Genomic DNA, 109,927 nt, shown 5'->3' with positions numbered 1-109,927 from the left:
CAGGTCTTACGTAACAATCATTTATTTGGGAAGCTTAGCAAGTGTACATTCTGGTTGGACAGTGTGGAATTCTTGGGGCACATGATTTCTGCTGATGGAGTTTGTGTAGATCCTAAGAAGATAGAAGCGATGGTTAATTGGGAGAGTCCCAAAAGTGTTTCAGAGATTCGAAGTTTTCTTGGCTTGGCGGGATATTATCGGAAGTTTATTCAGGGCTTTTCCGCTATTGCTTTACCGATGACGAAATTGACTAGGAAGGATGTGAAATTTGTATGGTCTGAAGAGTGTGAGGGCAGTTTTCTTGAGTTGAAGAAACGGTTAGTATCGGCTCCAGTTTTGACAATTCCGATTGGTACGGAGGATTTGGTGGTTTACACTGACGCTTCATTGCAGGGATTGGGTTGTGTTTTGATGCAGCGGGGTAAAGTTATAGCTTATGCGTTGAGACAGTTGAAAGTTCATGAACAGAATTATCCTACGCATGATTTGGAGTTAGCGGCCGTGGTTTCTGCTCTCAAAATTTGGAGGCATTATTTGTATGGAGTATCGTGTGAGATTTTCAGTGATCATCAGAGTTTAAAATATTTATTCATGCAGAAGGACTTGAATTTGAGGCAGCGACGATGGATGGAATTGATAAAGGACTACGATTGTTCTATACACTATCACCCAGGTAAGGCGAATGTGGTTGCCGATGCTTTGAGTCGAAAGACAGCGGGAAGATTGGCTTGTATACAGTGTCGAGAGTTTTGGCTGTCACTGAGTTGAAACAAATGGGAGTGGAGTTTTCACTGAGAAGTAGTGGAGCTTTGTTAGCTCGTTTCAGCGTTCGACCTTTGTTTATAGATCAGATCAGAGATGGGCAGTGGCAGGATCCTGATTCGCAAGAGTTCAGACGGCGTGTAGTGAAGGGAAAAATGCCTGAGTTCAGTATTCGGGATGATGGTATGATCATGTTTAGTAAGAGAATGTGTTTGCCAAATGACATAGTTTTAAAGAAGGAAATTTTAGATGAAGCTCATTGTTCTGCATATGCTATGCATCCGGGAAGCACTAAATTGTATCGTGATTTGAGAGAATATTTCTGGTGGAGCGGTATGAAAAGAGAGATTGCGGAGTATGTGGCTGGTTGTGAAACTTGTCAACGAGTGAAGGCAGAACATCAGAGACCAGCGGGTTTGTTGCAGAATCTTCCAATACCGGAGTGGAAATGGGATCACGTGATGATGGATTTTGTGACAGGTTTGCCACGTTCAAAAGGGGGATACGACTCAATTTGGGTTATTGTTGATCGGTTGACAAAGTCGGCTCACTTCTTACCGGTTAAGACTACGTACACCACGGATAAGTATGCTAAGTTATATGTTGACGAGATTGTCAGATTGCATGGGGCACCTATATCTATTGTTAGTGATAGAGATCCTAAATTTACTTCTAGATTTTGGTTTAGCCTACAACATGCTATGGGAACTTCTTTGAAATTTAGTACTGCATTTCATCCACAAACAGATGGTCAGTCGGAGCGGACTATACAAATTTTAGAGGATATGCTAAGAGCGAGTGTTCTGGATTTCGGTGGCGGTTGGGAAGAGAAATTGTCGTTGGCGAAATTCGCTTATAATAATAGCTACCAGAGTAGTATTGGCATGCCACCGTATGAGGCCTTGTATGGTAAAAGATGCAGGACACCGATTTGTTGGGAGGATGTAGGTGAAGGGAGTATGTTGGAACGAGAGTTAGAATTAGTAAAACAAACAGCTGAGGATGCCGAGGAGGAAACACTGAGTCCAGAGTTAATACAACAAACAGCAGATGGTGTTAGATTGATTAGAGAACGTTTGAAATTGCACAGAGCCGTCAAAAGAGTTATGCGGATAAACGGAGACGTGAGTTAGAGTTTGTGGTTGGTGACTTTGTATTTATTCGTGTTTCACCTTGGAAAGGGGTTATTCATTTTCAAAAGAAAGGGAAATTGGCACCGAGATATATTGGTCCTTATGAAATTGTTGGAAGAGTTGGCGTTACAGCTTATCGTTTGGCATTACCGGTTGAGTTGGCTCGGTTACACGATGTGTTTCATGTCTCCATGCTTCGGAAATTTGTGGGAGATCCATCACTTATTCTGGGTTCGGAACCGTTGGAACTTTGTGAGGATTTGTCCTATGAGGAGACACCGGTTGAGATTCTTGATCGAAAGGAGCAAGTTTTACGTTCTAAGGTGATACCCTATGTGAAAGTATTGTGGCGGAATCACAAGGTTGAGGAGGCTACGTGGGAGGGTGAGGAGTCAATGAAACAAAAGTATCCGCATTTGTTTTAGTCAGGTAATTCAATTTCGGGACGAAATTTTCTAAGGTGGGGAGAGTTGTAATACCCGTCCCGAATATTAGAGTATTTAATTCATCTTTTAATTGAATTATATGTTTTTGGGGTTGATTTGTTTATGACGGAAGTTCGAAGGGCTTGTATGTGATTCATGGGTGGAGCATAAGTAAGTTTATGTTTCAATTGCATACAATAATTTTCCCATAGCCTTTATCAAATATCCTGGGGGATATTTCTTCCCCTATTTTCTTCTTGTTCCTAACGTAGAGAGAGAGAGAGAGAGAGAGAGAGAGAGAGAGAGGAAAAAGAGGAAGACGAAGAAGAAGAATAAGCAAGAAAAGAAGAGAGGAGAGCTTGGAGGTTCTTGGTTGTCTAGGTTGTTAATCATCTAGGTAATTTCATATTTTAATTGTTGGATTTCATGTTTGGATAAGTCTAATTTCATGCTTAAATAGTTGGGTTCATGCCTTAATTAGATGATGCAAGTTAACTTGGGTATGAGAAGAATACCTCTTGAATCTCTTGTGTTTTTTATGTTTTAAGCTTCTTTGATTCATGGGGTTTGAGTTTCTTAAGTAGCTATTTGATATACATGAGTTAAAGCATGATTTGGTGTGGTTTGAGGAGTTTTAGATGTGGTTTGAGTAGAGGAAAAGGTTAGAAATCAGAAGGAAATCATGCTGGATTTTCGCTGAAAAACCCAGTTGGTACCTGTACCACTTTTTGGTGGTACCTGTACCGACGGATCAGAGCTGAAACATTTGGGCCGGTTTTGGGTGGGTACCTGTACTGAGTTTTGTGGTACCTGTACCTCTCGGGTAACTTTTCAGCAATTGTTGTGGAACTTCGGACGATCATATCTTTTTCATCCGGACTCCGTTTTGGGCAAATTATATATCAAAATTTGTGTACCAAAAGTGTACTTTCCATTGGTGGTGGTCTCAAGAGCTAGCTCTAGGCTAATAAGAAGTTATGGCCAAGATAAGACAAGTTGATCATAAGTCTTCAAACCGATTTCAAGAGTTATTTTATATTTGAACTTTATGCATGTTTTAGGACACTTCTAGGTATTGACATGGACATATTTGTATTCGATAGTCATCGTTTAGCTTCTTGTTAGCTTTGTAACTTTGTGCCGAGTATTCGTGGAACTCGTAACTAATATGAGTTAACTTGTGGCTAGGTAAAGAGCCGATCTTTCGGGAGGTGCCGAAATCTTAGTTTGGCATACTTTGGTCGATACGAAGGTGAGTGTGTTTGATATGATAAGGTTCAATGAGATGTTACATGGTGGTGGTTGTATATCATGCTAATTAGGATTTAGCTAATGATATATGTTTATTGGATGTTGATTGTAACCACTAAAGAATTGTGGAGTGAGTCACACCATATCGTGGGCCATGCCGTCTAATTAACGGTGAATGGGAATGTGGTGTGCAGGACACAATGCCTTGGTTACATGGGAATGTGGCAGACGTGCCATTGCGTGTGTGATGTTTATACATGTGGGTATATAATTGAATACTTGTGTTGAGTTTGTGTGAATTACATTCTAGTGGGATATTCTTTCGGGTTGTGTGGTATTTTATTGAACGTATTCTATATCTCACACACTTTGGTTTTTCTTTTTGGATTGCCAGGTCACAGGTGGCCGTAGAGTTGGTCCACTACCGGTCGACGTTTTGGGGACACTTGGATTAGTATCGAGTGTTGGTATTTTTGGTCGAATTTGGTTGTAATGGGTTAAACTCGTACATTTGCTAAACTCATTTTTGTGACTAATGTTGTCAAGTACTTTTTGACTTCAAGTTTGTAAATATCTTAGATACCTTGTTTTTATTATGTTAAGTCTTCCGCTGGGGTTTTACTCTATTCCTTTATTGGTTGTCGTTTAGTGTTAGTCTTTTGTGTGGATTGCCACGTGGCTGTGTCGGTTCGGGCCCACTCCGGGTGTCGTTCCGGGACGGGCGTGACACATTCTCTAGGTATTTCTATCTCTCTACCAAACATTCCTTCTTTCTCCTCTTTCAAAGCTTAGTATTCTACTAACTTTGGAGCTCCACCACTCCGAAACTCCAAGCTCATCAACCATCCACACTCATCCACAACTCATCTTCACCCATCCATCCTCGTTCAAGCTCAAAACCGAAGGTAAAAATAAGTTTCCTAAGGCCAAGCTCAGCCTTGGTTCCGAGGGTACTTTCTGCAGTCATACTTGATCCATTTGGTCAAGTATTGACCTAAAAACCATTTTTTGAAACTAAAAACAGCCACTGTACTGGACTCACTACACCGTGCGGTGTTACAATGCACCACACGTTGTAGTGAGGTAATATGTACGTATGGTGTTTTGATGTTTACCGTTCTTTTATTCTGACTGTCTAGATCACATCCTCACACTGTTGGGCCTGTTTATATTGCTCAGATATTGTTGCAGGCATATTGCAGAATGAAACCATACCTAAAAAAGCCATATTTTATTTTTCAAAAGAAGCTCTCATGATCATCCCAAATGATCAAGTGCATCAAAAAGGATTTATAAACTATTTTGCAAAAAAAAAAGAGTAGCAAGAAGGCTGTTTTAGATCAGTGGTACGAAGAAATGGTATCATTCTGGAATGGGCCATGAGTTACATATTGTATGATGTTCCGAGTAATAATAAAGGCCTGATAGTGGAGTTAGTACACCGCACGGTTTATCATAAGGCCGTGTGTGGCATTATGGTACAATATTGGTTGTGATTTGGACAGTTTATTAATCTGTTATTTCATTTATATACATCATTTGCTGATCATTCCTGTACAGTGAGCGTACGTGCCCACCAACGTGATACATTAAACCTCTTGTCCTTTTCCCTTATTTGCTTATTAAAAGTTTAATCTTCCAAAAGGTATCTAAAGTTTTTCCCTTCGAAAATGTTAAGTAGAGACCGGTTTCGACCGGGCAAATGGGGTGCTTTTCAACAAAACCTTCTCCATTCGTAACATGGCCCCTAGCCCCAAAATCTCAACAATTTTCGCTAGACCAAAAGCCTTCCTTTTGCTCGAATCAAAACCCTCGGTTTCTCGGATCATCTATCTCAAAAATCCGGGTGGCGACTCTCTTGCAGGCTCGCGGGTCGAGGAGCGCCACAATTGCCGACCACCGTTCTCATCGGCGGCGTGGTCCGTCGCACTTATCCCGTGGTCCCACGTACCACGTGTTCGGGTACTAATTCTGCCTGTTCGAGAATACCTCCTCACATTTAGAATCTCTTTTCCAAATTTATCATGTTGAGAAACTCAGATCGTTCACCATGGATCTTCTCAACAAAAAAAAATTCTTCTCTATTCATAATTGGGTGCTTGGACCTATTACTTGCGTGCAGCTTTTTCAACTAAGAATATATGTGCTCTGAAATTAACGATCGGATAAATTTGCGGTGGCTGTGAAATCTAAGAGCTTGGGAATAAGCCCAGGACTCGCTGTTATAGTCTCCAGAAAAATTCAGAGGCTGAATAGTGATCCATAATAATTAATTAAGGAATAGCGACCATAAGAAATTAAGGACAAGATTAAAGTAGAAAGCCCTTTATTGACTAGTGTCCCCTACTTATCAAAACTTAGGCAATTCTATTGGCTGGCTATTTTCAAAGGTCATGGTTTCACATTGATAGTAACATATTGTGATAAAAATATGTATAACTGGAAACTCTGTCAATAACGATAAATGGTTTCACATATATAGGCCTGGCTGCTAAACTCAGCAACCCCTAGCATATCGAAATAAGTTCATGACTACCCTTCTTTCTTTTTAACCAGATGCTTGGGCTGCTTACGCACGCACATTCGCACACCTTGACTATTATGGGAATCGAATCCTTCCGTCCGCTATACGGGGCCCCGTTTAAAGTCAGAGAAAATCTTTTTATGGACTAGCCCTAAAATGTTGGTACCGACCACTTGAGAGGTTTCAAACAGAAGATCTTAGCAAACTCCTAAGTCCTAAGTCTTGCACCAGGCTAACCCTAGGGGTTAACGTTCACCACCCTTTTTACCAGGGCACAACTGGATTTTTTTATTTATTTTTGTGTACCAATCGTTTTAATTAGGACCATGCACAATATTTTGTTTGTGTTTTGAAGTGCCGATTATTAGAACAAAACGTACATTAATTAATGAGAAAGAAATACTTTATAAATTGCCCCAATAAAGCAATAATAACATTGTTCAACTTTCAGAATGAAGTATGTACGTATAATAATCTCATTTCAAATGCTGTGAAGAGAAATTCTAAAGAAATTTAAAGGGAGATAATACTGAAGAAAAATAAAGGGAGATTATACTGAAGAAAAATATGTGAGAGAGAGAGAGAGAGAGAGAGAGAGAGAGAGAGAGAGAGAGAGAGAGAGAGAGAGATGTACAAGGGGGGAGAAATTAAGGCAGACATATCTTTCTTTGTGTTTCAAAAAGGGGAGAGGGAGAGGGAATGAACAAGAGATGAACAAGGGTGGAGAAATTAGGCAAACATCTCTTTCTTTGTTGGTTCCAAAAAGGTGAAAGGGAGAGGGGATGAACGAAAGGAATGGGGATGCTGCTTTGGCAACATCCTGTAAAGCATTACAGAGCAGCCGATTTGGCTGCTCATATTGGCAACCGACGATTTAGATCTTAGCCGAGCAATGGATGATTTAAATTTGTATGCGCTCAGATTTAATCCGAATCGTCTGTGTTAAGGTGAATAACTGGATCGACCGTTTTGCACCCACTCGGCAGGGAACTGCTCGGCAGCATCCCCGGGTTCGAGGAAAGGAGGGTGGGGACTATGCTAGTTTTCTTTTTGATCGAGTACATGTAAAGAACCTTTTATGCGTCGTTTCAGCAGACTCTACAATTTACATAGCATATGAAAGCACATTTTAAATTCTCTCACTTCAAATTTGACATTAACAGTAGCATAGTACTTCAAATGTTGGAACATTCAGGCTCCATTTATTTTGATGTAAAATGTTTTACAATGTAAAATATTTTTCATGTGAAATGTTTTTTCAGAAAACAAACTTCAAACTTTTATTTTTCGGTGTTTGGTTGGCACTTAAAAATATTTTCAGAAATTAACAAAATAGTGTAGAGAGAGAGGGGGGAGTTAAACGGTGGAGAGATATGAGATTATTGGAACTGAACGTGAGTCAGGACTGACGATCGAGGAAACTGAGCGGTGAGAATTGCAGTAAAAGGCAACGGGTTCATTTCGGAAAATAACTTAAGGAAGATTTAAGGGTAAATCATTTTCATTCAATTGATGGAAAATATTTTACATGTAAAATGTTTTCCTATTTTTACGCAACCAAACACCGAAAAATAGGTAAAATATTTTACCGAAAAATATTTTACATCCAAACAAATGGAGCCTCAATGAAAAAATGATTTTGTGTTTGAAAAGTCGCTGAAGTAAACTATCGAGGCAACGAAACACTATAAACATGTGTTTATTTCAAGTTCATCAAGGTATCGAGTTTGAGACTTGGCGTCTTTTAATTCATTAACCTCTTTTTTTATAGGCAAAAAATTTATTCAATAAAACATGACAAATAATATATCAAGTCAGAGTAAAGGAGAGGGGAATCAGGAATCCAACCAAAGGTTGGATGGAAAAAAAAAACCCAAAGGGACAAAGCCCAAAAACACGTCGTAAAAATAAAATTTATAAAGCCGACCCCAATTGATTGGGAAACAAAGCTCGATTTGGTTTGGTTTATTTTGATTTTGCTTGGCTACATGCTGTAAAAATATGATTTAACGATAGTAATAAAATTAACTTGTGATTCCCCTTTGAGCCTGTGAGTCTGTGACAAAATTGACGCAGACCTAATTACCAATTTCAATGATGGCGTTCCAGTTTGGTCAATATAAGCTTTTTAATTAGCTCACCTCGTTTTGGAATTTTCAGTAATCAGCTCAGCCAGCTAGCCATGCATTCACATGCAAATAATTACTGTACGTACGTTTTATTCCAGTCTAAGAATGGAAACTCACATCGTATTTTGAACATCAAAAATTTCATTTGTGAACAGGGGCGGAGCCAGGAATTTTAGTTAGTGGGGTAAAAAATATGATTCATATGCACTTAAAACAAGTTGGGACGATTTAGAGATTTTTTGTGGGGTTAAAATAGCTAAATTATACATATTCCTATGAAAATTTGGGGTCAAATTAGTAAAAATTATACCTATCCCAAGGAAAATTTGGCAGCCAATGGGGTCGGCCGCCCTCCCTTGTAACCATGTGCCTCCTCCCCTGTTTGTGAAGCTAAACGGCACTTGCAAAGCAATTTGTTTCATCACAAAAACATGGAAAGAATTACTACAACCACCTTTCACCTAGACACGAGCATTTCAGACTAAAAAGGATAGACTACGATAGCACATACTGCACGCAAATCCAGAAATACAATTCAGGAAATAATGTTAGTCAAGGACGAGGAGGTGGACCCAGAATTTGCCTCACGTGGGGGAACATTGTACTAATAGCCTTAAGCAAAAATCAAAATTAAACACAAAGCCACAAACTATGGTAAATTGAATTGTAAATTTCAATCATCGAGTAAAAACCAAGTAAAGAAATGAAGGCCTAATTTTTTTTAAAAATCAAAATATATACCATGAACCTTAAAAAAAAATAATAAAAAGCCCTAATTTATATAACCCCAATTAAAAAGTCCGTTCCATAAAAATGTTACTTTTGCCGATCAAAAAAGATTTATGTAGTCCCAAATTTAATTGATGATTGGCGAGGAAAATGGTGAGGTGATCGGCGATATTGGCCACAGAGACCAGCGACCAGCAACGACAAAGTAAACCGACTATCAAGCAAGTTCTCCCCTTCGAGTTTTCTATGTGAATTTCTTGTTTCCACTCATTTTTACCTAAAAAACACTGATTTTTTTTAAACCTTTAAAAAGAACTGTAAATTAAAAAACAAGAAAGGATAGGTTGGGGTGGGGTGGGTGCACGTGATCCCACGTGTTCCAATGTGTCTGCCACTGGCAACAAGCTGACACTAAGGCTAACAACCAGAACGTTACATTGAATATACACAATTATTTCTAAAACTCAACTGTAAATCCAAACACATTTGTATCATCGGAAATGATCATCGGCATTAGATTGGATTACATATTCACGAAAATTACATACTCAGTGTTTTAATCAATAAACGATATAGTTTCACAACGTGACGTGGTACAGGATAATCCCAACAACAAAAAATGTCCAAAAAAATAAAAAAAAATTGGGTGTCAAATCTCTTCTTCCATTGGTTGTTCCTTTTTCTACACTAGGATGGAGAAGGGCTGCAAAAATGAAAGCATATGACCCCCGTTGCCATCAATCCTCGCTATGTGAAAGCCAATTTAATTTGTTTTTGGACAGCTATATATATTAATTTCCTTGATGGATGTACGTGAACCGGCCCCATCTTCATCTTTGACATACTTTAACCCTAAGTCACATAATTCGCACACGTACCCAAACAATAGCGTGAAAGCGTACTTGATCAAATTTTAAATTATTAAAATTCACGAAAACGAGAATTGAGAGTATGAGCGAAGTATGTACTTTGAAGGATTATGTGACTAATATTTCCTCCCATTAGATTGCTCACTTGCTCAGTATTGCTATTAACACTAAATTTTCCTTGAGAAAATGTCATTTCAGGAAGCGAAACAAGATCATCTCATACTAATAAGGCTCCGTTCGGCAAAATAAGTCAATCGACTTATTTTTTTGTCTTTATTCAAATTTATTTCGTATTTGTTAGTTTTTCGTCAATTTTTTTGGGGATTATTGCATTGTCATTACGAGATGAATCTAAAAAGTGAAAAATTATGATCGAAATCCAATTTTTTTTAATAAAGAGGAAAAAATTGGCTTATTTTTGTCTTTATTCAAAAAAAATAGGTTTTGATCGTAATTTTTTACTTTTTAGATTCCTCTTATCATGACGATGCAATAATCTCCAAAAAAAATTGACGAAAAATTAATAAATATGAAAAAAATTTGAATAAGGACAAAAAAATAAGCCAATTAACTTATTTTGCCGAACGGGGCCTAAGTTTGTTTCAATATTGTCTTTGTATCATCGAACCCTCAAAAGTTGCACAACTTAAAGATGCAAGGCGTGGAACCGACCGAAATCGTGTTTGCTATATGCGAGCGACAAAATTTGATATTTACCGGATTGAGGCAGCAGTTGTGGGCAACCTACAAGTATGATCGGTTATATTAAATCAAATGATCAAAAAAAAAATTCTTGAAAATCTTTTCTAAATTGTGACATATTCAGTTTATTTTTAGAATGAAAAGTAGTACTCATATCTATTAAACGAACTCCATAAAGAAGGATTCAAATCATATTTTTTAAACCCTTGGGATGAGACCCAGCATGAACTGGACATGCATTGTTTTACTAGTCAACCATTTTTTTTTTCACTTTTTGACTCAAAATATTTTGCCCAATCCAGCAGCCCACCTACTACAGTATACTCCACGTCATGTCACTCGTCCAAACCGCCTGGTTAATTAATCTAGAGTTTATAGTTCATTGATTCTTGCTTTTCACTTTTTGACTCAAAAGGATTTGACCAATCCAGCAGCTCACCTACTACAATATAGTATTTTGTTACTGGTTAATTAATCTAGAGTCTATAGTTCATTGGTTTCATATTGGAAACCCTCCAAGAAATTTAACATGGTATTAGAGTTAAGTATTTGATGACCTTACCTCACGTGGTCAAGTCTCCATCGCCTGAATCAATCGGTTCATCTCGTCAATTCATACTTCTACGTGCATCTCAGGTCGCTCAAGTGAACCCACTTGGTGTTTATTTTTAAAATCTTTTCTAAATTGATACTATATTCAGTCTATTTTTATAATGATATATATTCTATTGGATGAACTCCATAAGCAAGGATTCATATCATATTTTAAACCCTTTGGGTATGACCCAACATGAAGGCAGGGTTTTACTCGTCAAAACCATTTTTTTTAGAATATCTAGAACTTTTTGCCCTTCACTTTTTAACTCAAAGGATTTGACCAATCCAACAGCGCCCCCCACGTTCCTCGTTCAAATCATCCAAGCTTGATTGATTAATTTTTTTTCAAAGAAAATTCAGATGTTAATATCAATGACAAATCAAAATGGGAAAAGATGGTACTTCAGTGGTTGAAAGTAGTACTACCAGAATATTTATGAAAGATGAACCCGGGGAAACTACACATCTATGGAAAAGATTTCAGTGCCGGGCGAGTATCACGTGGTGCCCGCTCGGTGCATCCGAACCATCCATTGCGTTTTTCAATGGCTCAGATTTGGAGAGAGAAAGTGTTGGATGAAAGGAGAGAGAAGATTTCAATCTGAGCCGTTCAAAAGTGTATTGATGTGCCAAGTGGATACCACATGAGATATACTTACCCAGCACGTACCCAAAAATTTCTCCACATCTAGACTATCTTTTCAAAGAAAATTCAGTGTTAATATCACGAGTACTAATCAAAATGGGACAAGATAGTACATTAGCGGTAGGAGTATCAAAAATGCTAAGGCCGCCAACAGCCAGAGCACTAATCGGAAATCGACGGACACGCAAGGCCCACTCCGGATCTCGTACTGATGATCCAAACTGTTGAGTAATTTAAAAAAAAAAAAAACACCGAGTGGACTAATTAAAAATCTGCTCAATGTAGGCTACAAAATTATATATCAAAATATTTGTCAAATGTGCAGTACACGTCTAGGCTGCCTAGCCGCTCACATCCATCATGGAAATACATATAACTGTCCAGAAACAAATTGGCTTCACATAATGAGGATTGATGGCAACGGGGTCTTTTCATGTGATCTTTATGAAACAAATACTAGCTAGTAGTTATGACAACACCAAGGCATTAATGTCCAATTAAATGACATGAGACTTGGAAATTTACTCCATCTTAGTATGATCATAATGTTTCAGATTCGATTTTTCTTGTCAAGAACTTTTTGAGCCATATATATCACTTCACACGTAAGCGTGTGAAATAATCCGAGATGAGCGTAAGCTAACCCGTAAAAGGGTGAACATTACCCTCTTACGAGTTTTAAATAGGGTAACATCTTACGATATCTCACACTTAATTTGTGAGATTATATCTCCAATGTTTGTTTAATTTGGTCGCTAAAAGTACTGAGTAATTAAAACACCGAATATGTAATTCCCATGAATATATTATCTCTTCTGATGCCGATGATCATTTCAAATGATATAAAATACGTTTTTTTTAATCAAAAAAAAAATATTCCCGAAAGACTATGTTGGCTTGCTTGCTTTTGTGCAGTTTTATGGACTGTATGGACAGGGAGAAATAATGTTGTCTTTAACAATAAAGCTTGGGAGAAGGATGAGATGATAGACTCGGTGACAACAAGAATTCTGGCTTGTTTGTTTTGGGGTCTCAAAAATGAAATGAAGAGTAATGATTTGGACCATTCATTATCTTTTATGTTCAGTTTCAATGTACCCATTATTGAGTTTATCTACAATATTTTTGCCGTTTCAAAAAAAAAATTGTAAAAACAAAATCGGCGAATTTTGAATTTATGTAGTATGCTGTGAAATCTAGATTGACTAAACATATTACATCATATTCCATAGAAAGCATTTCTGTATTTACCTGTATATCATGCAAAGCTTTGTCATGAGTTTGTCTATCTAATATGTATTAGCTCGCTTTAAAGGGAGATGTATTAGGAAAGCTCACAACATATTAGTCGACCATCACTCGCATGACTAGTAAATTTAGATTGACTAGTCATGCGAGTGATGGTCAACTAGTATGCTATGAAGTTTTTTGACTAGTATGTTGTGAAATCTAGATTGACAAGTCATGCGAGTTATGGTCGACGTACTAGTATGCTGTGAAATCTAGATTGGCTAGTCATGCGAGTGATGGTCGACTCGCATGATGGTCGACTAGTATGCTATGAAGTTTTCCGCATGATGGTCGATTTGTTTTCCCATGGGATGATCGCTTGCATAAGAATAAGCTAGATTGACTAGTCATGACTACTGTTGGGGATTTTTGATAATTGAATTTTTTTGGAATGGCAAAGTAACATTTTCATTTAGAATTGGGAGATGGTGTTTTGCAGTGGTGTGTGCACACCGTGCTTCGCACCTCCAAGCCGTCGGATTGTGCATCCTGTAATACCCCAAGATTTGGGAGAAGTGAGTTCTTAGTCCCACATCGGAAGTCTACATGGGTGATCTTGGGCATATAACAAACCTTGTGGGCTACTACTAGTACCTTGTGCTTAAACTTTTGAGCCATGTGGTCAGTGGCTTGTGGATAAAAAATAAGGGTACTGGGCTAGTCGTCTGCTAGGGGTGTTACAATGGTATCAGAGCGACCCATGTACATGACCATAAGGGTTATGGCACCAATGAGCAGACCCGGGGCCGTGGTGACCCAGGGAAGGCCGTGGTGACTCTGGTCTCTAGGGAACAGACCCAAGGGAGGCTGTGGTGACCTTAGTGTTCAACCCCTCGCGAGGGCGCAAGGTCATAAAGGTGGGGAGATTGTAATACCCCAAGATTTGGGAGAAGTGAGTTCTTAGTCCCACATCGGAAGTCTACATGAGTGATCTTGAGCATATAACAAACCTTGTGGGGTATTACTAGTATCTTGTGCTTAACCTTTTGGGCCATATGGTGTGGCTTGTGAATCAAAAATCAAGTTACTGGGCCAGTGGTTTGCTAGGGGCATTACATATCCGACGGCTCGGTTCTCATCTTGACAATCGACGATCGAGAGCCGTTCATTGTTGAGATAACATACGAGCTGTCGGATGCACGATCTGATGGCCCCGAAGACCTTTCATTTATCACGAGGATAAAAAAAAAGCAAAATAATAAGAAAAGAAAAATATTGAGAGAGCCTCTGAAAGTGCACAATATTCTCCTACTACTGTTACTTGAAAGCAAGATTGGCCCAAGGGTTTTTATTACCCAAGGTCTAATAAAAAAAGCATGTCCTTAAAGAGTCAATACTTAACAATTAGTATTTTACAGTAACAATCACAATATGAGAAAATCAAACCAATATAAAGTTTACTAATCATTACATACAAACACAAAATACAAAGTCTCCAAATAGGCAAATACATATTATCTTAAGAACGCATGAGTATCACTTGAATTTTACTCATGTTGCATTTCTAGAACAAAGATATCAATTGGGCATTTTTTTTTCTTTCTACTAGGCTTAAAAATAGTTCTACTCAAACTCAAGTAGTAAAAATATTAGAGTGCTCCTAAAATTTGAGATTTTTTAAATGCCTAAGGTGCAAACCTCTTGGGCCTTGTGCCTGGGCCGGCCCTGCTCGCAAACAATTCTTAACCTACCTCTCAACCTTTCAAAACGATAATTGAATTTTTCATGAAACCAAGACACATAATTTCACGGGTGGTTCTCCTTAATTGTATTCATAATTTTTCCATTTCTCGTTAAGGGGCAGGAGCTGCACATGATCCTGGAAATGGCATATTCCCTATATTTTTGTAACCTTCCAAACAAAAACAAAGACCAAGGTAGGATTTACTTGCTTTTTCATTGCCATTAATAATTGTGCAAAGACTCTCTTTACCAACCAGTTTTAATATTTGCCAGTAAACTTGACACTTGGTGAGTGGATTAACCTTGGCTAGTGCTTCTATATATTACTCTGATCTTTGGTTTAGCAAAAGGAAATTGATTTTAGAACTCCAAAAATTGATGGAGGGAGATTAAAAACGACGTCTTTTTGTGTATCAACACAGTACAATTTTAGAACCCTTCTATCAATTTTTGAAGTACCAAAATCGCAATCCTTAGAAAAATTAATGACCAGAAAACTCAAAACAGCTCAAGAGTCAAACATCTGATTCCAGCACCAGAATTTGGACCACTATTGGTCTCCCCTTCTATGCTGTGCCTAAAATAGATGGCTGCCCAACTACGTTCCGTGCATTCAATGCATGCAAGTGGGTCTGAATTATTCTTCACCAATCCATTCTCATCCATGCAATGAGGAGAGAGAGAAAGAGATAGAGAGATAGATTTGAAACTTCACTCAAGATGAGAGCTGTTAATCACCCCCCCTTGTCAGCGGGGGGGTCCGACGCTGGGCATGGGGAATTTCCCATTTTACCCCATCCGCTTGGGCTCTTTCTCTCACTCATTTTTCTATCTCACTTATTTTATTTTTGTATAAAATTGTAAATATTAATAACTTTTTTTTCACCTATTTTTTTTAATAAATTTTATACTTTTGAAATATACTCAACGAAACCTATCAAACGAGCCTAATATTGATGGTGAAATAATGTAAAACAGAAAAAATATATTTTTATGATAGTTTAAACTGTCTAAAAAGGTTGAAAAATTATGTATTGCAAATTTCAATCCGTTTGAACCGGTGAAAAATTTTTAGTTTTCTGATCATTTTATATTAGATGGTCATAATTAAATTTTGACTATAGTGCTTTCGTTGATTAACCCTAAGAAAATCGTAGAATTAAATATCTCTTAGGGTTAATCAACGAGAGTTTTAGAGTCAAAATTTAATTATGACTATTTAGGATAAAATGATCAGAAAAATAAAATCTTTCCACCGGTTCAAACGGATTGAAATTTGGAACACTTAATTTTTTAACAATACTTTTTAATATATAAACTGTTCGAAGATGTTGAAATCACGTATTTTTTTAAATAAATTTTATATATTTGAAATCTATTCAATGAAACCTATCAAACAAGTCTAATATTGAATATGAAATAATGTGTTTAAATTAAATGAATTTTTGGGCCCAATATATTAACTATTTGTTTTTATTTTTTTATTCGTCATTTTTTTAAAACTTCTATATTTGAGTTTTCAAGTAAATTATGTATGTTGAATCCACTTAAATTTACTTTATATTTCTGTGAAAAGTCATAAATGCAAACTAAAATCAAACTTCATTTAATTACAATTGAGTAGATAGAACCAATACATGAACATAAATGAATACACAAATTTAGTCAATATTTCCGCCAAATTGTGGTCGTTGTCCCGGTGGATCTATTTGCATTACTTCGTACCACAATTGGAGGCGTGCTTTAAAAAAATTATCGTTATTTTTAGAATTATCGTTATTTTGGTGGTTAAAATTATCGTTATTTTGGTGGTTAAAATTATCGTTATTTTGGTGGTTAAAATTATCGTTATTTTTAGATTTAAAAAAAAAATAGAGATTTGAGGTGTATTTGCTTAGAAATTTGAGGTGTATTTGCCGTTTGGAAAAAGAAAAAAGAAAAGAAAAAGGAAAACTAGTGTCATGCTTGGAGGAAGAAGACATGTGGCTATTGAGATGTCAAGGTTTTGTGCAAAAGGTGAGGCGGTGGGACACATGTCCCTAGTAGTTCATGCATGAATAGCTTAGTAAGCTAGTATTGTTGGTCATCAACTATTTGTAGTCATTTTAGACTTGTAGCTTTTTACTATTTTGACATATTCGTAACAACTAACCTGGTCATTATTTGTGACAATAGAAACCCCACAACTAGTTTTCAGTCAAAAGATGAATCAATATGCTGATTCGATTTTCTAATTTAATCAAAGGTACGTTATCTGAATTTGTATTTTATTATCTTTGAACTAATTAATCAATCATTATCGCATAGTATATGTTCTAATGTGTCTTGCATTTTTAAACTGGATGGATCCACTTATCATGTCTGCGTGCTACTTAACTTGGGGGCTTCCGATCGATGTTTTCTATCGAGATTTATACAAGATTAACAAAAATAAGTAACAAATATGTATAATAACAACAGTAACAACTAACCTGGTCAGTCGTAAATTCGGCTGTGTAATCACGCCCAACGTAGGAGTTGCTCTCCCCACAAGGAACATCATTCGTAATATCGTTCCCAACTGACCAACTATCCGAAAATAAAAAATTATACTGATCCATAATATTTTTTTATGAATTACGAAAATGAAATGAAAATTGAGGAAAATTGTGAGGATGTAATTACTCAAAATTGCTCTCAATCTCAATGTATGCAAGAGTACACCATCATCAGATTATATAGCCAAGGGAAATGTTCAACCATAGGCAAGTTGCCCTGCTCTGATCTGCAGCTGCAAATGCAAATGCAGCTGCTCTGCAAGTTGATAAGGTGCTCAACCATAGGTAAGTTGATAAGGTGCTCATCTTTAAATTTTTTTTCTCTGCAGGATAACTGATTACTCCTACTTTTTGCCCCACTGTAATGTTTAGTCATCAAGTCCCAATTCACCTATGTGCTCCACGTTCAAAACTCTTCAAGGCTCAAATACACACAAAAGCACCACATGTACTACAAGGCACCGGTTACCTCTTCTTTTTTTTCTTTTTTTTCGTTTCAACCAGTGGAAAGATTTTAATTTTTTTATCATTTTATCATAAATGGTCATAACTAAAATGATCAGGAAACTTTTTCTCTTTCCACTGGTTCAAACGGATTTAAATTTGAAACACATTTTTCAACCTCGTTAGACAGTTTAAACTACGAAAAAAATATAATTTTTCCGTTTTACATTATTTCTTTATCAATATTAGGCTCGTTTGATAGGTTTCGTTGAGTAGATTTCAAAAATATAAATTTCAAAAAAAATAAATACGTGAAAAAAAAGTTATTAACAATTACTAAAATTTTATAAAAAAAATCGAGAGAGAGAGAGAGAGGGGGCACGTGGGTGGGTGGGTGGGGTGGGGTGTGGAGGGTAAAAATGTCAGTCTCTGCCGTGTCGGGGGGGCCCTGACACGGGGGGGTGCGATCAGTAGTTTGCAATTGCTTCCACTCATTTCTTTCTTTGAATCTCGGGATGACAAGTCTTCTTCAATATTAGTCGATGGGTGATCAATATTTTCTGAGAAATGCAACGTGCAAAGAAAATTGGTAAAGAAAATATCCGTAAATTATACATGATCGGCTGTACAATGAATCTGAGTCATTCATGTACACTTTAAGGATATTTTCTTTGTCCCTAGCACTCCTCATATTTTCTTCTGTCATAAAAGTAAAAGAGATTGTGTACGGTACAATGCCCTTTGTATTTTGAGCAATAAAATCTCATAAATAACCACAAAATTTCATAACAATAAGTCATAAAATTCGTATTTTGAACCAAAAAAATCGTAAATAACACCAAAAAAATTCATAAAAGATGACCACAAAATTCGTAACCTAGAGCTTTTTTTTTTTTTTTTAAACTTTAGCCGTTTTTTTTTACCACAAAATTCATAAAAGTAAGCCACAAAATTCATAATTGTAACCACAGAAACACATATATAAACAACCACAAAATCTCATATATGGGGACACAAAATTCATAAAAGTAAATCACAAAATTCGTAAGGGTGTACCGTACACACTTTCATAAAGTGCACCACAAAAACTCATAAATTAAGCCAAAAAACTCATAAAAATAAACCACAAAGATTGTTTATGGTGGTGTGTACCGTAAATTTTTCCTTAGGGGAGATAATCTATTACTTAACATTGAGGATGGATTCTTTCTCTTTGAATGTTTCCAACAGTACCATATGGTATAACAGAAGATTCCGAAATAATTCCTACAAAAACAATTAACGGGACTCCTCACGAATTATGGAAGAGGTTTTGGGGGACATGTGAACGACGTGGTTTTGCTTCTGGATGGCCTAACATGCCCCGAAACTATACAATTAGTTTTGGGCGCGCTGCAAATGGTAGTCTTTCCAAGGCGCTGTAGCCTATAGGCACCCAAATTCCTTCTGGATGGCCTAAGTTTATTTTTTGATCGGAAAAAAAAAAAGAAAAAAAGAAGACCATTCACACGGAATAGGGCTACATAGTCTTTGGGGAGCTGCAAATGACAGTCCCCCCCCCCCCCCCCCCACACCTAATCACCTGGCAATATTAAAGAATAATATTAAAGAATAGGACTATATAGTCTTCACAGTCAGATATATACTACAAGATCCAGTACTGAAGCTCTCATTCCTCTCCGAAGGAACATATCATGAGGATATTCCAACGAAATTTTGCTTCATTAGCCATTGGAATGTTATTAATTTCCTTCACAACTTTTGCCTCTGCAGCCACTCTTCTTCCCCCTGATGAAGGTATTCAAACATAATTTCATTTATTCATGAGAGAGATTTAAAATTTAAGTTTTCTTTTTTCTTGATTGTTTTCCATATCCTTTTCGTTTTTTTTTTTCCCTTTGCACATACAACAGGGGAAAATTGTCGTACTTTTCCCTTGACTTTCCTCTGTTTTAGATTCCATTTCTTTTTTCTTTCTTTTCTTTGGAGTGGCTTTTACAAGTTTCAAACATAACTTTTGGATAATAAGCAAAGAATATAAATTTTCCGTTTATAGGACAATAATTGCTGTTTATATATCCGATATTTAGTTTTGTTTGTAAATTGGTTCTGGAAATTATCAACAGACAATAAATTGTTGGTTTTTTTCAACACAAATTTTTTTTTTTTTTGACAGTGGAAGCATTGAGGGAAATTGGGAAGACATTGGGGAAGACTGATTGGGATTTCAGTGGTGATCCCTGTACTACTTTTTCCACCGTCACAGTTGAGCCAATACTACTGTTTGGGGTTTCAGTTGGTTTTGAGAATTCGGTCAAGTGTAATTGCAGCAATGACACCGTCTGCCACATTACTCGCATGTCTGTCTCTCTCTCTCTCTCTCTCTCTCTCTCTCTTGGACTGGATCACTCCAGTCTAGTATTCTCGCGAGACAGAGATCGTGATGATCCTTGGTATGATTTCTATGTGAGCAAGATGAGACTCATCCCGGTCTTATTTTACTTCATCATACAAATCATTCACCTAGTTAGTCTCGATGTGTTTAACAACCATGTAAAAAATATAGAATATCGGAAATCGGCAAATACTTGGTCGAATTATATTTGTTTGAAGAGAAGTAGACGATTCTATTTCTCTTGTCACAAATATGACTCATTCCAATGTATACGAATGTCCAGTGTACTTGATTTTTGCACGGACGTGAAAAACGCGAGACCTACAAAAGCAACTGTTCTTCTGTTTTGTGTCACATAAGGAAGGAATCATGTGAGGGATTTGATTCAGTATGCTTCTCAACTCTTGAGCTTTTGTGGACCAAAAGTCATTTGTACGAGATATCTTTTGCTGGCGTTTTTGCGAGAAAAAAATGGGTAGCAAATTTGGTTTGAAACTCCGACCACACATTTGTTCCAGCAAAAACACGATTCGATCGAAACTTATTTTGGGCATGAGTGATCTTCTCATCAAGTTTTATAAAAATGAACTATTACATTAATTTTTTTAGATTTAGTTGATCCCAAATTTTTGTTTGAATTATGACTTTTTTTCGGTTTGGTTTTTGGATTCTCTTTCAGCGTACGGTCTCCAATAAATTTTCTCCCAATTATTATTCTCATTTCTCTCTCTATCTCTCTCCACTCAAAATCCAAAATTCAAAAACCAAAACGAACAAGGTCATAGGGTTATTATTCTCATTTCTCTCTCTATCTCTCTCCACTCAAAATCCAAAATCCAAAAACCAAAACGAACAAGGTCATAGGGTTTAGCTCGCTTCTTTAACTCAAAACTAGAGGAAACTTAACGAGTTTTAGTAGTATTTTTTTTTTCTTAGTAGTATTTGAACTTATTTCTAAAACTCTTTAAGTTCCCTATCTAAAAAAATTTAGAATCGTTCATTTTGAATGAGCTTTAAGTAATTCGATCTTGGGTAATTTAATCTTTTTATAAATCATGAGTCAAACGAGGTGAATATTGGCCTCTTCGAAAGCTAAAGCAAATTTTCAAAATAATTGAATCTAATGTTTGTTTATGAAATAAATCAATCTTGAACGAGTTTTTAACGAAACAAACTCGACTTCAAATAACTCAGCTCGTTTATCAGCCCTATCGATAACATTGTGGAATTCTATGCTAATTCCTACTAGTATTAACCAAATCAAATATAACCAATGTTAGAAAGAATAGAAATTAGCCAAATTTAACATATAATTATCTGCTCAATAATCAACCACACTCAAATCTTGGTGAAATGTAGAGCATTGAAAGCACAGGATCTTCGGGGCACGCTCCCACCAGAATTGACGAGACTCACTCACCTCCAAGATATGTAAGTAACCCATATGTCATACCCATAATAAACGGTACGATCTAAATTAATATGTCATACAGTATGTTTTTCCGTCAATTTTTTTTAGTGTAATTATTCAAGAGAGCAATTACATTAATTACAGGTGTTTCTAATTATTATTTTTTGTCTTTAGTGATTTTTATTTTATTTTTGGTAGTAGTTTTTTACTTTTCAATTTCTTAATTTTTTACATTTTAACTTCTGGTAAATTACATTGGCCTCCCTCAAGATTTAGATTTAATACAATTCTTCCCCTCACATTAGAGAAAGTACACTAACCTCCCTTTCAGTGATTGTCCCTTAAATCTAGCAGAAATTTTAATTACTGCCCTGACATGATGAAATTAGATTATCTAATTTTGGCTAATTCTTTGCCCTCATTTCCTCTATTTTACTAAGCTTATTAAAGCCATCAAAAACTTTTACGTATTTGACAAGCGTTTGCATTCTTATTCCCACAGTGATCTCACTCGCAACTACCTCAGCGGTACAATCCCTCCAAAATGGGGTTCCATGATGAAACTTGAAAAAATGTATGTATCACCAGTGTTGTATGTCGATCTATGTGAATACTTACATGTTTATCAATGTATGGTATCTTGAGGATTGTCTTGTTCTTAATTCCTTATTTGTCAAAATGCAGCAACCTCCTTGGAAACCGATTAATAGGTCCAATCCCAACAGAGCTGGCAAACATCAAAACGCTTGCAACTATGTAAACAAAAATCTGTGCACCCATTTCAATTCATGTTCATGCTTTTGAAAATTTTGAATGATTTTGTTGCTTAGGGTATGAATTTTGATATTTGTAGAAGCCTGGAGTTCAACCAGTTGTCAGGACCCATTCCTCCGGAGCTTGGGAGTCTTCCTCTCTTAGAGAAACTGTAAGACCCATGTTGGCTTTGGTTTTTATTTTATTTTTTTACAATGTTGGATATACTCCCTAACATTTCCAGTAGTCTGTATGGGAGCAAGAACACCTTGTCGGAATTCGAATAACATTGTATTGGTGCTAGATTTTTAAGAACAATTCTTCACTAGTTGGCTACATTTTATTGTTGAAGGCATTTGACTTCAAACAATTTCACCGGGGAGCTTCCGGAAACACTAGCAAAGCTGACCACTTTGAAGGACTTGTAAGTTCATTTTCTTTCAATCCACAACTTGGAATTCTTAAATTAGGTACAGCTTTTGAAATTCCTTTAAATTATCAATTAATTCCTTAGTATAATGCAGTCGGATCGGTGGCAACTACTTTACTGGAAAGATACCAGATTTCATCCAAAACTGGGTAAATCTCACCAGATTGTGAGTGTTTGACCTGTTTTGATTTATTCAATGGTTAGTTAGCTTTAGAAAATTTACTCAACCACATTTCTGTTTCAATCCTAATGTATGCAGAGATATTCAAGGTAGTGGTTTGGATGGACCAATTCCTCTTGGCATTGGTCTTTTGACAAAATTATCTGACTTGTGAGTGAAAGCAGAACCCTCTAATCCCATGGCTTTTACGCATGCCACAATATTGAATGGTTGATCATATTTTCTTTTTTAAATGCAGGAGAATCAGTGATTTAAATGGTTCCCAAGCATCTTTTCCCCCCCTCAAGAATTTGATAAGCTTGGAGACACTGTAAGTTGATTCCTTCTTTGGAACCCTCTTTAAAGGATATACCAGTTTGTTGCTAATTTGAAGTGCTATGATTTGATTGGGTCACAGGATTTTGAGGAGTTGCAATATTAACGGAACGTTGCTCGAAGAAATTGGAACAATGACAAGCTTGACACTATTGTTAGTAAATATATGCCTTTTCCACTTTTATATTTGCATATAACTGGTAACTTCTCTTTAAAGGCCCTTTGCCCGATAGCGTTGTGGAGAATTGTTTGTATCTTCGAATCTCTCAGAAGTTCATAATTAACAAGCCTTTGATAGATAGAGTTCATCCCACTCATTTTGTGCACAATACTTTTATAAAGGGTAAATTTCACTTACCTCTCCCAGACAAATACAGAAACCTCCCCTGACATTTTTGAAATTTCACTAACCTCCCTCTGCCGTTAGGAGACCGTTACTTAGTACCGGAAATTGCTGATGTCACTAACTAAACCTATTCTTTTTACCCATTTTACCCTTTTAGAATGATGGTTTGACATGAATGCCTTTCTAAACTCAATTTAAAAGACACTAGTAATGTCCCCCCAATCACAATTTCATAAAAGAGTTTCACACATATGTAAGAATAGAAAAAAACATGGGAGAAACAACCCTCATTCATTTAATGTTGTGATATTTATAGATTCAACTAAGAAAAAAAACAAAACTCGTTTCATTTTTATCACCAATTTAAATGCCATAGTTGAAGGAAATGAGATAAGGGAGAAACAAATTTTAGATAAAAATAAAAATACTCTCGTGCATGACTTTTTAATTTGCACTAATAGAGAAGTCTTAATATGTTGTTTAAGTTATTAAATATCTAAAACCTATTTAAAAAGTTCTTCTTACAATTATAAAACACTTGTGGGTCTAGTTATAAGAGTTGATAACATGTTAATTTAATATTCAATCACTTTCCTTGACTTGTTAGTGAATAAAAAAATAAAAAGTGCAAGAAATTACAAAAGAAAAGAATTTTTTTTCCAGGAGAGGTATCTATTATTATTACAAACCTCATGGAAGGTCACTGAAGGGGTAAAATAACAGTTTCTGTTAACAGAAGTTACCTGACAAGAGTGATATGGGAGTTAAGTGCAATTTAAAAAACGCGAGGTGAGGTTTTTGTATTTGCCAGAGACCTCTGGGGAGGTAAGTGAAATTTACCCTTTTATAAACTACCAAGTGAAATAATGGACGCAACTGTGGTTGAAGATGACTAGAGTATGCCACCTTTGTGAGAATTGAAACATATGCCAGCTTTGTGAGAACTGAAATCATTTTGATTCTTAACATCTTGGTATTTTTCTTGCAGAGACTTGAGCTTTAACAACCTAAGTGGTCAGATTCCAAGCAAGTTCGATAGTCTGCGGTCAAAAATAGAGACGATGTATGGATATCAACATCTTATATACTTTCTGTATTCTTTATTTTACTAGCCAACTGGTACCAATTGAAAATAATCATATATCTATCCCTGTAGCAAATTAATTAGAGAAATGGACAGCGGCCCAAAGTAACCATGCACCCTTATTTATCCAACTAGTCAACACCTATAACACCTATAACAAGAGAATCAAGAAGTAGATAATTAGGCACTTTGTGAGCCTTCTGAAGAGCTAAAATCTCATAATACTAACTTCTATTTGCAATAGAGAAGAAAAGAGAGGGACTCTCCTATTTTGCATGTACAACAAAAATAGAGTTGGTTTTGAGGCTAAATTAGGTTTATTTTATATAGTCTTTGATGTGGAGGACACTTGTTTTATGGCAAATAATTTCAAGGGAAGAATCAATTCCTTATTTGATCAAGAAGAAGTTAATTTTCAACTATCAACGATTCTTGACTGTCTTCTCAATTGATCACACTTAATATGTTTTTAAGCTTAGTATCCATGGCCAAAAGTAGGATTTGGGCTTGCAATGCCAAACTTGGAGCCAAATTCAATGAGATAGTAAGTCAAAAAGCATGTATCAAGTGTTCCATTTCAAAAGGCTTGCATTGTTAATATAGATAATTCTTTGATTAATGATTTATTTTTTTGCCACAATACTCGTGCTCTTGTACGTGAAAAAGCACATAGCCAGAGTGAATCAGTGAGACTGTTTTTCATTGTTGTAGGTACTTAACTGGGAACTTGCTAAGTGGACCTGTGCTTAACTGGATGCTGCAAACTTCAAAAAACATGTAAGTTAGATTCCTAAACAACTTTTTATCCTGTCTATGTTATGCAATATTCAATTCTTTTGCTATCATGCTATGAATTACGTATTAGTTTTCTTTGCATTTGGCCTTTCTGGTGGGTGTGAAGCGCATTTTTGATCCATAAACCATTTAGTGTCTGAAGATGAAGATTATTAATACCTTATGGTCTTGGTCATTCTATGAAAGAATGCATTCCTAGTTTCTAATTAAGCTTTAGTTCTCTTGAGAATATCTTAAATGCATTTTTGGACAGCCGTTCTCATTTGCATATTTATCTATAGCAGAAGCTAAAATAGGCATCGAAATGTAAGAAGGCACTGACAGAAATACAATAATGCGGCCCTTTATTGTATTAGGGTGGTGCATAAAGTAATTAAGATTTCAAGTGATTAATTGATATGGCTGGGTAAACAATTCTAGTACACTAGATAAGTTGAATGGGAAGTCAACACTTTGATATTTAGTATTTTTCTACTCGGAAGGCTGATATTGTTGCTGAAGAAATACTCAGAACAAAAGTAATTGATTAAGTTATTGCTTTTGTTCCAATTATGTTATCTGTTGAAATTTATGAACGTATTCCTATCTTTTGTGACATTCAACTAATGGGTAAATCACGGTGTGAATTCTTCCTGCAGCGATCTTTCATATAACAACTTTAGCTTTGAGACGTCCCAAGATTGCCCACAGAGGAATACGTAAGATCTTGTGACTCGGTCATTGTAACACGATAAAAATCTTCTGAGGTCTTCACTTTCTCCATTTCACTACAGGAACTTGTTTGGAAGCTCTTCAAAGGGTAATTTTTCGTAAGTTCCTAAACCTTGATCATGGTAATTATGTTGCTTGCATAATCTGTTTCATTGTCGCTACAATTTTTTAGGGGGTAAGTATTATCACTACAGTTTATTTCCAGTTTGCATCTCTCCTAGAAGCATAAGGTATATGCTGAATAATTCAAGATCTCATATTGTTTTTCCAGTGGAAATATCACCTGTTTGAGCTTGAGAGGCTTTCACTGCAATCAAAGTAAGTTAAAAATATTTTCAATCTGTAGACTGCTATTTTGATGTCATTGCTCTTGGTAATTCATGTTGTCATTTGTACTATAAAGAAAGACGTAAGTAGCATAGGAGTAGACATGGGACATGTACCTAACATGACATAACTATGCAGACATAGACAAATCCTTAAAATAGTATGTTCGACACTGGACATTGAAATGGACTTACATTTTTTGTTTCCTATTTATGTATCTAAAATATAGACCTTGATTGAAACTTACAAAGCGTGCAACCAAATATGCCTATTATAGAAGCCAAAGTTCAAGAAATATCTTAAATACAATTATACCACATTTATACACAGCTACAATCTTGTTATATCGTTCTCGGATATTTTCATTCTTGAAATGCAAAGAAAATGTCCATCACAAGCTTTACTTGTCTCTCTCTCTCTACTTGTTTGTACTTTCTGAAGAAAGGCTGCAACATTTTGTCACACCCCACCCCGGGCTAGCACTCTAATGAGCCCAATTTGACGCGAGGGTGAGACATCAAGCACCAACCCATTTCTATAATTTAAGTTCTAGCAATTAAGTTAATCAATATACACTTTATTAATAACGCAAAATATAACGTTCTTACAAACACATGTACAGAGGAAGTCTCAAGAAAGCAAATTAACTATACAATGAACTAAATATTAACATAGGCTGTAACTACACCCCTATCTACAACATCATGCCAAAACTCGTCCAACCTCCTCGACACGCTACCCTAAGCGAGGGTATAACCACACGACGATCAATAGTGGATATCTACAACGCCAGCAAAAACTGGATTCCAGAATGGAATTTGGGAGTATTTATGAGAAATGGATGCAATTCCATATTAAATACACAACCTTAAGATAATCCCAACTTGTTAAACAATTTTAATTGAGCAATTAAAAACAACACTGGGCACACAACCAATAATTTAAGGCATAAAAGCTTTTTGGCATAAAGCTAATCACCGGACACTAAGCCAACATTTAAGTTCAATTCAATATAGAACAACATCTACGAATCAAACACTCATCTCATACTCCAAAAGAAAGTACAACTTATGGTTTCAGTGCTCCTTGGTTTACCGACTCGTCACCTATCCATAAGCCAAACATTTTATAGTATATAAATACTTGAAAGGCTTAACAAATGTATTAGCAATATAATACCTTAGCTCAACAATACAACATCTAATTTAGTCAAATTCGGTGTCCAACTCTTATTTTCTGCAACTATAAAAACTTATTGCTACACCTTAAAACATGTTTACAGGTAATACAACAATTCCATCAACCAATACACAGTTATAGCTCCAATGGTCCATATTTTCAATGTTCTAGAAACAGTTCCAATATGTAGCACGTGTTTCTTAAGCTTTTCAAAGACTGTTTTAAGCAACCTATAAATTCATATTTCCTGCACCTAACTTCAGTTTCAACAGCACTAAGCCCATTTACTGCACCTAAATAATCATTTTAGCTCAAGGTCGCATTTCCAGCAACTAAGCTTCAGTTTCCAGCATGTTTAGATCAATTTCCTGCACTTTAAACCATAATTTTCAGTTCATAGATCATGTTTCTAGCTCTAAGTGCAGTTTCAGCAAACAAGAATTCAGGTTTCAATATTTTCGGCAACCTAGTACCAAGATCAACTCTTAGCATTAAATTCTATTGCTTCTAATCACAAATATCAGTTCATAAAGGAAAAAGAGACAAGGAATTGCACAAATTTGATTTCTACGGCACCCAAAACCCACTTGCTTTCAAAAGCCCCAAACAATTCAAACACAAGAACCTGTAAATTAATTACCATACGTAGGAATTAGAAGTTACCAAAATTAAGGTTTCAATCTCTCTCTCTCTCTCTATCTCTCCTAACATAGAACAACCCTCCCTTTTCGGTTTCTTTTTTTTTAATGAAAGCAAACACACATGGCACACATGCACAACACTTGGAAAAAAATTTGCACTTTTGCCCATTAAGTTACTAAAGTATAACATTAAAGCACCTCATAAGTAAAGGGTGTTACACATTTCAAGCCTCCAAGGGTGGTTTCTATTGTGATGTGCTTGTTTGTAAATTGTAGCTATTTTAATTGTAGCTATTTTGTCAAACACATTTATAGAACTTGGAGTTTAGAAGAACCTTTGTTGTTTGATGATAGGCGCGTAAATGTTTACATTAGCGCCCCCTAATTTATCTTTGTTAAGTCCCATTTATTTTATTACTTGGTGTTTTAATGCTTGATTTTTATATTGTAGGTATTTTGAAGAATATATTGAAATACATTCCTAGTCATGGTTAGAGCTATAAGGATTGGGCCTTAAAAATGTTCTTACTGTGCACGTGATGGTGGAGGCGTTATTGGTAGCAAAATAACAACAATGTCTTGGTGGGCCCAAAGTGATTTTCTATTCTACAGAGTATTTTACTAATACTTAGTTAGACTGACAAAGGAAAGAAAAGTGGTAAAAGCCCTGGCCAAATTCTTTACAGTGGTGGCCCACGGCTTGCTTTAAGAAACGAGAAAATAAGGAATTGAATGGAGAGTTTCTTTAGGGCCCATGAGGTTTACACGGGGCACCATTATAAAAGAGAAAAAAAAGGGTTTCGGAAGGAGAGGACAGAGAGCTGCGAACAAAAGGACGAGGCGACTACGGATCTTGATTCCGACGCACGCATAACAGAGGGAGCAGAACGGGGGCTGCCGAGGCTTTCGTTTGTCTTTCGAGTTCTCTTTTCTTTCTTTTATGTTTTGATGCTTTGTTCAATTACTCGCATTCCGGTAATTAGTTTCAATTTCTGTTTTTAATATAAGTTTTTCGTTGGTTCTTGTTTAACTTAGATTTTCTGTTTATTTTTCATCTCGCACAATAGCAGCATGTTTCAAGTTAGGGTTTCTTTTATTTTATGCATAATGATCAGTGAGTAGTCGTTTAGGTAGGGTCATGGGGTGATTAGCACACCGTGGCTAATTCGGGCACTGCTCCTTTTATCAAACTGTTAAATTAAATGATTTTCGATTGGAAAATACTTCCTGCGGACGAACCCGGGCATCGTCGGAGTTAGTATTTTCCAATCGAAAATCATTTAATTTAACAGTTTGATAAAAGGAGCAGTGCCCGAATTAGCCACGGTGTGCTAATCACCCCATGACCCTACCTAAACGACTACTCACTGATCATTATGCATAAAATAAAAGAAACCCTAACTTGAAACATGCTGCTATTGTGCGAGATGAAAAATAAACAGAAAATCTAAGTTAAACAAGAACCAACGAAAAACTTATATTAAAAACAGAAATTGAAACTAATTACCGGAATGCGAGTAATTGAACAAAGCATCAAAACATAAAAGAAAGAAAAGAGAACTCGAAAGACAAACGAAAGCCTCGGCAGCCCCCGTTCTGCTCCCTCTGTTATGCGTGCGTCGGAATCAAGATCCGTAGTCGCCTCGTCCTTTTGTTCGCAGCTCTCTGTCCTCTCCTTCCGAAACCCTTTTTTTTCTCTTTTATAATGGTGCCCCGTGTAAACCTCATGGGCCCTAAAGAAACTCTCCATTCAATTCCTTATTTTCTCGTTTCTTAAAGCAAGCCGTGGGCCACCACTGTAAAGAATTTGGCCAGGGCTTTTACCACTTTTCTTTCCTTTGTCAGTCTAACTAAGTATTAGTAAAATACTCTGTAGAATAGAAAATCACTTTGGGCCCACCAAGACATTGTTGTTATTTTGCTACCAATAACGCCTCCACCATCACGTGCACAGTAAGAACATTTTTAAGGCCCAATCCTTATAGCTCTAACCATGACTAGGAATGTATTTCAATATATTCTTCAAAATACCTACAATATAAAAATCAAGCATTAAAACACCAAGTAATAAAATAAATGGGACTTAACAAAGATAAATTAGGGGGCGCTAATGTAAACATTTACGCGCCTATCACACCCCTCAACTTACACTTTGCTAGTCCCTAGTAAAGACAAGAAAAAACAAATAAAACAACTAACTAATGGATAGATCTTTTAAACCCCTGGGTGGCTCCAGTAGGACGAGTAAAGTCTCGTGAGGGTTTTCAGCAGTGATTACCCACAAAACACTAAGAATCATTTCACATGAAATCCGAAAACCGTAAGACAGCTCAATGATACCCAAACAACCATCGCAAAGAGATAACGGGCATAAGCAGTTCTAGATACTATCAAGTCAGAAAAATAAGTCATGGTACCTATACTCAGCGTGTGTGAACAAGGGCTTTGGTCACAAGTGAAAAATAACCAAAAGTTCTTTCCGGACCGAGTCTCGACTTCAAATCTCACCGTGTCATACACTCAACAAATGAAATCACTCGAAACAAGGTGCATATTACTCTCAATATGTGCAGGCGGAAATTATGTAAATGAAAGCAAAGTATCCTGCATAAGTTGACACGAAAAGAAAGCTTTACAGAGTGGACACACAATCTCATGAACAGAATGCCAAGTATTGGAAACTCTCTCTATCCACCAATTCACAGCCCATTGCCCCAAGGATCAAATAGGACTTTCATTTGGGTTATAATGTCAGGTAAGGGAAAATATTTCAAGGCTAGGTAAAAATTCAAGTATCCGAGAATAGGCTAACCACAACTCACATAGGGCAAATATAACGATGCGTGCCCTCGTTTTCTTCTCTCTTTTTTTTTTTCAACTACGCCACATCTCTCTTTCCTACCTTTAACACAAACTCACATTTAGAACAAGTACTATTTTCCACAATAATATGGTGTCTTCCCTTTTTGCTCTTTTTTTTTTTTTTTTTGGAAAAATGCTTGACGATTTCCTAGACCTAAATTAATGGGTTGCCCCAAGCGTAGGGCGGAGACCGACGTAGCACAATATCCGGTAAGACCGCAGTCGAATCCACAAAGACGGTGATGTGTGCTGACTAAAAACTCGGGTTGTTATAATTTAAATGGGCTCTTAGGTAGCCACCCCTTGTCGTTTGATTGAGATTTGATTAAAACCTAGAAATTGATTGTACTTTTCAAATAATTAAAGGAGGTATGGTCGTAGGGTTCATAGCACTCGCAACCAGTCTGGATTTACCTGCTCCATTCAGTGTTCTTAAAAACGTTCAATTTTACATTGAAAAAGATACCCCGCAAGATGCGAAACCTTAGGGTCGCCGTTTACCCATGCGCAGCGGAGAATGAGTTTTGGACCCCCATTCTCCCGTTCACATGGGCTCCGACAATGCCCGGGTTTGTCTGCGGGAAGTATTTTACCAATCTAAAGTTAATTTTTACATTTTTTATTTCAAGATATGAGCAGAACGTATCCGAACCGGTCACGGTGTACTAATCACCCTGCGACCCTACCTATACAAACTACTCACTCATTATTAAGCAAGAAACAAAATAAACCCTAGATTGAAACATGCTTCTATTACGCGAGATAGAAAATAAACAGAAAATCTAAGTTAAACAAGAATCAACGAAAAACTTTTATGAAAAACAGAAATTAAACCGAGTTACCGAAGTGCGTAATTGAACAAAATATTAAATAACATAAAGGAAAGAGAGCACACAGAAAACTAAACAATATTCAAACCTAATTAAAGAACGGCAGCCTCGTTCCTATTAATCTCCGCCACTGTTCTTCGTTTTACTGTGCGTGGGAAATAAAAGAATCGTCCGTGGGAAAAAATCCTCTCAAAAGCTGCTACTGCCGTCAGTAAGCATTAGGTTTATTTTATAGGAATTACATGCAATAATTACATGGTAGTCCCTTAAGCTTTTGTCTACTATTAAATTGACCACCAAAATCCTAATGCACTTCGCACTTCAATTCAAAGCTTTTGTTAACTTCCATCTTTACCCAAAAATCATGAAAATCGAGCTCGAGTAACCTGTAAACATAAAAAACGCAAAATAAATACCAATTAACAAATATAAAAGACTAGTAAATATAGATTAGAGGGCCAAAATATGTATATTTTGGCACTTATCACACCCTCCAACTTACAATTTGCTAGTCCCGAGCAAAGAAAACAAAATGCAACTAAAGAAAACAAATTAAAACCGATAGTTCTTTTAAACCCCCAGGCGGCCCTAGTTGGACGAGTGAAGTCTCGTGAGGGTTTTCAGCAGTGATCACCCACAAAACACATTGAACCTTTTCACATGGAATCCAAAAATTGTCATACAACTCATTGGTCCATTAAGTAAAGAATGCGCAGCTACCACAAAGATATAAGACGACGCAAATAGTTCCAAACGCTATCAAGTCAAGAAATAAACCATGGCACCTAGGCTTAGCATGTGTGTGTGACATGGGCCTTAACCAAAAGTGTGCAATGACTAACCGTGCTCTCCGGACCGAGTCTTGACTTCAATTCTCACTGTGTCTTGCACTCACAACTAAAATCACTCGAAACAAGGTGCATAGTATGAACTCTCAAGTGTGCGGTTAGAAGTTATATAAATGAAATCAAAACACTCGCACACTATGACACGAAAAGAACGCTTTGTATGGTGAACACACGGTCCCATGAATAGAAGTATTGGAACTCTCTCTCACGTCCATCAATCCACTTTCCATCACCCCTAGGATCAAATAGGACTTTAATTTTGGTTGTAACGTTGGGTAATTGAAAGTGTGTAAAGGCTAGGGTAAAATATCATATGTCCGAGAATAGGCAAACAACTTGGGGCTAATTTAGCAATGCGTGCCCATTTTTTCCATTCTTTTCAACTCCACCTTATCTCTCCTTCTAACCTTTTAACATTTTTCAGCAATAAAAGCACGATTCCTCCTTTTCATCTATATCGGCGCCCCTTTTATTTTTCTCTTTCTTTTGTTTTTGTTTTTTCTATTTTGTTTTCTTTTTTTTAAGGGGCACTACCAATTCAAGCACAAAAGTTCACAATCCATCCAAAAATTACACCTTTGTATTTTTGTCTTTCTCCAAAACAATATGGAAGGTGGAGCTAACCAAGAAAAAGCTAAATATATAAGGTTCAAAGTGGCTTGCAAGGGATAAATGTGAAAAGGAACGAACTGGCCCAAACATCAAGAAAATGCCTATAATCCTCTCCAAGGGGTGTAACATTCATGTGACGAACCAAAACCCAAGAGATATTGTTATGCATTCAAGTTCCAATACTCGACAATCAAGAATAATGAGACCACAGCAAATAGATTATTTTCATGACAAACTAAGAGTTAAAATGACACCACTCCAATAAAAGATAGGGCCCAAAAGCTCACTAGGGCATAAGTCTCCACTAATCTAGCCATCAAGATTGGTTAAGTCACAACTCACAAGTGGTCAAGGCCCAAATAAACGTGACATGCAATAGTGCTATACAAAAGTGCCATGATCAACTTCTTAAGACAAGCTAGCAAGTAAAACTACCAAGCCAAAAAAAAAAAAAAACTATGGTAGGCAACACACCTCAACTCAATTATTCAACAAGTAATCACAACAAGTGCCAAATCACATGCGAAAAGGAAAATTTTCAATTTTTTCAATTTTTTTTTTTTTGAATTTTTAAGAATTAGAAGAGTGAAAAACTTACCAAAGTAATCCATCCCCCCAACTTAAACCATTCGATGTCTTCATTGAATACAAAAGAATAAAAATATAGGACATGAAAGAAAAAGAAAGAAAATGTATCACCTCGGAACGGAGAACTACGCAAGAAATAACATAGTGGGAAGAAGACCCCCCAACTTGAACAAAGCATCCTGCAATGTTAGTCCTCACAAAAAAAAATAATAATAATAAATAAAAGTAACTAATCTAAGAAAGAGAAAAGAAAAGAAAAGAAAAAACTATACAAAAAAGTTAATGACATTCAGTACTCCCATCACGTGAAATCCAACCATTCATCACACTACGAAGAGCAATCAAAATCAACATCTCAACCCACTTCAAGCACTCCGTTAAAAATTGTATGCGACCATGCCACAAAACCAAATACTTAGAATATCTTAATGGCCTTAGCCGCATTTGAAATTTAAATTCCACCAATTGCATATTTCGAACTAAATTAACTTTCAAGTTGTTGATGAGTGTCAGAAAAAATGAATGGTAAACCATATTAAAATTATCAACACCAAGAAAGTCAATTTGTTCTAACGTGATAATCTCTTGCAATAGTGGATGCTCAATAGGAGTGATGACATCAATATCTATGGCTGGGGGTATTTGATCATCAAGAACAAGTGGATTTTGCACAATTATTGGCAATGACTCCTCAGGAGTCGTGTCATGAAAATCCATCTCAAGTATACTAGAATGCTGTTGCACTTCAGGTGAACTAACTATTTCGTTAGTTCCAAGTGACTCTGTTATTTCATCTTCCAATACACAAGAATTAATCACTTGAAAATTTTCAACTTGATTGCAAGAAAGAGAATCAGCTAATTGATCAAAATAAGGTGGCTCTATTTCCTCTTTTTCCCTCCCATCAAAACTGGTATCCTCATAACTTTCAGTCAACTCACAAAATTGGAGCTTTTGGGTTAATTCATCTAAGAAATCCCAAGCGTCTTCAGGGGTTTTATCCAGAAATTCGTCAGTGGACCTAAAATCCACCTCGCATGACTTAAGGTTTAAACCTCGGCAAAAGATAACCAGAAGACTGCCAAGCTCACAATTAAACGACCAAGAGAATACAACAAATTTAAATCGCTCCCAACACTGTGACAAAGACTCATCATCATGTTGAGAGAAATCTGATAGTTCTTGTAAAAGCATGTGAGTCTCATATGAGGGATTGAAATGATTGAAAAATTGTATTACAATCTCACCCCATGTCAATCTTGGACTCAAACAATTAAACCAATCTAGAGCACTATCACGCAAAGATGCTGGGAATACATGTAAAAGAGCCACTTCATCACTAGCAAAAGCTTCCTCAAGTTTATGAACATGCGAAAAATGATTTTCTGATGCAAAACCGTAAAATATAGGAAGCGACACTGAACAATCAAATTGTTTTGCATAACCTCCATACCTCCCCGCAAAATGGGCCATTTTTTTTTTTTTTTGCTTTTCAAAGATAAATAAAATAAAATAAAATAAAATAATAAAAAAAAATAACTACCCGAATTCTTAACACACGTTACCGTCCCCGGCAACGGCGCCAAAAATGCTTGACGATTTCCTAGACCTAAATTAATGGGTTGCCCCAAGCGTAGGGCGGAGACCGACGTAGCACAATATCCGGTAAGACCGCAGTCGAATCCACAAAGACGGTGATGTGTGCTGACTAAAAACTCGGGTTGTTATAATTTAAATGGGCTCTTAGGTAGCCACCCCTTGTCGTTTGATTGAGATTTGATTAAAACCTAGAAATTGATTGTACTTTTCAAATAATTAAAGGAGGTATGGTCGTAGGGTTCATAGCACTCGCAACCAGTCTGGATTTACCTGCTCCATTCAGTGTTCTTAAAAACGTTCAATTTTACATTGAAAAAGATACCCCGCAAGATGCGAAACCTTAGGGTCGCCGTTTACCCATGCGCAGCGGAGAATGAGTTTTGGACCCCCATTCTCCCGTTCACATGGGCTCCGACAATGCCCGGGTTTGTCTGCGGGAAGTATTTTACCAATCTAAAGTTAATTTTTACATTTTTTATTTCAAGATATGAGCAGAACGTATCCGAACCGGTCACGGTGTACTAATCACCCTGCGACCCTACCTATACAAACTACTCACTCATTATTAAGCAAGAAACAAAATAAACCCTAGATTGAAACATGCTTCTATTACGCGAGATAGAAAATAAACAGAAAATCTAAGTTAAACAAGAATCAACGAAAAACTTTTATGAAAAACAGAAATTAAACCGAGTTACCGAAGTGCGTAATTGAACAAAATATTAAATAACATAAAGGAAAGAGAGCACACAGAAAACTAAACAATATTCAAACCTAATTAAAGAACGGCAGCCTCGTTCCTATTAATCTCCGCCACTGTTCTTCGTTTTACTGTGCGTGGGAAATAAAAGAATCGTCCGTGGGAAAAAATCCTCTCAAAAGCTGCTACTGCCGTCAGTAAGCATTAGGTTTATTTTATAGGAATTACATGCAATAATTACATGGTAGTCCCTTAAGCTTTTGTCTACTATTAAATTGACCACCAAAATCCTAATGCACTTCGCACTTCAATTCAAAGCTTTTGTTAACTTCCATCTTTACCCAAAAATCATGAAAATCGAGCTCGAGTAACCTGTAAACATAAAAAACGCAAAATAAATACCAATTAACAAATATAAAAGACTAGTAAATATAGATTAGAGGGCCAAAATATGTATATTTTGGCACTTATCACACCCTCCAACTTACAATTTGCTAGTCCCGAGCAAAGAAAACAAAATGCAACTAAAGAAAACAAATTAAAACCGATAGTTCTTTTAAACCCCCAGGCGGCCCTAGTTGGACGAGTGAAGTCTCGTGAGGGTTTTCAGCAGTGATCACCCACAAAACACATTGAACCTTTTCACATGGAATCCAAAAATTGTCATACAACTCATTGGTCCATTAAGTAAAGAATGCGCAGCTACCACAAAGATATAAGACGACGCAAATAGTTCCAAACGCTATCAAGTCAAGAAATAAACCATGGCACCTAGGCTTAGCATGTGTGTGTGACATGGGCCTTAACCAAAAGTGTGCAATGACTAACCGTGCTCTCCGGACCGAGTCTTGACTTCAATTCTCACTGTGTCTTGCACTCACAACTAAAATCACTCGAAACAAGGTGCATAGTATGAACTCTCAAGTGTGCGGTTAGAAGTTATATAAATGAAATCAAAACACTCGCACACTATGACACGAAAAGAACGCTTTGTATGGTGAACACACGGTCCCATGAATAGAAGTATTGGAACTCTCTCTCACGTCCATCAATCCACTTTCCATCACCCCTAGGATCAAATAGGACTTTAATTTTGGTTGTAACGTTGGGTAATTGAAAGTGTGTAAAGGCTAGGGTAAAATATCATATGTCCGAGAATAGGCAAACAACTTGGGGCTAATTTAGCAATGCGTGCCCATTTTTTCCATTCTTTTCAACTCCACCTTATCTCTCCTTCTAACCTTTTAACATTTTTCAGCAATAAAAGCACGATTCCTCCTTTTCATCTATATCGGCGCCCCTTTTATTTTTCTCTTTCTTTTGTTTTTGTTTTTTCTATTTTGTTTTCTTTTTTTTAAGGGGCACTACCAATTCAAGCACAAAAGTTCACAATCCATCCAAAAATTACACCTTTGTATTTTTGTCTTTCTCCAAAACAATATGGAAGGTGGAGCTAACCAAGAAAAAGCTAAATATATAAGGTTCAAAGTGGCTTGCAAGGGATAAATGTGAAAAGGAACGAACTGGCCCAAACATCAAGAAAATGCCTATAATCCTCTCCAAGGGGTGTAACATTCATGTGACGAACCAAAACCCAAGAGATATTGTTATGCATTCAAGTTCCAATACTCGACAATCAAGAATAATGAGACCACAGCAAATAGATTATTTTCATGACAAACTAAGAGTTAAAATGACACCACTCCAATAAAAGATAGGGCCCAAAAGCTCACTAGGGCATAAGTCTCCACTAATCTAGCCATCAAGATTGGTTAAGTCACAACTCACAAGTGGTCAAGGCCCAAATAAACGTGACATGCAATAGTGCTATACAAAAGTGCCATGATCAACTTCTTAAGACAAGCTAGCAAGTAAAACTACCAAGCCAAAAAAAAAAAAAAACTATGGTAGGCAACACACCTCAACTCAATTATTCAACAAGTAATCACAACAAGTGCCAAATCACATGCGAAAAGGAAAATTTTCAATTTTTTCAATTTTTTTTTTTTTGAATTTTTAAGAATTAGAAGAGTGAAAAACTTACCAAAGTAATCCATCCCCCCAACTTAAACCATTCGATGTCTTCATTGAATACAAAAGAATAAAAATATAGGACATGAAAGAAAAAGAAAGAAAATGTATCACCTCGGAACGGAGAACTACGCAAGAAATAACATAGTGGGAAGAAGACCCCCCAACTTGAACAAAGCATCCTGCAATGTTAGTCCTCACAAAAAAAAATAATAATAATAAATAAAAGTAACTAATCTAAGAAAGAGAAAAGAAAAGAAAAGAAAAAACTATACAAAAAAGTTAATGACATTCAGTACTCCCATCACGTGAAATCCAACCATTCATCACACTACGAAGAGCAATCAAAATCAACATCTCAACCCACTTCAAGCACTCCGTTAAAAATTGTATGCGACCATGCCACAAAACCAAATACTTAGAATATCTTAATGGCCTTAGCCGCATTTGAAATTTAAATTCCACCAATTGCATATTTCGAACTAAATTAACTTTCAAGTTGTTGATGAGTGTCAGAAAAAATGAATGGTAAACCATATTAAAATTATCAACACCAAGAAAGTCAATTTGTTCTAACGTGATAATCTCTTGCAATAGTGGATGCTCAATAGGAGTGATGACATCAATATCTATGGCTGGGGGTATTTGATCATCAAGAACAAGTGGATTTTGCACAATTATTGGCAATGACTCCTCAGGAGTCGTGTCACGAAAATCCATCTCAAGTATACTAGAATGCTGTTGCACTTCAGGTGAACTAACTATTTCGTTAGTTCCAAGTGACTCTGTTATTTCATCTTCCAATACACAAGAATTAATCACTTGAAAATTTTCAACTTGATTGCAAGAAAGAGAATCAGCTAATTGATCAAAATAAGGTGGCTCTATTTCCTCTTTTTCCCTCCCATCAAAACTGGTATCCTCATAACTTTCAGTCAACTCACAAAATTGGAGCTTTTGGGTTAATTCATCTAAGAAATCCCAAGCGTCTTCAGGGGTTTTATCCAGAAATTCGTCAGTGGACCTAAAATCCACCTCGCATGACTTAAGGTTTAAACCTCGGCAAAAGATAACCAGAAGACTGCCAAGCTCACAATTAAACGACCAAGAGAATACAACAAATTTAAATCGCTCCCAACACTGTGACAAAGACTCATCATCATGTTGAGAGAAATCTGATAGTTCTTGTAAAAGCATGTGAGTCTCATATGAGGGATTGAAATGATTGAAAAATTGTATTACAATCTCACCCCATGTCAATCTTGGACTCAAACAATTAAACCAATCTAGAGCACTATCACGCAAAGATGCTGGGAATACATGTAAAAGAGCCACTTCATCACTAGCAAAAGCTTCCTCAAGTTTATGAACATGCGAAAAATGATTTTCTGATGCAAAACCGTAAAATATAGGAAGCGACACTGAACAATCAAATTGTTTTGCATAACCTCCATACCTCCCCGCAAAATGGGCCATTTTTTTTTTTTTTTGCTTTTCAAAGATAAATAAAATAAAATAAAATAAAATAATAAAAAAAAATAACTACCCGAATTCTTAACACACGTTACCGTCCCCGGCAACGGCGCCAAAAATGCTTGACGATTTCCTAGACCTAAATTAATGGGTTGCCCCAAGCGTAGGGCGGAGACCGACGTAGCACAATATCCGGTAAGACCGCAGTCGAATCCACAAAGACGGTGATGTGTGCTGACTAAAAACTCGGGTTGTTATAATTTAAATGGGCTCTTAGGTAGCCACCCCTTGTCGTTTGATTGAGATTTGATTAAAACCTAGAAATTGATTGTACTTTTCAAATAATTAAAGGAGGTATGGTCGTAGGGTTCATAGCACTCGCAACCAGTCTGGATTTACCTGCTCCATTCAGTGTTCTTAAAAACGTTCAATTTTACATTGAAAAAGATACCCCGCAAGATGCGAAACCTTAGGGTCGCCGTTTACCCATGCGCAGCGGAGAATGAGTTTTGGACCCCCATTCTCCCGTTCACATGGGCTCCGACAATGCCCGGGTTTGTCTGCGGGAAGTATTTTACCAATCTAAAGTTAATTTTTACATTTTTTATTTCAAGATATGAGCAGAACGTATCCGAACCGGTCACGGTGTACTAATCACCCTGCGACCCTACCTATACAAACTACTCACTCATTATTAAGCAAGAAACAAAATAAACCCTAGATTGAAACATGCTTCTATTACGCGAGATAGAAAATAAACAGAAAATCTAAGTTAAACAAGAATCAACGAAAAACTTTTATGAAAAACAGAAATTAAACCGAGTTACCGAAGTGCGTAATTGAACAAAATATTAAATAACATAAAGGAAAGAGAGCACACAGAAAACTAAACAATATTCAAACCTAATTAAAGAACGGCAGCCTCGTTCCTATTAATCTCCGCCACTGTTCTTCGTTTTACTGTGCGTGGGAAATAAAAGAATCGTCCGTGGGAAAAAATCCTCTCAAAAGCTGCTACTGCCGTCAGTAAGCATTAGGTTTATTTTATAGGAATTACATGCAATAATTACATGGTAGTCCCTTAAGCTTTTGTCTACTATTAAATTGACCACCAAAATCCTAATGCACTTCGCACTTCAATTCAAAGCTTTTGTTAACTTCCATCTTTACCCAAAAATCATGAAAATCGAGCTCGAGTAACCTGTAAACATAAAAAACGCAAAATAAATACCAATTAACAAATATAAAAGACTAGTAAATATAGATTAGAGGGCCAAAATATGTATATTTTGGCACTTATCACACCCTCCAACTTACAATTTGCTAGTCCCGAGCAAAGAAAACAAAATGCAACTAAAGAAAACAAATTAAAACCGATAGTTCTTTTAAACCCCCAGGCGGCCCTAGTTGGACGAGTGAAGTCTCGTGAGGGTTTTCAGCAGTGATCACCCACAAAACACATTGAACCTTTTCACATGGAATCCAAAAATTGTCATACAACTCATTGGTCCATTAAGTAAAGAATGCGCAGCTACCACAAAGATATAAGACGACGCAAATAGTTCCAAACGCTATCAAGTCAAGAAATAAACCATGGCACCTAGGCTTAGCATGTGTGTGTGACATGGGCCTTAACCAAAAGTGTGCAATGACTAACCGTGCTCTCCGGACCGAGTCTTGACTTCAATTCTCACTGTGTCTTGCACTCACAACTAAAATCACTCGAAACAAGGTGCATAGTATGAACTCTCAAGTGTGCGGTTAGAAGTTATATAAATGAAATCAAAACACTCGCACACTATGACACGAAAAGAACGCTTTGTATGGTGAACACACGGTCCCATGAATAGAAGTATTGGAACTCTCTCTCACGTCCATCAATCCACTTTCCATCACCCCTAGGATCAAATAGGACTTTAATTTTGGTTGTAACGTTGGGTAATTGAAAGTGTGTAAAGGCTAGGGTAAAATATCATATGTCCGAGAATAGGCAAACAACTTGGGGCTAATTTAGCAATGCGTGCCCATTTTTTCCATTCTTTTCAACTCCACCTTATCTCTCCTTCTAACCTTTTAACATTTTTCAGCAATAAAAGCACGATTCCTCCTTTTCATCTATATCGGCGCCCCTTTTATTTTTCTCTTTCTTTTGTTTTTGTTTTTTCTATTTTGTTTTCTTTTTTTTAAGGGGCACTACCAATTCAAGCACAAAAGTTCACAATCCATCCAAAAATTACACCTTTGTATTTTTGTCTTTCTCCAAAACAATATGGAAGGTGGAGCTAACCAAGAAAAAGCTAAATATATAAGGTTCAAAGTGGCTTGCAAGGGATAAATGTGAAAAGGAACGAACTGGCCCAAACATCAAGAAAATGCCTATAATCCTCTCCAAGGGGTGTAACATTCATGTGACGAACCAAAACCCAAGAGATATTGTTATGCATTCAAGTTCCAATACTCGACAATCAAGAATAATGAGACCACAGCAAATAGATTATTTTCATGACAAACTAAGAGTTAAAATGACACCACTCCAATAAAAGATAGGGCCCAAAAGCTCACTAGGGCATAAGTCTCCACTAATCTAGCCATCAAGATTGGTTAAGTCACAACTCACAAGTGGTCAAGGCCCAAATAAACGTGACATGCAATAGTGCTATACAAAAGTGCCATGATCAACTTCTTAAGACAAGCTAGCAAGTAAAACTACCAAGCCAAAAAAAAAAAAAAACTATGGTAGGCAACACACCTCAACTCAATTATTCAACAAGTAATCACAACAAGTGCCAAATCACATGCGAAAAGGAAAATTTTCAATTTTTTCAATTTTTTTTTTTTTGAATTTTTAAGAATTAGAAGAGTGAAAAACTTACCAAAGTAATCCATCCCCCCAACTTAAACCATTCGATGTCTTCATTGAATACAAAAGAATAAAAATATAGGACATGAAAGAAAAAGAAAGAAAATGTATCACCTCGGAACGGAGAACTACGCAAGAAATAACATAGTGGGAAGAAGACCCCCCAACTTGAACAAAGCATCCTGCAATGTTAGTCCTCACAAAAAAAAATAATAATAATAAATAAAAGTAACTAATCTAAGAAAGAGAAAAGAAAAGAAAAGAAAAAACTATACAAAAAAGTTAATGACATTCAGTACTCCCATCACGTGAAATCCAACCATTCATCACACTACGAAGAGCAATCAAAATCAACATCTCAACCCACTTCAAGCACTCCGTTAAAAATTGTATGCGACCATGCCACAAAACCAAATACTTAGAATATCTTAATGGCCTTAGCCGCATTTGAAATTTAAATTCCACCAATTGCATATTTCGAACTAAATTAACTTTCAAGTTGTTGATGAGTGTCAGAAAAAATGAATGGTAAACCATATTAAAATTATCAACACCAAGAAAGTCAATTTGTTCTAACGTGATAATCTCTTGCAATAGTGGATGCTCAATAGGAGTGATGACATCAATATCTATGGCTGGGGGTATTTGATCATCAAGAACAAGTGGATTTTGCACAATTATTGGCAATGACTCCTCAGGAGTCGTGTCATGAAAATCCATCTCAAGTATACTAGAATGCTGTTGCACTTCAGGTGAACTAACTATTTCGTTAGTTCCAAGTGACTCTGTTATTTCATCTTCCAATACACAAGAATTAATCACTTGAAAATTTTCAACTTGATTGCAAGAAAGAGAATCAGCTAATTGATCAAAATAAGGTGGCTCTATTTCCTCTTTTTCCCTCCCATCAAAACTGGTATCCTCATAACTTTCAGTCAACTCACAAAATTGGAGCTTTTGGGTTAATTCATCTAAGAAATCCCAAGCGTCTTCAGGGGTTTTATCCAGAAATTCGTCAGTGGACCTAAAATCCACCTCGCATGACTTAAGGTTTAAACCTCGGCAAAAGATAACCAGAAGACTGCCAAGCTCACAATTAAACGACCAAGAGAATACAACAAATTTAAATCGCTCCCAACACTGTGACAAAGACTCATCATCATGTTGAGAGAAATCTGATAGTTCTTGTAAAAGCATGTGAGTCTCATATGAGGGATTGAAATGATTGAAAAATTGTATTACAATCTCACCCCATGTCAATCTTGGACTCAAACAATTAAACCAATCTAGAGCACTATCACGCAAAGATGCTGGGAATACATGTAAAAGAGCCACTTCATCACTAGCAAAAGCTTCCTCAAGTTTATGAACATGCGAAAAATGATTTTCTGATGCAAAACCGTAAAATATAGGAAGCGACACTGAACAATCAAATTGTTTTGCATAACCTCCATACCTCCCCGCAAAATGGGCCATTTTTTTTTTTTTTTGCTTTTCAAAGATAAATAAAATAAAATAAAATAAAATAATAAAAAAAAATAACTACCCGAATTCTTAACACACGTTACCGTCCCCGGCAACGGCGCCAAAAATGCTTGACGATTTCCTAGACCTAAATTAATGGGTTGCCCCAAGCGTAGGGCGGAGACCGACGTAGCACAATATCCGGTAAGACCGCAGTCGAATCCACAAAGACGGTGATGTGTGCTGACTAAAAACTCGGGTTGTTATAATTTAAATGGGCTCTTAGGTAGCCACCCCTTGTCGTTTGATTGAGATTTGATTAAAACCTAGAAATTGATTGTACTTTTCAAATAATTAAAGGAGGTATGGTCGTAGGGTTCATAGCACTCGCAACCAGTCTGGATTTACCTGCTCCATTCAGTGTTCTTAAAAACGTTCAATTTTACATTGAAAAAGATACCCCGCAAGATGCGAAACCTTAGGGTCGCCGTTTACCCATGCGCAGCGGAGAATGAGTTTTGGACCCCCATTCTCCCGTTCACATGGGCTCCGACAATGCCCGGGTTTGTCTGCGGGAAGTATTTTACCAATCTAAAGTTAATTTTTACATTTTTTATTTCAAGATATGAGCAGAACGTATCCGAACCGGTCACGGTGTACTAATCACCCTGCGACCCTACCTATACAAACTACTCACTCATTATTAAGCAAGAAACAAAATAAACCCTAGATTGAAACATGCTTCTATTACGCGAGATAGAAAATAAACAGAAAATCTAAGTTAAACAAGAATCAACGAAAAACTTTTATGAAAAACAGAAATTAAACCGAGTTACCGAAGTGCGTAATTGAACAAAATATTAAATAACATAAAGGAAAGAGAGCACACAGAAAACTAAACAATATTCAAACCTAATTAAAGAACGGCAGCCTCGTTCCTATTAATCTCCGCCACTGTTCTTCGTTTTACTGTGCGTGGGAAATAAAAGAATCGTCCGTGGGAAAAAATCCTCTCAAAAGCTGCTACTGCCGTCAGTAAGCATTAGGTTTATTTTATAGGAATTACATGCAATAATTACATGGTAGTCCCTTAAGCTTTTGTCTACTATTAAATTGACCACCAAAATCCTAATGCACTTCGCACTTCAATTCAAAGCTTTTGTTAACTTCCATCTTTACCCAAAAATCATGAAAATCGAGCTCGAGTAACCTGTAAACATAAAAAACGCAAAATAAATACCAATTAACAAATATAAAAGACTAGTAAATATAGATTAGAGGGCCAAAATATGTATATTTTGGCACTTATCACACCCTCCAACTTACAATTTGCTAGTCCCGAGCAAAGAAAACAAAATGCAACTAAAGAAAACAAATTAAAACCGATAGTTCTTTTAAACCCCCAGGCGGCCCTAGTTGGACGAGTGAAGTCTCGTGAGGGTTTTCAGCAGTGATCACCCACAAAACACATTGAACCTTTTCACATGGAATCCAAAAATTGTCATACAACTCATTGGTCCATTAAGTAAAGAATGCGCAGCTACCACAAAGATATAAGACGACGCAAATAGTTCCAAACGCTATCAAGTCAAGAAATAAACCATGGCACCTAGGCTTAGCATGTGTGTGTGACATGGGCCTTAACCAAAAGTGTGCAATGACTAACCGTGCTCTCCGGACCGAGTCTTGACTTCAATTCTCACTGTGTCTTGCACTCACAACTAAAATCACTCGAAACAAGGTGCATAGTATGAACTCTCAAGTGTGCGGTTAGAAGTTATATAAATGAAATCAAAACACTCGCACACTATGACACGAAAAGAACGCTTTGTATGGTGAACACACGGTCCCATGAATAGAAGTATTGGAACTCTCTCTCACGTCCATCAATCCACTTTCCATCACCCCTAGGATCAAATAGGACTTTAATTTTGGTTGTAACGTTGGGTAATTGAAAGTGTGTAAAGGCTAGGGTAAAATATCATATGTCCGAGAATAGGCAAACAACTTGGGGCTAATTTAGCAATGCGTGCCCATTTTTTCCATTCTTTTCAACTCCACCTTATCTCTCCTTCTAACCTTTTAACATTTTTCAGCAATAAAAGCACGATTCCTCCTTTTCATCTATATCGGCGCCCCTTTTATTTTTCTCTTTCTTTTGTTTTTGTTTTTTCTATTTTGTTTTCTTTTTTTTAAGGGGCACTACCAATTCAAGCACAAAAGTTCACAATCCATCCAAAAATTACACCTTTGTATTTTTGTCTTTCTCCAAAACAATATGGAAGGTGGAGCTAACCAAGAAAAAGCTAAATATATAAGGTTCAAAGTGGCTTGCAAGGGATAAATGTGAAAAGGAACGAACTGGCCCAAACATCAAGAAAATGCCTATAATCCTCTCCAAGGGGTGTAACATTCATGTGACGAACCAAAACCCAAGAGATATTGTTATGCATTCAAGTTCCAATACTCGACAATCAAGAATAATGAGACCACAGCAAATAGATTATTTTCATGACAAACTAAGAGTTAAAATGACACCACTCCAATAAAAGATAGGGCCCAAAAGCTCACTAGGGCATAAGTCTCCACTAATCTAGCCATCAAGATTGGTTAAGTCACAACTCACAAGTGGTCAAGGCCCAAATAAACGTGACATGCAATAGTGCTATACAAAAGTGCCATGATCAACTTCTTAAGACAAGCTAGCAAGTAAAACTACCAAGCCAAAAAAAAAAAAAAACTATGGTAGGCAACACACCTCAACTCAATTATTCAACAAGTAATCACAACAAGTGCCAAATCACATGCGAAAAGGAAAATTTTCAATTTTTTCAATTTTTTTTTTTTTGAATTTTTAAGAATTAGAAGAGTGAAAAACTTACCAAAGTAATCCATCCCCCCAACTTAAACCATTCGATGTCCTCATTGAATACAAAAGAATAAAAATATAGGACATGAAAGAAAAAGAAAGAAAATGTATCACCTCGGAACGGAGAACTACGCAAGAAATAACATAGTGGGAAGAAGACCCCCCAACTTGAACAAAGCATCCTGCAATGTTAGTCCTCACAAAAAAAAATAATAATAATAAATAAAAGTAACTAATCTAAGAAAGAGAAAAGAAAAGAAAAGAAAAAACTATACAAAAAAGTTAATGACATTCAGTACTCCCATCACGTGAAATCCAACCATTCATCACACTACGAAGAGCAATCAAAATCAACATCTCAACCCACTTCAAGCACTCCGTTAAAAATTGTATGCGACCATGCCACAAAACCAAATACTTAGAATATCTTAATGGCCTTAGCCGCATTTGAAATTTAAATTCCACCAATTGCATATTTCGAACTAAATTAACTTTCAAGTTGTTGATGAGTGTCAGAAAAAATGAATGGTAAACCATATTAAAATTATCAACACCAAGAAAGTCAATTTGTTCTAACGTGATAATCTCTTGCAATAGTGGATGCTCAATAGGAGTGATGACATCAATATCTATGGCTGGGGGTATTTGATCATCAAGAACAAGTGGATTTTGCACAATTATTGGCAATGACTCCTCAGGAGTCGTGTCATGAAAATCCATCTCAAGTATACTAGAATGCTGTTGCACTTCAGGTGAACTAACTATTTCGTTAGTTCCAAGTGACTCTGTTATTTCATCTTCCAATACACAAGAATTAATCACTTGAAAATTTTCAACTTGATTGCAAGAAAGAGAATCAGCTAATTGATCAAAATAAGGTGGCTCTATTTCCTCTTTTTCCCTCCCATCAAAACTGGTATCCTCATAACTTTCAGTCAACTCACAAAATTGGAGCTTTTGGGTTAATTCATCTAAGAAATCCCAAGCGTCTTCAGGGGTTTTATCCAGAAATTCGTCAGTGGACCTAAAATCCACCTCGCATGACTTAAGGTTTAAACCTCGGCAAAAGATAACCAGAAGACTGCCAAGCTCACAATTAAACGACCAAGAGAATACAACAAATTTAAATCGCTCCCAACACTGTGACAAAGACTCATCATCATGTTGAGAGAAATCTGATAGTTCTTGTAAAAGCATGTGAGTCTCATATGAGGGATTGAAATGATTGAAAAATTGTATTACAATCTCACCCCATGTCAATCTTGGACTCAAACAATTAAACCAATCTAGAGCACTATCACGCAAAGATGCTGGGAATACATGTAAAAGAGCCACTTCATCACTAGCAAAAGCTTCCTCAAGTTTATGAACATGCGAAAAATGATTTTCTGATGCAAAACCGTAAAATATAGGAAGCGACACTGAACAATCAAATTGTTTTGCATAACCTCCATACCTCCCCGCAAAATGGGCCATTTTTTTTTTTTTTTGCTTTTCAAAGATAAATAAAATAAAATAAAATAAAATAATAAAAAAAAATAACTACCCGAATTCTTAACACACGTTACCGTCCCCGGCAACGGCGCCAAAAATGCTTGACGATTTCCTAGACCTAAATTAATGGGTTGCCCCAAGCGTAGGGCGGAGACCGACGTAGCACAATATCCGGTAAGACCGCAGTCGAATCCACAAAGACGGTGATGTGTGCTGACTAAAAACTCGGGTTGTTATAATTTAAATGGGCTCTTAGGTAGCCACCCCTTGTCGTTTGATTGAGATTTGATTAAAACCTAGAAATTGATTGTACTTTTCAAATAATTAAAGGAGGTATGGTCGTAGGGTTCATAGCACTCGCAACCAGTCTGGATTTACCTGCTCCATTCAGTGTTCTTAAAAACGTTCAATTTTACATTGAAAAAGATACCCCGCAAGATGCGAAACCTTAGGGTCGCCGTTTACCCATGCGCAGCGGAGAATGAGTTTTGGACCCCCATTCTCCCGTTCACATGGGCTCCGACAATGCCCGGGTTTGTCTGCGGGAAGTATTTTACCAATCTAAAGTTAATTTTTACATTTTTTATTTCAAGATATGAGCAGAACGTATCCGAACCGGTCACGGTGTACTAATCACCCTGCGACCCTACCTATACAAACTACTCACTCATTATTAAGCAAGAAACAAAATAAACCCTAGATTGAAACATGCTTCTATTACGCGAGATAGAAAATAAACAGAAAATCTAAGTTAAACAAGAATCAACGAAAAACTTTTATGAAAAACAGAAATTAAACCGAGTTACCGAAGTGCGTAATTGAACAAAATATTAAATAACATAAAGGAAAGAGAGCACACAGAAAACTAAACAATATTCAAACCTAATTAAAGAACGGCAGCCTCGTTCCTATTAATCTCCGCCACTGTTCTTCGTTTTACTGTGCGTGGGAAATAAAAGAATCGTCCGTGGGAAAAAATCCTCTCAAAAGCTGCTACTGCCGTCAGTAAGCATTAGGTTTATTTTATAGGAATTACATGCAATAATTACATGGTAGTCCCTTAAGCTTTTGTCTACTATTAAATTGACCACCAAAATCCTAATGCACTTCGCACTTCAATTCAAAGCTTTTGTTAACTTCCATCTTTACCCAAAAATCATGAAAATCGAGCTCGAGTAACCTGTAAACATAAAAAACGCAAAATAAATACCAATTAACAAATATAAAAGACTAGTAAATATAGATTAGAGGGCCAAAATATGTATATTTTGGCACTTATCATTTGATATGGGCAAAGCCTCTCTTTAGAAAGTTCTATATTGTTTATTAAACGGTAAACATGATCTTGTTATGTTTTATCAGATCGGTCTTCATTCCACATAAATTGCGGTGGTAAAGAAGTATCTCTTGAAGGAAATAAGTATGAACGTGATGAAGATGATAGTGGGCCTTCAAATTCAAATTTCTACCAAAGTACAACAACAAACTGGGTGTTTAGTAGCACTGGCAACTTCATGGATGATGATCGCTCTCGAGATCCTTTTACTTGGAAAAATAGATCAATACTGTCTGTGAAAAATTTCGAGTTGTACGAGGATGCACGGATTTCGCCCATATCACTGACGTACTTTGGGTTTTGCCTAGTAAATGGAAAATACACTGTAAACCTTCATTTTGCAGAAATTATGTTCGATGATAGCGAAAGCTATCGTAGCCTTGGAAGACGTATATTTCACATTTACATTCAGGTAAGTTTCATATTTTGTTTTTTCCCCTCCTTTTCTTGGTTCATTGTTGCAGAAAAGTGCGATGCTGAAATTTCGCGAGGTTCTCCCATGGGGAAATTGGGTACATCCACAACTCACTAGTTTTCACTATTTGTCAAATGAAAGAATGTACTAGTTACATGGGCTGCGTATAGTACATAATATATCCTTGGATTTTATATCACCAATTACCATAATGTCTCTGTCTAAGTTTTGGGGGCACTTCCCCGCTACCCCCAGGGCCCTTGACTGACTTAGCGAAACAATAAATAAAAAGCTGAATCATGCTTCCGGAGCCCAAAAGGTTTATTCCAATTATGTGGATTTTTAGTTGCAGATTCATTTTGCATGCAATCTAGTACTCCCTCTATCCCATTCTCCTACTCCCTTTTGTGAGATGCAACTTTTTGAGGGAGCATATGCAATTAGTGTAATTGAGTTCAAATTTCGTAGCATTGATTCCAACAAATCCATTTTAAACATTCCAAAATGGAATAAAGGACTAAAACTGAGGGACATAGGGAGTATTTCAACTCTCGGCTCCCATGGATGCGAACTCAATACTTTTTAAAAATCAAGAAAACTTAACAAAACAACATATGACCTCATAAGAAAATTGTTGTAGGGAAAGATCGTGGAGAAGGATTTTAACATCGAGGATGAAGCAGGAGGCATTGGTAAGGAAGTCATAAAAGAGTATACTGCAAATGTGACTGATGGTACACTGGAGATCCGCTTCTATTGGGCCGGAAAAGGGACAACTGGCCTCCCAGTTAGAGGAGTTTATGGTCCTCTGATTTCAGCTATTTCTGTGCACAACCCTGGTAAGCTGAATAGAACTCTTTTGGACACTTCAAGTTTCATTGTGATTTCTTGGGATAATGTTTGGGATAGAAAATGTATTCACAATTTTTTGATGTGCCGGTTGTTGACATTAAGGAGATGAATTAAGGAAAGTAAGTCTTTTTTCATGGCGGACTTATGGGGAACCATGTGGAATTATTCATATATAATATCGTATGAAATGTTCCCTCGACCTTTTGCTCTCTTCTTTCCAAAACTTTGGGATGTTAAGAGATGAACTCTAGTCAAGGGTAAAATTGTCAGTAGTTGGTAATTACATACATTTCACTATGAATTTCCATGAGCTAGGCTGTAGTCTGTAGAAGTAGATAACTAACCATGACACAAATAGAGATCATTTCATATTCATTAGACAAATGGATATGCTTTTATCCTTTGGCTGATACCGTTTCAATGGAATGTTTAACCAAACAACTCAAAATTGGGTGTTAATTTCGGTACCTTAGTTTCAACTTTCAAGGCATCTCATTAGCAAACAACTTTGTGTTAATAGATCACTGGCTAAAAGGTATCATACGTCTTTCAGAATGCATAGGAGCATGTTAAGGGTGCAAGTGTGATGTAACTCATTTCTTCTGGAATTAAATTTATTATCGGTAGTAGTAAATTTGTGCTCATTAAATTGTTTATCACCATAATTTACAGTATCATATTATCGGTCATCCCAATGCACAAAGCTCTTGCACCTGCAGGGTCTGGGAGAGGTTGTAGGGAGAAATCTAAAATCCTCACCTCACTTTTTTGTGTGGCAAATAGCTATTGCCATTGTGCAAAGTCAAAACCTTTTATATTATATCCTTTGTCTTCCTATTTTCCCTCCTCCATGCAGATTATGAATCGCCAAAAGGAATATCTGCAGGCGCTGTGGTTGGTATCGTGGCTGCAGCAACCTTTGTTATCATCATGCTTATTGGTATTCTTTGGTGGAGAGGATTTCTAACCCGCAAAGACACAATGGATCAAGGTATTTGATACAGTAAAATTGTACGACATAGATATTTTCTTACCATGTCCACTTTTCATCTTTCTGACTTATCTAATATTTCACGATTTTTATTCAAATCTTTTGTCCCTTGACTATTATGTAATCTTACAATGATGTCTTCACGCATCCCAACTTGTTTCTTGTTCAAAGCATTGTTCAGATATCAAAACATTCATTATTTCACTAGCGCTCAAATATTAGGATTATGGCTTGTATGTCTTTTTTTCCTTTAAGAATTATGCTTAACTTACTTGGCTTGTTTAATAGATCTGAAAGGTCTAGACCTGCAGACTGGTTCATTTACCTTGAGGCAAATCAAAGCTGCCACAAATAATTTTGATGAAGCTAATAAGATCGGAGAAGGAGGTTTTGGTTCAGTTTACAAGGTATCCTACAGGACGTACTCACAGATTATTCTCCCGTGCTTCATCGTCACATCTAAGTATCATAATGCTTCCTGTCTAACGTGAAAAAACCCTGAACCATAGGGACTTCTATCAGATGGCACTGTAATTGCAGTAAAACAGCTTTCTTCCAAATCAAAGCAAGGAAATCGAGAGTTTGTGAATGAAATAGGAATGATTTCTGCTCTGCAACACCCTCATCTTGTAAAGCTATATGGATGTTGTATCGAGGGAAATCAATTGTTGTTGGTATATGAATACATGGAGAACAATAGTCTTGCACGTGCTTTGTTTGGTAAACTCTAAATCTTTATTCGACTGCTTTCAATATTATAGCATCCATGCACGTACATATATAGAATGCAAAACTTGTTCCATAACCTTATGTCAGTTCGTTTCAGGGCATCCAACTTTTAAGGTCCCTTAAAAAGTTGGAATGGAAATCGCCCCTAAATTTCCCACTTTTAGCTGACTCGTCTGTCTATATGCTTGTTCATTTGGTGATTTAAAGGCCCAAAAGAATGCCAGTTGCAATTGGATTGGCCGACAAGGTACAAGATATGCATTGGCATAGCTAGAGGTTTGGCTTATCTCCATGAAGAATCAAGACTTAAGATTGTCCACAGAGATATCAAGGCCACTAATGTGCTACTTGATAAAAATCTTAACCCAAAGATTTCTGATTTTGGTCTCGCCAAACTTGATGAAGAGGATGATACCCACATCAGCACCAGAATTGCTGGAACCTAGTGAGTCTCCATGCTTCATTCAGTCCATGCTATATTGTTCTTATTATGTTTTCATCCCTGTTTTCCAACTTTTTAGTTTTTGTTACCAGTGGATTTTTTTCTCTATCTTTTTCCAATTATAATAGTTCATATCCGAGTCTCGAAAATAGCCTCTTCGCTTGCAAGAAAGGTTTCGTACATCCAACCCTTCCCTAAACCTTACAGTAGTTGGAGTGTCGTGCACGAGGTAGCCCATTTTAGTTATAATAGTTCGGAGGTGCATTAGCCATAAACGCGTTTAACCTCTTATAAGATAAAGCTGTGGTTTTATGATGTTGTGCCCTTTAAATAGCATTACTGAACCATATATCATGCATATAGTTGTTAAGTTACCAATTGTCCCAAAAGCTTAAGCTATTAGGAAATGGGATCAACAATGTATATCAAGCTATACTCACACCCTCCTTCACGTGCAACCCTATCTTGCACGTGGAGATGCAAAATATCCGTATTGGAGCTGTGAGACCATCTTAAGTTACCAATTGCCCAAAAAGCTTAAGCTGGTAGGAAATACGCGCAACAATATACACTGTTTAATTCAATAATTGGAAACTTGTATTTGACAATTGTTTACATGCAGCGGATATATGGCACCTGAGTATGCAATGCGTGGTTACTTGACTGACAAAGCAGACGTTTATAGCTTCGGAATAGTCGCATTGGAGATTGTCAGTGGGAGAAGCAACACAAGTTACAGGACAAAGGAGTACTGTTTATATCTTCTTGATTGGGTATGTTGAATACTCTCTTTCTAATCTTGCATTTTGGTTACAACATCTTCTGCCTTCTTGAGTGGGTATGTTGAATACTCTCTTTCTAATCTTGCATTTTTGGTTACAACATCTTCTGTCGACATATCAACCATGATGATACAGATTTGGATTCTATCATTAGATGGATACAAATATCAAAATGGGTGGAACATGATGTACTTTACAAATTTTGCTGCTCTGCTTTGAGAGAAAGGCTATATACCTCTTGTCAAATCACATAACTTGAAACCTTCTTAAACAAGTTGGCATGTGAGCAAAAAAATTATAGTGATGCATAGAGGCATATAGCCGGACATGGGACATATACATGCAGGTAGGGAGCACATTTACATGCCACCGAGATGGGGCAGAAGCCAGGGTATTTCTCAAAAAAAAAGAAGAGGAAAAAGGAAGAGATTCGGACACGAATGGGAATATTGCAACACATAACACATTTGTTTCTGTACTTATATTTGGTATATAAAAAATCGAACATGCATAAACCACCAAAAGTAGTAAAACTCAAACTCATTAAACATAAAAAGAAAAAGGTTATGCTACATGATTCAAGACACTAGATCAACTCGTTAACATCACAATGCAGTAAAGAAGACTAACTTGCTAACCTCATCAACTAACCACAAATATTTAGAACTCAGTAATGAGCGTACAGATATACAATCAACAGCATTTTGCGTCTTGACACAAGACACAAGCATCTGAGTTGTGTCCAGAAAAAAATAATAATTTGAAAAAGGGAAGAGATAAGGTACATACTGTCTGTGCTTCATAGCAGTAATGTCTACGTTCTTTTTAGTGAGAGTCACTTCTATCATGTCTTCGATCTCCATTAAAACAAATATTCTTCAAATCAAAACCCATGCGCATCAAGGACTCGAGTTCCTTAACGAGTTTTTCTCCGTAGGCACTTGTCTTGAAGCAGAAAGGGAACATGATGGAGCTGGTGGATCCTAAGTTGGGTTCAGACTTCAAAAAAATAGAGGTCACAGGGATGATAAATGTAGCTCTTATGTGCACCAACGTGTCACCAGCAGTTAGGCCTGCAATGTCTTCAGTTGTCAGCATGCTCGAAGGCAGAACCGTCCCCGAGACGTCATCAGTTCCAGATCCGGATGCCTCCAATGAGCAGATGAAACTGAAGGGAATGATGATTGAGCTTCAAAAAAGCCTTGAGACTGATACAAGTGAAGGCCAAATTCAGATTGTGCCGACTGATGGACCCTACACTGCTTCTTCTGCGTCTGCTGGTGATCTCTACCCCTACACTGCTTCTTCTGCGTCTGCTGGTGATCTCTACCCCCTCAACTGGGACTCCAAAGTTATGGAAAACCAGTACATTAGATAAGTGCCGGATATTGACGTACATTATTGGTCTTCATGTTTTCGTTTTCCTTTTACAATTTGATCGATCGGTTTTAAGCTTTTTTAGGGGATATCATTACAGCTTTTGAATGCACAATGCTTCTGCAAAATCGCACAAATACTTGTGTAGCAACGTGCTTAATGCTTTAATGATATCTCTCAAAAGCCAAAAACCGCGCGATCAAATTGTAAATGCAAAGCGAAAAACATGAATGCACAATGCTTCCGCAAATTTGCACAAGTTTTTTCTCTTGCATTAGTACTAGTACTGATTGAGCTTAAATGAACCGAAATTGCAAATTTTTGGTTTACACTTTCTTGGTCCTTTTAGAGTTGAGCATGTAATAATATGTACTATATTTACATAATGGATATGACAGAGATCATAACTATTATTATAGACTTTATATTGACAGGTACAACTTTCAAGTTGCAGATTTCTAGACTTGGGAATGACTTGGGTATCTCCCTTTGTCTCCTCTTACGGTGTCCCCCGTTATGCCTCTGTATGAGAACGGTTATGCCCATTTGTTTGAGTTGTTATGCCATTTGGGGGGACACCGTAACAAATGAATAGTAACCTTATCTGGGGGACACCGTAGTGTTATGTCCATTTGTGTGAGTTTTTATGCCATTTTTGAAAAAAAATGACGTAATGTGTTATGCCATTTGTGTTTAGGTTATGCCATTTTTGTCGGGTATCCTCCAGACAAGAGGTGGGATACCGTAGCATCTTTTGATAGACTTGGCCAATGTATGCTCATCCTGAGCCTTTGTGGTAGAGTTTTTCGTTTCGTTGGCCCCCTTAGAAAGAATTTCAAAAAGGGACGAAAAATTTGATTTTTTGCTCGGATATTCTTTTCTACTAGGCTAATGAACAATTTCGACCATCGTGTTGGCACTCTTGATGGGGACATCTTATTTTCATAATCTTTCGCGATGTACATTCGGCATTTATGATAGTAGGAGGTAAAACTGTTCGATGTAGCAATAAAAATAAGGCTACATATGTAACATACATGCTCACGAATGTACCTTGAACTGTCGTAAGTGTTACTCCATTTAATTTTTATTTAATTTCCCCTTAAAAGTTCCGAAAACACCTACTATATATAATGTATTCCATGCATCCAACGGACTCTTTACCGGGATCGGTCCCACCTACTGCATGAAACTGGGGACGGGCGACCCTGTAGTGCACAATTTGTTAGAGATGAACGGTTCGGATTGCACACTACATACGTGTATCGTCCCGGTGTCTCCTATTGCACATGCCCATCCAATGTGCAAACTCCATAATCGCTCCAATATCAGAAGAAGTACAATATAAACCCTGCTACAAGATTTCACAACCCAACAGTTTTATTCCTTTTTGTTACTACAAACGTAACAGTTCACACGGCCAATTAATCTCTTACCCATCTCTCTCTCTCTCTCTCTCTCTCTCTCTCTAATATATGTAAGGAGAGGAATTTTATTGGAAGAACCTTCTCTCTCTCTCTAAATGGGTTTGTGGGTTCGTTGCAATTTGGCTGTGCTGCTGCTCAATGTTATTGCTATTGAGCTAGCAAATGTGCACAAGTGTTTAGGGGAATGTGACTTGTTCCAGGGGAGTTGGGTGAGGGACCCATCGTACCCTCTCTACAATTCCACCACGTGTCCCTTCATCGAGAAAGAATTCCATTGCCAGAAAAATGGACGGCCCGATCGCGACTATCTCCAATACAGGTGGCAGCCCACTGGATGCAATTTAGAAAGGTACTCGTTCCGCCACACCAAAAGTTATTTAGTAGTACTTATTTACTTATGCTCTTATGTTTAGAATTTTTTTAAGCTAACAGTGGTTTTAATCTGGATGATGCATTTTTTGGGTAAGCATCATCCCTTGTTTTAAAACAAATACGATGAATAATGTGATCGTGGTAATCGGATCAACTTTTTTCCATGGAAGTAGTCATCACACACACCGTGGCCTAAATATCGTATGTGTGTGATCAGGTTTAAATGTTGTATCAACGGAGCGATAGATACAAGGGGACTATTTACGTAATGAGGCCTAATAATCGTATTAACGATGAAATAGGACCAAGGGAGCCAATAGAGGTGAGATTAAGCTTAATACACCCAATTATAAAAAGAAAAAGAAAAAAGGACCTATGCCCCAAACTGTTTATTCTTAGTCAAAGTAGTATTAATTGCGAACCTACAACTTTTATTTCACATGTTAAATAGAGTGCACGAAGGGCGGGCTTGGCGCAACGGTGAAATTGCTCAATTATGACTTAGAGGTCACGGGTTTGAATCGTGAAAACACCATCTCTACTTGCAGGATTAAGGTTGTAGCCCCCGGGCATTGGGTTTGCCCTTTTTTTATAGAGTGCATGTAAGGTTAGAATCCACATCTTAAAATTACGTCTTCCTCCTTATTTTAACCACGTAATTACGTACATAAATATGTATATTTATTTCAGTCTTCTTCAGGTCAGGGATCCCTGACTTTTCTTACGATTCGGATCTCGTGCGAAAGTCTACTTTTTCGATCAAATTTTGATGATCCGAACCGTTCAATGTGTTTAAAACGTGTTTTTAATGGTACCCATGAGAAATCGGAAAAATAAATGATCAGAAAGGGCTTGATCTAAGCAATTTTTTTATAAAATGCTCATTTTATAAAAAAAAACTGCTTAGATCAAGCCTTTTCCGGTCATATTTTTTGCCGATTTCTGGTTGGTACTCTTAATAACACATCTTAAACACATTGAACGGTTCAAATCATCAAAATTTGATTAGGAACAATGAGGTGTGGACCGTAACAAAATTAGGAATCTCTAACTTGAAAATTTCTGTGTGTATGTGAGTGCGCGCGGGGCGGAGGGTTTGATTGTTTATGACTTTATACTGGATTTTTGCATTTTTGATAGATTATGGGTTGAAATAATTTGGATATTGTAGATTTGATGGAGTTGGGTTCTTGAAGAAATTCAAAGGGAATAAAATCATGTTTGTAGAGGATTCCTTGGTTCGAGACCAATGGCAGTCCTTGACATGCTTGCTCTACAATGCAAGGCCCAATTTAAAATACACTCTAAAGAGATCTGGTATGATCTCCACATTCACAATCAAGGTATGGTCGAGTAACACTTCAAACTCTCTTTGACATCCCGAAAATTATAACTCGCTGTCTTGGAGTACCGCTACGTAGTGTGTCAAGGGTTTTTATTACCACGCATTCATGTGGAGCTTAGGACTAAATGCATGGAATCCACTTAAATGTGTGGTGGTAGATATCCCCGAAACACTACGTGAGTACGTGGCGGTGCTCTTGGAGCACCGAATAATCACTACTTAACATCGCGGGCATGCCTAGGTGTGATTGCTGCTTTTAAAATCAATTCAATGAAAATGCATTACCACAAGCGAATTGGAGGAACTCGGGGATCCTATGTGTTGTTCCCATCTGAGTCGTCCATTTCGGTAATGGACGGTTCAGATTTCATCTCGATCGAACAGTTCTCACTTCTCAGTCGTCCATCCATTCATTGTTGAGATGAAATCTGAGCTATTCATTGCCAAAATTGGACGACCCGGATGGAAGTGACAATAAGGATGAAATTTTTGGAATTCTTTTTGGAATTGTGCTATCCCCACAGATGAATTAAGCACAGATAATGCAAACACTTTTTTTGTGAGGCCCACCCAGGATTCCGCAACAATGATCCAAACCGCTCATTCTTCTTAAAACAAGAGGACTCAGCACACAACACAATATAACTAAATCAAAAAATAATCAAATCATTTGGTGATGGTGCAGGGATATGGAGTTAAAGTGATGCTTGATCGCAATGTGTTCTTGGTGGACATTATAAAAGAAAGCAAGGGTCGAATCTTGAAGCTTGACTCGATCCATTGAGGATGGCAAGAATTGGAGAGGGATGGACATGCTGATCTTCAACACGTGGCACTGGTGGGGTTACAGAGGAGCCCACCAACCGTGAGTCAAAACTTCTCTCAACCCTTTAATTTGCTCCTTAAAAATTACTACTATTATACTGATTAATTAAAAAGTTGTTATCTTAATTCAGTAGTAATTTTGAATTTCCAGATGGGATTATATACAAGCAGGAGATCAGGTAGTGAAGGACATGGATCGGACGGCTGCGTTCGAGAAGGCGCTGGGTACATGGGGTAATTGGGTGGACACCAACATTGATCCATCCAAAACTAGGGTTTTCTTTCAAGGGATTTCTCCTAATCATTACCGGTAATCTCTTTAATTAATGGGTGGTGGCCAACTTTTACTCCATCCATTCTAATTTAATTGTTCTTGGTTCTATTCCAACCGGATAAAAAACTAGTTATATCTTTAAATCGGTAATGAAAATTATATATTCAATATGAATCTTGTTTGATAGATCTTGATTAGTTTTATAATACAAAATATAATCAATTGAAAAGTGACACAGACTTCCAAAAAAGACAATTAAAATGGGACGAATGGAGTACTAATTAGCAGTCCTGTATTTTTGTATGTCAAAAAAGGAAAAATAATTTTTGCCCTCCCCTTTTATCTGTTTGCACTCTTTTTCTTGTCTTTGTTCACATGAAATGACAAAAATGCCCTTAGTATGTGAAAAGTGAGTGAATAAGTAAGGATTGTTTGATAATTCCATGTGGATAAAAAGGGAGTGCAAAAATCATATCTTGGCACCCATGCATGCATGCATTGCTTTCCTGAGAACTTTCTTCATGCTTGCATTACTTGAACGACATCATGGGTGTTTTCTTGGTTGGCTTCTTGTCAATCTCGGATTTTTTAGCACAGGATTGTTCTTACTTAGTTTCGGAATATGATGCTTTCAAGTCATTGTTTCTTTAATCTTTATAACAATTTCAGAGATTGATAAATTTTTGCCTCTCCAAAAAAAAAAAAAAATTTTCTTAATTTTTTCTAGAGGAACAACTCTATCTTCTCTAACTTTAGTCCTTTTTGATTTCTTTTGCTATTTTCAAACTAAAAAATAAAGTACTTTTGTCAGTAATTTTTCAAATTCTTTGTCCTAATTAAAAATGTATTTATTTTTCTCTAAAAGTAACAATTTAAAAAAAAAAAAAAACCCGAAAATTGTAGGACGGATGGAGTACTTACTTCTAATTAACCATAACCATTATTGATTTGTCATTAATAATATTGCTTGTGCTTTAACCAGAGGCTCGGAGTGGAACGAACGTGGAGCGAACAAATGCAGGGGGCAAACGATGCCGTTATTGGGCTCAAAGTATCCGGGAGCCTTACCGCCGGCTGTTGCCGTGGTGAGAAGGGCTTTGAGCAAGATCAAGAAGCCTGTCACTCTGCTCGACATAACCTCCCTATCCCAACTGAGGAAAGATGGGCATCCTTCAATTTATGGAAATAGTGGCGGAAGAGGACTTGACTGCACCCATTGGTGTGTTGCAGGAGTCCCTGATACTTGGAACCAGATTCTTTTCCAACTTATTTCTCACTAAAAATGATGAGCTTATTTTATTATTTATAGCTATTGAAATGTCTTTATAGAAAATCATGGACTCAATAATAAGGGTTTAGTGAGTAATGAGTCTTTTGAAGTAGTAGTGTACTAAGGTTTGATAACTTTCCTCAATATTATTAGTTGTAGTTAGTGAGGTTTGCATAGGAATTTACTGCAGGAATGCTACGTACACTACAAGATCCACAACACCATCCACTACACACGTCGTTTTGAGGCGTCCCTAAAAAAAAAAAAAAAAACAGAACGCGCGTTTCTACTACTCCCCTCCGCTTCAGTCGTTCCAGAGGACGAGAGAGTGAGAGAGAGAAGACCACCTCACCCAACCCACTGCCAACCACCACCACTGCCGATGAACAAGACGCCTCCACGACTGCCGACCACCAAAACCTTTGTACGCCGACGAGCTTCGAACCACAATCACTGGTATCGATCTCGAATGTTGACGAAGAACTTGACCACCACCGTTGCCGCACCAACGAAGGTCTCTCTCTCTCTCTCTCTCTCTCTCTCTCTCTCTCTCTCTCTCTCTCTCAGTTGTATCAATCGAACGAGGGTTCCAATTTCAATTCGTAGATATTGGGGATTTTTGCACAAAAAATTAGGGTTCCAATTAGTATTCCAATTTCAATCAGTTTTGGCTGTTGAGTTTTGTGTCTGATGATAGTTTGAATGCAGAGAGTTTTGAGACTTAAGAATTTCTTAGACCACTTGGCACAAAAAAATAACCTAATCACTGGCATATGTTTGAGATTAACGATGACATACAACCATGCCCAATCTTCCATCATACTTTCTCTTTGGCAAGTAGAGCAAACTCATCACTGATACTACTAGAGATGCCAAAATTGATACAAGATTGATACAAGCTTGTTTAGTATAACTTAGTAATTTACCATACCGTACTTAAAACTCTCTGCAGAGAACTATCAAGCTTGTTTTTTAATTTTTTCGTGTGCTTTTAGAATTGTCAAAGTTCACATTCTATTTTCTATATTTTCTATGTTGATTGGGCAACTCGGTTCGTGACTCGTTCAAACCTCTCGGTGGTCGTGAACATCGGATGAGGAATGCTTGTGAGCGCTTGGGTTTAATCTTGGGGCTAGTACACTCCGGTGGAACCTTCACGAGGGGAGGAATATTAGCCTTAAGACAGTGACTACACGACTCTCAATCTCACAGGCAACATCTTTCCTACTTTCACTATTTCCGTACTCTCATGTTTTTCTTATTTGTGTTTCTGCGTTCATGTGGTCCAATGATTCTTGTTATAAAATGATATTTGTGAACCAAAGTTCTAACAAGTATTCTTATAGCATTTGTAAGAGTAGAATTTTTCAAAAATCCTTCCACTGTTTTGAAGGATTTGTCCAACTCGTATTTAACTCGATCTACTTTCAGATTTTTTAGAAGAATCCTACCAAGATCAAGAATCTGGCTTTTGATCGCAGACTCTCAAAGACACTGGCTTTTGTCTCGTTCTTCTACTGATATCCATAGCGATGGAAAATTGGAAAGGAAATAGGTAGCAAAGCTATCTTATCTTTTTCTTTTTTGATCAACATCTTATCTTTTTCAGTGCATTGATAAATAGTATCTGGGCATGAAACAAAAAGTGGGTGTAACCTTCGGCAAATCCTGTGGATAATTATTGCTTGTTTAGCGATAATAGCTAGCCCATGGCCATATTGTAACTTATTTTTGTAGAATTTACTCTGGGTCATTGAGAAGTTAAACTAACTTGAGATGATACAATATGCATGGGGGGGTGTGATTTGTGTGGATCAGAGCAAGAAATCCATGCTCATCTCTCTCTTTTTTTTCAGTTGTGCATATTCTGCTAGCATAGTAGGAGTTCCAAGTTCAAGCATACTGTATTGAAGCTTTCTTTGGTTACCATAATCTATAGATTATGGCGTGAAAGGAATTGCAGGGGCTTCATGAAGCTCTTTTTGCCAAGATTAGCTCTTTGGCTACTGTAATCTACAGTTTAGGGTTCTAATTAGTGTTCCAATTTCAATCAATTTTGGTGCATTTAACGCATTGTGAAATTTTTGGAAAGTCCCTTCTGCATTATTCCTCGTCCTACTTAGTTTTGCACATTGAGATTGTTAATGCATCAGCTGTCATGTATTGGAGTTTGGATTCAACGTGTAGATTCTTGCTACAGTTTTTGAAGATGTGTTATTGATTAACTTCTTGATCTTATAAGATTGATAGGTTATTGCCTGGAGACAATCACCAGATTGGGCTTTGTTGAGTCAATGCCTATTCAGTCACAAGGATGGTCAATGACCTTAAAGGGCATGGAAGTGAAGGACAATGCTTATTATGCTGAAAACTGAAGATCAGAATTTTGTAATTGGGTGCTTTTTGCATCCAGATCATCAAAACTGCTACTGTCCCAGCAAGAGGGAGAGAACAAAGCAGTTCCACAACTCCAAAATCAAGTTCCCCTTGGTGTATGGGGCATCCAGCCAAGAAGAGATGCTAGTGACACTTAAGGATTTTTTTCATTTTGCTTGTAATATAGCTTAGGGTAGACAATGATGATGATGTTCGGCTCATGCCTCTTTTGTAAAACATTATGTATTTTTTTCATTGGAGAGCAATCTAGTTCTTTTTGCTATCGCATGGTCAAGATATATTGTTCAAATGCTCAAATTTGTTGATAGGGTTGATGGATTGCCACTGTTGGTTTCTTTTCTTTTAATTCATAGCAATCTAGAATGGTTTGTTATTGTGGCAACTTATTGAGTAAAGATGACAATGCGTTTGACTGAGACACTATGATGTCGGGCTAGACTAAAAACAAGAGAAACTTTGTCGAATTTTTCAGAAAATACGGATACGGATACGACACAATACATCTTTCAAGATACGATACGGATATGGATACGATACAATACATCTTTCAAGACGCGATATGGATATGGATACGATACAGATACGGATACGATACAATACATCTTTCAAGATACGATACGGATACGATACGGATACAATACATCTTTCAAGATACGATATGGATACGATACGGATACAATACATCTTTCAAGATACGATATAGATATGGATACGATACGGATACGATACAATACATCTTTCAAGATACGATATGGATATGGATACGATACGGATATGATACGATACATCTTTCAAGATACGATACGAATATGGATACGATATAATACATCTTTCAAGATACGACACGGATATGGATACGATATGGATACGGATACAACACAATACGTATGACTAATATAAATTGCATTCATCCAATATAATCCAACACATTGCAACCTTGCAACATTTTCAAGTTCAACAAAGCAGTCATAATGCTAATACTATTACAGATTCATCAATGTCATGACCAATCAGAATAACAATACATATTCATCATTTCCATAGAACAACCAAGTGAACTACTCTTCATTATCATTCGCTGCATTCATCATATCAGTGAAACTTGGTTGTCTTTCACATCCATGCCCTTGAGTTTGTAGTAGATTTGGTTGTAGTCCCCCCCAATATTGACCTTGGTCTTCCATAAAACTTGATTGTCCTCCCCAAGATTGGCTGCCCGCAAGAATTGATTGACCTCTCCAAACTTGACCATTGAAGAAGCCTTGTGAACTTGGAAAAGAAGGCCTAAATTGGTTCAAGCTTGTTCCAGTTGGGCAAAGAGTTGGAGAAAATGGGAAGATAGTTCCGCCTTGTGTCATATTTGCTTGCATGTTATGGGGCATCATGTTTGGCCACATTGAATGCCCCATGTAGTTTGGGTGACCCTGCCCAATAATAAAGAACGATTATCAATAACTTTTACATGAAACAAGAGATTGTGCAATTAAAAATAAAGTTCCTTATATGTACATTTACAACACTCTCTTGTGTTTCGAACCCATGGCCAACCGCAATCTTCTCAACCTCCTGAAATTAGCAATAAGTATAACATGCATTGAATAGATAAGTCAATATTAACTAGTAAGTTGTTCAAACAAAAAAATTAACTAGTAAGCAACAAATAATAAAAAACTTATACCGAGACTTTTTCATTGGACAATGTATTTTTTTTTGTTTCTCTTTTCTTCTTAACGGCTATTTCCACAACACCTTTCTTCCTTTTGCACGGCGGTCTCCCTTTTCGTCGAAGACCTTTCGGGTCAAGAATGTTCGTGCTCTGTTTGGACATTATAACCCCATCTCCAAGTGAAGTAGGATCAATATGAGTACCCACGTCATCACTAAGTGAAACCACATTACTTTCACAAATAACCGAAACTTCTATCAACTCTCGTTTTAGCTCACATACCTTTGTCATCACCATGTCATACTTCTCTTGAGAACATTCCGCTAAATCGACAACCTCATTGAAGAGATTGCACATGTTGTCATGTCGATGCGCTTCGATTGACTTTGAATATCTATCGTAACTGATCCGAACTTTAGTATGGGCCCTCTTCACATTTTTGCACCATCTTTTGAAGACATACTTGTCAGGCACTCTTTCAACTCCCATTTGACACCACATTGTCAGTTGATGTCTACAAACCATTCCTCTGAACTCAAACAATCGACAATTACAATGTGCTTCATTAGTTTCTGAATTAAAATCAACAATAAATGGCACTTGAAATCTCTTTCTCTCTTTTCTTTCTCCAAATGTAACCCATTCTTTCACCTCATATTCGGACACGCTTTCTTTTTTTAGACTACAAGAACACTCAAGTCTCCCAAAAAATTCATCATGAAACTCTCTAACCTTCTCATGAGTATAAACACTTTGAAATTGTTTCTCCAAGTCATTTTTAGTTACTAACGGGATGTAAGTGTGCCAACTTTTCACATCTTCTTGGTTTTCACTCTCCACCTTATTCGCTAATGCATTTTTATATTGCTCTACAAATTGTTTCAAGGTCGTCTTTGAATGAATGTAACCATCAAAATATGAATTTATACTCTCACTTCTTTGTGTAGATGACATTCCCGCCATAAGCAGGAACCCATCGTTTCCTCTCCAAATACAACCCTGATAACCATGGGTTACTTTGAAGCTCATACTTTTTGATGAACCCATCCCAAGCATCCTCAAATTGTTCTATTGTCTATGAATTCCATACTGCCTTACGCATACACGAACTAATATTCTCATAGGCATTGCACCCATTTAATTTTTCGGGCAACTTTTTCATAATATGCCATATGCACCACCGATGTCGGGTGTCAGGGAATTCAATTTCTAAAGCATTCTTCATGGCCATACACTGGTCAGTAATCATTGCTTTCGGAGCACAACCCCACATGCACGTCCTCCAAGTCTCAAATAACCACGAAAATGACTCTGTGTTTTCATTAGAGATGAGCCCACATCCCAATAAAATAGATTGACCATGATGGTTCACGCCTACAAATGGAGCAAAAGGCATGTCATGCTTATTTACCAAGTATGTTGTGTCAAAGATCACAACATCACCGAACTCCTTGCAAGCTGCCCTACTTCTTGCATCAGCCCAAAATACATTTCTTAGTTGACCATTTTCATCCAAATCCATTGCAAAAAAGAAGTCAGAATTGTCAGCTTTCATTCTCATGAAATAACGATGCATCGTTTCAGCATCTCCTTCCACAAGTCGTAAACGTCGTTGTTTGTCCAAATGATTTCGCAAATCTTTCTTAGGATATGGAAGCTTATCAAGACCTCCCACCTCAATCTGAAGTGAGTCATAAGTCTTGTACACTTGGATCCCAGCTTTATCATTCAATTCAAGCTTTCTTTTTACATGTTCATCTAATACCCTATTGCACTTGAAATACCTTGCCTTTCCCAGACTCTGTTCATGATTGTGCTTCAAAACAACAGTGTTTAACCTCCACTTCCCATCTGGGTGTATCCCAGCAGTAACGTGAGCTGGACAATCAATTTTTGTCTGTGGCCGTGGTTTAACCAGGTTGCTTGTTCTCACCCTTGCCTTTCCAGCACGACAACATTCAAATCCTATATGCCTCAACTTTCCATCACTTCCCTTTCTTGATGATCTTTTCGCAATAGCAAATCCTTTTTCTCTAGCATATCTTAAGTAATAACGATATGCGTCCTCCGATGTGTCAAATGCCATTCCTTATTTCGGTTCTTCAACTTTATCTTCACAATTTTCTATTTCCTCATTCCCATCCTTAGTAGTTTCTATCTCATCATAGTTTTTGCTTGAAGGACCACTCCATACCTCTTCTTCATGTTCAATGTCTCCACTCCACACCTCTTCTTGTTCTCCACACTCATTGTTTGGAGGCATTGCCAACGGAACAGACTCCGGCGACATCCTGGTTCAGAAACAAAGGAAACAAATAAGAAACAAATTACCAGATAATGCATGTCTAATAATTAAAAGCACATCTAAAGCACCTTGCTTTGTATGTCAATTATAGAAACTAATAGGTTTAGGAAAAAAATACAGCAATACAAGTACAAAAATTAACTAATTAACACCAACTTTTGAAGCAAATGTTAACAAAACTCCAGCAATGATATTGCTTCGTTCACTCCGATGATAATAATAATGCGGAATAATACCCCAAGCGTAGGGTTTAACAAGTCGTTTGAAGCATAATAAACCGGAAATCCGGGATCGTACCCAAGGGAATAATTATATGGCTTGTTCGGATTTGTAGATGGAAGTACGGGCTTTCGGCTTTAAGACAGCCAACTTTGTTTTACTTTAACGGTGGTAATAAAAGGGCTAAATTAAAACGAATTAACTAGAGAAAAGATAGGCTAGGTCTAGGGATTATTAACACCCAAGACCCGAGCTAAATCACACTTTTCACCCAACTACACAATTTAAGATACTTGGTTAAAATTCTCAAATCGAAAAATAAAATGATTTGAGAATCAAGCTAGCTCTAGAATTCATTTGGCAAATACCTCGTGCGAAAGAGCTCTAAGCATCATGTGTGGTGGGTAGGCGAAGCTCCCACCTACACATGATCAAAGAGGTTAACACCTCGGTGATTTGACAAACAAACCCGAACCCCACATCAATTTTCAAATCAAAGTTTAAAGCTTTATTGGGTGCAAAATGCAATTTTCGCCCGAGTCATGAGATGCTAATCACCCCATGACCTAACCCTTGAAACTACTCACTCATATCTAGAGAGATAAAAGCAAGCAAAAATCTACTCAACATAATTGAAAAGTAACACTAGAAGAAAATTAGAGATTAAGATAGATCGGGAGAAGATAAACAACTTTAATTAAGGCGACAATATCAAAAAGTAACAACTAAGGACAGAAAATTAAAAGATAAGTGCTGGAAAAATGAAGAACAATAAGAACACTCAAGAACAATTTGAATCTAGATCTAGATCTAAAATTAGGTAAGCAAATCTAATTCTACCCCCCGGTACAAAATAATGAAATAAGCTTTTATACTTCTAAGCTCCGCGCCTAGAATATTCCCTAGATGCTCCGAAAATCCACCTCTAAGTCCTTCGGTATCGATCGCGAAGCCCTTAAGTTGCTGTGCTAATGACCTCGGTATTGATAGATGCCATTAAGTGGTATCAATACCGAAGTGGTTAAGGAGTTACCACTATGCTACTCGATATTGATAGACTATTTCACAGGGTACCAATACCGAAGCAATTAAGGGTGCCCTTGTGGATAAGCAGCTCGGTACCGATTGACACCATTTCTTCCTACCGATGCCGATCGGTCTAAGCCCAGCCCTTGGTCTCTTGCTTTGTCTTGCCAGCCTGCCTCTTGCTCGGGCAAAGATGGGTTCTGCTCGGGCAAATCTGGTTTTGCCTTGGCATTGACAGGTTCTGCTCGGGCAATAACGTTCTGCTTTGGCCAATTCAGCTTCTGCTCGGGCAAAGACATGTCTTCTGCAACGAAAACTCCCTTTTGTGGCAATTTACCTACAAAATAGAACTAGGACACTATACGAGCAAACACGTTAATAATAACTAATAAGTAATTAAATTCGCCTAAAACTAGATACTAGCGCACCCTATATTACATTCTCGGGTGCTTATCAGATATCGTAACAAATTACGTATTGGACCAAATTCAACAAATCACGGTTGGCAAAAGCTCAATAATAGATCATTTAACACTTTGTCTGCTTTAATGAATCTTTGCTTGGACATGGGCACCAGCTAGCTGTAGAACTTACAACTACCAAACATTCATTTTTTTTCTTCCAAAAAAGGTAGGACTATTGGTGCCCCAATACATGATCATCTAAGTTGTACAATGAAAATACAATTATTACAGAAACTAAAAGCACAATAGCACAAGAACGCCATATTTACGTGCTTTCGTTCGAGATCGGCAACATCCATGATTGCTGAAATTAATAGGAATGCTAAAATAGCCTAGGCATATCCTTTACTTAATCTGTTTGGAACCCTAATGTTTTTCAAAAAATCTCCAATCCTGCAAGAGAAAGATAGAGAGTGAGCACCGTGTGTGTGTGTGAGAGAGAAAGAGAGAGAGAGAGAGACAGACTAACCTTAGTACAAACTGGTGGTTGTGAAAGCCCAACGATTTTGAATTAGTCTGGGCCTCTCTCTTACCAGGAGTGGTGTCGCCAGAGGTGGACAAGGAGGGTCCGGTGGTGGTTGGCGGTGGCGGTGGCGGGGGTGGGCTATGGTGATTCCTCAGTTCTCTCCCCTCTGTAGAACAATAGGTTTGGGAATTGGGGGGAAACGGGGGACGCAATCTGATTTTGAGATTTCAGATTTTATTTTTATTTTTTAAGGGATGCCCCAAAACGACATCGTTTTGGGGCGTGTAGTGGATGGTGTTGTGAATCTTGTAGTGTACCTAGCATTCCTGAATTTACTGTTTGTTTATTGGGGCCTTTGCCACTCCCAATTTGGAAAAATCTATAATTTTTAAGGAATTTTCAGTTTACATATAATACTTACCATGTCTGGGCCCCTCATAAATTAGTTATCCGAGAATGCAACACCTTCGGTATCCCCCACATGTCTGTGGATACGGTATCCTCTGATCAGACGGTTGAAATGATGCCACATATGTAAGATTTAACCAAATATGACCGGTCAAACTGGTCATAGGAACAGGTCATTCACCTTTAATGTAATTAACAAAACAGTAAATGGCATAACAAATACTAAAAAAAAGGCATAAAAAAATCTAGAGGGCATAAAGATGAGTATAACATTTCCATTAAAGGGTATAACAATAGTAAAACAAAAAACAAAGAGGGCATAACAAAAACAAGTAGGCATATCAGGGACTTGAGTTCCATGTCTTCGATCTCCATTAAAACAAATCTTCTTCAAATCAAAACCCAAGCATATCAGGGACTTGAGTTCTAACATAACGAGTGTTTCTCCGTAGGCACTTGTCTTGGAGCAGAAAGGGGATTTGATGGAGCTGGTGGATCCTAAGTTGGGTTCAGACTTCAACAAAATAGAGGTCACAGTGATGATAAATGTAGCTCTTCTGTGCGCCAACGTGTCACCAGCAGTTAGGCCTGCTATGTCTTCAGTTGTCAACATGCTCGAAGGTAGAACTATCCCAGAGTCGTCGTTGGTTCCAGATCCAGACGCCTCCAATGAGCAGATGAACCTGAAGGGAATGATGATTGACCTTCAAAGAAGACTTAAGACTGATGCAAGTGAAGGCCAAATTCAGAGTATGTCGACTGATGGACCCAGCACTGCTGCTTCTACGTCTGGCGGTTATCTCTACCCCTTCAACTGGGATTCCGACATTTAGATTCCGACATTTAGAACAGATAGATAGGTGGTGGATATTGGCATTGTTTTTCTTTTCTTCCATTTACATTTTGATCGCGCGGCTTTTGGCTTAAGTAGGTACCAGGCTACTTAATTGTTGTAACTTTTTAAACCTCCATTTTAAGAGGTCCTTCAAATATTAAGTATGATGAAATATGGTTATCAAACAAACTTAATGACTTATTACTTAATACATTCTATTTTAAGTGCTGAATTGGGCTATCAAGCAACCATGATCACCCAATTTTCATTTTAGAAGTTTGGTTGCTGGAATCTGAATGAAAATCATTCGATTTAGACAAGTAGTTACATATGATCAATTGCGTGCGATTATTATTATTTTTTGTAGGGTTAATTAAAATCTCATATTGTAAGAGATGAAGGTCCACCCATCAAAAGGGGACCATGTTCAATGGTCGTGCACCTTTAAAGGTGGATGAACAAAATTGAACAGTAGTGAGCATTTAAAATAGAATGGAAGGAGTGGTACGAAAATGATCTTATTTACCCCAATTTTGCTATCAGCAACGACCAAAAAACCGACCACTATACCGATCCTATGTGGAAAGGTTAGGTGTTCCACTGTTCCTTCTCCTAGCTTCACAAACGCGCGAGAATGAAAAAGAAAGACCCAATTTAAAAAATTTGGGAAAGTGATTCAAGTACACTCTCTCTCTCTCCAGAAACGATCCAGTACTCTCTCTCTTCTCCTCTCTTTTTTCTCTCAACGCACCACCGACGGCCACCCCAAAACTCCCCCACCACCACCGACGCACCCCCTCACAATCTGCTCTCTTCTCTCTCCTCCATCTCACACACTGTCATCCCGTCGCACCCCCACCGACGAGCAACCCCAAACCCGCCCCTACCACCCCCGACGGGCAACCCCAAACCAAACCTACCACCACCGACACACCACCACGATCTCTTCTTTCTCACAGGTATCTATCTCTCTCTCACTTCCCTCTCCGCTAATCTACATTCGATTCTTTCAGTGATGTGCACACACGAAAAAATTAGGGGTTTTTTTTTTTTTTTTTTCAGTTTTCATATTATTGTGATTCTTAATTAGGGTTGTTGATTCTGATAGTCATGGTTGTGAACCTGTTGAGTGAATAAATTGCTTTTGGGTGTCGATTCTTTTGATTGAAAAAATTTCAGTTCTTTTGGCTGTCGATCTGTTGATGGTAGTGACTTGTTTGGCCCTTATGAGCTTCTCAACTTCACTCTTCTTGGACCCTACTCATTTGGTAAGTACTCCCGCTGAGAACTTTTTCCTGATTGAATTATCAAGGGCCCCCATTTCTGAGAATTAATCCTATTCCAATAGCTTTTTTGTGGTTAATTGAAGTTTCAAGAAACCATTGCTATTGAAAACCATTTTTTTCTGTGGACTTCGGAAGAGGATTTTTGGCAGCCACCCCAAGTAGTTCGATTTATGACTTGTTTGTGTTGTTTTTGCTTATATTTATGTACACATATTAATCATTTGCTCAAGTGACTAGGTCGTACTTTTACTACACGGATGGGGCAGCATTACCGCAGATTTTTCATGCAAACAAGGAATTAATCATCGATTAATCGCTGGCGGGACCCATCCGATTAGGTCCGATTAATGATTAATCGCCGATTACTAATTAATATACACCGCTTAATTGCCGATTAATCTCTCGAAGGTGGTTGATCACTCGACTAGCGCCTAACAACTTTTAGAACATTGCTCATAGACCCAAATATAGGATCTAAGAGAACATATCGGCCAAATGCATATGGTATGACTAAACTGGATAACTTGTATCTTTGAGAATCAAAACTAGACATATGCTTATTCTTTCTAGCCATCTGAATTTCACGTCTTTCATGCAATGTTCGCACTCCTGAACTAAAGAAAAACTAGGCAGAATGTTTGAGTAGGTGCGTTTATTTGGCTTGGAATTTTTCCGTCTTTCATGTTCTAGAAATGGCAGGAAAACAAGACTATTACATGGGTGTGGCACACAACACCAGCTGAGCAAGCAAAGTCTCCTCCATTGTTGGAATTTGCTAAAGGAAGTTCAAGTGAAACAAAAAAGGAAGTTGGAAGTTCAAATGAGACAAAAAGAATGTGGTGGTGTTCAGGGCCGGCCCAAGGGTTTTAGATGCCCAAGGCCTAATAAAAAAAGTGTGCCCTAAAGAGTACTTAACAATTTTTACAGCAACAATCACCATATATATTATTATGTTTTATTTGTGAATTTAATATTCAAATTTAAAAGAAAAATTAAAACAAACAAAAAATTCTTACCAAAACATTTATGTTGCGTTTGAACTTTGATCTTGAGTCACTATGCTTAAGTAGTTAAAATAGAAGAGGTGTAAAATCCATCATTTATTCTGACAAGTAAGAGTCATCATATTATATGCAAGAGTCCACGGTTTCCACTAAATTTTTTTAGCAATTTGATCGGAAGAAATAGAGTATCGTTTTCAATTATGCGCAGTAGGAAGAGGCTAAGAGTTGAGAAGCGCAAGGGTCAAGAATATGAAGAAAAAACAAATAGTGCCAAAAAAAGAGACTTGAGGTTTTGAACCTAGTGCCCCATAATCTTTATTGAAGTTACAAATACCACTTGACTGGAATACCTTTAATGTTATATCATGGAAAAACTTTTATATAACATATAATTTTAGTGCCCCAAAAATTTGAAATATTTGCGATGCCCAAGGCCCAAGCCTCTTAGGCCTTGTACCTGGGCCGGCCTTGGTGGTGTTGTATTGTCATTGCTTTTGCCAATGCAATGTTTTTTTTTTTTGCCAATGTAATGTTACGACAATATGTAGTTGTTAAGGTTGGAACTTGTTACTCTTTTGGAATATCAAGTTGTAGTGTGGTGGTGGAACCATTATTTTTTGTAACTTGGGAGCATATATGACATGGTGTTTCAATTGTTGTAGATTCCTTTCTTCTAATTAATTACTCTAGTATTGTACTTGTAATTGCAATGTGTGGACTCATTTGTGGGTATGAGTCCTGGGCACAGTTTTAAATGTCGGCTGGTACGAACCGTATCGGCCGGTTCGTACCGGAATTTGAGGGTTGCGGTTCGGATATAGGCCGGTATAACGGGGAGATTGAAAATCACAGGTGAACTGGTCGATATCCAATACGTATCGGTCTGTACCGGATTTTTGTGGACCGGTTCGGCTGATTCGGGGAAAAAAAACGTTCCAGGAAGAAAAAAGGGAAAATGGGGTAAAAAACCGTTCCATGAAGAAAAAAAGAGAAAAAAAAAAAACGTTTCGGAATTTTAAATTTTATAGAAGTTTTGTAACTTATCAATGTGGGACTAGAGAAAAGTAAGCCAATGTTGGGGGCAAAAGCCGCAAAAGTATATTTTTCAAATTTTATATATGTTGCTGATGATTTTTAAAAATTCACGACCGCGACACCCGATTCCCGCGACGTATCACCGATACGTCCCGATATCGATATACCGCGACGGATACCGCGATTTAAAACTATGGTCCTGGGTTATTTTTGGCAGCAACTTAACTCAAGCAAATTCATTATAATCAATGCATAACTGTTACTTGAAGCTGGATTACAGGTCCTGCATGAATGATGCATTCCTGTTGAGAATGAAGAAGAGTTCTTTTGAACACGAAAATTTGGTTTTTGTTGTTCCCGCGAAGCGAAGATCATTCGCTTGGCAAATGACAAATACTAATTTGTTGTTTGGCCCCTTTGCTCCCAATCTCTGGTGACTTGGAACTTCTGATTGCCTAATATGACAGTTGACAAGTTCTTATATTGGGAGCTCTGAAATGTATTAAGAGGGCTGCTATTCCCCCCCCCCCCCCCTGACACACCCCCCCTCCCCGGCCCCACCTCCCTTTCCCAGATTACCCCCCCCTCCCTCTCTCTCTCTCTCTCTCTCTCTTCCTTTTCTTTCTTTCTTTCCTTCCCAGTTTATTCTTTTCCCTTTTTTTTTTCCTTTTTTTTCTGGTTTAGTTTTTTTTTTTTCATTTTATTTTATTTTATTTCTTTCCGGTTTGAATTTTTTTTCTCTTTAATAATAGGTTCAAGTTTAATTCTAGACTTTGTAAAGTAATTGAGAGAAAAAAAAGTGTTTCAATTGATTATGTTTATCCGACTGTTTTATTTTTATTTTTTTGTCCTTTATAGATTAAAAAATATAGTTACTAAAATAAGTGTTTCAATTTTCAATCCGTTTGAACCAGTGCAAAGATTTTATTTTTCTGATCATTTCATCCTAAATGGTCGTAATAAATTTTTGACTTCAAGGCCTTTCAATGGACACCCTAAAAGAGTCTTGAAACTAAATAATGAGCCTTAAGGTGTTTGTTGAAAGGCCTTAAACCAAAAAATTCATTATAACGTTTAAATTAAAAAGTAGGGGGGCCCGAGGGCTCTGCTGTCCTCATTGGCACAGTAGCCTCTACGAAGCCCCTAAAACGTTTTCGTTTTAGTTTTAAAAAAAAATAGAAACCAGCTATTTGCAATCATATGGAGTAGAAAAGTAATTTGAAGCAACATACTACTGAATCAATTAAGATGATCTATGCTAAATAATGGTTAACAAATTTATTAAATTGTACTATAGTTAAAAAAAAGTAATCCTAAATATATCATTTGTATTCTGGATTAGTATGTCGTTTGCAAAATACATTTCGTAATTAGTTCCCGAACACTAATTGTAATCTTAATGAATTTTTTGTTTTACGGCCTTTCAACGAGCACCCTAAGACTCATTATTTAGTTTAAGGACTCTCTTAGGGTGTTCATTGAAAGGCCTTGGAGCCAAAAATTTATTACGACCATTTAGGATGAAATGATCAGAAAAATAACATATTTGCATTGGTTCAAACGGATTGAAAATTGAAATACTTATTTTCGTAACTATATTTTTTAATCTATAAAGGATAAAAAAATAAAAATAAAACAATCGGATAAACATAATCAATTGAAACACTTTTTTTTCTCTCATTTACTTTACAAAGTCTAGAATTAGCCTTGAACCTATTATTAAAAAGAAAAAAAAATTCAAACTGGAAAAAAAAAATAAATAAAATGAAAAAAAAAAAAAAAACCAAACCAGAAATAAAAGGGAAAAAAAAAGAGAAAAGAACAAAGTGGAAAGGAAAGAAAGAAAGAAAAGGGAGAGAGGGAGAGAGGGAGAGAGAGAGAGGGGGCGGGGGGGTAATCTGGGAAAGGGAGGTGGGGCCGGGGGGGTGGGATGTGTCAGGGGGGGGGGGAATAGCAATTTTCATGTATTAAGACCAAACTCTGGACTCAAATCATGTCCATATATCCATTACCCCATCAGTATGGAACACTCAAGCAAACTCAGTAAAATCAAGTTTGACTATAGAAAGGCAAAGTGAAGCACATATTCGTGTTGACAGTTACATAACAAATTACGAATGATAAAAGAAAGGTCAAACAAATCATGACATTTCAGTTTTTTCGCATGTAGGACACGACACGATACGGATACACCGACACGACATGCATAAGAGTTCCATTTCCACATGGGGAATGCGATTGTGCTTTGAGTCGAGGTATTGTCCGATTCCATGTCGCTCGGTGGGTACAGAAGTTGCACTTTGTTTGAAACCTTCATTCTATCCTCACATCCAGTGATATCACCTTTTCTTACTTTAAGTTTGCCTTCAGATGAAGAATTAGAGTCCATCCAGTATCACCAGTCTCTTCTTTGTACATCTGTTCAACCATGGGCTTCCAGAGATGCACCCATGCATTTATAACAAGTTTGAGACCTTAGATGATCAAAGAAAGTATATCAGTACATTATAAAAGTAGAACAAATGACAAAAATGCTCCATAAATTTGAAAGAAACGAATTATGAAGGTGGTAACCAACCTATCAATTATTTTTCATGTTTAAGGCAATATTACTACTATAAGCCACCATATATTCCATGAATTGATTGCAAAATTCAAATCGACCCACCAAATTGAAATGCTCAATAGTCAATCTGAATGCAGAGATATACTGTACACCAAATCAAGAAAAAACTTTCTAACTGATGGGCACGACTGCACTAGTTCAAGACAACCTCAAACTTAACACTAATCAGCCCTGGGTCTTGACCATCGAACGTTTATAGGAAATGGACTCAACAATTACAGCTTTTTAGGCGCTAGTAAGTTTTCACAACACAAACTTTTTGGAATATCAGCCATTAATCTGACTAATATTAGTAAAGACGGACTTGAATCCAACAAATAATATAAAATCAAGAATTTTTCCAAACAGCGAGCAGTGCATTTCATCAAAGGTAGTGCAGAAACCCTAGGGTTTTACTATAGTTTCTGCTGCTTGTTTGTTCACATTTCTCGTACAATTTGGTTAGAGCATTTAGTTCATTTATACTTAGACTACTCTATTCAACTGCTTCACAAATAACAAGCTGTGTAAATGCCTTTCCAGTAGAGTGAGAGAGAGAGAGCAAGAAACAGAGGGTTAACTTGTTAAGATGACAGTAAAAACCCACAAAAGGTGTGATGGCTAATATCAAACTCACTAGCAATTTTTTCGTCTCCAACCAAAAGAAACGATAACATTTACAACAACTAAGATCAACAGATCGACAGCCAGAAGAACTGAAATTTTTTCAATCAACAGAATCGACACCCAAAGCAATTTATTCACTCAACAGGTTCACAACCACGACTATCAGAATCGACAACCCTAATTAAAAATCACAATATTATGAAAACTGAAAAAAAAAAAAAAAACCCTAATTTTTTCGTGTGTGCACATCACTGAAAGAATCGAATGTAGATTAGCGGAGAGGGAAGTGATAGAGATACCTGTGAAAAAGAAGAGATCGTGGTGGTGTGTCGGTGGTAGTAGGGGCGGGTTTGGGGTTGCTCGTCGGCGGGGGTGCGATGAGATGACAGTGTGTGAGACTGTGAGATGGAGGAGAGAGAAGAGAGCAGATCGTGAGGGGGTGCGTCGGTGGTGGTGGGGGAGTTTTGGGGTGGCCGTCGGTGGTGCGTTGAGAGAGAAAAGAGAAGAGACAGAGTACTGGATCGTTTCTGGACTGAATCACTTTCCCAAATTTTTTAAATTGGGTTTTTTTTTTTTGGGTTTTGCTAGTTACTGCCTAGTGGGCAGCTCCTCGGTACAGGGTAATTCCCACAACTGTTTCGAAAAGTACAATTTATCAGCCTTTTACTTTTTTTTATTCTTTTTTTCTGTGAACCTATAGGACACTAGCTGTCATATATTTGAAAATGCCAATTTTAACCTTAGAACATATATATTATTTTATTTGAACTTTGAAGAGAACTCAGCTACTTTTGATTGCTTTTTTCTTTCCCATTTGTTCTATTACTCCGTACTTTTTATTTTTCAGATTTTATTTTTCAGATGGTGCTTTGCACCCCGATTTTACTGTTTTTTTTTTTTTACTTGGACCCGATTTTAGTTCTCAATCCATTTTTTTGGAGCCCACTCCAAGTCTCATAAAAAAGATCAGATCTCAGCTGTTTATTTTCGTAAAATATTTTTATGGATCCCTGTAAAAAAGGAACTCAATCAAATATCAATAAGAACTTTTTGAAATAGGATTGTTTGCCCTACAAATTTTGAAAAAATTATTTCTGATATTCGATTGAGCTGATTTTTTTTACTGAATCCCATAAAAAAATTAAGAAAAATAAACAGTTCAGATTATCTTAAGAAAAATGAACACTTCAAATCATTTTTCAAAAAATTTATGCATGACCTGTTTATTAGAATATGTGTGCAAAGACCTTTTATCGTCTTAGGATCTAGTCTACGACTCTTATAGTCTTTTTGAACTTTTATGAAGGCCGTTTATCTGGCTTGTTGACTTTGATCGTTTAAATTAATGCATGATTTTCCGCTTAACCAAAAAAAAAAAAACCACACCGACCTTTCTTTTTTTTTTTTTGTGGTAGCAGAGCACTCAAAGTTGTTTTTTTTTTTTTTTTGAAAAGAGTCATTCATGCAACACAAGTCCATTGGGCAAACAGATTCCAGAACAGATACAGGAAAGAACCAAAGTAATCTGAACGTCGATCTTAGGTACCTACCGCCGAAGCAGGCCCCGCGATAACGCCGGTACATAAAAACCAATCTCGATCTAAATAACAGAGGATTTAAAGATATCTACAGCTCAAATCCTAAATAAATAAGTATCGCTGAAATCTTAAGGCAAATTTTAAACCCTTGTTTCTGGCGGCATTTCGAAAGCTTATGTGAAGCAGTAAAAACAGAGTACAAGCAGAATAAAGTAAGGAAAATGAAAAATGAGGGAAAAGGAAAAAGGGTTGCAGGAAAAACGAGGGACACCATGTTTGCCTGTTGCCGCTTAAGAATTGCTTGGTAGTATTGTAATTTAAAATCGAAATAGGGCTACCATTGTCTTTTTAATGCAAACCTTTAAGCTATTTACACTGTCATATTTACTGTGCATTGCAGGGACAAGTGTCAAAACTATAACCCTTTGGGATCCATATCTAGAATGCCCACTGGGCAATATGCAGCAAAACCCTTTTTATAGAATGAATCGACATTTGAAGTACTATGCTACTATTTCAATTCTTCTACCACCACAATCATTCACACACCTATTTACACATTTATACTCACAATAAAGATAGAGCCCGCACGCACTACACACTCAATATGTATGGGCTCCACCCTTATTGTGAGTGTGAATATGTAAATAGGTGTATGAAAAAGTGTGATTGTAGAATTATTAATCAATGGTGGAATCCGCACACACCTATTTTAAATGAGAGAATTTAAAATGTGCTGAAACGATGCATAAAAAATTCTGTACTCGATCGAAATAAAAGTACTAGTAGTATTTCCCACCCTCCTTTTTTCCATTGGATTAAGGTTGTGCAGTTTAATTTGAACCGTTTATTTTAAAATTCAATAGTTCAAACTTGTTGAATTTATTGCAGGTAAAAATATTTTATTACCGGTAAAAAATTGAAAACAAATTTGAACTATTAAAAATACTATCCAACGGTTGCAATCACTTGAACTGTAACTCTGCAGTCCAAAATTAGACAGCAGACAAGGCAGATTATTTCCTTTGTTCATCTCTTCTCCCTCTCCCCTTTTTGGAAACACAGAAAGTCTGTCTGCCTTCTCCACCCGTACATCTCTTATTCAACCCCTCTCCCTCTTCCCTTTTTTTGGGAAACACAAAGAAAGATGTGTCTGCCTAAAGAATTTCTCGGAGCCGGAGATCCTGTGGGGTGGGTTGCCCTACCAGATTGTAGGGCGGTCGATCTGGTTGTCCATTTTGATGCCAACAACTAGTTGTTGGTGATAAAATGGACAGTCAAATTAGCCGCCCTACAGCCCTATAATGCGATCTGAACTATAGCGTGTCCCATTCCGTTATCACCCTTGTACATCTCTCTCTCTCTCATTTTTCTTCAGTATACAATCTCCGTTTAAATTTCTTTAGAATTCCTCTTCGTAGCGTTTGAAATGAGATTATTATACGTACTTCATTCTGAAAGTTTTTTTTTTTTGGGTTGGTACTTCATTCTGAAACTTGAAAAATGTTATCGCCTTATTGGGGCAATTTATAAAGTATTTATTTCTTATTAATTAATGTACGTTTTGTCCTAATAATCGGCACTTCAGAACGCAAACAAAATATTGCGAATGGTCCTAATTAAAAAGATTGGTACACAAAAATGAAAATTTCAATTGTGCCCTGGTAAGAAGTGTGGTGAACTAACCCCAAGGGTTAGCCTGGTGCAAGGCTTAGGACTTAAGGCTTTACTAAGGTTTCCTATTACGGGATACCAACTTTTTAAGGCCAATCCATAAAGAAATTTTCTCTGATTTTAAATGGGGCTCCATGTAGCAGACGGTGAGATTGGTTTCCCCCGATAGTCAAGGCGTGCGACTGTGCGTGCGTAAGGTAGCCCAAGGGTAGTCATGGACTTATTTCGATATGCTAGGCGTTGCTGATTTTTGCAGCCAGCCCCATGTGAAACCATTTATTGCTATTGACAGAGTTTCTAGTTATACATATTTTTATCACAATATGTTACTATCAGTGTGAAACCATGACCTTTGAAAATAGCCAGCCAATAGAATTGCCTAATAAGTTTATATAGAAACCTAGGCCCAAGTTTTGATAAGTAGGGGAAACTAGTCAAGTCAATAAAGGGCTTTATTTCTACCTTAATCTTGTCCTTCTTTATGGCCCCCATTCCTTATTATGGATAACTATTCTGCCTCTGAAATTTTTTGGAGAGCTATAACAGCGAGTCTTGGGCTTATTTCCAAATTTATTCAATTGTTAATTTCAAAGCCTAGGTATTCTTCTTAGTAAAAAAAACTGCACGCAAGTAGGTCCAAACATCCAATTATGAAAAGAGAAGAAATGCATGTATTGTTTAGAGAAGATCCAGGGTGAACGATCTGAGTTTCTCAGCAAATAAATTTGGAAAAGAGATTCTAAAAATAATTGTAAAGACAAAGAGGGTGAATTTTGAATTTATATATATAGTATGCTAGTTTTTAAAATCGATGAGGCTTAAGTTTTTCGCATGATGGTCGATTTGTTTTCCCATGGGATGATCACTCGCATAAGAATAAGTTAGATTGACTAGTCATGACTACTGGTGGATTTTAGATAATTGATTTTTTTTTGAACGGCGAAGAACATTTTTATTTATCACAAGGATAAAAAAAAGAACATAACAATAATAAGAAAGAAAAAAATTGAGAGAGCCTATGAAAGCACATAATATTCTCCTACGTACTATTTTTTTTTTTTTTGCTAAGCTATTCTCCTACAATTGCTGCTCCCAATTTCTTAACCTACCTCTCAACTAGGGCTGTAAACAAGCCAAAAATTTGAGCTCGAGCCTTAACAAACCGAGCTTAATCATTTACTAAATGAAGCTCTTTAATCGAGCCGAGCCTTTTTTAATGAGCCGAGCTTCTATCGAATGGGCCGAGCAGAGTAGCTCGTTTAGTAAACGAGCTGAAAATTTGAGCTCAAGCTCTGCTCATTTATTAAACAAGCCGAGCTCACGAGCTGCTTGGTTTATTTACCTACACTGGATTGAAACCCCTTTCAACAATTTCTCTAAAATAAATGTGTTCCTATCGGGTATTGAACGATATTGGATGAACATGATTTTTGACATGGTTATGCGTTTCGACAAGATTTACAATATGGACAAATCCGATCATTGAACGAACTCGACGTTTGCTAGAAAAAGGCTGACTGGCCCGAACTGAATGGTAACCGTTACTGGAGGGGCGCCGAACCCGTTTACTTCAGCGACTCTTCAAACACAAAGTCATTTTTTATAGAATGATTCGACATTTGAAGTACTATGCTACTGTTATGTCAAACAAATTTGAAGTGAGAGAATTTAAAATGTGCTGAAACCATGCATAAAAAGTTCTGTACTCGATCGAAAGAAAAGTACTAGGAGTATTCCCCACCCTCCTTTTCCCACTAGATCGAGGTTTGTGTGGTTCAATTTGAACCATTTATTTTAAAATTTAATAATTCAAATTTGTTGAATGTATTATCGGTAATTTTTTTTATCATCGGCAAAAAATTGAAAACAAATTTGGACATTTAAAAATATTATTCGACGATTGCGATTACTTAGACTGTAACTTTGCAATCCAAAACTGAACTACAGACAAACCAGATTCTTTCGTTTGTTCATCCCTTCTCCCTCTTCCCTTTTTGGAGACACATAAAGTCTGTCTGCCTTCTCCACCCTTGTACATCTCTTGTTCATCCCCTCTCCCTCTCCCCTTTTTGGAAACACAAAGCAAAATGTGTCTGCCTAAAGAATTTCTCGGAGCCGGAGATTCTGTGGGGCGGGCTACCCTATAGGGTTGTGAGGCGGTTGATTCGGTCGTCCATTTGATTTTATTTTCCAGAGTTTTAAAATCAATTGACTATAGGTTGAGTAATCTCTACATCAATTAATCAAACTTGGATAACTTAGATGATTAATGTGAGAAAGTCTCACACTTCCAATCACGTGCAACCCGAACGCACGTGAAGGTACGAATTGAGGAGACCAAGAGAGTTGATCACTCATGTGACCTTCACGTGCAACCCGGATACGTGGAAGTTTGAATCGATGAGGTAAAGCAATTGACTCGGGTTATGGAAACTTGACCACGTAAGGTGAGGTCATCCAATACCTAACTCTAATATCATGTTAGATTTGTTAGAGGGGTTTCACCCTAAAATTAATTGACTATAAGTGGAGTAGTATCTAAATTAATTAACCAAACTTTGAAGGTTTAGACGAGGAATGTGGGGCGCTGCTGGATTGGGCAAATCCTTTTGAGTTAAAAAGTGAAACGCAACAAGTTCTAGATCTTCTAAAAAATTGGTTTTGACAAGTAAAACCCTGCCTTCATGTTGGGTCATGCCCCAAGGGTTTAAAATATGTTTTGAATCCTTCTTCATGGAGTTCATCCAATAGAATATGTATCCTTATAAAAATAAACTGAATATAGTATCAATTTAGAAAAGATTTTCAAAATAAAGTCCCTCTAGCGATTGTCAAGTACAGTCCAAATGTACGTGGAAACATAATTTGACAAGGTGAAGAGATGAATACTTGGTCACATTAGATGAGGTCATCCAATATCTAACTCTGATACCATGTTAGATTTCTCAGAAGAGTTCTGAAACCACTTAACCAATCTTGGATGGTTTGGACGAGTGACATGACGTGGGATAAAGTGACAAAATATACTGTAGTAGGTGAGCTGCTGGATTGGGCAAATCCTTTCAAAAAGTGAAGTGCAAGAAGTTTTGAGTAGATCTTCTAAAAAATTGGTTGACTAGTAAAACCATGCATGCCTAGTTCATGCTGGGTCCCATCCCAAGGGTTTAAAATATGATGTGAATCCTTCTGTATGGAGTTCATCCAATAGAATACACTTTTTTTTGAAAATAAGCTGAATATATATGTCTCAATTTAGAAAAGGTTTTCAATACAATTTTTTTGATCATTTGATTAAGGATAACCGATCGTACTTAGAGGTTAGGAATTAAGAGTGGAGCCAACCAAAACTGCTAACTCAATTGATCGAGAAATAAAAATCAAATTTCGGCGTTCACATAGTAAACACAATTTCGGTTCCACGCCTTGCGTCTTTGAGTTGTGTGGCTTTTGCCGGTTCGATGATACAAAGAGAAGATTGAAAAACAAACTTATATTAGTATGAGATGATCTTGTTTTCCCCGCCTGAAATGACATTTTCTCGAGGAAAATCCAGTGTTTTAGCAATATTAATGAGCAATCAAAATGGGAGAAAATAGTACTTTAGCTTAGCTTAATTAGTCACATAATCCTTCAAAATGCATACTACGCTCAAACTCTCAATCTCGCTTTTGTTAATTTTAATAATTTGAAGTTTGATTCAAGTATGCTAACGCTCGCGTACATGCGAATTATGTGACTTAGGGTTGAAGTATGTCAAAGATGAAGATGTGGCAACAACATATCTAGGCTATCTAGACGTTCACATCCATGAAGGAAATTATTACATATAGCTGTCCAAAAACAAATTGGCTTCACATAGACATAGAGGATTGATGGCACAGGGGGTCATACTCTTTCATTTTTGCAGCCCTTCTCCACAAAGTAACAACCAAGGGAAGAAGAGATTTGACGTACACTCATTTACTTTGTTTGGACATTTATTTTTTGTTGGGATTATCCTGTCATATGGTCTATAATTTCATGAAACAAATAGTTATGAGATTTTACCACTACCACGTCTCGTGATATTATATATCTCACACGTGAATTATATCGGTTTAATTTGGTCGCTAATTAAAAGTATTGATTAAAACATTCACGAGTATGTAATTTTCGGGAATATTTAATCCAATCTGATGCCGATGATCATTTCCAATAAGCTAGACACACAACTCAATTGCCTGTTTGAATCTTCATGCGTGCTTATTGAGCTCTTTTTGGTTTTGGTTTTGACTTTTTCGTTTTAAATTTTACTTGTCAAGACGACTGTTTAAGCAAAACGAATTAACGCAAAACTAACAAAAACTAGTCGAAAAAACATTTAAAACTAAGATCTTAGTTGGCTTAAGTTAAGACAAACCGCAGCCTCTAAATTTAGCTGGGAGACTATTTTTGGTTTGTCAGAAAATAGAGAAAAAACACCAATCACATCCCCCATCTCTCATTCCTCTTTTACTTCGATGTCGTATAAGTTAGATTCGGCAAACACCGCTCACTCCGGCGACGAGGGTTTTTTTTAGCGACTTTGGAGTCGATTTTGACAGCAATCGACATATGAAACCTGCGCCGATGGTGAAGACCGAATAAGGGGGTCTAACTATTTTCAATTGTTTTGTTCTTTCCTCCCTTCGTAGAGTTTTTTTCTCCTCTATGGAGCTTTTTCATACAACCCTAAAGTGTTTTGTTCTTTTGTCTTTATGGATTCCATCAGTGCTCTTTTTTATTCTTCCGGACTACCCATTCGTTGGGGTCTCCACCTCCTCTTCCTTGACTAACATACATTATTTCCCAAATTGTATTTCGGATTCTACGTGCAGTATGTGCTATTTTAGTCTGTCCTTTTTAGTCTGAAATACTTGTGTCTAGGTGAAAAGTGGTTGTAGTAATTCTTTCCATGTTGTTGTGATGAAATAAATCGCTTTGCAAGTGCCGTTTAGCTTCACAAATGAAACTTATGATGTTCAAACTACGATGTGAGTTTCCATTCTTAGACTGGAATAAAACTAGGTACAATAATTATTTGCATGTGAATGCATGGCTAGCTAGCTGAGCAGATTATTGAGAATTCCAAAACGAGGTGCTAATTAAAAAGCTTATCTTGACCAATTGGAACGCCATCATTGAATTTGCATGGTAATTAGGTCTGCGTCGACAATTCTGTCACAAACTCAAAGGGGAATCACAAGTTAATTTTACTACTATCGTCAATTCTATTCTCTTTTTACAGCATGTGACCGAGCCAAATCAAAACAAACCAAACCAAATCAAGTTTTATGTCCCAATCGATTGGGGTCGGTTACATGAATTTTATTTTTACCACATGTGTTTTTGGGCTTTGTCTCTCTTCATGTGTTTTTTTTTTTATCCAATCTTTGGTTGGATCCCCTTCTCTTCTCCCCCGACTTGATGCAGTACTTGTCAAGTTTTATCAAACTTTGGGCCTATAAAAAAAAAGTTAGTAAGTAATTAGTAGACGCTAAGTCTCGAACTTGATACCTTGTTGAACTTGGAATAGCCACCACGCAAGTTCCGATTTTGTAGTGTTTCGTTGCCTCGATAGTTTACTTCAGCGACTCTTCAAACACAAAATCATTTTTTCATAGATTGATTCGACATTTGAAGTACTTTCCAACTGTTAAAGTCAAATTTGGAGTGAGAGAATTTAAAATGTGCTTTCATATGATATGTAAATTGTACAGTTTGCTGAAACGACGCATAAAAGGTAAAGGTTCTTTACTCGATCAAAAAGAAAACTAGCATAGTTAGTATTCCCCACCCTCCTTTCTCCGGACCCAGGAATGCCGCCGAGCAGCTCCCTGCCATGCGGGTGCAAAATGTCTGATTCGGTTGTTCACCTCAGAACGGACTGTTCGGATCAAATTTGAGCGCATACAAATTTAAATCGTTCATTGCTCGGCTAATATCCAAACCGTGCGTCGATTGCTGATACGAGCATCGGCTGCTCCGTACCGCTTTACAGGCTGCCAATGGCAGCATCCCCATTCTTTTCGTTCATCCCCTCTCCCTCTCCCCTTTCTGAAACAAAAAGATATGTCTGCCTACATCTCTCTCTCTCTCTCTCTCTCTCTCTCTCTCTCTCTCTCTCTCTCTCTCTCTCTCTCATCTTTCTTCAGTATAATCTCCGTTTAATCCTCTTTAAAATTCCTCTTCGTAGCATTTGAAGTGAGATTATTATACGTACGTAATTCATTCTGAAAGTTGAACAATGTTATTATTGCTTTATTGGGGCAATTTATAAAGTATTTCTTTCTTATTAATTGATGTACGTTTTGTTCTAATAATCGGCACTTCAGAACGCAAACAAAATATTGTGCATGGTCCTAATTAAGAAAGATTAGTACACAAAAAAATTCCAATTGTGCCCTGGTAAGAAGGGTGGTGAACTAACCCCAAGGGTTAGCCTGGTGCAATACTTAGGACTTAGAGCTTTTCTAAGGTCTCCTGTTTAAAACCTCACAAGTACTGGTACCGATTTTTTAGGGTCAGTCCATAAAGATATTTTCTCTGACTCTAATTTGGACCTCATATAGTGGACGGTGGAATTAATTTACTTTCCCATAATTAGTACTTAAGGTGTGCGTATATTGACCAGACACATGGTTAAAAACAGAAGAAGGGTGGTCATGAACTTATTTCGATATGCTAGGGGTTGCTGATTTTAGCAGCCAGGCCTATATATGTGAAACCATTTATTGTTATTGACAGTTTCTAGCTATACATATTTTTATCACAATATGTTACTATCAATGTGAAACCATGACCTTTGAAAATAGCCAGCCAATAGAATTGCCTGAGTTTTTTTTTTATACCAAGTTTTGACAAGTAGGGGACACTAGTCATGTCAATAAAGGGCTTTATCTCTACCTTAATCTTGTCCTTCTTTATGGCCCCCATTCCTTATTATGGATAACTATTCTGCCTCTGAAATTTTTTGGAGAACTATAACAGCGAGTCTTGGGCGTATTCCCAAGCTCATGGATTTCACAGCCACAGCAAATTTATTCAATTGTTAATTTCAGAGTCCAGGTATTCTTAGTCGAAAAAGCTGCACACAAGTAGTAGGGTCCAAACACATAATTATGAAGAGAGAAGAAATGTATTGTTTTGAGAAGATCCATGGTGAACGATCGGAGTTTCTCAACAAATAAATTTGGAAAAGAGATTCTAAAAATAATTGTAAAGACGAAACGGGCGGATTTTGAACTTTTATAGTATGCTGGTTTTTAAAACCGATGAAGAAGCTGAAGTTTTTCGCATGCATGATGGTTGATTTGTTTTCCCATGGGAATGGGATGATCACTCGCTTAAGAATAAGCTAGATTGACTAGTCATGACTACTCTTGGATTTTAGATAATTGAATTTGTTTTTGAATGGCGAAGAATATATTCATTTATCACAAGGATAAAAAAAAAAAGAACAATAGGAAAATAAAAACATTCAGAGAGCCTATGAAAGTGCACAATATTCTCCTACTGCTGCTACTTGCAAATTCTTAACCTACCTCTCAACATTTCAAATAGATAATTGATTTTTTCATGAATTTAGAGACATTTAATTTCAAGGGTGGTTTTCCTTGTATTTATTATTTGTCCATTCCTCGTTAAGGGGCTGGAGCTGCATATGATCCTGGAAATGGCATCCCTATTTTTGTAACCTTCAAAACAACCAATTTTAATGGCCATTGTACAAAAGACTCTTTACCAACCAATTTTAATTTTTTGCCAGTAACTTGACCCTTGGTGAGTGGATTAACCTTGGCTAGTGGTTTGAATACAAATGTACGTGCGGAAACATATTCCGATTGAATGAAAATGTGTCTGAAGTCGTTCTACGTGTTCATGCATCAGACAACTCTTAAAAATGTATGTGTTTGTAGCATTCCGTTAATTATGCAAGATCCCTAATGTCGTTGAATAAATAGGGAGAGAATTACCATTATATCTTTCTGTAATTTGAACGGTTTATCTCATGCTTATATGTTCTGTTCCTATAAATGTAATTCATATATACTTGGCAAAAAGAAGGAGGGTAAATGTACTTCACAGGGAAAAAAAACATCCAGTGTGACCTTATTGAAGACCGTGCACCGGGAACGAAATTAGAATTTCATAAACACAAATGGTCGAATTATAAACAATAAGGTTTTAAAATTTTATGATTTTGAAATTTTTAAGGTTCGGGAATCTATTATAGTTTATTTGGTTTAGGTTTTGAGGGACTTTCTTTTGGAGTAATTAGTGGACAGAGATAGAAAGATAAATGAGATTAATAGTTGAAAGAAAAACCTATGACGAGACCGTGCGTAAATAGAGAGATTGAGTTTTGGACCCAGAGCAAGCACATTAAAATATTTAAATATCTAAATAACATCCAATACATAATACAATGTTTATAAGTGTTCTTAACTAAAAAAAAACTACTATTAATATTAAAATTTTAAAAAAATAATAAAAAATCTCCGAAACAACGCGGGAGCCGTGCCCCACATGCCCATAAGTGGTTCAAGGATTCGGAGACCGAAAACAAACAAGAAAAAAACAGCTCAAGAGTCAACATCCGATTCCAGCACTCGAATTTGGACCAGTAGTAGTACGTACTAGATTTTGTTGGTTTCTACTACTACTGTATGCAAGTGGGTCTGAATTCTTCACCAATCCATTTCGGATTCTCATCACCCATGCAATGAGAGAGAGAGAGAGAGAGAGAGAGAGAGAGGAGGAGGAGGAGGAGGAGGAGTCCATACTTGAAAAAGTAAACGCGTTAAATAATTCAGCCAAGGAGAGAGAGTCAAATACAGAGGATCTTAACGCACTCACCAACCATCATTGTTAAATTATGAGAATTGAGAAATAGTCCGACATTGCACCTACTCATGAAAACACTGGAATAATTAACTTGTTCACTATGGTACTATCAATCAGTGGTGGTATGTAATAGGTTTAGGTTATAAAATGCTGCGACCAGAAATTAAAATTTACCAATCGAGATACAGATGTGTATGGGAGCATTTAATGTGTGTTGACTCTACGCTTTACGTGTGCGCTTCTGCATGTGTTTGAGCATTGTGCATGTTATTTTTATCAATATGGATAGAAAGTAGATACATCATACCGGTGTTGGCCAGGGAGGAGAGACAAAGCTTATCCATCCTCTTTTGCCCAATTTCATTAATTAGTAAGGAGTCCAAACGCACATGCCATGTTGTTTCTCTTTTTCCTTTACAAGTATATTTCAATCTGAAAAGAAAATGCTTTAGCATGAGAATTCGCACTAACAAAATTTTGTAAATACTTCACCGTAACCATAAAGAATGAGACATACAATGAAGCCCAAAACACGCACGTGACATGTCTCAAGTAAAAACACAATACTTATTAACCAACAATCACTTGCAACATGCCAAGCCTAACCCTCCGAAAGTTTATCCTAAATATTTCAAACAATTTTGCTAGAACCACAAACATTCACACACAGTAGGCTCTGCACACGCTGCACACCAGTGTGTAGAGCCCACATGTATTGTGAGCGTTTGTGCATTTGTTTGTGGTTCTAGATTTTTTGAATTTTAAAAAGGAAAAAGTTGATAAAAAGGAAACAAGAAATTTCTTGAAGGGAGGGGGAGCCAAGGGTGTCCAGGGCCACCTCCAACTTTTGAGTATTTTCCATATATAGCACCTCTAAATTATGAATTTTATGCAAAATGATTTTCTAATTTCTTGAAATTTGTTCTCATGGCATATATTTATCGAAAATTCTAGAACCACACCCAAGTGCACACCCACACACACAAAGTGTGTGGGTCCCACACACAATGCAGTGTGCATTGTGTGTGGGACCCACACACTTTGTGTGTGTGGGTGTGCACTTGGGTGTGGAGGTAGCACAACTCCTATATTTATTTCGTGACAACCGTTCAAGAGTATAGCTTCACTCCGCTCATTTTCATATCATGCAATGGTAACCCTGGTAATTATCATTACTCATTTCATAGTACTGTTTATACACAAAATATATTATTGTTCAGAAAAGTTCAATACTTTTTATTTTTAAGTTTTTTATTTTTTAATATTTATTTTTCGTTTTACGAGACGGATCATTCTCTCATAATACATAATATTTATTTCAAAATATAAGCACTTATTTTTCTTATTTTAGTTAGGGGTACACGCTATAATTCATCTTTGGCTCTGTCCTTGTACATGGTACTATATATTGACAAATGGGTTACCACCGCACATACTACTGGATCTACCTATGTAAACTTACCCTTACAAAAGCAATCGCTACGTCATTTGTCGGGATCTACACTCGAATAATTACTCTAAAAATCATGGAATCTAGCTATGCTACATTGAATAATTTGTTCAGTTTGGAGTTTGAGAGAAATTATCAGAGTAATTCAGTGAAGAGAGATAGAAAAAGAAAATTTATCGAAAATCGAGTGCAGAAATTGGGGTCGGGTTTTAAGACCCAAAACTAAGGAGCCAAAATGTCCTTGAAATGTACCTCTTGTTGTGTGTAGAGGAATTAGAGCCCATTCCAGAACCGAAATAAGAACTTATTTTTTGTCTAATAATAAGGTGTGTTTCACAAAATGGTGAATAAGTACTTATTTTTTAAAAAGGTAATTTTAAGCTCAAAAATAATGTGATTACGCAAATAATTTTCCTATCACTATGGATCTTGTTTGATAGATCTCATTAAGATTTTTACTAAGGTGCAAAAAAAATTGAAAAATTATTTTTCATTTACATTATTTTTAAATTTAAAAATGTGAAAATAAACTGCTTATTTGGATTTTGTGGAATAAAGCACCAAAATAAATATTTATAAAATAAGAAGGTTTCTGGAACGGGCTCTTAACGCAAGTTTCATTTTCAAATATCTCTCTCTCTCTCTCTCTCTCCTAAAGTCCTAATCACCTGACAGTATTAAAGAATAGGACTACATAGTCTTTACAGTCATATATATATATACACATATATATACTTTACAAGATCAGTACTGAAGCGCTCATTCCTCTCTGAAGGAACATATCATGAGGATATTCCCACGAAATTTTGCTTCATTAGCCATTGGAATATTATTCATTTCCTTCCCAACTTTTGCCTCTGCAGCCACTCGTCTTCCCCCTGAAGAAGGTATTCAATTCAAACATAATTTCATTTATTCATGAGAGAGATTAAAAATTTAATAAGTCTTGTTTTTCTTGTTTGTTTTCCATATCCTTTTCGTTTTTTTTCCCTTTGCACATGAAATAGGGGGAAATTGTTGTACTTTTCCCATAATTTTCCTCTGTTTTAGATTCCATTTCTTTTTTTCTTTCTTTTCTTTGGTGTGGCTTTTGCTAGTTTCAAACTAGATTTTGTCGGGAAATATCTTTAATTCTCTTCTTAACCTCATAACCCAAGTAAATTAAACAAAACAAGAAAAGTTTTCCGTTGTTTTGTTACACTCTGTTTTCCAGATTTATTTACCCATTTTTTTATCAAAAAAAAAAATAGAAAGAAACTTGTTTGGTTGATGATTCTTGAAACGTATTTTTTCATGATTTTCTGGAAATGAGATTATTTGTCTAGGGAAAAAAACCCATTGAAATGAATAAGATAGGAAAATAATATATATCCGATATTTAGTAGTAATTTGTATTACAGAGTGGTGCTATTTTGTTTGCAAATTGTCAATTCTGGAAATTTTCAACCAACAATAAATTGTGGGTTTTTTTGAACTCAATTTTTGACAGTGGAAGCATTGAAGGAAATTGGGAAGACATTGGGGAAGACTGATTGGGATTTCAGTGTGGGTGCTGATCCCTGTACTTTTTCCACCAATAACCCCAACCTAGATGGTTTTGAGGATTCGGTCACCTGTACCCCTTGCAATGACACCGTCTGCCACATTACTCGCATGTCTCTCTCTCTCTCTCATACTCTTTTTCTTGGACTGGAGTGGATCCAGTCTAGTATTCTCGAGACAAAGATCTTGATGACTCATCGGTCTTATTTTACTTCGTTATGCAGATCATTCATCTAATTGGTCTCGATGTATTTATCAGCTATAAAAAAAGTATAGAACATCAAGAATTGGTAAATTTGGTCGAATTATATTTGTTTGAAGAGAAATAGATGATCAAAGTTTTTCTATTTCTCTTGTCACAAATATGAACTCGTTACATGAGAGAATCTCAACTCAATTGGATATCGTTTTTTGACATTTTTGCAAGAAAAAAAAAGGTCACAAGTTTGGCTTGAAACTCCGACAACACATTTGTTCTTGCAAAAAAAGTGATTTGTTCATGTAGCAAATGAGTTTCGATCAAACTTGTTTTTGGAATGAGTGATCTTTTGAGCTACTTTTATAAAATGAGCGATTCCTATAATTTTTTAGGCCGGTTGAACCCACAAAAACTAAAAAGCATAGGAAACTTAACGAGTTTTATAGAATTTCATTTCAAATGAGTTTTAAGCTATTAGATCACGAATTGATCTTGAGAAATTTGATTCTTCTATAAATCATGAGCCAAACAAGGCAAATACTAGCCTCATCGAAAGCTAAAACAAGTGTGTTTTTTTTTAAAGAAAGGTAAGTTTGGTTTATTTATGTAACAAATTAATCTTCAACGAGTTTTTAATGAGGGAAAACAAACGCAACCCCAAATTACTCAATTCGTTTATCAGTCCTACCGATGACACTGTTATATTCTATGGAAATTTCTACCAGTAATATATTCTTCAAAAACTAAAACTAAAACTAAGGTTAGGCTATTACCTACTCAATAATCACCCACATTCAAATCTTGGTGAAATGCAGAGCACTGAAATCACAGGATCTTCCGGGCGCGCTCTCATCAGAGTTGGCGAGGCTCACTCACCTTCAAGATATGTAAGTAACCCATACGTCATACCCATAATAAATTGTACGATCTAAATTAATTTATCTTAAATACAACCGGTATTATATGGTTTTTCGTAAGAGAGTACACTAACCTCCCTTTCCGTGATTGTCTCTTTAAAATGCACTTACCTCTCTTTCCGTTTGGATGGAGGATTTGATTTTGAGTGGATATAAAAGATGGTGGATTTGAATGTATATATGAAATGAGAGGTGATATGTAAGAAGAGTGAATTTATAATCTAGTATCTGGATGATTTTTTAAAAAGAGAATATTAAAGGTGAATATGAGAAGATAAAATTTTAAATTAATTGCCCCCAATTTTAAGCCAAACAACTTTGTTCAGTTAACATTTCATTTTTAGTTTTAGTTTTAGTTTTGTTTTCAATTATTACCTTATTTCTTTCTCCAATTATTATCCTATTTTTTCAATTATTACTTTCTCATCTCTCTCCAATCATTACCCATATTTTCAATCATTATTCTATTTCTCTCTCAACCCACTACTAAAACCAAACTAAATTAAACTCTCAACCAAACAAAACCAAATTCTCACACTCACCCACTACTCCACTAGGCACAAACGGAACCCATTCTCAGACACAGAATTGCCCCCAATTTTAAGCAGAAAGTCTACTGTTACAGACCAAAAATCTGTACCATTCTCAGACACAGAATTGCCCCCAATTTTAAGCAGAAAGTCTACTGTTACAGACAAAAAATCTGTATCAGTGGGTACAAACCCTTTTTTAGGCCTATTTTGGGTCTTAAAAAAATGATCAGAGTCGCTCGTTTTGTTTAAAATACTTTGTTTATGGTTCCTACAAAAAATAAGTTTAATCCGGTATCGATAAGAGTATTTACGAAACATTCAAACTTTGCTCTATTGCATTTTAGAGCAAAGTTTGGATGTTTCGTAAATACTCTTGCCGATACCGGATTAAATTTATTTTTTGTAGGGACCATAAACAAATTATTTTAAACAAAATGAGTGACTTCGATCATTTTTTTTATACCCAAAAGAGCTGTGCTATCCACACAGATTTCTGTGCACAGATTTTAATGTGGGACCCACTACGGGTCCCACATAAACAATCCGAGCCGTTCATTAAATGTAAAATATTTTTCGAGTGTCCACTCAAAAAAAATCAACTCAATCCGATACATATAGAAGCTCGATCCAATTATCTAACTTTTCATTCAGATTTCAGAATAATGAAAAGTTAAATTATTGGATCGAGAGCCTATAGGTATCAGATTGAGTTAATTTTTTGTAGAGACCCTTGAAAAAATATTTTATATTTAATGAGCGGTTCGGATCATTTGTGTGGGACCCATAATGGACCCCACATAATAATCTGTGCATGATATGTGTATGAAAAGTCGAGTTGTGCTACAAGTACCGACCGGTCGGGAGGGATTTCATACCGACTGGCCGCGCCGGGCAGCCTCCTGCCACCGGACGACCGATTCGAGCCGTCCAAAAATTCTAAAAAAAAAAACCGAGGGGCTCAACGTGAGAATCAACGGCATCCGAGGTGTGTAGAGTGCTTGATCCGAGCACCCCTTTTTTGTGTATATACACGAAAAAGGGGTGCTCGGATCAAGCACCCTATACATCTCGGATGCCGTTGATTCCCGCGTAAGGCCCCTCGGTTTTTTTTCCTATAATTTTTGGACGGCTCGGATCGGCCGTCCGGTGGCCGGAGAGGGCCCGGCGGAACGAAATCCCTCCCCGGCCGTCGGTACCTATATCAAGTCTGTGTCAATAGGCTTTCTGTACCCAAAATGGGTCCAATAAGGGGTATGTATCCACTGGTACAGATTTTTGGTCTGTACCAGTAGCACGCCAAACGGCCCAAACCTACTCTCTCTCCCACCAGTAATGCTACACATATAGATTTTTTGCACAAATTTTTTGTGGGGCCCACTACGGGTTGAAAAGTTAAATGATTGAATTAAACATTTATAGATATCGAATTGAGCTGATTTTTTGCGGAGGCCCTTGAAAAAATGTTTTACATTTAATGAACGGCTCGAATTATTTGTGTGGGACCCGTAGTGGGCCCACAAAAAATCTTTGCACAAAATCTGTGTGGGTAGCATTACTGCTCTCCCACCCCACCCATCATCTGCACAAATTCACCACCGCCTGAAATTAGGGGAGAGAAAACAGAAAAACCCATTTTTTCTTCCCCACACAAATCACACCACTGATAAACCCATTCTCAGACAAATAGAAGAGATTGGGGTTTTCCGCCGGACCACCACCGCCTCTAGCCTCCAGCACTGCCTCCAGCCTCCTCCCTCCACCGCCGCAGTGGAGTCACCAGAAATTATTTGGCGACCTCCTGCTCTCTTTTCTCTCTTCTTCTCGGTTGTGGGATGACAGAAAAATGGAGCAAAACACGTGAGGAAGAGGAGAAGCAAGGGCAATATTGTCTTCCCCACAGACCCGTATAACCAACGACAGGGGTACCCCTATCGTTAGCATATCCGGCCGCGGGTGGATTTCATCTCCGAAGTCCCCAAATCAGGGGCGAAATTGGGGAGAGTTTTTTTGCTTCCAAAGACCGTAGAAGAAGAGAAGCCGGATTACATCTCCGGCCGCGTCGCAAATCAGGGGGCAAATCCCCAGCCAAACAGGTTGATGTAATCAGGAATTTTCATTACTACCTTTGACATGTAATCAGGAATTTTCATTACTGCCTTGACATGACGAAATTAGATTATCTAATTACCGCCCCCGATTGGATGCAGTATAATGAAGGGGATGAAGTAATCCGGGGATGAGGAGTTGATGGGATGTTCCCGGACTAAATCATCTCAAGTCACCCGAACTAAATCACGCCCACGACACGCGGACTAAATATTGTATTATAGAACTAACTAAGTGAGATTTATTATCAAACAAGAACCATATTCCGTGAAAAAAAAATCCATATTCCTAAAATTTATTCATTGCCCTCGTTTCCATATTGCATTTTGACAAAAAAGAGAGTATAATTTTGGCTAATTCTTTGCCCTCGTTTCCTCTATTTTACTAAATCCATCAAAAACTTTTACTGTACTATTTGACAAGCATTTGCACTATTATTCCCACAGTGATCTCACTCGCAACTACCTCAGCGGTTCAATCCCTCCAGAATGGGGTTCCCTGAAACTTGTCAACATGTATGTACACCAGTTTTTTCTCTCTCTTTCTCTCTCTCTCTCTCTCTCTCTCTCTCTCTCTCTCTATATATATATATATATATATATATATATATATATATGCGAATACTTACATGTTTATGTATCGTATCCTGAGGATTTTCTTGTTCTTGGTTCCTTATTTGTCAAAATGCAGCTCCCTCCTTGGAAACCGATTAACGGGTCCAATCCCAATAGAGTTTGGAAACATCAGCACGCTTGCAACTCTGTAAAATAATCTGTTTACCCATTTCAATTCATGATTATTGATGTGGAAATATTGATTGATTTTGTTGCTTAGAGTATGAATTTTGAATTTTGTAGAACCGTGGAGTTCAATCAGTTGTCAGGACCCATTCCTGCAGAGCTTGGGAGGCTTCCTCTCTTGGAGAAACTGTAAGACCTATGTTGGCTTTGGTTTTTATATATATATATATATATATTTATTTATTTACAAATGTTGGCTTTAGCTGATTAGGTTAACATTTTCAGTAGTGGGTATCGCAGAAAGAACATCTTGTCGGAATTCGAAGAGCATTGTATGAGAAAGTCTACGAATGCACCAATGGGTACGACAGTCATACAACGTGCTGACGTGCAACTGCATGATGCAATCACCAATGATGCAATGCCACATTTGCATGTCGTACACATTGTTGTGTTAGTAGACTTGCTCAAATTGTATATTGATAGTGTGGACAGTGGAGGGACGACCCAATGGGTGGCCCAAGTGGCGAAGTGCAACTTTATGCCACCAGGGATGGCCAATTCTTGTGATCTCAAGCACGAAAAAACTTTTGACATTTCTTGCCATATCCACCTTCCTCTAATGAATTTAGCTTTTAGCTGTTCTATATTGTATCAGTGTGAATGCGTGTCCAAGCGTCAGACCTTTAAAACTTAAGTCTTAGGATATTGTGATATGTCTCCATAAGATTTTAGTATGGACAGAAACAGGTATTCCATAGTTAACACCTCTGTACCATGTTTGTTTGTTGTCCATTTTCAATATTCATGTCTTCAATCAGATCAGCAAATAGTGTGCTTGTGTGAGTACGTTTTTCGTTTTTTTTCTCACCGAACTACATTAACTTGTTGATTCCTTCTAATTTTTTTTTCAAATTTTCACTGTCGAAAATGGACAAACAGTATGGGACAAATGGAGTGTTTATAAGTATAGCACATGATTCTCTTAGTCTATATATCGAGAGTTTTTCAGAAATTTACTTAAAATCTAATGGGATAAAGAAAAAAACATGCAATTCCTATTTCAAAAAGTGTCATGAAATTAGAGGATGGAATTATCGTGATCTAATCTAGTGTTGGATCTCACACCTTACCAAAGTTTGACTGACATGGGTAATTACTTTGATTTAGAAGATTCCATGTAACATAGGCTAGTCGAGAAAATGTACATTGGCGCTAGATTTTTAAGAACAATTCATCACTAGTTGGCTACATTTTATTGTTGAAGGCATTTGACTTCAAACAATTTTACCGGGGAGCTTCCGGATACACTCGCAAGGCTGACCACTTTGAAGGACTTGTAAGTTTATTTTCTTTCAATTCACAATTTTGGAATTCTTAAATTAGGTACTGCTTTTGAAGTTCCTTTGAACTATCAATTAATTCCTTAGTATAATGCAGTCGGATCGGTGATAACCACTTTACTGGAAAGATACCAGATTTCATCCAAAATTGGGTAAATCTCACCAAATTGTGAGTATTTGACCTGTTTTGATTTATTCAATGGTTGTTTAGCTTTAGAGTATTTCCTTGACCACATTTATGTTTCAATCTTGATGTATGCAGAGTGATTCAGGCTAGTGGTTTGGATGGACCAATTCCTCTTGGCATTGGTCTTTTGACAAAATTATCTGACTTGTGAGTGAAAGTAGGGCCTTCTAATCCCATAGCCTTTATGCATGCCACAATATTGTATGGTTAATCGTATTTTCTTATATAAATGCAGGAGAATCAGTGATTTAAATGGTTCCCAAGCATCTTTTCCCCGCCTTGATAATTTGACAAGCCTGAAGACACTGTAAGTTGATTCCTTCTTTGGAACCCTCTTTAAAGGATATAGTACCAGTTTGTTGCTGATTTGAAGTGGTATGATTTGATTGTGTTGCAGGATTTTGAGGAGTTGCAATATTATTGGACCGTTACCTCAATACCTTGGAACTATGACAAACTTGGAAAAACTATTGTTAGTAAATATATCCCTTTTCCACTTTTTTATTTCATATAACTGGTAACATCTCTTTAAAGGCCCTTTGCCCCATAGTGTTGCAGAGAATTCTTTGTGTCTTCGAATATCTCAGAAGTCATAATAGGCTATTGATAGATAGTTCATCCCACTCATTTGTGCACAATACTGTTATAAACTACCAAGTGTAACAATGGACGCAAGTGTCATGCAACTGTCGTTGAAGATGACTACATGCACTTCACATTTGGAGCTTGGAAGAGTTTGAAATATATGCCAACTTTGATAGAATTGAAATCATTTTGATTATTATCTTTTTGTTATTTTTCTTGCAGAGACCTGAGCTTTAACAGACTAAGTGGGGAGATTCCGAGCAATTTTATTAGCCTGTCATCAATACAGAAGATGTATGGATACGAAAATCTTATATAGTTTCTGACTTTCTGGTATTCTTTATTTTACTGGCCAACTGGTACCATTTGAAAATGATCGTATAATTTAATTTATCCTTGTAGCAAATTGAATTAGAGAACTGGACAGCGGCCCAAAGTAATCATGCACCCTTATTTATCCAACTAGTCAACACCTATAACAAGAGAATCAAGAAGTAGATAATTAGGCGCTTTGTGAGCCTTCTGAAGAGCTAGAATCTCATAATACTAACTTCTGTTTGCAGTAGAGAAGAAAAGAAAGGGACTCTCCCATTTTGCATGTACAACAAAAAGAGAGTCACTTTTGAGGCTAAATTTGATTTATTTTATATTGCCTTCAATGAGGAGGACACTTGTTTTATGGCAGATAATTTCAAGGGAACAATGGATTCCGTATTTGATCAAGAAGAAGTTAGTTTTCAACTATTGACGATTCTCCACTGTCTTATCAATTGATCATGCTTAATATGTTTTTAAGTTTAGTATCCATGGCCAAAAGTAGGATTCGGGCTTGCAATGCCAAACTTGGAGCCAAATTCAGCGAGATAGTATGTCAAAATGCATGTATCAAGTGTTCCATTTCGAAACGCTTGCATTGTTAATATAGATAATTGTTTGATTATTGATTTATTTTTTGCCATAAAATACTTGTGCTCTTGTACGTGAAAAAGCACATAGCCAGAGTGAATCAGTGAGACTGTTTTTCGTCGTCGTAGTTATTTAACTGGGAACTTGCTAAGTGGACCTGTGCCTGGTTGGATGCTGCAAAGTACTTCAAAAAACATGTAAGTTAGCTTCCTTAACAACTTTTATCCTGTCTATGTCATGCAGTATTCAGTTCTCCTGCTGTCACACTGTGAATTATGAGTTTGCTTTGCATTTGGCCTTTCTGGTGGGTGTGAAGCACATTTTTTTTATCCATAAACCATTTAGTGTCTGAAGATGTAGATTCTTAATACCTCATGGTCTTGGTAATTCTATGAAAGAATGCATTCCTAGTTTCTAATTAAGCTTTAGTTCTCTTGAGAAGATCTCAAATGCATTTTTGGACAGCTGTTCTCATTTGCATAATTAACTATAGCAGAAACTGAAATTGGAATCAAAATCTTAGAAGGCATTGATAGATATACAACAATACGACCCTTAAGATTTTGAGTGATTAAATTACATAGCTGGGTTACAATTCCAGTACACTAGATAAATTGAATGGGAAGTCAACACTTTTATGTTTTATATTTTTCTACCATGAAGGCTGATATTGTTGGCGATCGAGGAAATACTCAGAACAAAATTACTTGATTAGAAGGCCAAGCTATTACTTTCGTTCCAATTATGTTAGCTGCTGAAATGCATGAACGTATTCCTATCTTTTGTGACATTCAACTAATGGGTAAATCACGGTGTGAATTCTTCATGCAGTGATCTTTCATATAACAACTTTAGCTTGGGGTCCCAAGTTTGCCAACAGGGGGATACGTAAGATCTTATGACTCAGTCATTGTAATGCAACAAAAATATTCTATGAGGTCTTCACTTTCTCCATTTCACTACAGGAACTTGTTTGGAAGCTCTTCAAAGGGTAATTTCTCGTAAGTTCCTAAACCTTGATCATGGTATTTCTGTTACTTGCCTAATCTGTTTCATTGTCGCTACAATTTTTTTGGTGGGTAAGTACTAAGTATTATAACTACAGTTTATTTCCTGTTGTTTGCATCTCTCCTTGCACTATAAGGTATAATGCTGAATAATTCAAGATCTCATATTGTTTTTCCAGTGGAAATGTCTCCTGCTTGAGCTTGAGAAGCTTTCGCTGCGAACGAAGTAAGTTAAAAATATTTTTATTCTGTTGACTGCTATTTTGATGTCATCGCTCTTGGTAATTCATGCTGTCATTTGTACTATAAAGAAAGATGTAAGTAGCATAGGGGTGGACATGGGACATGCACCCAACTTGACATGAATATGGGGACATGACAAATTCTAAAAATAGTATGTTCGACACTCTTTTTCGTTTCCTATTTATGTATCTGAAATGCAGACCTTGATTGAAACATACAAATCGTGCAACCAAACATTACTATTGTAGAAGCTAAATTTCTAGAAATATCTTAAATACAATTATACTACATTTATACATTGCTACGATCTTGCTATATCATTGTCGGATAATTTGACTCTTTAGAAAGTTCTGTGCTGTTTATTAAATGGTAGACATGATCGTGTTATGTTTTATCAGATTGGTCTTCATTTTACATAAATTGTGGTGGTAAAGAAGTATCTCTTGGTGGAAATATGACATATGAAGATGATGAAGATCCAGCTGGGGCTTCAAAGTTCTACAAAAGTAGAACCAACTGGGCGTTTAGTAGCACTGGCAACTTCTTGGATGATGATCGCTACCGAGATTCTTTTATTTGGACAAGTTTAGCTAGCCGACTTTCTGTGAAAAATTTGGAGTTGTACACGGATGCACGGATTTCGCCCATATCACTGACGTATTATGGGTTCTGCCTCGTAAATGGAAAATACACTATAAACCTTCACTTTGCTGAAATTATGTTTAATGATGGCAAAAACTATAGCAGCCTTGGAAGACGTATATTTCACATATACATTCAGGTAAGTTTCATTTTCTGTTTTTTTTTCTTCCTCATTTTCGTGGTTTATTGTTGCAGAATAGGTACCATTAAGTGAGTGGGTTCTGTCGTGGAATCGACCTAACACACGCGCCTGCGCGTGCACACACAACATCGCATGAATAATTAATCAAGCAAAGAACACAAACAGAAAAGTATTATACAAAAATTTTACGTGGTTCTCCCATGGGGAAATTTGGTACATCCACAGCTCACAAGTTTTCACTATTTATCGAATGAATGAATGTACTAGTTACATTGGCTGCGTAGAGTACATAATATATCCTAGGGTTTTATATCACCAATTACAGTAATGTCCCTGTCTAGGTTTTGGGGGTACTTCCCTGCTACCTCCCAGGCCCCTGACTTATTTAGTGAAGCAGCAAATCAAAGCTGAATCATGCTTCAGGAATCCAAAAGGTTCTTTCTAATTTTGTTGATTTTTAGGAGCGGATTAAATTTGCATGCAATCTAGTACTCCCTCTGTCCTATTCTGCTAGTCCCTTTTGTGAGATGCAACTTTTTGAGGGAGCATGCGATTAATGTAATTGAGTTTAAATTTTGTGGCATTGAGTTCATCCCTGTTATTCTCATTTGTTAACACTTTTATCATTACTTATGAAGGATAGTTTTGGAAATAGATCAATAAAGTTTTTTGTGCCTTGGTAAGGAGGAATAATGTTTTGGGACATTCCAAAATGAAATAGAGGACTAAAAATGAGGGACAGAGGGAGTATTTCACCTCTCGGCTCCCATGGATGCCCGCCCTCCGAGGCTAGAGTGGGCTTAGCGGTCAGCGTCCATTCGAATTATGTTAGGGGGTCTTTCGCTTTTGCCAGATCTAGAACTCAATACTTTTTAATAATCAAGAAAACTTAACAAAACAACATACGACCTCATAAGAAAATTGTTGTAGGGAAATATGGTGCAGAAGGATTTTAACATTGAAGATGAAGCAGGAGGCATTGGTAAGGAAGTCATAAAAAAGTATACTGCAAATGTGACTGATGGTACACTGGAGATCCGCTTCTATTGGGCCGGAAAAGGGACAACTGGTCTGCCCGCTAGAGGAGTTTATGGTCCTCTCATTTCAGCTATTTCTGTGCACAACCCTGGTAAGCTGAATAGAACTCTTTTGGACTTCAAGTTTCTTTGTGATTTCTTGGGATTATGTTTGGGACAGAAAATGTATTCACAGTTTTTAGATGTGCTACTCAGTTGTTGACGTTAAGGAGATGAGTTAAGGAAAAGTATGTCTTTTTTCATGGCGGACTTATGGGGAACCATGTGGAATTATTCATCATATCGTATGAAATGTTCTCATGACCTTTTTTGCTCTCTTCTATCCAAAACTTTGGGATGTTAAGAGATGAACTCGTCATTGTCAGCAGTTGGTGATTACTTATGTTTCACTATGAATTTCCATGAACATAATGGAACGCATTTCTGTTGATCTTGTTTTCATAGCTATGTTGTAGAAGTAGATAACTAATCATGACACAAGCAGATATCTTTTCACATTCGTTATAGAAACGGATATGTTTTATCCTTTGGCTGATACTGTTTCAATGGAATGTTTAACTGAACAATTCAAAATTAGGCGTTAATTTGGGTACCTTAGTTTCAACTCTCAAGGCATCTCATTAGCAGACAGATGATTAATTTGAAGAGACATTCCTGCCTATTGACGTATACATTACGACAGATAAACGCAACTTAGTGTTAATAGATTGATGGCTAAATGGTTTCATACATCTTTTGAAATGCATAGGAACATGTTAAGGGTGCATGTGTGAAGTAATTCATTTCTCCTTGAATTAAATTTATTATCAGTAGTAGTAAATTTGTGCTAATTAAACTGTTTATCATCTTAACAGTATATATTATCGGTCATCCCAATGCACAGAGCTCCCGCACCTATAGGGTCTGGGAGAGGTTGTAGGGCGAAATCTGAAAGCCTTACCTTACTTTTTTTGCGGCAAATAGCGATTGCCATTGTGCAAAGTCAAAACCTCTTATATTATCTATTTTTTCATTTTTTTCCTTTTCCATGCAGATTATAAACCGCCACCAGAACATACAAAAGGAATATCTGCAGGCGCTGTGGTTGGTATCGTGGCTGCAGCAGCCTTTGTTATCATCCTGCTTCTTGGTACTCTTTGGTGGAGAGGATTTCTAATCCGCAAAGACACAATGGATCAAGGTATTTGATACAGTAAAATTGTACGACATAGAAATTTTCTTACCATGTCCATTTTTCATCTTTCTAACTTATCTGATATTTCTCAGTTTTTATTCAAATCTTTTGTCCCTTGACTAGTATGTAATCTTACAAGGATGTCTTCACGCATCTCAACTTGTTTAAATATAATTCTTGTTCAAAGCATCATTCATTTATCAAAACATTCAGCACTTTACTAGCACTCAAATATTAGGATTATGGATCATTTTTTCCTATATGAATTCTACTTAACTTACTTGGCTTCTTTAACAGATCTGAAGGGTCTAGACCTGCAGACTGGTTCATTTACCTTGAGGCAAATCAAAGCTGCCACAGATAATTTTGATGAAGCTAATAAGATCGGAGAAGGTGGTTTTGGTCCAGTATACAAGGTATCCTACAGGACGTACTCACAGATTACTCTACCGTGCTTCATCGTCACATCTAAGTATCATAATGCATCCTGTCTAATGTGAAAAAACCCTGAACTGTAGGGACTTCTATCAGATGGCACTGTAATTGCTGTAAAGCAGCTTTCTTCCAAATCAAAGCAAGGAAATCGAGAGTTTGTGAATGAAATAGGAATGATTTCTGCTCTGCAACACCCTCATCTTGTAAAGCTGTATGGATGTTGTATCGAGGGAAATCAATTGTTGCTGGTATATGAATACATGGAGAACAATAGTCTTGCACGTGCTTTGTTTGGTAAACTCTAAATCTTTATTCAACTGCTTTCAATATTACAGCATCCATGCACTTACATATTTAGAATGCAATACTTGTTCCATAACCTTTCGTCAGTTCATTTCAGGGCATCCAACTTTTAAGGCCCCTTAAAAAGTTGGAATGGAAATTGCCCCTAAATTTCCGGCTTTTAGCTGACTCTTATGTCTATATGCTTGTTCATTTGGTGATTTAAAGGCCCAGAAGAATGCCCGTTGCAATTGGATTGGCCAACAAGGTACAAGATCTGCATTGGCATAGCTAGAGGTTTGGCTTATCTCCATGAAGAATCAAGACTTAAAATTGTCCACAGAGATATCAAAGCCACTAATGTGCTGCTTGATAAGAATCTTAACCCAAAGATTTCTGATTTTGGTCTGGCCAAACTTGATGAAGAGGATGATACCCACATCAGCACCAGAATTGCTGGAACCTAGTGAGTCCCCATGCTTCATTCAGTCCATGATATATTGTTGTTATTATGTCTTCACCCTTCTTTACATACTTTTTAGTTTTTGTTGCCGGTGAATATTTTGTTCTCATCTCTTTTTCCAATTATAATAGTTCATATTTGAGTCTCGGAAACAGCATCTCCGCTTGCAAGAAAGGTTCCGTACATCCAACCCTTCCCTAAACCTTGTAGTAGTAGGAGCCTCGTGCACTGGGTAGCCCTTTTTAGTTTTAATAGTTCATGGGTGCATTGACCATGAACACGGTTAACCTCTTATAAGATAAAGCTGTGGTTTATGATGTTCCCTATAAATAGCATTACTGGACTATATATTGTACGTATAGCTGTTAAGTTACCAATTGTCCCAAAAACTTAGGCTATTAGGAAATGGGATCAACAATGTATATCAAGCTATTCTCACACCCTCCCTCCTGGGCAACCCTGTTGTGACTTGGAGATGCAAAACTTCCATACTGGAGCTCTGATGCCATCTTAAGTTACCAATTGTCCCAAAAGCTTAAGCTGTTAGAAAATGGGCTCAACAACGTATATCAAACTATTTGCACACCCTCCCTCACGTGCAACCCCGTCTTGCATGTGGAGATGCAAAATATCCATACGTACTGACCTCTATACCACGTTAAGTCACCAATCATCCAAAAGCTTAAGTTGTTAGGAAATACGTGCAACAATGTATACCAATCAATTCAATAATAGGAAACTTGTATGTGACAATTGTTTACATGCAGCGGATATATGGCACCTGAGTATGCAATGCGTGGTTACTTGACTGACAAAGCAGACGTTTATAGCTTTGGAATAGTCGCATTGGAGATTGTCAGTGGGAGAAGCAACACTAGTTACAAGACAAAGGAGTATGGTTTATATCTTCTTGATTGGGTATGTTGAATACTCTCTTTCAAATATTGCATTTTTAATTTGTTACAACATCTTCTGACGATATATCAACCACGATGATACAAATTTGGATTCTATCATTAGACTTATACAAATATCAAAGTGGGTGGAACATGATGTACTTCTTTACACATTGTGCTGCTCTGCTTTGAGAGAAAGGCTATATACCTCTTATCAAATCACATAACTTGAAAACTTCTTAAACAAGTTGGCATGTGAACACAAAAGTTATAGTGATGCTTAGAGGCACGTACCCGGACATGGGACATATACATGCAGGTAGGGAGCACAGTGACATGACACCGATATGGGCAGAAGCCAGGGTGTTTCTCAAAAAAAAGGAAAAAGGAAGAGGTTCGGACAGGAATAAGAATATTGCCACACATTACACATTTGTTTCTGTACTTGTATTAGGTATATAAATAAATCGAACATGCATAAACCACCAAAAGTAGTAAAAATCAAACTCATTGAACATAAAAGGAAAAATGTTATGCTGCATGATTCAAGACACTAGAGCAACTCATTAACATCACAATGCAGTAAAGAAGACTAACGTGCTAACCTCATCAACTAACCACAGAAACTGTTGAGAACTCAGTTACGAGTGTACAAATATACAATCAACAGCATTTTGCATCTAGACACATGACACGAGCGTCTGAGTTGTGTCAAGGAAAAAAAAAATTGAAAAAGGAAAGAGATAAGGCACATATTGTCTGTGCTTAGTAGCAGTAATGTCTACGTTCTTTTTATTGAGAGTCACCTCTATCATGTCTTCGATCTCCATTAAAACAAATCTTCTTCAAATCAAAACCCATGCATATCAGGGACTTGAGTTCTAACATAACGATTGTTTCTCCGTAGGCACTTGTCTTGAAGCAGAAAGGGGATTTGATGGAGCTGGTGGATCCTAAGTTGGGTTCAGACTTCAACAAAATAGAGGTCACAGTGATGATAAATGTAGCTCTTCTGTGCGCCAACGTGTCACCAGCTGTTAGGCCTGCTATGTCTTCAGTTGTCAGCATGCTCGAAGGCAGAACTGTCCCGGAGTCGTCATTGGTTCCAGATCCGGACGCCTCCAATGAGCAGATGAACCTGAAGGGAATGATGATTGACCTTCAAAGAAGCCTTGGGACTGATGCAAGTGAAGGCCAAATTCAAAGTATGTCGACTGATGGACCCAGCAGTGCTGCTTCTACGTCTGGCGGTGATCTCTACCCCCTCAACTGGGACTCCGACATTTTGAACAGATAGATAGGTGGTGGATATTGGCATTGTTTTTCTTTTCTTCCATTTACATTTTGATCGCGCGGCTTTTGCTTAAGTAGGTACCAGGCTACTTAATTGTTGTAACTTTTTAAATTTGCATTTTAAGAGGTCCTTAAAATATTAAGTATGATGAAATATGGTTATAAAACAAACTTATTGACTTATTACTTAATACGGAGTACATTCTATTTTGAGTGCTGAATTGGGCTATCAAGCAACCCCATGATCACCCAATTTTCAATTTAGAAGTTTGGTCGCGGGAATCTGAATGAAAATCATTCGATTTAAACAAACAGTTACCAATGACCAATTGCATGTGATTATTATTGTATTTTTTTCGCAGGGTTAATTAAAATCTCATTTTGTGAGAGATTAACTGTTCCACCCATCAAAGGGGATCATGTTCAATGTTCGCGCACCTTTAAAAGTGGGTGAACAAAATTGAACAGTACTGAGTATTTAAAATGAAACGGAGGGAATGGTACGAAAATGATCTTATTTTTCCCTCCTGAAGGGACATTTTTTTCAAAGAAAATTCAGAAGTTAATATCATTAACTAATCAAAATAGGAAATGATGGTACTTCAGCGGTTGAAAGTAGTACTACCAGAATATTTATGAAAGATGAACCCGGGGAAACTACACATATATGGAAAAAATTTCAGTGCCGGGTGGGTACACGTGGTGCCCGCTCAGTGCATCCGAGCTGTCCATTGCGTTTTTGGATGGCTCAGATTTGGGGAGAGAAAAATGAGATAAAGTGCTGGATGAGAGGAGAGAGAGGGTTTCAATCCGAGCCGTCCAAAAGTATATTGGACGGTCCGGATGTGTCGAACGGGTACCACATGGGATATACTCAATCGACACCCAAAAATTTCTCCACATCTAGACTATCTTTTCAAAGAAAATTAAGTGTTAATATCATGAGTACTGATCAAAATGGGACAAGATAGTACTTTAGCGGTAGGAGTATCGAAAATGCCAAGGCCGCCGACAGCCAGAACACTAATCGGGAATCGACGGACACACGGAGTCCACTCCGGATCTCGTACGGATGATCCAAACCGTTGAGTAATTTAAAAAAAAAAACCCGAGTGGACTTATTAAAAATCTGCTCAATGTAGGCTAAAAAATTATATATCAAAATATTTGTCAAATGTGCAGTACACATCTAGGCTACCTAGCCGCTCACATCCATCATGGAAATACATATAACTGTCCAAAAACAAATTGGCTTCACATAATGAGGATTGATGGCAACGGGGTCTTTTCATATGATCTTTAGTTTTAGGTTCAATTTTTTTTGTCTAGAACTCTTTGAGCCATTAATAATTGTGCAAAGACTCTCTTTACCAACCAAAACAAGGGGACCAAGGTAGGATTTACTTCCATTTTCATTGCCATTAATAATTGTGCAAAGATTCTCTTTACCAACCAATTTTAATTTTTTGCCAGTAACTTGATCCTTTGTGAGTGGATTAACCTTGGCTAGTGCGCATATATATATATATATATATATATATATATATATATATATATATATAGTCTTCTTTTCCTAAGGACCACATTAACTTAATAAAATGAGGACCTCTCTTTTCCGATAGAATTTCGATGATCCTAGCCGCTCAATGTGTTCAGAACGTGATTTCAAGGGTACTTGCGAAAAATCAGCAAAAAAAAAAAAATAACTGGAAAAACTTCATCCGAGCAGTTTTTGTTTGTTTTTTATCGAACGGTTCAAATAAAAACTGCTCGGATGAAGCCCTTCCCAGTCAATTTTTTTGCTGATTCCTCGCGGATACTCTTAAAATCACGTTTTGAACACATTGAGCGGCTCGGATCATCGAAATTCGAACTAAAATAAGGACTTCTTTATTTGAAAATGTATATATATATATATACACACACACACACACACACACACACACACACACACACACAGAGTCCGGATCCAATGAGGGATCCTGCCCGGTGCTACCGTGCGGGATTCCCCTTTTTCGATCGAATTGCTACAATCCAAGACGTTCAAAGTGATCAGAATGTGATTTTAAGGGTACCCTTTACAAATCAGCAAAAAAAATGATCGGAAAGGGTTTGATCCGAACAGTTTTTTATTGAACAGTTCAGTAAAAAACTGCTCGGATCAAACCCTTCCCGATCATCTTTTTTGCTGATTTCTTGAGAGTACCTTTAAAATCACGTTCTGCACACTTTGAGCGGCTCGGATCGTCGCAATTCAATTGGGAAAGGGGAGTCCGGCACCATAAGGCCGTAGGGATCCCTTATTTTTAAGGGTATCCGCGAGAAATCAGCAAAAAAAATGATCAGGAAGGGCTTGATCCGAGCAGTTTTTTACTGAACCGTTCAATAAAAAATTGTTCCGATTAAGCCCTTTCCGATCATTTTTTTTG

The 109,927-nt window shown here is 37.0% G+C and overlaps 4 protein-coding genes, 2 long non-coding RNA genes and 1 pseudogene across 9 annotated transcripts; 5 read left to right on the top strand and 2 right to left on the bottom strand.

Annotated features, from left to right (window-relative positions):
- Nucleotides 1-19,327: 19,327 nt before the first annotated feature.
- On the top strand, nt 19,328-70,960 carry LOC131322420 (probable leucine-rich repeat receptor-like serine/threonine-protein kinase At3g14840). 3 transcript variants are annotated; one of them, XM_058353754.1, is made up of 24 exons: nt 19,328-19,518; nt 19,898-20,081; nt 21,476-21,547; nt 22,030-22,101; nt 22,212-22,283; nt 22,381-22,452; nt 22,633-22,704; nt 22,805-22,876; nt 22,970-23,041; nt 23,130-23,201; nt 23,289-23,360; nt 24,541-24,615; nt 25,348-25,413; nt 26,070-26,129; nt 26,205-26,240; nt 26,414-26,460; nt 49,882-50,267; nt 50,911-51,109; nt 51,979-52,113; nt 52,402-52,520; nt 52,623-52,833; nt 53,050-53,287; nt 53,907-54,057; nt 70,360-70,960. In XM_058353754.1, the coding sequence occupies exons 1-24, from the start codon at nt 19,416-19,418 to the stop codon at nt 70,738-70,740; spliced, it is 3,039 nt and encodes a 1,012-aa protein (XP_058209737.1). In that variant the 5' UTR covers nt 19,328-19,415; the 3' UTR covers nt 70,741-70,960. The 3 variants fall into 3 exon arrangements, with proteins under 3 accessions (XP_058209737.1, XP_058209736.1, XP_058209738.1); XM_058353753.1 differs by lacking the exon at nt 70,360-70,960 and adding an exon at nt 55,004-55,896; XM_058353755.1 differs by lacking the exons at nt 24,541-24,615; nt 70,360-70,960 and adding an exon at nt 55,004-55,896.
- Nucleotides 56,651-61,052, top strand: LOC131322429 (protein trichome birefringence-like 41; annotated as a pseudogene).
- LOC131322440 (uncharacterized) lies at nt 61,225-63,615 on the top strand. Its single transcript, XR_009198840.1, has 3 exons — nt 61,225-61,470; nt 62,388-62,511; nt 63,199-63,615. It is a non-coding gene; the product is annotated as an uncharacterized LOC131322440 (long non-coding RNA).
- LOC131322431 (uncharacterized) lies at nt 64,295-67,324 on the bottom strand. Its single transcript, XM_058353762.1, has 3 exons — nt 67,214-67,324; nt 64,863-64,919; nt 64,295-64,777 (listed from the first exon to the last, which is right to left on the bottom strand). Exons 1-3 carry the CDS (start codon nt 67,307-67,309, stop codon nt 64,412-64,414), a joined length of 519 nt encoding a protein of 172 aa, XP_058209745.1. The 5' UTR covers nt 67,310-67,324; the 3' UTR covers nt 64,295-64,411.
- A 330-nt stretch (nt 70,961-71,290) lies between the features above and the next one.
- LOC131322438 (uncharacterized) lies at nt 71,291-72,869 on the top strand. 2 transcript variants are annotated; one of them, XR_009198838.1, is made up of 3 exons: nt 71,381-71,701; nt 71,952-72,010; nt 72,728-72,869. It is a non-coding gene; the product is annotated as an uncharacterized LOC131322438 (long non-coding RNA). The 2 variants fall into 2 exon arrangements; XR_009198837.1 differs by lacking the exon at nt 72,728-72,869 and having other exon boundaries at nt 71,291-71,701; nt 71,922-72,626.
- Nucleotides 72,870-76,107: 3,238 nt separating this feature from the next.
- LOC131323571 (uncharacterized) lies at nt 76,108-87,465 on the bottom strand. Its single transcript, XM_058355423.1, has 3 exons — nt 87,381-87,465; nt 77,599-77,826; nt 76,108-76,541 (listed from the first exon to the last, which is right to left on the bottom strand). Exons 1-3 carry the CDS (start codon nt 87,463-87,465, stop codon nt 76,417-76,419), a joined length of 438 nt encoding a protein of 145 aa, XP_058211406.1. The 3' UTR covers nt 76,108-76,416.
- A 4,089-nt stretch (nt 87,466-91,554) lies between these two features.
- On the top strand, nt 91,555-107,689 carry LOC131322421 (probable leucine-rich repeat receptor-like serine/threonine-protein kinase At3g14840). The gene is made up of 24 exons (XM_058353756.1): nt 91,555-91,713; nt 92,316-92,481; nt 93,383-93,454; nt 96,570-96,638; nt 96,814-96,885; nt 96,981-97,052; nt 98,131-98,202; nt 98,304-98,375; nt 98,469-98,540; nt 98,629-98,700; nt 98,791-98,865; nt 99,201-99,272; nt 100,013-100,081; nt 100,716-100,772; nt 100,850-100,885; nt 101,071-101,117; nt 101,533-101,915; nt 102,849-103,047; nt 103,989-104,135; nt 104,427-104,545; nt 104,648-104,858; nt 105,075-105,312; nt 106,077-106,227; nt 107,113-107,689. Exons 1-24 carry the CDS (start codon nt 91,611-91,613, stop codon nt 107,500-107,502), a joined length of 3,036 nt encoding a protein of 1,011 aa, XP_058209739.1. The 5' UTR covers nt 91,555-91,610; the 3' UTR covers nt 107,503-107,689.
- Nucleotides 107,690-109,927: the final 2,238 nt, after the last annotated feature.

Source organism: Rhododendron vialii, chromosome 4a (assembly GCF_030253575.1).
Source record: "Rhododendron vialii isolate Sample 1 chromosome 4a, ASM3025357v1".
NCBI classification, from domain to species: Eukaryota; Viridiplantae; Streptophyta; class Magnoliopsida; order Ericales; family Ericaceae; genus Rhododendron; species Rhododendron vialii.
Note: the sequence above shows the minus strand (reverse complement) of the source record. Positions and strands in the feature narration are given on the sequence as shown.

Excerpts from the sequence above, each read along its gene's own strand:
- LOC131322420 (XM_058353753.1), top strand. The coding sequence starts at position 19,416 with ATGAGGATATTCCAACGAAATTTTGCTTCATTAGCCATTGGAATGTTA. Across the intron at positions 22,284-22,380 it reads ATCAAAACGCTTGCAACTAT|AAGCCTGGAGTTCAACCAGT; the intron begins GTAAACAAAAAT and ends TGATATTTGTAG. Across the intron at positions 53,288-53,906 it reads ACCAGAATTGCTGGAACCTA|CGGATATATGGCACCTGAGT; the intron begins GTGAGTCTCCAT and ends GTTTACATGCAG.
- LOC131322431 (XM_058353762.1), bottom strand. The coding sequence starts at position 67,309 with ATGTCGCCGGAGTCTGTTCCGTTGGCAATGCCTCCAAACAATGAGTGT. Across the intron at positions 64,920-67,213 it reads ACATTGAACATGAAGAAGAG|GAGGTTGAGAAGATTGCGGT; the intron begins GTATGGAGTGGT and ends TGCTAATTTCAG. Across the intron at positions 64,778-64,862 it reads CACAAGAGAGTGTTGTAAAT|GGTCACCCAAACTACATGGG; the intron begins GTACATATAAGG and ends ATTATTGGGCAG.
- LOC131323571 (XM_058355423.1), bottom strand. The coding sequence starts at position 87,465 with ATGGGGGCCATAAAGAAGGACAAGATTAAGGTAGAGATAAAGCCCTTT. Across the intron at positions 77,827-87,380 it reads CCCCTACTTGTCAAAACTTG|AAACGATCCAGTACTCTGTC; the intron begins GTATAAAAAAAA and ends GATTCAGTCCAG. Across the intron at positions 76,542-77,598 it reads CGATCTCTTCTTTTTCACAG|GTCTCAAACTTGTTATAAAT; the intron begins GTATCTCTATCA and ends TGATCATCTAAG.
- LOC131322421 (XM_058353756.1), top strand. The coding sequence starts at position 91,611 with ATGAGGATATTCCCACGAAATTTTGCTTCATTAGCCATTGGAATATTA. Across the intron at positions 96,639-96,813 it reads TCCCTGAAACTTGTCAACAT|CTCCCTCCTTGGAAACCGAT; the intron begins GTATGTACACCA and ends GTCAAAATGCAG. Across the intron at positions 98,203-98,303 it reads CTGACCACTTTGAAGGACTT|TCGGATCGGTGATAACCACT; the intron begins GTAAGTTTATTT and ends AGTATAATGCAG.